The sequence below is a fragment of the Symphodus melops genome (assembly GCF_947650265.1).
Source record: "Symphodus melops genome assembly, chromosome: 5".
In the NCBI taxonomy this organism is placed as follows: Eukaryota; Metazoa; Chordata; class Actinopteri; order Labriformes; family Labridae; genus Symphodus; species Symphodus melops.
In genome coordinates, this window is record NC_136695.1 from 4,539,280 (window position 1) to 4,683,458 (window position 144,179).

The following is a 144,179-nucleotide window of genomic DNA, read 5'->3' on the forward strand; positions in this document are numbered from 1 at the left end:
CAATGCTGCTATTATTCTCCCGGGAAGTTCTGTTTTCATAAGACCTTCGCAAGAAGCAAGGTAGTGACGTCATTCAGGAGATTATCAAGTGTTGTTTGCTTTGATTTGTTTCACTTTAATCTTCAGAGGCCAACACCAACCCTGAGACCCGGGCAAAGTAAACTATGACGTCATAATTGACGCAAATAGAAGAAGAAATGTCGGACAGTGTTCAAAACGACATTATAAACTCTGAGGACATTTAGCTAAAAATGCGTGAAATTTCTAACTTGGTTTTCAGACAAAAACAGAATAAGAAAAACAGTTAAAAAACGAACATGGTCTCAAATTGAAAGCCAATTGTGGTCTGATCATTCCTCTTCATATATATTTATTATTTATTTTTTTACAACAGAAAATAGCAAACGCCGTTTTTTGTCGTTTCCTGCTTAGGCCTACATCTCAAATTACGATTGTGTCATCATGTAGTCGAAACTTGTTACAAAACAACAAGACTTATTTATTATTGTAAGCCTGTTACTCTCTTAAAATGTGTATTGTCCGTTTCCTCCGCGAAATAGGCTCAAATATGTGTCATAAAAATCACTTGTCGACTTGCGGCATGTCCTGTGTGCGTCCAAATGGTGGCAGTGTTGTGCAGTGCGGGACAGAAGATAATGTGATGAGTTTGTTTGCAGCAGTGTTGATGTCTCGGACTGAATTTGAGTCTCATCATTTACTGCTGAAGCCCCCCCCCCCCCTTTTTTTTTTAATTTTTTTATTCAACATAGGCTTCTAGTAGGCTATGTTTTGGAGTAAATAAAATAGAGTTGCTAATAAAAGATAAATAGGAAAATGTAAGTTATAACAGAAAAACCTATTATGAAATAAGTGCATTCTGTTTCACTCAAATGTTAAGCATAGGTTACTCGTTTGAAACCCTTTTTTCATTCAAATATTTATTAGGGTTTTTCCATAAAACAGTAGGCCTAATGCAGATTTAAGCCAACGAAGTTGTGACAAGAGAGATTCCTAAACGATCCAAGTGTTCAATGTCAAATTTTTATATTCAATTAACGTAGGCTAAATTCTGATTTATTGGTGGTCAGGACCTGTCACACATAAAATAATTATTTTTTCGCACACTTGATATTAACTTGTGCGCATAACATTATGATTTTTTTTTTTTTGTATGGTTTAACTTTTTGGGAATTTAGAGGCTGCATGTGTTTGTTTTCACTGAGTGCAAGTGACTCTTGACTGTCAGTACGCTATTTATTTATTTACAGTCTGTGGTGTAAATTAATGACGTTCACCGGAACTTTGCTTTTATTTTGAAATTCGTTTTCAAAGACTTCACTTTCCGGCAGGCAGATAGTCTCCGCCCACTAAATACGAGTAATTTTACATTTATAATAAATACTAAAAAAAAAAAAAAACCTTTCATCGTTTTCATGTGATTCGTTTTTGTACTGTCTGTGATTTATACGTTTATACTTTTGGTTATTACTTCTGAGTTGTTTTCATTTTTTACGCGGGAGGTCAAAGGTTACAAACAAAATGGCTGAACACTGTGCTGCCTGGATCACAATGCTTTGAGCAGCCGGAATAAAAAGGATATTTTAATACCGCATGACAATCTCAGACATCCCTATTTGGACTCCATTATCTTTTCTGTGACACCGCCATGCTCGACTCTGAAGGATTTCCTCTTTAAGGTGGAAATAAAGCTGTGCAGGGTCCGAGGTGTGTGTGAACATTCAGCACTTCTTCCTCGGACTATGCTGCTTGTTTGCATTCACTCTGAGCCTCGCTTATTGCTAACTTTGACACTATCGCTGCACATTCTCTTCAGGTTTGAATCCGGAGTTTGACATGTAAAGTTAACCAAACCTGCACCGAGCATTATAAGGAGGAGACAGCGCGGAGCAGTGTTGTTATGGTTTCAAACAGCCTGTGACAGAAACACCAAACTACACGAGGATGAACCGGAAGAAGGATAAAGGATTTGAGAGTCCGCGCCCCTTTAAATTATAAGTATTTTTTTAAATATTTGTATTCAGCTGCAGTCATGTTTAATAAACAAGTTATCTGCAGTCAGTGGTGTTTTATAAGGTCACATATAGACTCGCATCTAAATCTCCTCTGATTCACTTTATTGAGTATTAGTATTAGTTTATTTAAAAGGGGAAAGTGCAGTTTTAAAAAATTACAATTTAAACGGAAGAGAAGAAAAAGAGACGACAAATAAAGAAAAAAACCCACACACAATACATGTACAATATAATACAAAATACATATAACCCTTACTATACAATTAAGAAAAGAATGCAACATCACAACATAACATTTGATCATAACATCAAAACATCACAATATCTGTGGTATGCTGCATTATTTTCCCTGATTGTGAAGGGATGACTCTGTCTCTCATTGGCTCATATGCTCCAACTAAATGTACACAGTTATTCTTCCATGTCACCCTCTATAACACTTTTTTAAAAAAAAAACTCTTTTGGCTCCACCACACCACTGCCTGTAGCTGTCAATGACCAACAATTGTTTTGTAAAGAGAGAAAACTACATTGATATCTAATCACTGATTGACACCTAATCTTTAGTTAGATTCATCCCAGACTGAGCTCCATCACATGTTAACATTGTTTCCTGTCTTTTCTTTTACGACCCACCAGGTAGTGTGCATCAATAACATTAACTTCCAGAGGAAGTCAGTGGTGGTGAGTACAATCGTGACAGTAATGTATGAAGGCTGACAGGTTGTATTTGTTCAGGCGTTCTGATGAATAAAACAGACAACAGCAGCTAATATTATTTAAAGTTGTATTATTTGTAGTTAACCTTTTTTTTTATCCAGGAAAACTCTTATCGAGGTTAAAAACCTCTTTGACCTGCAGAAATTACACTCACAACATACAGACAGCAATTACAATGATAAAACTCACTGAAAAGTAATTAAAGTCATAAAAAACAGCATCTAATCCATTTACTGCTAACACCATAATTGCTTGATCGTACTATATGACTTTTACCCCCTCCTTTTTACTGACAGCAGATCAGGTATCTTGATAGGATACAGGCTGAAAAAAATACAAGTCCTATGCAGCCAGTGTTTTTAATGAATGAATGTTTTGGAGCTATTCAGACAGACAACTCAGATAATCCATAATCACTCGTTCTTCTCATGACCTTTGATGTTCATTGTTGTGTTGCCGTCTCTCTTTTGTCCTTCAGGGCTACGTGGAGCTGACCATTTTCCCAACAGTGGTCAACCTGAACAGGATCAAGCTTAACAGTAAACAGTGTCGCATATACAGAGTCCGAGTCAATGACCTGGAAGCTCCGTTCATTTACAACGACCCCACGCTGGAGGTGTGCCACCATGAGTCCAAACAGTGCGTATATCAGTGTACTCTTCTTTCACTGGAATCTGGACTTATCAAATCATGGCTTAGAGGTTGTGCTTGTCAAAATAACATCACTGTACACTTTTCTCTCCCCCCCCCCCCCCAAAAAAAAAAACCCAAACAAACAAACAAAACCCAATTCATCAACTTAAAGTGACGACATTCTGTAAACTTGTTTTCTTCGTAGGAGAAACCTCAACTACTTCTCCAGCGCTTACACTGCAGCAGTGAGCGCTGTGGACCCGGATGCAGGACATGGGGAACTGGTCATCAAAGTTCCCTCTGAACTCTGGAAACAAGGAGACGGTAAGAGTGTAGAATCAAATCTGTGTGTGTAAGCCCTATTGGACCGTACAATCTGATTATTCAAATCCCTGCTCTGAAAGCTTGACTTGAACAGTTACAAGAGATCCGTTTTTCACGGTTCCTGATACGTCGCGGAGGTTGAACTACGAGGACGCGTCTGATAACTTTGTGTGTTGTGTCACCAGATTTGAAAGTTTTGAAGGTGTACATCGAGTTTTCCCTGGACCAGCCAAAAGGAGGTCTCCACTTTGTCGTTCCTGACGTAGAAGGCAGCATGGCGGAGAGAGGGGCTCACGTTTTCTCCTTTGGATATCAGAACTCCACGAGGTCCAGAATCACTGACTCATCCTGATGCACAGGAGTTGACCTGAGAGGTTTTCATTGCCAAGGAAGTCATCAGTGCCAGTGCGTTCATTTTCTGTGCCTGTGCCCCCTTTTCTCCTAGATTCTGGTTCCCCTGTGTGGACTCCTACTCCGAGCTGTGCACCTGGAAGCTGGAGTTCACCGTGGATGCGTCTATGGTGGCGGTGTCCTGTGGCGATCTGGTGGAGACAATCTACACCAACGACATGAGGAAAAAAACCTTCCATTATGTCCTCCCCATCCCCACAGCCGCCCCCAACATCTCCCTGGCCGTGGGGCCGTTTGAGATCCTTGTAGATCCATACATGCACGAGGTAAGTTTGTGTTGGGATAAATGGAAGACTTACAGTTTTTATTTTATTTTTTATTTTGAGGGTTTTTGTGCCTGAATTGTACAGATAGGACAGTGGATAGAGTCAGAAGTCAGAGAAACAGACAGACAGAGTAATGTTGTTTTTATGACTCAGTGTTCAGTACAGCAAATGTCAAGAGGCACAACGAACAAGATAACTAATCTAACAAACACAAGTAAGAAGGAACAACTCTTTAAACGCTTACCTGAAAAAAAAAGAAGAAATATTTGCCAAGCCTTGTATTTTCTACTAATGACCACTAGATGTCCCTGCAAACAACAGGGTCTAGTTTACTCGACTACAAACAGAAAAGGAGAATAAAGCACAAATTACATAACACAAAATTGTTGTCAAACCAACTCGATGAATCTGCCAAACCTTTTTTTTTTTTTTTTACCTCTTGAGGTGGTTCCTCATGCATCCTTTGTAATGTACAGAGATGGTAAATGCACTGAAGAAATCAGGAGAATCTTTTAACACTTACGGCTGCAGAGCTGTTTACTGTGCGCTGACACGATCATTGCTCGATCAGAGAGATGCGTGACCTTTTTCCCCACCCTGAAGTACACATCCTTTAAAAAGCACCCTCAGCCTCTCACTGAAACTTTTTTTTTGTCACAAGCTAATCAATTAGAAATAACACTCACTTATTTTCTTCTTCCTCGCAGGTGACCCATTTCTGCCTGCCGCAGCTGCTGCCGCTGCTCAAACACTCCATGTCTTACCTACACGAGATCTTTGAGTTCTATGAGGAGATCCTGACGTGCCGCTACCCGTACGCCTGCTTCAAGACTGTGTTTGTGGACGAGTCATATGTACAAGTGTCCACCTACGCTTCCATGAGCATCTTCAGGTAAGCATGTCTGTCGACGGCTCCTCTTAGCATCTTTATGAAGCCAACAATGCATCGACTGAAATCGGTCCTGATGACAAACAACGGCCAATCAGCAAATAATGTAGCATGCACTGATGTCAGAAGCTATGTTGCACCACTTTAATGATGTCAAACTGTAACTAGCTGCTGATTCAGTGAAGGTTTTTTATTGGACGGAAAAAGTCTGGTAAGATAGATTTTTATTCTACTTGGTCAAACGAGAAAACGTTGACGTTGTGAGAGTGTTTGATTAAATCATTTCTTAAAGATTGATCATTGGACCTTTTGTCTTTATGTGGATGTGAGAGTGGATAAAGTGGAAACTCAGAGAGAGAGAGAGTAAAGAGTGAGATGCACAAAAAGGAGACTGCTTGGATCACTGAAGCCTCCCTACAACCGCTATCAGCACTCTGAGTGTGGACGTCTCCGGGAGAAAATCAGCCGTTTATAAGACATTTTCTACAGGCAGGAATTAGAATTTATCCAGTCACTCAGCTCACTTGAAGAGGAGACACGAAGAAGTCTGAAAAGAACCCATCAGGATCAACAAGCTCTCACATTGTTGTGCATCTCTATAAACAATTTCAAACCACATCAGGGAAGTTTTCCAAACAAAATGAATTGCTGAAAGATCTGGACTGCAGTCCAAATTCTAAACATCGAAAAGAGCTGCCTCCCCTCCACTGTAGCTTCAGTGTTTAGCCAGCTCTGCGTCGGTCTGTAAACCTTTCTGCGTTCTAACCTCGCTCCATTGTTCAAAGAGCATCTCCAACATTGATCCTAGTCTGAGCAGGTTTCTTATTAGAAACATGCAGAGGCTTTTCACAGCGTTCAGAGGACATACTGGCTGCTGCATTGATGTCAGAGAAGCTTCAACACAGCATGTTTCCTTCATGTCCGATGATGTCGTAAGGTCACTTTATAGACCAGTAGATATCTGACATGTTGGACCTTTAACTTCTTTGTGTTTGTTTGTCTAACCTAACCAAACTGACCTTAAGGCTGAGGAAGGAAGAACACTTTCTTTTTAGTCTCTGTGACACTCTGTGACTTCCTGTCTGTGTTTGAAGATTTAGGATTTAATATGGTGTCTGTATTTCCAGGTGAATAGAGGACGAGGACATCACCTCACATGAACTCTCCAAGTGTTTCTAAAACAACAGCAGTGATTCGTTGTGTGTTTTTCTTGTTTTCTTAACTCCAGTTGTTTCTTCTGGTTTCAGTACCAACTTGCTCCACAGCTCCATGATCATAGACCAGACCCCGCTAACACGCCGCTGTCTTGCCCAGGCCTTGGCTCAGCAGTTCTTTGGCTGTTTCATCTCCAGGATGTCATGGTAAGACTTTACAAAGTCCTTATTGTGAACGGAACAACGTGCCCAAAGAACTTAGTGAGACTATTTATCAATCATGTTTTCACTAAACACTCACCGCTCAGCTCTGTGAAGTTTTTCATCCTTCACACCGTCCCTTGCGTCCACAGTGATGAGTGCAGCTGACTGACATGTACATTCATCCTGTGTGACAGCAGCTGACCTTTGAATGTGCTCCACGTGGTGTTTTGTCGCTGCTGCTTTGTCCGAAGCGTTTCTCTGACTTTGATTAACATCTTAAGGGCAGATTTCCTCGAATGGAAAACTACTCTTGTTATTATTTGGACTCACATCAAAAAGTACAAACCACCGAAGTTAGAAACCCAGCGATTGTCTCCGCTGCTTTCTGCTCCTGACGAGTGTGGTCACATTTCGCCCTCAGATGTTTTCATATAGGGAAGGTGATGAGGGATTTACTGCAGAGCTAAGCTGTTGTGTCAGTGGAGTCAAAAGTTGGTCCAGCGCTGGCCTGAAAGAGATGATGGATCACTCCGTTACTGCCTGGCAACTTGGCCCGTGTGGTCGGAGTGCGTGTGAAACTGTGGGAATCATTCAGGACGGCCTGCTGCTGAAGAGAGAGGCCCGTCAGTAGGAATTTTAAAGGAGAATTCTGCAAATTTCAACATGAGCCAAATTAGCACATCGTTTATTTTGTAAACAACTCTGATTAAAAGTTTTTGGAATGGACGCAGAAGATTTGCTCCAGGCAGCGTGGAGAGGTGTCCGGGCTGCAGCCGGTCCCTCGCTCTCACAGCTGAAGAAGAGGAGAGCGCTTCAGTGAACTCACACACTGCTTTTTAACCTGTTACTCACTGTTAATGTTTTCAATGATCGGAGTGTGTTTGTGTGTGCAAACGACTGGTTGATTTGTAATTTACTCCTGACATCAGCAGCGGATGGAAATTAGCCAGTTACAGCGCATTACAGCCAGTTTTTGTGCGCTGCTCCAGATTCAAATAAACTAAAAAAAAAGCCTATTGTTTAACATTCACAAAGTTTAGTAAATGTATTTATTATTTTGTTTTAATTTACTCCTAAGAAGTAAAAGCCATGTAGTTCTCACTAACAATAAGCCGGCCACACCCCCCTTCACTTTTAAATATTTCCTTTTTTCCCAACATGTAAACGTTTAGAAGTTTTGGTCAGTTTTACTCATCACTCATTGAAAAGTCTTCAACCTTTTAACAAAACTACTGATCTTTAGTCCTCACTCTTTTTTTTCAACCCAAAACTGCCAAACAGAGCGAGAACAGCTGATCCGACCAATCAAGTTCTCAGGCTGGTTTTACTTCTTTTTAGTTCAGATGGTGTGGAAAGCATTTTGTGCGTTTGAGACAAAGTGCAGAAGTTCATCTTGTGATTATTTGTGTCTTAAAATCAGTTGTATAAGACACTTTGATATCAGTCTTATTGATCTAAAAAGTTGGCTGTGAACGCACACCAATATGAAACGCTCTCACACAGCTCACAACATCCAACCAGTGCAGGCGAGACGGAGCAGCAGCGCTCTCGCACTGTAAGCAACACTTCTTCATCAGAGGACGTTTGAAAAGAGGACGTTTGGATGTTTCTTTATTCTCAACCAAGACATTTGTCCGTTTCCATCCGTCCCTCCAGACGAGCGCTTCTTTAACCTTCTGTCTTCTTCTTAAAAAAATAAAAGCACGTCCCTGCCTGCGTTTCAAAACACCAGATTTGGCCTGAAACAGTTGACTCGTCCTCATTTCCCTTTGGAGTGAAAAGCTCACCGTGTCTGTGTCATGGTCCCTCCGCCTCTCGTCTCCTGATTGACCTCTAAACACACATCAGATGTGCGGCCTCGCTTCGCTCCTCATGCTGTTGAGCTGGCTGGTGTCGTGTGAGAAGAGAACACAGGAAAGCCTTTGATTTTTTTTTTTTTTTTTTTGGGCTACGCACGGTGCAGCCTGCTATCAATTAATCCGAGAGGAGGTTAACTGGGGTCTGTAAGTGAAAACAGGCTGCGCTCAGTCGTCCATCAGATGTGGAGAACTTCTGTTTTCCAAAATGATGAAAGTGTACAGACGAGGAAGAGGAAGGCTTGTTATGAACTGAACTGGAGGAAAGCAAGACGTCCACCTCTCATGTGCGTTTCTTCTTCTTCTGAATGGATGAAGTTAGTTAACCTATGGTGTCTTAGTTACTGTTTAGAGACTAAGTCCACTGTGCAGTTTAAAACAAACTTTTAGTCAATTGTAAGAAGGTCATTTTGACGTAGCTTTTCTGTGCGTTTTGGCCTTTCGTTGTGCGTTTAGGTGAAAACTGCTTCCAGGGTGAAGATTTTCAGAAACTGTGTTTGGGGTGTTAAAATGGAGAAAACCGTTTTACGTAACGTAACGCAGGTTTCTCCTCCGTTTGACGTCATCGTGAGACGCTGTCACTTTTGTTTACTGTCACATGCAATGCAACGTCAGACGTAACAGAACTAATGCTGATGTTGACGCCACACTTACCGAGTGCTGCGAGATGAGACAAGGACCAAGACATCGGCTGGCTGAGACTGAGACAAGACCGAGACCATAAATATGACTCAAAAAATCCTCATCTCATCATTTCGACTGTAACAGCGGGAAGGTTGGCGACGTAGAAGTTGAAATTATAAATGAATTATTTGTCCTTCTAGAAAGAGACGGGGTCCTTCTAATCACAGTAATTATCATGTGGAAAAATGGCCTCTCAGTGGTGGTCTTGATTTAAAATCCAGAGTCCTCCCGGTCCAAAACCGAGACAAGGCCGAGTGAAAATGCTTTCGGAGACCAAGACCTTCAGAAAGTGGTCTCACAACAAGACCAAACTAGAGTCCCACAACACTAAAACACAGCTAAGTGGACATGTGACATGCTCACACACGGTTCCTCTCCCACTGTGTTGATGGAGCGGCGCCTGATGGGATATCTTTGTAAATGAAACGTTCATTGCAGAGGAACGTGGAGAACACTCTGACACGTTAAGAACAAAGTTTTCAACTTGGCGTTTGTTGTTTGTGTGGACGAAATGATTTTAAATCAGAGGAGGAAAAACCCTGTTCTAAAAAAAATCCCCGCCTGCATGTGGACTCGTTCCTCAGTTCTTAATAATGAGCAAAAAGTGATTCATGCTCGGAGTCTGAGGGCACAGACCTTAATCTAATGTTGATTATCGTCAGAAACATGAATAAGCCTGCCTGGAGGCTCTTCAGCATCTCGCGGTGGAGCCACCTAGGTTGAACTGGGATATTGTCTCTCGGCTTTTACGAGCTAATAAAGCAGCCTGATAGATTTATGAGCGCTACCAAGCCAGGTTTTCTCCACAGAAATCCACAAAGGGTAAACTCGCTCAGCAGAGCGGGATAGCAGCACGAGTGTGGCCTCGACTCAGTTCAATAACAGCGAGAGCAACAGAAGCACAACACTCAAACAAAGAGGATTTAGTCTCTGAACGCCAATATTTCTAATGATTAAGTCCAGGAAATGAGAAATGTGATCATCAACACTTGTAGGTGAAGACTGGTATCACAAACTATGAAGAGCGTTAAACCTCCCTGATGAGAAGTTTGATGTGAATGCTCTCCATCTTGTGATGTGATCTGTGGTTTTCTTGTTTCAGGGCTGATGAGTGGGTGCTGAAGGGAATCTCAGGCTACATCTACGGTCTGTACCTGAAGAAGACCTTTGGAGTCAACGATTACCGCCACTGGATCAAAGAGGTAACAGTGCGAATAGACTGAACCGCCGTGACACTAAACAGCTGACAGAGGAAATCAAATGCTAATAATGGAGGTTATGCTGTGCAAACACAACTGTGACTGTCAAGGATGTGCAGCTATACAATACAGCAGGGATATTAGTCACTACTACAGAAACACAAACTCAGACTAATTAACTACTCCAAAGGTAAGTCACCCAGAAAACACAAAAGTGACGTTATTAAAAACATTGTCATTTGGTTAGCTGAGTGTTAGCTGAGTGTTAGCAGTGCTAGCAGTGCTAGCACCACCAGCCCTCTGTCCTCCATGCAGGGTCAAACTGTTCAGACTAACAATGTACAGCCATGTGATGCAGCCGACTTTAATATTTCTTTATATAAGAAACAAAAAGCAAATGAATGAATTATATATAAATGTGAACTGCAGTCATGTATGTGTGTTAAACAGATGTAATGAGTGACACTGCCAAAACAGACGGCAGATAAATCCTGAACAGAAATAATTTCCTGTTTTTTCATCAATGAATGATTTTCATGCAAATAAAGATGAGTTGTAATTCTTTATGCTAAGTACTGCGTCTTCGTTTTGCAGGAGTTGGACAAGATTGTGGAGTACGAGCTCAAGATGGGAGGAGTTCTGTTGCACCCGACCTTCGGTGGAGGCAAAGAGAAGGACAAGTAATCCAGTTCATTTCAACTTTAAAGTCCTTTACTTTAAAAAAAAGTTGCAATCATTTTTGTTCTTGTTCACTGATCATCCTCACCGACGTTATTCCTCTTCAGTCCAACTCCCCACCTCCACTTCTCCATCAAGCACCCGCACACTCTGTCCTGGGAGTACTACAAGATGTTCCAGTGTAAGGCCCACCTGGTGATGAGGCTGATAGAGAACCGGATCAGCATGGAGTTCATGTTGCAGGTGACACACAAACAGCCTTTTTCTCTCAAGTCTCAGGCCTTGTCCACACGTAGCCGGATTTTTTGTAAAAAATGAACATCCTGCCCCCTCCGTCTAGATGTACACACAACCTCGTTTTTTAAAAAAGCTTCATCCACACGTAACCGCAGAAGTGCGTTTTTAAGCACTTTCATACTGTTTCCGAATGTAAACACAGGTTGCATATGTGACATACGAACATATTTTCAGGCAGTGACGTTTCGAAACGCAAAACCCTGGTTAATGAGAATTCGCAAATCTTCACTTTGGTCGGAGGTTTTTAAAAGGCTCTTTTTTGATGCGGTAAATCTGCGTTTTCGTGTGGATGAGAGCCCGAAACGTAGAAAAATATCTTTGTTTTGTGAGACACCCGGCTACTTGTGGACGGGGCCTCAGTCAGAGCTGGTGGATTAAAACGTGGCGTGTAAACTGGATGAGTTCTATCCTCTGTGCTTTGATTTCATAGGTTTTCAACAAGCTGCTGAGCCTGGCCAGCACGGCCTCCTCTCAGAAGTACCAGAGCCACATGTGGAGCCAGATGCTTCTGTCCACTCACGCCTTCCTCAAATCCATCTCCAACGTCTCTGGCAAGGACATAGGACCCCTCATTAAACAATGGGTGTATCCTTTTTCTCTGATTGGATTCTGTTTGCATGGTTATAGGAGTCTCTCTCCAGCTCGTAGCCCTCATTAAAGGCTTTGTGGAGTCATGAATGACCATGAGGATGATGTTCAGTCAGACGACCACATTTCTAAAAAGTTGGAGCCAAAGGGTCTTTGCGTTCTGGATCCGTTTTTGGTTGGAAATTGCTGCACGTTTAAAATGTTTTCACACTGACTCTGAAACGTTTGTCAGTCATTGTTTCTTTTTTTCGGGACGTTCTGCTTGGTGTGAATTTTTAACGCGTGGTTCCAGTACAGCTAGCAGCATATCAACCTGCACCGCTGACATCCTGAAGTAAACATGGAAGCCAGGAACCTCCTCGCTGTGAGGCAACAGTGGAAAAAAAAAGCTATAATAATTAAGCTGCAGAAAATTACACACATATGAGAAAACAAAAAGTCAACTCCTAACGATCCTGGCCATGTGTAGAGTTTTGTTTGGGTCTTAACGCTCCATTTCCCAGAGACCAGAGCGCAGTGGTGAAGTTCTTTGGCAGTTTTGCCTTCAACAGGAAGAGAAATGTGCTGGAGCTGGAGATCCGACAGGACTACACGTCATCAGGAACTCAGAAATACGTGGTGAGCTTTTAGATCAAGTACATACGGAGCGAGTGTGCCGGTGACAGGAAACCATGAGTTCTGTTTGTGCCCTCTTTTTCACAGCAGTACACAGTAGTTAAATGGACTGGGTTAGGGCGCCGAGCGGAGGCTGTAGTCCTCCAAGCAGGCGGACCGGGTTCAAGTCTGACCTGTGGCTCCTTACCTGCATTTCATTCCCCCCTCCTCTCTCTCTCTCTCTCTCTCTATCAATTCTGATTTCCTGCTCTATCCACTTCCTGATGAAATACAGGCAAAAAGCACCAAAATAATAAATCTCTAAGTGAAATGTCCAAGATCACTGACTATAAGTGGAAAAAAAAAAAAACAATCAGCTCAATGATAGTTAAATTAAATTTTGAGTTTGAAATGTCCAGCACAGTTGATTTCCCCGCAGCGTAGAGCGGTCATCCAGTAATGTAACTGAGAACATGACTTTGTAAATTACTTTATTTAATATGTGTGTCATTGAATAAGTAATAATTCATGCCTTTCCCTGCAGGGTCCCATCAAAGTGACAGTGCAGGAGCTGGACGGATCCTTCAACCACACTCTGCAGATCGAGGAAAACAGCCTGAAACACGACATCCCCTGCCACTCCAAGAGCCGGCGGTACGAACTCTTTCATGCACAAATAGTAGACCTGGGTTTACCATTGTGACCCCCCCTGGTAGGGTCTCCAGGGCACCTTCTGCCCGACACAGAAGGCCTGAATGTGTATGAATAGGATGAGTTGATACTCCTGATTTAAAGGCAGGGTCGGTCATTTTCTTAAACTAGCATGATTTTGAAAGTAGCATCTTCTCCATTCTCCCATGCTCCCTCTAAAGCCACGCCCCCTCACTTACATGCACTAGTGCCATTGGTCCAAAAGCAGATTTCAGCTCATGCTGTGGGTGTCGACTCGTGCATGCATGAGGTAGAGAGGCGTGATTGGTTTGTGAACAAACCGTCATCCGACACGTGTTTACAGCTGCTGCAGATGATGGATTTTTTTAATTACTTTTTCAGAGCACTTGAGTTATTAATTACAGTCAGGACCTAAAGACAACTTCAACCAATGTATCTTGAGGAAACTACCTACCCTGTCTTTTAGTGTTTCAATGGTTAAAGATGTTGTTGTTTGACTTTGAAGTAAGCCCGGCTCTCTCTCCAGGTTCTTTTGAGTTGCTCATTATTGAAGAAGCTGTACATTTATACGACTCACAATCAGATGCACTGTAGTACGTGGACTGCAGCCCAGTCATTGGGGGGTTTGGCCGTCCCTGAGGTCTTTACTGGCTCAGTCAGTGATCCCGTCACCTCCTTGACTCACAGATACTCCTAAAGAAACAAAGTGTTTTTTAATGCTCAGATACATGATAGTGTATTATTTGCAGTGATTATGTGGTGGCTGTAATGTTGTATCATAAAAGTCGAGACCCTCTGGTGTCCAATCGTAAGCCCCCCCATTTCTGAATCCAAGTGGTACTCTGGTGGTCCTGCAGTGCGTTCTGATTGGTTCATCCAGTTAGCGTGTTGCTTCACTCAGTCCAACAGGACAGAAGTGAAGACGATTTAAGAGCATGATGTGTTTTTCTAATCACAGAAACAAGAAGAAGAAGATCCCTCTGATGAATGGAGAGGAGGTGGACATGGATCTGTCAGCCATGGAGTAAGACCTGTCACAAGATCACTGCAGAATGAATAACAGGTTTTGACTGTGAAGCCACACATGACAGATGTGACGTACTGTATGTCTGCAGCGCTGACTCTCCTCTCCTGTGGATCCGGATCGACCCGGACATGTCCATCCTGAGGAAGGTGGAGTTTGAGCAGGCCGACTTCATGTGGCAGTATCAGCTGCGCTATGAGAGGGACGTGGTTGCACAGGTGGGAGTGCTTTAAACAGGTCACCTGCAGTTTGTCCCTCCTCCTGCTTAAAGACGACTGTTGCTTGAACTTCAATCAATTCAAATGTTGTTTTGTGAAATCAAATGTGCATCCCAGTTTTAGGTTGCAGTGAAAGGAGCCAACATCAGGCTGATTTTATAAACTTCCATCTCCCAAAGAAAGCTGTTTTCACACTCTTGAATATTTCTAGAAAATGTCCCTGAACGGTTGTTGACATGCTTATTCACACATCTGTCCAATCAGAGGGCGGAGTCTCAGTAGGCGAGACATGCAGAGTAGGAAGATGGAGACGATCCAACTTTAATCTTTTTTTTTCATCTTTCCATCGATGCTCCTTGTTGACTTCATGCTGCGTCAGTTAATCTCTTTAACTTTAAATGGACGGTGGCCTGTTGGTCCTCCTGTGTGGACCGCATGTCTCTGTGGACACTCTGTGAAGTATTTCCTGCTGCATTCACACTTGTTCACCCAGACCTCTTGAATCTCAGCAGTTCAAATCAAACTGGTTTAAGTCAGACTGTTTTCAGGAGTCCAGTGAATGACAAAACACCAAAAGACTGATTGGAAATATTTGAGTTAAACCTTTTTTTAGATAGATAGATGGATGGATAGATAGATACTTTATTGATCCCGAAGGAAATTCAAGGTTTAATTTTTTTTTTTTATGACCTTCAAGTATTGAAAATTTCCAATCTATGCCACCAATGATAATTCTCATCCACAATAATCTGACAATTGATTTATAAAATGAGTATGTTCAAAGAATATCTTCAAGGGCTTTTTTGTTCCAATCAGCATTTTTCTAAATCGAAATAAGTAATAAGACAAATAAAATCCAAATCCTTCTATTAAGGAGAACACGTCCTTTTTTTTTAAAGGCTGAAAGTGTGAACTGTTTTAATATTTGAGTTTTCAAACATCACTGTTCCTGATCTCTTTCCCAGGAGGAGGCGATCTCAGCTCTGGAGAAGTTCCCCACTCCCGCCTCCAGACTCGCTCTGACCGACATTCTGGAGCAAGAACAGTGTTTCTACAAAGTCCGCATGCTCGCCTGCTTCTGTTTGGCTAAGGTACGTGTCAGCATGTTGTTCACCTCCCGAGTCTCTGTGTGTGTGTGTGTGTGTGTGTGTGTGCAGAGATAGAGAAGTAAAGCGTTTTCTCGGTCACAGGCTCAACTCAAACTCTGAGTGAAATAAATAATTCAAAGGGGATTTTCTTTGGCAAAGGAGAAATCCAGGAAATGTTTCTCATACCAGAGTCAGAGGGGGCAGAAAATCCAGTTAAATCGGCCACATGGTGATTGAAGTGTGCTGACTGAGCAGCCACTGTTGTTTAATCCACAACCTTCATCCTTACAGGTTGGGATGTTGCGTAAAATATCAATAAAAACAGAAGCTGGCCTTCTTCAGTTCTTAAACACTTAGAGAGTGCATCAGATGGGTAAATGTCACCATGACACACATATTTAATGTGTTTTTTAGGTGTTTTCAGTCAAGTGTCAGGTTGGACACTTTGTTCCACCTTTTTAGGAAATCAGCCCGGCGTCCTTTGAGCCTTTTTTTGGGGGAGTAGAAAAGGCGCTGGCTCGGATGAAGCCCTTGTGTGCTGAAAATAAGGACGCACTAATACTATGCATAGTTGTCCTGTACTGTCCTCCCCCCTTTTCTCATTCCCCCTCTGGCTCCAGGACTCACTGGGCCTGAGCGCGGTGACTTCCTGAACACAATGTTGTCATATAATCGATGCAGCCAGCACTCGTGCTCGTGCATGAGCAGTACCACCTCTTCAACGCGTGTCAGTGCCGAGGAAGTGTGCCGTGGTTGAGATCGGATCGGAGCGCTCACACGAGCCAAACAAACTGAGGGGTGAAGCGTGCTCGGACACAGGTTGCCTCCGTGTGAGTGCAGCGACAATTCTCGAGTCTATTGAGGCCCTTCAACCTGCATTTATCACCGTTATGTCTGCCAGTGTCCCCATGCTTACGTCTCCTCCCCTTCCCCTGTTTCCTCTCCTACAGATAGTGATTTATTTATTTTATTAGGTTGACTTTTATTGACAAACTTTGTAATGCATGCAAGGAGAGTGAGTACTGTCAAATACGAGTCCTAAGAGAGGTTTGCTACTGTCGTTGCAAAATGTGCCTTTTAGTGTTAAAGTTTGTGAGCCTTCAGGGGCCCCTACAGTTGCCTGACTTTATAAGTGTGCGCTGAAAGTGTTGATGTAAGCATTGTTTCTATGACAATAGTCACTTAAGATATCATATAACTTTTTTTTCCCCTAAACAAAAATAATCAACCAAAAATAACAAAAAGTAAAAAAAGAAAAACAACATTGTGTGTTTACATGAATCAGACATCTGAAGAAAAACACACTGGAGATAGAATCATAGAGAACAGTTATTATTCCACACACACACACACACACACACACACACACACAGTGTGTAGCATTATTGATGCACTTATAGCCTGCTGCTGTGGACTCAGACGGCTCCGTTGATTTAGAGTGTATGGTGTTGAAGTGGGCGGTCCTAAACGTTTCCATGGCCTGGTTATTTATTATTTCTCAGTTCAAACTCATCAGACGTCAGATGGAAGAGACAGGTGGTTTCAGTGGTCTGTGTTGTGGCACACTTCATTGGAAAACAATCTGGTGGTGTTGATGAGTGTGGGAGGAGAATGTGCGTGTGTGTGTGCCTGTGTGTGTGCCCGCGTGTGTGTGTGTGTGTGTGTGTGTGTGTGTGCGTGTGTGTGCCTGTGTGGGCGGGGGGGGGGGGGGGGATGAAGGGAGAGAGGTGGCTTTATTTGTAGATGAAAGGAAGTGGGGAGGAAAGGAAGGAAGAAAGGTTCGGATGGGAAATGAGAGGTCTGGATCAATGATCCATAAAGAGAGAGAGAGAGAGGGGCGAGAAAAGAGTGAAACGGTTCTCCAGTTCCTACCTGCACAAACTCTGAAACAGGCTCGTCTCAAACCTGTTAGTTTACGTTTCTTTTTTTTTTCTTTTGAAAAATCTTTGATTTCTGATAAAAAAAGATTCAATCATCCCTCCTGTGTCATAAAAAACACAAATCCATTCAAACAGTTTGATTGAGATGCCAGTTTGAGGACAACATTTAGCCTTCCTTGCAGCGAGGCCACCCACCAGTGTAAGCGCCTCGCCGCTGAAGCTCGCTCCACTGAATAATCCCGTTCTCCGTGGCAACAGGAAATTCTCTATTCTCTGGATCTGGTCGCTTCCAACTTTAACCCCGCTGGATTTCCGCCATCCGGGTTCCACCTGAACTAATATTTTTCCAGCATGATAAACTGAGTGCAGGTTACGATGGCAGCCCTTCACTTCTGTCATTAGGTTGCTGTGTTTGGCCACAGAGCCCCCAACAGACTCCAATGGTAATGGCTTTTGGTTGAAAGTCCACACACGCATTCATATTGTCACACACACACACACACACACACACACACACACACACACACACACACACACACTGACCACAAGGTGAGTTATGACTGACTCTAACCCTCAGATGGAGAACGCTGGGTAATGATTGGTGGGGATGGCGTCCTCTTGCTTGTTTTTGCTAGAAAATGTGGGAAGAAAGACGAAACAGCCCGCGGCTTCTTTAATGTGTGTGCACACATCCCCCCCTGTATTTACCTTACCAAATGACAACATCCTGTGTCAGTGACCCTTAGCCCCGTATTACACATTAACATAAATTCCCCGATATCCTGCGAGAACCCAAAGACCGCTGGAGCCGCCGAGCTTCATACCTGTGGAAACCTCGTGCGCTTCTCGTGTGCATGTTTTTGGCTTTGACTTTCGTCTTCTGTTTCTCACCACAGAAACCATCATGAACAGGAAGATCATTGTTATACAACAGCTATTTATGTATCGGGCACATTTTAAAAAAGTGAGTGCCAAAGCTTGTGAGAGCATGCAGCTCTTACCTCTGTGCACTCTTTTACAGGTTCAGGCTCAGGTGACTTTATTTAGACCTGCAGGTCACTTTGGATGCTTCATAAAAACACAGACAAAAAACATACAATTTATACAGTTATTTGACCTGTAGAAGTTACACCAGAATAAATGATGAAGAACAAACTAAGAAGCAGCTGATCTGATTCCAACAGCCATCAGGTAGGAAAGAGGAAGAACATGATACACACAGAAACCCACATGCCCATCATTATCCCCACACTAGTGTTTGTTTGTTTTCTAAAGATACACTCTCCACTATGTGGAAGCTCCTCCTGTCATTATAAAGTCAAATAAATTGTCTGTGTCAGAGGAGGAGATTAACAGCACATTGCAGAAGGAGCTTTTTCTTCACCAAAGATTCATCCTGAGTTGTCAGGTTAGACGTTGACTTGCAGAAGACAGATCGCTCACAATGGATTCATGTGTCTGTAGATAATGTAACACAGAGGAAGGTCTTTTAAGCGTGCTATTGCAAAGTGTCTTCAGGAAACAATTGTTGTGAATTAGTTCTATAAAACCAAAGAGGGATTGATTGAGATGATGAAATCAACATATCCGGAAAGTTCCTCACAGGAGCTTCCATAATAAAGTCTATCTTCCTCTTCGATGGATCTGAAAAGTTACCCATTACTGAGCCTCTGACTTCTGCTTTTGTTGCTGTGATATTAATGTCTTTGGGGATAAATGGTCATAAAACCTGATTCACACCCAGGTTGGATATTTCATTGAACCTTTTTGTATTTGTGATGGCAGCAGATGGAACTCAGCTTCCACATGTTGACCTGCACACGTGGTGACTCGTACGACAGTGCGTGAAGGATAACGAGGTGCTTCTTCTTTTTACAGATAGCCAACTCCATGGTGAGCACGTGGCAGGGTCCGCCAGCCATGAAGTCCCTGTTCACGCGAATGTTCTGCTGTAAGAGCTGCCCCAACATCGTCAAGACCAACAACTTCATCAACTTCCAGAGTTACTTCCTGCAGAAGGTGAGCACGCTCAGGATCGAATCCACACACTTCAAACTTTCACACAGGTTCTCAACAAGCAGAGATTCATGATTCTCTTCTAAAGCTGGATGTTTATCTGCATTTAACCTCGCGGTTGCCTCGCGTCGGCTCGCCACGTCCCCAAAAATTGGACGCAGCCTGAAGCATGCAGCATGCATGAACGAGGCAGAGGGGGACTGAAAGTGTCAAGACAGCAGCAGACATTTAAAGACAAGCTGAGAGACAAAACGCAGAGTGATCGTAACAGTAACCTTCTCGAGTGTCACCATGAAGGTTTCATTCACGTCCTGTATTTGAGCTCTCTGGTGTCTCCTCCACGATCCTACGGAGCACACGGCCAAGTTTGTGAACAGTCACTTCACGGTGCAGCTGCGTGCACTCAAACGTGCGAGCACATCTCCAGCCGAACGATAACGCTGTGAAACACTGCTGAGCCTCATGCATTTCAAAAGACAACATACTCTGTCTTCTGGTCGCTTAGAAGAACAAAACAGATTGAAGTGATTTGTTATATGTCATTTTTTCAGTAAAGACAAGAAAACACACATTTGTTAATATTAGAGAACCCGGAATGGTTCGTTAGCTGTCAAACACACAGATCAATCAGGATTATTTCTGAGTAATACTGAACACAGATATGATAATCAGTGTCAATATTCTAGTGGTGCTAAAGAGTCACTAAAGATTCTTCAAATGAGCAAACAGCTTATTTGTCATCATTCCTGATTTCTGTGTTGTCTTTGCTCTCCTTGTCAGACGATGCCCGTTGCCATGGCGTTACTCAGAGACGTCCAGAACCTCTGTCCCAAAGACGTCCTCAACTTCATCCTGGACCTCATCAAGTACAACGACAACAGAAAAAACAAAGTAGATCCCGTTCTTTATTTATCTTTTGTCATTTAATAGATACCTCATCAAGTCTTTGTCCTCAGAGATGCTTTATTTTCCCCCCTCATGTCCTGCCTGCAGTTTTCAGATAACTACTACCGCGCAGAGCTGATCGAGGCGCTCACCAACTCTCTGACGCCCGCCATCAGCATCAACAATGAGGTGCGCACGGTGGACAATCTGAACGCTGACGTCCGCCTCATCCTGGAGGAGATCACGCGATACCTCAACATGGAGAAACTGCTGCCGAGCTTCAGGAACACCATCACTGTCAGGTACGCAGTGGAGCATGCTGGGCTGTATCAGCAGCTCCTGTGAGGAACTTCCTGCCCTTGTTGTTTTTGCGCCCGTGTGGACGCAGAGGGACACCTTGTTGTCTTCTCGTGTTCATACATAGATCGAGATCGAAACAGTCAAAACAAACCGCACAGGCTGTTTCTGCAGCCTGCTCTTAATCCTCTCATCTGACACCTTACTGAGAAATAGTCCGTTTTGTTGGGGGGAAAAAAATCCATTCAGAATAGAATCGTGATATTTTATCGTCTCATGGCCGCCCAGTATTATCATATTTATGATATTCATTTTTCATTGCTGGAGCGGTTGCACAGTTCATTATAACCAAATAGCATTTCTTCAAAATGTTTAATAGCTCAGTTGTCCGTACATGATCGGTTCAGTTAGCAGGGGCTAAGAGGCTACTTGACCTGCCAGCTGGAGGCTGTTGTGGTTAAGAGTGGAATTACCCAGTGAAGGTTGGGGACCACCTGAAGACCTCTCTTCCGGGCCAAGGCTCCACCCAGGAGAAATGGCTGCATGTTAGCATCGTAGATGTTTTATACAACAAGTTTCAGAGGTGCATGCGGCCTTTGTCGCGTTGGTCAGTCTGTGGGCTCGACTCCTATTGGATAGAAATAAAAACACTGAAGTGAGATGAACGGACTGAGAATATTTAAATGAACAGTTCTTGATCTGCAAAGTTAAATAGCAATACACTGTATCACAATTCTCAGTATATCATGAAGTGTTTTAAATCGCAGTAACGTCGCATCGTGGAGCCTCCGACGATCTCGACCCGCCGACTCGTCGCTGATGATCATCTTTGATTTTGTAGTTAATAAAAAACCATTTTGTCTAAATGTTAGTCTCTTTTATAAGGCTTTAATTACACAACACATTAACTTTTTAAAGGAAGCCGAAGTGTAAGACAGAAATGTGTGCAATAAAGACCCATCTCAAGTTTAGCCCTAAAAACACAAATAAGTCAGTCATTGTATGTATGATGGTTTTAATCCTAAAAGCTAACTGTGTTATAATTTAACGATGAACTTGTGAACGACCTTCTATTCGCCGTTTTCTTTTTTTTTTGCACTGACTCCACACACACACACACACACACACCACTGGCACATCCTTGACTCCTCTCTGCTTCTCTTCTTCCCTCTCTGCAGTTGTTTGAGAGCGATCCGTCAGCTGCAGAAGAACGGCCACATTCCCAGCGACTCGTCACTCTTCAAGTCGTACGCCGAGTACGGACACTTTGTCGACGTGCGCGTCGCTGCACTGGAGGCTCTGGTCGATTATACTAGAGGTGGGTCTTTCAGTATGAGGAGACCAGCTGTTGTTTTTAGTGTTGGAAGGAAGTTTAGTAATTGCAGCTCGAGCAATGATAAACAATAAGACTCAGATGTGGCACAGGTGTGGTAACTGTGTTTCCTGCAACAAATATGAAATCATCGATTACTTTCATGCTGAGAGGAAAATGTTATTTACATGTAGGAGTTACTAAAATGTGAGTGGATTCAGTCACATTTTATAATATCTTTTGACCAACCGTCCCAGTACGATATGTAAGATAAAAATACTTAAATCTTCTGGAAGCCAAAAAATCCCCACTGAACCTGAAAAATCACAACTATGATCATGCCGCTTCACTAAATTTTTTCACCAAGTTTCAGATTCAATTTAAAACTTTATTCGTCCCCGGGGGGAAATTCAAAAGCACAGTTCAGTAAATGAACGACAGTGCAGCTATACTGAAATTTAGACCAAAACAATAAACTGTCTATTAACTGTCAAAATTTAAATACAAAATATGAAACACAAAATTACACACTGACTACAGGAATAGTTAATTGCTTATTATTGGATCTGAATCCACTTCCAGGATATGGATCAACTCCTCCTCTGCTGTCTGATGAAGGTTCTGTGCAGAAACGTGTTTCTTATTCTCCACGTGATGTGATTTATCTGGAATGTAAGACATTTTATTAGAGAGACAGGACCGAGGGTAGAATCGGGAAACTGGTTAGAGAGATATTATTTAGGTAATGATCTAAAGGAAAGGAGCCACGTGTTGGATCCGAAACCAGGGGCGCCCACTTCGAGGATCGAACCACCTGGCCATCGTCACCTCGACAGTTTAGAGATGCTTCCTTTTCCTCTTTTCTTTTGGATCATGCTCTCTGGATGTTGTGAAAATGGCTCTATAAGACCATGACATGTTTTAAAGCTTCACTGACAGTTGTCTTTATGTTTTGACTCATCTTCAGGATGTTTGTCACACTGACATGTCCTCGACTTGAAATGTGTTTTTTCTCCTGCAGTTGAAAGGAGTTCAGTCGAGCTGCAGTGGCTTCTCAACATGGTCCAGAATGACCCAACTCATTACGTGAGGTATGCTAACACCTAGCACATATCTGCTAACACCTAGCACAGTCAGGTGGAGCATTGCTATATGTTAAAAGTTTCCTACGTTTTCACCAATTTGTTGTCAATCCTGTATTAGATGAAACATTTAAATATTTGTTATAGACCAAAGGCGTGAAAAATGTAAACATCTCCTTTTATAGAAGGTTTTGGTGTGTCCATATAAACGATGCCTGCAGACTTTGACTTCACAATAACACGTCACATCTTTTCTGACACAAACAAACCTGTGGACAACAACAACAAAAAAAGTGGAAATTTTCACCTCATTTGTTGATCTTTAATTCCTCTCTGTTGTCCAATCAGACATAAGATCCTGGGCATGCTCTCTAAGAATCCTCCCTTCACCAAAACAACAGACTCGGCTCTATGCAACGAGGCTCTGGTCGACCAGCTCTGGAAGCTCATGAACTCAGGTGAGACACGAACACACAAACAAAGGCAGGGTGTCCGTGCAGCCTTAAAAAGTCTTCAGTTCATGTATCTGAAATTAAGGTTTTAAAATGTCTTAAATCTGATTTGCTGAAACCTGCAGAAACACTGAAAGATCAGTGCACAACCAAACTCTATATTAGAAAGACTCCTGTACAGTCATTACACGCCTCCAGACTCACCTGACAAAAAGTTCATTTCACGGCGCATGCAACGCCGTCAGTTTCACGTCTACATTCGACACGGCTGAGAAGAAAAAGAAGAATGTGACAGACGCAGACAAAATACCTCGCCGTCTATTTTTTTGTGAGCTGTTCATTAATGTCAGGAGGTTTGAACATTATGTTTTTATTCTTGTATTTTGCCTCTCAGCCTGCGTTTTCTTTATCTCAAATATCCCAGGACACTTCTATGAATTACTTTGGTTAGACTTAGGGATCTGTGCACCGGTACAAGGACTTAAGCCTAGTTTATACTTCAGCGTCGTGTCGACGGCGTGCCTACGGCGTAAACCCGACGCCGTTGTTGTGCATTCATAGTTCTGCGTCAAGGGAATGCGTTGCTCTGCAATTCACCGCCAAGCCGCTAGGGGGCAGTGGCAACGAAGGAGATGTTTGCGGAGGTGGTCTGTCCGACAACTAAACCAATCGAGGCTGAAAACGGGTGAATTTAACACACTCGTTAGCTCACTGAGGAACCTGGATGAATAAAAGCACTTTTTTTACTTTTGAATGTCAATCGGCTGATTTCTTCACCGTATGCAGCCTTTTATTATTTCCGTCCGGAAAGCAACCGCCGGAAATGACGTTCTGAGTGGACCAATCACAGCCCTTGCGGTTCGCGTCAGCGCGACTCGTAGTCAGGATTTTTTGGAGGTCCGCGTGGGTCCGCGTCGACCACGTAGCTACGGCGTCGACGCGACGCAGAAGTATAAATTAGGCTTTAAGCTTGTATATCTCTTCTCTCGTCTTCTGACCACTCAAAGCACTTTTTACAGGTCACACCTGCACACCGTTCACACACTGGTGGCAGAGACTGCTGAGTAAAGACAAGAGTATTAAATAATCCCATCCAAACACTTTTAAACACCGCTAAAGAAGCAGCAGAGTGTTAACTTGTGTCTTCCCCATAAACACACTGGACACGAGGCTGCAGAAGCTGGGGATCGAACCCACGACTTTTTGCTTGAGAGACGACCAACTCCACCACGAAGCCACAGCCGCTTTATTCCACTGTTGTCAGCTGAAAACACTTTGAGGCCTGGCTGACTGCCAGCGCTCTTGATATGCTGAACTTTGTGTCTCCCAGGTCAAACATGAAACTAATACAGGCTGCTGCAGGAGCTATGAGTGGAACCAGTTCTGAGCTGAGAAGGTTCCAGTCTCCTCTTTGGGCCTGTGCCTCAATCATATACGTTCTGCCTTCAATTGTGTGCTCGGGTTTCATTATTTCTTTCTCTTCCTGGGGGTCTAACGTGTCTTTGAGCCAGGCCGAGGCGCTTCAGTCTGCCAATCCAAACACCTGCCACCTCGAAACCCAAATAACAGGATATGTTCACAAATCTACATTTCTCAGGACAATCGGACTCTTTTCACAACATCGTATTGATTTATTGACTAAAAGCTTGTAATTATTTTGGGAATCTAAATATTAGTGAGGATTATATCCAGTGAACTCCAGTGTGTGTGGCTGCTGGACTTGCCTGTCCGTGTTGCCAGTTTAAACACACAGTGACCATAGTGTGCTAACTTTAAATGCTATGTTATGAAAGTGTGCTGGTTGTTTTATTGGAAGCCACAGCCCCCCACGTGTTAAACACACACACTCACACAGGATGATGTTTCATCTGCTGAAGGTCAGCGCCGAAGGAACATAAACTCGGAGTCCTTTCTGCTGCTGGTAGACTCGTCTATTTCAACTTTCTTCAGAAAGCCACAGTCCACCCCCACGGCGTCAGGCGCCCAGCCTTTGGATCGTCAGCTTCAGCACTATTTGGTGTTTAATTCTTGCCAGCTTTTAACACAACAGAACATTCACTGGGTCAGGCGGAAGAATGGAAAAAAAAAAAAGAGGAGGAACATTTTTTTTAAATAGCCAGCAGAGGAACTTGTGCACAGCCTATACGTGTCCAGGTGTGGACGGCTGCAGGAACATACCGTGTAAAAAACAGCTTTACTGTGTTTTATCACGAGCGAACCACACATTTCACCTGGAGCTTCCTCAGGTGACCGTGAAACCAGCCAGCTCCCTCCTGCACAGGAACATCACCAGTGTAAGATGTCAAATCGCCGAGGAGCTTTGGCTTCACTTTGGTGCAGCGGAAAGGAGACCCACCACCGTCCATATTTATGTAGAGTTCAGGGTTTGCTCAGGTGGAAAAGTCACTTACATGTTAAGACTGATGTCCCAGATAGACCTCTGGTTTTGATTGGTGCCGTCTTTACAGAAGCCTCTCATTCAGTCTGCGGCTCAGGTGGGAGACATGTGTCGCCTCTCTTAGGAAGGTTGGAGGTGCGGTCATCAGCTCCTGTGCCCTCGTGTCCGATGTGGCTCCTGCTGCTTTGGAGGCGGTGTATGAATGTGTGTTGTTTGTTTTTAATCTGGAGCGACGGCTCTTTGTTTCATCTGTAGCTTTCTAAAACTATGTCACTGTAACCTCAAGCACTTTATTTTTCCAAGGATATTTTTCAATATCATATATAATAATAATGCATATATTAATTATCTGGATTCAAGACTGATGCTCGTTAAAGGTCAATGAATAAATGCATGTCTATAATGTGCTTTAGAAGTAAGCCTTCACGACCGCTCCCTTCTGATTTATTTACCCCCCCCCCCCCCCCCCCCCCCCCCCCCGTCTTTCTCGTTATCAGGTACCTCCCACGACTGGCGGCTACGCTGCGATGCTGTCAACCTCTACTACACTCTGTTCGGTTTGACTCGGCCCTCCTGCCTGCCCCTGCCCGAGCTGGGACTGGTGCTCAACCTGAAGGAGAAGAAAGCCGTCCTTAACCCCACCATCAAGCCCGAGCTGGGAGTCGGCCCCGTCATCGACACCCCCGCCAGCATCGGCATCCACGGCGTGGGCATGAGCTACACAGCTGTAAGTGATAGCAAGGTAGCTTAGGGTTAGGGTTAATTAAAGGGGATTTTTGTGCCAGGTTGTTCTGGTCTTATAAAACAACGAACCCCTTAAGTAGAAGACATCATATGTCATGCAACAACAGCTCCTCTTTCATCGGTTACTCTGCTCATGGTGATGTCATCGGCGAGCTTCTCGGTGGTCTTGATTTCCTCGTGTTTGAATCTGATTCGGTGATGTAACGTAAACTTTTCAGAAAGCGAATAGAAAACGACCTCATCCAAACGCTGTTATCTTGGGTTGGATCTGTGGAGTTGTGGGTACTATGGAGCTGCCAGCGGGGCTTGGCTGCACCTCGTTCCCATTGCATCACCGTCAAACCCAGAAGGACTGCAGAGAGGAGAGGTCTGGCTCTCAAAGCGTCTCTGTGACAGCAGATTGAATCAGCGTCACCCAACCCTGAGCTCAGGTTTACTGCAGCACAGACTGACTCCATCAATCTGACCAACCTGACACGAACACAAATGAGTATCCCTGTTCTCCGGGCGATCAAGCTTCCTTTTTTTTTTTTTAAACTTTAATCTTGGGTATATTTTGATATTAGCTTTGTATTCGTATCAAATGTGTTCTTCCCTCTAAAGTCATTTAATTTAGCTACCAACAACTTTCATCTGCTTAAAATGTATGCGGCCGCGCGAACAGACGCAAACATGAAACAACTTCGCCTTCAAAAGTTCCTCTTCATGTTCCGTCATTTACACGAGTCCAGCACAGCAGCTGCACATTCACCATTTTAAAACGAAGCCATGAGACGCTTCAGTTTGGCACGGAGACGTGAGGAGAACGAGAGAGAGAGAGAGCACACAAGCTCGCAGCAATTTTATCAATAAATAAAAAATTTGATAAAAACAGGTCAGAAATTCACAATCACTTTTTTTTTCAGGGGCCAATTTCATCCTTCAATACATGTTCAGGTTGAATGAAGCTGCTTCACTCCTGAAATGTTCTTGGATTTGTCAGAAGTGCATGTTTTTAAAACAAGTGTGTTTGTGTGTGTGTTTCCCAGGAGGAGGAAGAGCCAGATCCTATTTCACTGGGGGTGTGTGGTGTGGGCCAGCCGCCTCAGGGCCTGAAGAGGAAGGCTGAGACCCCGCTGGGCTCGCCTCCAGAGCCGGGACAGATCCTGCAGCAACAGGACGACGAGGTGCGAGGAGGACGCTTCAAAATCAGGGTAACTGACATCATGACTTTGGTGTTTTGGTTTGAGGGGATGACAGAAGACCTGATTCGAACTGAGGGACTATCACCCCAGAACTCTGGTCTTTTTGAAGAACTACATGTGTTTCCACCAAATCCATGTGGGTAGAAATATTATTCTGGATCAGTTTACCTCTGAAGGTTCAGGGACTTTTGACAACAGTGCATGCAGCCCCTGCAGAGCTGAATAGATTGGTGATAAACTTCCCAGAACTTCAGGCAGCGGTGGAAACGAAGACAACTATGGGCCAAAGGAACCTTTTAAATCTGGGGGCCTTTGGTCGAAGCGGGGCGAGTGAGAGAGTGGGTGTTGGAGTCTTTGCTCTTTCAAAGAGAATGGACTTTGATTTTTTCGACACGTAAAGAACTGTTATCTGGTGTTCATGTGTTCATGTGCGGCTCTGCTTTGTTGTAGTTCAACACAATGGAAGAAGAAGATATTGATATGGAGACTGTGCATGACAGTCAGGCCTTCATACACCATCATCTCAATCTGTTAGAGAGGCCGTCGACGCCAGGTAAGCACGCATTCACAGTATTTCTAACATCAGCACATAAAAACAGAATATGCAAAGCCAGGTGACGCACACGCTTCCTCTCTTCTGTCTTTAAGGAAAAGAGCCGCCATCAGTGGAGCCATCCATGCTCTCCATGCCCGCCACGCCTCTGCCATCCTTCTCCAAAGAGACCACCTCTTCCTCCTCCAAACATGGCGGCGAGCACGGCCACCACCATCACCACCACCATCACGAGCACAAGAAGAAGAAGAAGAAGCACAAGCACAAGCACAAGCATAAGCACAAACACGAGAGCAAGGACAAGGACAGAGACAGGGACAACTCCCACGCGTACAGCAACAGCCCGGCCAGCGGCAGGTCGCTGCGCTCGCCATCTTTGTCTGATTAACACGGTTTCCATACTGGCTCAGCCAGTGTTACCTCCAGGTGACACACCTGTGAGTACAGAGACTATAGGTAGAATATCATCTTTTTGTATTGCTCGGTAGTCGTATCGTACCGGACAGCTCAGTTAAATAGCCTGGTTGAAATCCCGTACAGCGTGCGGTTAAAGCGCCTTACAGGAAACGCATCACTCGGTTCCATTCATCACATTCAGCCATTCTGCTTCCACGCCACACTCAGGGCGCGAGCCCCGTGAGAGAAAAAGAACATCTGTCCACTCATGAGCCAGTGGAACACAACGGCATGGTCGCGCTAGCTAACATTACGATGAGGGAGTCTTGTAACCAATCAGGACTCACCGTCTCTCATCATCTGATGAAGACAACCGTTTCTAGTTGTCCATGTGGTTCGTTTGTAGCGTTAGCTGTGATTTCTGGGCCCGTCGCCTGGAGGAGCGCCTGTTGACAGTAGATGGTGATAACACAAAAGGCTTCATGTTTGCTTACTTCAGCTGCAGAAAGAAACTCAATGTACCTACTTGCAGTTTACGGGTCTTATTGTTGCTAAAATAAAAACATTGTGTCGTAGAATTTTTCAAAGTTCAAATGCAGACTTTGTCAGGTCATTCCTAAAGAGGAGAAGAAACTTCATCAAAGAAACTCACGTTGAAATGTTTGATCCGTGTTTAATTCTAAGCTGCAGCTTTGTATGCTGATATTTGTGGATACAGACGGGTTCATTTTCATCAGAACAAAGCTGATGGCATCTCTTGGTGTAGATTGTTTCACCTGCTTTCCTTTTTCCAGAGACACAGTCGGTCACTACAGCTCGGACTAGAAGAATACTCAAACTGTTCCCTGAACTTTTTCCTCCCAGCTCCCGACTAACATTTCCATGTGAGGGTGAGCTGAATGCAGCAGGAAATATTCTGGAAACTCGGACCACGAGTGAGTGGGTGGGTTGGGGTGATGATGTAAACACCATGCGACTGGTGCCATCATTGTGTAATGAAGCTGCTGTGAACACTTTTGTTCTTTTCCCCATGTTTGTCAAAACCCGGATCGGTCTAATTACATGTAACATTCATAAACAAGACCGAGACTGTCCTTTTAGTGCTGGAAGTTCACATATTCTGCCATCTTGGATTTCCTTTTTTTTTTTCTATTTCGGTCATGTCTTGCCTCCTTGGCCCCGCCCCCGTCTGTTTGTCAGGTTAATCTTAACGCAGCGAGGGATCTGTGTCGCTAAGCAACTCAGGAAGAATTCAGCTTGTCCTTTAAATGTCGTTCATGTGAGGAAAAACCTTGACAGTGATGTCAGAGGTGAATGGCTGCTGTTTGAATACAAGGTTAACCTGCAAGACGTCTCGTGTCCTCACACACTCCTGGTCTGCATGAGGCGTGTTTACTTTTCACATCATTTCCAGGCCTGCAACCACACGCTCGTCTCTCCACAAACAGGCAAACAGACGGCCGTCCACCTCGTCCGCTTTTCCCCCCACACAGACACCGCTCTGGTCGATCCCAGCATTCAGTGCGAGGCTTCTGAGGGGAAACATGACTGATCGTGACGTGGCTTTGACCACTCTCCCTCGACTGTGCCAGTGAGACACCGTCAAACTGGCAAATGGCGAGGAAATTTCCTGGACGCGACAAGTGAAACCTAATTCTGTCTTCTTTTTTTTTTCATTCACCTTTTAGATACTGATTTGTCGCCACTGATTCATCAATGCTTTTTCTATTCATTTTTAACTGTATTAAATCAGGCTCCAACAAGGCATCTGTGTGTGGGTGTCCTCTGTCACTGTATATGAGTGGATGGATTTAAATAGGAAGAAAAGAAAAACTGCAGATGTTTATTTCTCCAATTTTGGATAAATCCACGAGGGCACCGCGTGTTCAAGAGTTTAAAACATAGTTTCCTTCTGTCATATTCAAATTAAAATTGTTCTTGTATGACAAACATGTAAATAAACTTTACATTGTTCAAGGAGTCACTCACCATCTGTTACCACTTAGTTTTATGATAGGCCAGATTTCCCACTTTAAGTTAAGATGTGTTTTTGATTTTTATGTAGGTTTCTGGTGTCATTGTCAATAAACTACTTTTTTTTAAACCTGCTTCATTACAACAGGCAGACGAGCAGGTGTTTATGACAGACGGGACATTTTCTTTCTTCCTTTATTCACAAAAACAATCCAAGTGATTCACAACAACAGAAAGAGAGAAGGGGAAACACTTTTGACAGGGAGGGGGGTCAACGTCTATGTAACATTTTTGAAGTCATATATTAGACAAAATCTGCTTTACCATGTTCTGGTCTGTCAACAAACCCTCCAGTTATGAGAAAAGTCCATCCCTCTTATGCCTGCTCCACTTTTCAGAAAATGTGTGCCCTTGGTGATGTTCCCTTCATGACATCACAAAGAGCAGTAGCCCCTCCCCCAGGTGGATGACACTCCCACAGCTAGGTGTTTGTTTTGCCCTCTGATTCTGCTTTATCGCCGTAAACAATAGGACATGGAGTGAGAAAGCCCGAGCCCTTCCATAGAGTGGGCGTGGTCAAACACAGTTCATTTACATATTTAAAGCTACAGACACAGAAACAGCGTGTTCCGAGCAGAAAGAATAGAGGGGTTTATAGAGATGATCAAACACAGGATCAGAGCGGATTTGGAACAAATTTGCTTTCAAAGATGTGGGAAGCATGTACGGCAGAAAAACAAAGGTGTTGTGCTTTCCTGATGATACAGTCTCCAATATGACCGACAGAATCCCCAGCATTATTTAAGGAAGTCCCAATCTGAAATACCTTTTACTGCACACAGGGGCAAATGATATTGGGAAGCGACAATCTGAAGTGCTCAAACGAGATTTAGGTAATCTGCTAAATGCAGTAAACTCTGTAGGTACACGTCTTTTTCAGTGGTCCTTTACCACCAGTCAGAGGAGGTGGAGAGAGATTCAGCAGACTTGACAATAAATAGATGGCTTTCAACTGAATGTGAGGTCCACTCGGTCCATTTTTTTTGACAATTTTAACTTTTTCTGGGGCCGAAGACATTTTTTCAAAGGAGATGGCCTCTCCTTAAACAAGTCAGGAGTGAGGCTTTTCACCTCCAATCTCTCTCTCTTCCTGCGTTACACAGTTCCCACTGCCAGGAACAAGAGACAAGATGAACCCAAACAAAAGGAGCAAACACCAACACATGAAGGAGAATCGACTGCCTATGTGTTATTGAAAATGAGGAGGCCTCGTCTCCTCCACCAGGAGCCACTGCTCGAGAAGACTCACCAACTCCACCTGCCCAAACTCCACCCAGTTCATCATCTCCACTGGCTATCCCCTCACCCTCCTCCCCCATGACGGAGTTTACTGAACAAATGAACAAACTTGTCAGCACTGGCACCAGACTCACTCCCCTCCGACCTGGGTCCAAATAAGAGCCCAAAAGAGTGTGTGTACTGATGTGTTCTGGGTCCAGGTTTTACTGCACATGTTACGCCATGACTTCTCCAAGGAAAAGCCAGGGCCCTTTATGCCAGAAGTTTTTAACATACCAGTTATCTCAAATAGCCGGTGGCACTGCGGTGCCTACATCAGTAGGTTGAAACGTACGGTTTCACAACTTGATACCAGTTGTGCGTCAGCCACAGTGTGAATCTAGCAAAGTTCACAGCATGTAACAATTTTCCCCACTGAATGTTCGATCTCTACCAGGCAAGTCACTTTTAATTAAAGATCTTATTATTGAAGAGAATTTAGATTTTATGTTTTTAACTGAAACTTGGTTCAATGAGAGCAACAGTGCAGTAGCAGCTCCTCCACACTTTAATTTTATCAGTGAAGTCAGAGAGTCGAGGAAAGGAGGTGGAGTAGCTGCTCTGTACGATAACAAAGTACAGAGCCAGTTGTCATACGGGAAATGTTGCTCTTTTGAACACATTGTGCTCCAGCTGAGCTCGCCCTGTCGTGCAATATGAGTCACTATCTACAGGCCACCAAAGTGTAACGCAAACTACAACAAACTGTTGTCTGCTGTGTGTATTGATTATGACTGTGTTGTTATTGTGGGTGATTTCAACATTCATTTGGACAATCCAGGAACTTCAGTGTGAAGGAACTTCTGAACATCTTGGAACATTTTGAACTTTCCCAGCATGAAACAAATCCAACACATAAGAAGGGACACACTCTGGACTTGGTTATTTCAAGAGGTCTAACGGTTTCTGATCTTGTGGTGAATGATGTTGCCATCTCTGATCACTATCGTGTTTCCTTTAAGGCGTCCATCTTGGCTGACTGCAGAGGAACCCAAACAGAGCTGATCAGAAAACGCTACATTGATAACAACACATGCACACATTCACTACCACACCAGCTCTGCACTCAGCTCCTGTCAAAGACCTTGGAGATATTTTCAGCACAAGCAAGTGCATCAGCGAACTCACTGAGTGGATGTGTCAGAACTTTTTACAACTGAACCCAGAAAAGACTGAGGTGATTGTTTTTGGCCCTAAAGAGGAAAGGTCAGAAGTCAGCGCTCGTCTTGAATCCATGTCCTTAAGAACAACAAATCAAGTCAGAAGTCTTGGTGTGATCATGGACTCAGACCTGAAATTCAACAACCACATTAAGACAGTAACAAAATCAGCTTACTACCATCTGAATAATATTGTAAGAATCAAAGGTTTTCTGACCAAACAGGACTCAGAGGAACTTGTTCATGCTTTTATTTTCAGCAGGCTGGATTATTGTAACGGTGTGTTTACAGGCCTTAGTAAAAAATCTGTCCGACAGCTGCAGCTGATCCAGAACGCAGCAGCCAGAGTCCTCAACAACACAAAGAGGGTGGAGCACATTACACCTGCGCTTCAATCACTGCACCGGCTGCCTGTGTGTCAGAGGATCAAATTTAAAACCTTACTACTGCTCTATAAAGCATTGAATGGTCTTGGCCCTAAATACATGTCAGATCTACTCGTAGAATATAAAACGTCCAGACCGCTCAGGTCCTCAGAAAGAGGTTTACTCAGTGTTCGCAGAGTCAGAAGCTCCTCACCTGTGGAACAAACTCCCTGAACACCTGAGGACTGCTGCCACACTCAGCTCCTTTAAATCAGGCCTTCAAACGTTATTATTCAGTCAGGCTTTACATTAGAAATATATTTTGAAAGGTTTTACCTTATTGAGTACTTTTACATTCTTCTGTCTTTTAACGATGTCTTCCTTTTGCACTGTTTTCTTCATTTCTGTTGCACTCTTTCCAAAAGCTTTGTTTGAATGTATCTCTGTTTCTGTCTGTAAAGCACTGTGAATTGCCTTGTGTCTGAACAGCTCTTTATAAATAAACTTGATTTGACTTGACAAGAAACTCCACATGTTTTGAGGAACTCTGAGCCTTATTTAAACTGGTTGAAGAGGAACAAATAAAAAGTGACCTTTAAACACGCTGCAAGCTGTTACAGTTTGAATTGATTTCTGTTTTTCAGTGTAAATGTTTTGTTTGAACTCTTTAATGAATGCTGTGAAGCTTTTATGAATTTAGATTTATGGATCAAATCAAATGTTTATGTCATCAAGGCTCCATCTGTCTTCAAGGTGTTTTAAATATGTTTAGTTGGATCAGCTGTATGGCTTAGTATTAAAGAAATGTCTTTATTTTTTATCAGTAATCACATGTCGATTAGGTATAGTCACCGTGCATGGCATTTATCCGCAAGTTTATGTTAGGAGGGAAGTACAGCTGAGTCGTAACCTTGAATGACCTGCGACTGTTTTGACCCCTGAAAACGAGACCACGCCAGGAGTTATTTTGCTGACCTGACGAGATGGTAAAGTTTTGCTTACTTTCCCCCACCACCCAAACCTTTTATTTTCTCCCTGTATCCTTAGGTCGTCGCTAATATAAATCCCCCCTCCAACCCCACACTAAGAATCCGGGCCACACCTTTCAGTCACCTCCCCCTCTTCCTCAACGGTCCTCCTCTCCGGTGGTCCTTTGGTTACAGAGTCAGCATCACTCACTCTCCAGACTAAGGCACAGGAGCACACACAGAGGAACAGAGGAACATGTTGCTGCACAAACTGGTACAGTAAGACTGCATGTCTCGTTTCTATTTGTTTTTTCTTACTTAAGAATTTAGAAATCGCTGTGCGTAAAGCAGTGCGTAAATGCGCATTTATGCGATGTGGTTTTTTGTTTTTTTTCCTGGTGCGCGTTCTTCTTTGAACTAACTATTTCATTCCTTCTTTATCCCCGAAAGCTACCCCCACTCTTCTCAGCTCTCTCCTTCCTGCTGCTCAGCATTTGCAGGACAATTGTCGATTAGTCTGTCATTTATAAATGGTGAACGATTCGTCAAACTCTCAAAGGCGATTGTTATGCACGGACGGTTTCTTTTCACTTTGAACTGAGCAGCGCACCGGTCTTGACAGGTAATTGTGACAAAGCAGCAGCAGCAGCATGTTGACAATGAAGATAAAGGAAGAGCTCTATTGTTGTCGACTTTTTAAATTAGAGTTTTAAGCTAACAACGAAAATATGAATGACCTTTGGGCAGAATGAGCTCCTGATGGCTCATGTTAACCCTGTGGTCAGACGCATGACATTCAAAGCATACTGTATATCAGGATGTGTTAATATTCTCAAAGAACTCAACATGTGTTGCTTTTGAATAGTCGTGAAAATGTGGAGTAGTGATTGGTCAGGGTAAATAAGATACACAACAAGTGGCCCACAATAACAAGCCTTTACATCAATCCAGTGAATACTGATATACTGTGAGACAAAACATTTAAATATCCGATCAACTAATATAAAATATAAAATCCCCTTGAAAAGCTTTAGAGCAGGATGTTATTCCCTGCATTTTGAGTTTAGTGTCTCCTCTTTGTTAACTTCTCTTCACTGCTGCCTGTTATTATTTCATATTTCTTCTGTTATCCTGCTTTCACCCTTCTTTGGCCAATTAACCCTCAGCCATGTCATGATGAATGGAATGAAAATATCTGGTATTTGAAAAGTTTTATGACACAACTCAGGAGGATGATATGGTGCTGTATCAGTATTTAGTTCCCCCCACATAAGAATAATAAAGGGGTGCTGAGTGGCTGTTGTTTCTCTGCCTGTGAGGAGTACGTACGATGCAGCAGTAGAATACGTGGCTGTTCTGATGTGTGACGTGTTGTCCTTCTCAGTTTGTTTGGATCCTGTCACTCCTGTGTGGCACTGATGTGTGTTTGGGGTTTGTGTACGACCGGCCCAGACGCTCCGGAGAGGACGGGACTTCAGCCAGGACAGACAGTGAGTACGCCCGTCTCATTACATGAACACATGGAAACATATCTTTGAAGTGCTCGACCCTGAGCTGGGACGTTGTTCTCCCACTGATCTGACACTAAGATGTCAGTGTGTAAAGGGAGAAAGAGAAACAGTTTCAGCGAGAGTCACTCAGGTATGATGTATCATTTGAAAGGACTCAGCAACCCGTGGAAAAAAATGAGGTTCAACAGAAGTCTATGAACAAATGTCTCTTCTTCTTATTTGAGTTGTGACCTTGATAAATACTTTACGACTGAGTTTATATCTGGACTGCTGCATAGAGGTCCTCTTAACATAGACTGATGATTGTTGTGTAAGTTGGGATCCTGTTTAGGAGAATAAGATATACGTTGTTAATTCCCTCGAGTCAGAGGTCCGGTGCTTTGCTCAAAGGTACCTTGGCAGTGCTCAGGAAGTGGATTTGCACATTTCCAGGCAGACTCATTTCCAGATTTGGTCCGCACTGGGACTTAATCCTGAAGCCAACCAGTTCCCAACCCAAAAGTCCCTGCAGACTCAGCTACTGCTGCTCCTGAACAGATGTTCCCATACTGGGAGTCGAACCCGGGCTGACTAGTAAAAACTAGGACTCCTAACCGCTAGAACATGAAATAAAAGGACACTAAATCAGAGTGCACTTATGGGCAGGGCGACCTGTGACAGTGGAGGAAATTAAACCCCAGTGTTTGGCAGTAAACAAGTCGCAGGAGTTGAGCGTCATACTTTTGATAATTAAATTAAGTTCAAAGCATTTTTTCTTCCTCATAAAAATCAGCAACCCAATTATTTTTTACGGCTGTTTGAAATTGTGGACATACAGAAACCAAGATATCTACAGTGTAAGTTAATGCGTTAGCTGAACCCTCCCCCCAGCCTTTGTCCACATTAAGTCAAGTATAGATGAAGGTTGTCACAATGTGTTTTAAGATTATACTCTTGTCTTAAAGATCTAGAGTCATGTTTCTAACCTAAGCTACCTCGCACACGTCTAAATGAATTAGACGTCGACATTTCACAAATACATCGGCAGTGGATTTGTGCAATTTGGACAATGTGTGCAGGAATACACATGCATTTGTTTTGCTAATTTAAAACAAGAAATAAAACAATATCTGGAGGCTAAGACTTCAGCTTTTCTGTCCATTATATCAAAAAAAAAGTTAGCGATCCAATCTTTACTACGATCAACTTGAAGTTTAAAAGTCTGGTATTGTGAAAACCTTATGTTCATGCTGGAAAAAAAACAAACCAAAAAAAAGATGGCGACAGATATGCCAAAGTGAGTGTTTCCACTTGTTCCTGGCAGTCAATGATTAAAATACATGAGAACAATGCAAAGGTCCTTCTGGTAAAGATTGTCAGGGCTGTGTTCAGCACATATTATTAAGTAGAAGCACACACTTTTATGAAACTGTTAAGATGCTCAGACAGGCAGTGTGGAGTGTGTTTTGGAACTGCATTCATGTATCTTGGCCAAGTGTGGGTACGACATGCCTACAGCTCCTCTCCAAGCCAAGATATACGCAGAAAGATACTTTTAGTGTAAACCTTGAACCCCATGTGAGGTTCAAGTGTAATCAGTCCCCCAACATCATTTAGACTGACGTCTCTCCGCTGTCTCCAAAGATCCCTCCTCTGAACATGACAAACGTGCAATTAGATACAACTTTCCACGCTGCAGCTCTGGAGGAGTATTTGTACTCGGGGTTATTTTTCATAAGAAGTGTCTGCCAGTGCATATTAAATGAGCAGGCAGAGAGTGGTGGTAGCAGGAGGGGGGGTTACAACGGATCACTGTGGCCCTGCAAGGTTGTGATTGAGGAAAGAGAGAGAGTGTGTTTGTGTTGCTCTGCCTTGAGTCAATACGGTGGGAGTACTGAAGCTGGTTGGTGCTTCAGACTGGTCTGCACGAGAGGGAAGCGGTTTCCCTCCACCGTGCTGCAGACAACCGCAGAGTCTACTCTTCACTTCAAGCACTTTGTGTTCATCTTCTCTCATCAGGGTTGTAACTGAAGTTGTTTACATTTTGATCATAGTATCAATTCATCATGTAACTTTAAATCGCCAAGAAATCCAAAACAAGATTACAATCACCTTAACCAAAACCTGTTTTTGCAGAATTCTATATTTAAACTGCAACTTGTTTGGATTTGACTAATTTCTAAGAGGTGAGTAAATGAGTTTGTTTTGAGTTTTTTAAAAAGACACAAGATAAATAGGTCCAGATCTCGAGAAAACATACAGACAACTTTCTCATCTAAGGATAAGGATAAACTTTATTGATCACCCAATAGGGGAAATTCGGGTGTTACAGCAGCTCCAAAAAAACAGTAAAAAGGGTTTTAAAAAATACAACAATACAAGGCAAAAACCCTATGTACACTTTCGCTCAGGTGTTAAAAACACACAGCGTGTAACATTAATGATGGTGATTATTATTATACAGAGTGGTGCAGATTTGGATTCTCTACAGTAGACGGCCCGGGTTTGAATGTGGCCTGTGATTTGTTTTTCGCATGTCGTTCCCCGCTCTCTCTCTCACCCCAGTTTGTGACTCTGCCCGCTCTCCTGTCACTAAAATAAAAGCGTAACAAATTTAAAAGATTAGATTTTTAAATACCAAAAGGGAAATCTCTCTCTCTAGCTGAACTTGTCTTTTTCAAAACAAAACTGGAGCTGGAGATAATAGTCTGACATATTCTATTGCCATGGCGGGCCACATTTAAATATCCATCCATTTTCTTATCCGGACTCGGTCGCGGTAGCATCTAACGCAGTTGGTCAGCCCAGACTTCCCTCTCTCCAGCGACGCTTCCAGCGCCTCCTGGAGGAATCCAAGGTGTTCCCAGGCCAGACGGGATTTATAATCCGTCCCCAGAGAGCTCTGGTCCTGTCCCTGGGTGTCCTCCCAGTTTTGGCGTGCTCGGAAAAAACTTCGATAGGGAGGCGTCCAGGAAGCATCCTCTGAACTCTCCCCAAATGTCTGAGCTCCTCACGCTATCTCTCAGGCTGAGTCAAGCCACCCTCTGGAGGAAACTCATATCGGCTGCTTGTATCCACGATCGTACTCTTTCAGTCTCTACCTATAGCTCACGACCGTGGGTGAGGGTCAGACATGTAATGTAACAGTGACGCTCTAATGATGCTGATCCCTGTTTAATAAGATAGATAAGTCCTCAACAGCCTTTGTTGGGTCATTTCACGTTTATTGGTGTAATTTAGACAGTGCTTCATTATTCTATTAATGCAGCTTTTGATTATAAATGTAGGATCTGTAGTTTTTTCTCTCTGGCACTTTCTGATACTACCCATCATTTAGATAACAGAGAGTTTATCATTTTAAAACATTTGTATTGAAGTATCAACATTTTCACATGATGGCAGAGGTGAAGTAATAATACATAAATAGATATAAATAATCAATCTTCATTGGAAGTTCCATACAGGAGATAAAATCTTGCCTGGACTTTTATCAGATAAAAAGAGTTTATGAATAGAGAACAAGTTATTCACGTTTAAAATACCTCTAACTTTTTTCTTTCCCTTTGGCCTGAAGTCCTCACACTCTGTCCTATAGCAGGTAGAGTATACGTGCTGTACCTCGCTGCGTCTCAACGTCTGTGCCAACTGGCTGGGCAAAATTTAAAGTGTTACACCTCAGTACCTTCTTATAAAAAACAAACACACGTATGTCCACACCGGGACGAGACACGAGCTGAAAAACTCCCGTTGGCATCCTCTGAGAGCGAGCTTGTTTTTCACGACTTGGTTGGACAGAGAGCATGTTGTGAGAAATGGAGCAACGTGTCCGAGCTGTCTCCCTCTCAGATCTCCAGGATGTCTTTAGTTAAGCTGGTGAGGTTCTCACATTGCGGGCTGAGGGCCAAACGGGGTCACTGTACATTAGATCCTGAGTGCACAAAAGTGTGATTGTGTTTGAGGGAACCAGAGGCTCCTTATGCTGAAGCAGAATTACCACATGTTAGGTCTCAGGAGAGCCCTTCAAGGTCAGACATGCTAGAGTCTGGCTTAAAGACCTTTTGTCTCTCCTGTGTTTAGTTTGTCTCAAAAGAAAAGGAAATTAATATGTTAATAAAAGTGTCTCTGTGTAGCTGTTTCTTACATTTACAACAAAAACAACAACTATGAATGCAGACATGGTTGATTCTACATCGAATAGATTCTAGCGTACTGACTTTGATTGTAGCCTGTATATTTTCTAGCCGTGACATTTATCCATAGATAAACTGAGCTGTGGCTCAGGGGTGGAGTCGGTCGTCTCTAAACCAGGAGGTTCAATCCCAGCTCCTGCAGCAACATGTCCGATGTGTCCTTTAGCAAGACACATACTTAATCCCAAATTGCTCCCGCTGCTTCATCAGGCGCACACCCCTGTATGAGTGGCATTAGTTAATACATCCGTTTGTGAATGTGTAGGTGGGACCTGCAGTGTGAAGGCTCAAGTCCATTCATCAGACAGAAAAAGTGAGCATGCAACCTATCATGCGGCTTCCTGTTATGGAAAAGGATTATTCACAATGACTTACGTATGTTAAGTAAACATTTTTAAAAGCAAACTTTTTAGTCTTGCTTTTAACTAAATCTCATTTTAGCTCAGTTAGTTTTATTACCTCCAATGTTTAACGATAGCGTCTCCTCGGTCCGTCAGTACCTGTTTTATTCTCCTTATTTGACCTAGTTTGTGAATTGTGGGGTGGGGGAGGGAGTTATGTTGTTTCTGTGTGATTTAATCTGATGTGACGCAACCTTGTATGAAAAGTGTTCTACAAAGTTTTATTGATTGATTGAACTTGAAATCTGTTGTCTGCATCAAATTCATATAGGGCGTATCACATTTACGTTTCTCTGTCTCAACATTTCATGTGTTTGTCTTTGTGCTATTATTCTGGCCTCTGTTGAGAGTTTCTAAACCCTGAATGTGTCTTTTGTTCTCAGCGCGCTCCGCGTCCCCGTACGTGTCGACCTCCGGCTCCTGCAGGAATCGCTGTTTTGAGTTGGTGGAGTTGGAGCCACCAAACTGTCGCTGTGACAACCTGTGTAAGACGTACAACAGCTGCTGCTCCGACTTTGACCAGCTGTGCCTCAGGACAGGTGCGCCATGATGCTCCGTTTTTACCTTCTTATTCCTGTTACTTTTTCTATATAGTTGTTTATACGCCTCCTGTCGCTTCAAAGGTAAACTTGAGCTGATGACATGTGACTTCAGAACCTATACATCACTCTTAACCCTAATGAATTCTAAACATATGGGTTTTATGTTTAATTCTACGGGGATATGGACTTTTGAATCTGGGTGTTAATGAGCCAACAATAACACGAGAGAAACTGCACTTTTTGAACTTTCACATTGGCTTCATTTTTTCGACATCAACTGTTGCCACTTCCTTTAGACACCAAACATGTTGCTTCAGATATTTTAAAGGATGTTACATTTCTTGACATGTGACTGCGGGAGCTGGAGGTTAAACCCCCTGACCTTCTGGTTGAGGGACAACCAGCTCCACCACTGAACCACAGCCAGTCCCATTTATGAATATATTTACATAACTAAGATCTGACTGACAGGGGGGCCAGATGTAGCTCTTTGCCCGGAGGCTACAGACCCGCCTCAGCTCTACCTTTCTGCCTATCTCAACGTTATTCTAATAACATTTTCAATATGGCCGCCGCCACTGTGGGTTAGAAAACTCTCCTTCAAAAAATAAAAAAACCCCAAAAACAATCAGTGATGTCACAGAGAATATGTCTGTGTTTTCTACAATCTCTGGTTTTGATACAACTGCTGTGTTTTCATTTGTGACTTTTTTGGTTTGAGAAGGGACTCAGAGTCTGCTGGTGTTAAATCAACTAGATGTAACTGTGGGTGGATTCAAAAAAAAGTACACGACTCCTACACAAAACTGTTTCCAAACTGTTACCAGACAGTTTTACCAACAATGTGAGCCTGGCAGTGGTAAAACAAGCACTTAAAAATAAGGTTCATTCGAACAAAAAGATTATCTTGTGACCAATAAGCCCGTCTCATGGCTGATGGCTGGAGCCATTCTTGTTTGTTGTTATTTCTCTCTGTTTCTGATTCTCTCTCTCACTTTCTCTCTCTCTCTCTCTCTCTCTCTGTCAACATTTCTCCTGTGCTGCCTCCAGTGTTGGTGGTCTGTTTTAATGTTCTCTCCTTTAGCCTGGTGGTCTTTGGTTTACCACTGCCTCACCGCTGTAATCCTCCCTGTGCATGAAAAATGATGATACTTGGCTTTATGCTTGTTCTCAGCTCCTTACCCTGACTGTATGAGATCCTACTTTGAGCCACAACCTTCATCTAGATCTGAATACACCATCCAAGCTTGTGGTTTCTCCGCTTGTCTATCATGCAAATTCAAAGTAAATCAAGTGTTTGGTTCCTTTGCAAACATCTTTTACTCTTCAGTTTAATGTTCCCTCTGTTCTCCTGAACACAGAGGGGGGTTATGAGTGCAGAAAAGACCGCTGTGGAGAGACTCGGAATGAACAGCACGCCTGCCACTGCTCTGAGGACTGTCTGGCCAGAGGAGACTGCTGTACCAACTACAAGACACTTTGTAAAGGTTTGAAGCTTGAACTCTAATATACTATGTGTTTCATTTAAATGTGGCTGTAATGAGTATGTTAACTGTCCAGACTAGGGGTTTAAGGGCGTACTGGCCATCTAGTCTTAAGAGTGAGGGGACGGCACGAGTGTTTAGAGACCAGAAAGAAACCTCTATATAACAAATATTCAATGTTAGATTGTCAAAAGTGCCAAAGCTTTAAAAATGACAGATCTTCAGTGATGTTTTTTTGTTTTTGCCTTTAAGACAGTTTGATATAGTAGATCATGAGGAAATAAAATGGAAAATTACATGTGAGTTAGTAGCTGCAGGACAGACTTAAAGCTGAGGCACCTGCATGAAGATCTAAACCAACATGTGTTGTGGCGATGGAAGTGGGCAAGTGAAACTAATTCAACCCGACGTAAAAAGCCTCCACATTTTTCTAATAAGCTCCACGAGCAGAATCGGGGTCAAACTAGGATACATACTGGAGATGCTTTAAAAGAAATGGAGAGTGGTTGGAAGAATCAAAGACTGGTGCAGAGCTGGCTAAACACTGAAGCTTCAGTGTCCACGGCACAGCAACCTGCTGATTTTTAAGGAGGACGGGGTTGGGTGAGACTGCTCTCTCTAAAGTTTAGAATTTGGACTGCAGGACCACATTCAAACACAAGGTCTCAGAGTAATAAATATGTGCCTTTAACAGAATGAAAGACAGTAGTTCACTGTTCTGTGAAGCCCAGGAGTATAATTCCTGACCTTTAAACATCTTTAAGAGAGGACCAGACTGAACACTGAGAGCTTAATCAAAAAATCACTCAATGGTAGTTTAAACTCTTTACAATGCAAGCTTGTGCTGCTGAAGTTTTTAGCTGTCAATCAAACACTCGTAGCTGCTCTCAGACCACAAGCCATGTTTGAATATATGTTTAATGACCTCTGTTTTCTGTTATTAACGCATCCTCTGATCGTCTTCTTGAAGGAGACACTTCATGGCTGCAGGATGAGTGCGAGGAGATCAAATCTGCTGAATGTCCTGCTGGGTATGTTGGCGCCTCTGAGCAGTAAAGCAGAATTAAGTTCCAGTGATGGATGAAAGTTCCCACTGAAGTTTGATGTCTCTCTCCCTCTCTGGACTACGTGTGTGTGTGTGTGTGTGTGTGTGTGTGTGTGTGTGTGTGTGTGTGTGTGTGCAGGTTTGTGCGTCCACCACTCATCATGCTGTCAGTGGATGGATTTAGAGCTTCTTATGTGAAGCGAGGAAGCTCTGTCATACCCAACATCGAGAAACTGAGTAAGACCTATCACATGTCCACTTTCATACTTACACCTGTGAGGTTGTGTGGTGATTTAAGGAGCCACAATAATAAATCTAAAGCTAACCCAACTGTTGCCTTATATGCACATTTCAGACTTTCCTTTGCTTGTTTTTTTTTTCTTTTCAGGAACTTGTGGAACCCATGCTCCATACATGAGGCCTGTTTACCCCACAAAGACCTTTCCCAACCTCTACTCCCTCGCTACGGTACGAAACACACAAGTATCTAAGGGGCTACCACAAACATTATGTGTCATATGACTTGATGTGATGTTAGAGCTTCCAAATAGCTGCAGGAATTAGCAATAAGATAAGGTGAAGCCAAGACTTGATCAATATAGGACCATCCAAAATAATTTTTCCCCCTGTGATGTCTGTGGTTCTGAAGAATGTAGCATTAAATGTGTAGCTTTAGTGCTAGCCCCTTGGCTAACATTAGCTCCCTGTGCCTGGCTCTGATCGGCCTCCGGAGCCGACTGAAACAAGTTCTTGCTGGGGTCAAATGCCCGAGCCAGCTCCCTCTTTTTCTGCTTCTTTCTTTTTCTGGCATCCTCAACTTGTGCAGTTCCTGGAAAACTATCCAACATAACTGATACAACAATTACTGTAAGTGGACTTGGTGTTTACATCGATAATCACCAAAATAAAGCTTGTATCACTTTAAGAAGAGGTTTACATTTTGAAACAGGCAACATTTTACTGAAGCAACAATAAATCAAACGTGTTTTTTCTCTGTTTCGCTGTAAGAGATGATCGTGAGTATTTAGGTGTTAATTAAAATCCTTAAGCCAGAGATCTTTTTAAGCTAAACAGTTGCACAGATGGTTTAGGAGTAGTGTTGTAGCATTCAAAAATCTGTCTTGCTCTCAAGACCATTTTCTGAAGTTCTCGGTCTCGTCTTGACTTGGTCTCGTATTGGGTGGACTCCGGATTTGAAATGCACACTGACAGGCTATGTCTCCAAGTCATTACAGTGATTAAAAAGAAAATGCTCCATCTTAAAAGAACGTATATCTTCAATTCATTTGTAGTTTCCATTTTTATCCGCCGGTTACAACCACAACCTTCCCATCATGACGGTCTCAGTGACTGGCACACAAGATGATGATTTTTCTGTGATATTTATGATCTTAGTTTCAACTCGGTCACGATCCCTAAATGTCTCGGTCTCTGTTCTCAGCTGTGTCTTGGTCTTGGTTAGTGTGGTGTGGACTACAACACTATCTAGAAGGTTGAAGCCGTCCTGTTCTAGAAATACAGGAATAACAGGAAAATAATGTCAAGAGAAAAACATTATGAAAACCCTCTTCCGTCTACAATATATAAACATTAAGATATCATACATGTTACTTCAGATGATTTGAGAGCAGTTTTTCTGGGTTGGGGTGAAAACATTATTTGTCTGATCAGTATCTCATTTTGAATCTCTCTCAGGGTCTCTACCCAGAGTCTCATGGGATAGTTGGAAACTCCATGTATGACCCGGTGTTCGACGCCACCTTCACTTTAAGAAGCCGAGAGAAACTCAACCATCGCTGGTGGGGAGGTCAGCCGGTAAGTTCTCTTCTGCTCGTCTCTGGATTCTTTTTTATTCCCATCTGTGGTTCATTAATGCTTACGTATTGGAAAGATGTTGATTCCCTTTGATGATGGATACATTTTGTGTTTGGCTTCGCACCGAAGAGTTATTAATTTCATCTCGACAGATCAGATGCCAGCAGAGGCAGGAAAGACTCATTTTGAAGCCAACTGGTGTACATGTGGCAGGTCTCAGATCCAACAGAAGTCTTATAAGCTTTCTAATCGTTGATGAGCAGCAGATGTTTCATCATGACAGCTGGGTTGGGATCGATTCGAGTTTTTATAGGATCCAAATCTTTTGACATCAAGTAGTTTGAAACTCTACGGAGAATCAGTTTTTGTGGCCTTCCTGAAAGCAAGATCAGAGATTTCTGCATTGAGAAAATCGATGAACAGATGTTACGATCAAAGGACATTTTATAAGGACTTTGTTCAAATGCTGCTACAGTCATGATTTCTGTCTCCATATTTGAGCTGTTTTGTGACTCGTGCTCACAGTGGATATCAGATTATTCACGTATTCTGTAAAAAAGTTTTACTGAAGGATTCAAGAACTGGGGACCCCTGAAGTCTTTTTAATCGCTACCTTGAAAAACAACGACACCAGAATTAAACTAGCTGCCAAATTGAGCAAACAACACAGAGCCAGTGTGGAGAGCTCATTAATGGCTCCTTTAAAAAGAACTCAAACCATCCTGCACCATCGTACAGTTTTTGTATCAGCTGGATTACACGTTGGCTCGGCGACTGAACACAGCACAACGTTGGGTTTTCTCGCTCTCTTGTTATTGCTTGTGTTCGCTTTAAGACTCTGGTATCCTGCTAACCTGTTTGTCTTTGTCTTTTACATGTAGATCTGGATCACTGCACAGAAACAGGGAGTGAAGGCTGCAACCTTCTTCTGGCCCGTGTAAGTCGACATTTTACTTGCAGTAAAAACATTTCCCGACCTGTCTCTGGGTGCAGTTAGTCAGCGCTTCAGCAAATCTACACGTTTCTGTTTTTAATTCTATTTGGAGGAATCGTTTGGATGTTTAACACACAGACTTATGTTTTCAGTTAAATGTGTTTATTCAAATTTACATAGGAGGTCAGGTAAGCCCACTCGTAAACACAGCAGGAACTATTCAATAAGAGGTCACTGCAAGGCAGCACGCCGGGGTCGATGACGTCTATATAACGAGACCGTTTGGCAACATGTTGCCCATCCTTGTGTTCTTAGTGGTCAGTATGCTATTTTCCCCTATATTAAGACAGTGTCAGCACAGCAGCATGCTAATGTTTGGAAATGTTCAGGAGTGCATGTGTTTCTTTCACGTAGTCCCTCCATAAGCAAATAGTTTCTTTAGTCGCCGGTTTGTGCAGGAGGAGTATGAGCATGTGCTTTAGGTCAAGGACAACCAGCATGAGATGAGATGTTGCTGATTTGCCTTACAGCTGTGTGGATTCTTCACAGTGACAGCCTCTCCTCACTGTGCCACTTTTCTGCTCCGACAGCAGTTTAAAGTCTGGAACGCGCTCACAGCACAGCACACACTCGAAAAGTGTCTCCTTTAGTCAGAGCTGTTTTTGAATAAAGTCTTTTGGCATGTTTGTATTTGTTCCTGCTATGTGATTTGTAAATCAGCAAACTCACAGGGATTCAGATGTAAAACGTTTAATACAGTGAAGGCCTAATTAGTTGTGATGTGTTTGCTCTTGTACCAGCTAAGGACACTTTATATTTGTGTTGGAGGCTTTACAAGCTGCTTCCAACAGCCAGAAAGAAAACATGAATATCCTCAAATCAGAAAAGTGTTGTGAAAGCTGCTGCTGTTGGTTAAATTATGTTCTCAGTAATAATTAATAATTTGATGTTTAACACAATACTGATTTTAGTGATCTGGAATGAAGTAGAAAGGTTTTTGTGTATTTGAATTTGATGTGAGCAACAACCACATAGTGAAGCTGCTCCATGTTCTGCTTGCTCGGTACCACTCATTCAGTGTCCCTATGTAAATTTCACAGGGGCCCCTCTCACCGCTGCCTTATGTTTGAAATACTTTCACAACAACAATAATAATAAAAATTAAAATAAATGATGGCTAAAGTTGAAATTATCATCAGTTTAAAAATATAAAGAACAGCAAAATCTGCAATATATGAATGAATGAATGAATGAAACCTTTTTGCCCCGAGGAGAGTTTGTCTTTCAGCGAGAGCAGAAAACATGATACAAACATTTACAAGAATAAAAGCACATCAAACACACTTATGCATCACATGACTAAAAGAGGGACATGCAAAAGAACAAATGTCATAATGTAAAACTAGCTTTTAGCAGCACAGGAGAGTTAGTGCCGTCTATGTCGTTGCACATTTTCGCCCCTTCTGTGCTTTAAACTTTGTCGTCTTCTGGAGGGCCTCTACTAGCCTGGGGCCCCCAAGACACGCTCTCCTCATCCTCCACATCTGCATCTTCATCACGTCCTGCCTCCTGAGATTTCCCTCACTTCTCTGTCCTATACAGGGAAGTTCACCTGATGTTAGGTGCATATATGAACAAGCAACTCAGGTAGCAGCCTGTCCAGAAATGTTCTGCATGTGTGAAACAGGCTGCAGACATAATGAAGTTCCACCTATGACCTTTAAATGCTGCCCAAACAAACTGAGCTTCACAAACTCTCTGCAGATCCATTGTCTGGTAACTAATTATTTATAAACTGGGAATTATTTGGGGGGGAAATAAAGTAGATCTCCAGAACATGTCCGTTCATGTTCCTGCTGCGCTGAAGCAAAGCCCGTGACACGCAGCGAAGCCCAGATTTATCAGCACAGAGGAGGCTTTGATGGAGCGAGAGGCCGATCTCGGCGGAGAGATGGCATTTGGCTGTTTTTCCAGCAATTTGTGCAAATGGTCCTTTTGACACTGTGCAGGTTTCTTCTGTGAACCGGGGTCACAGACATACCAATCTGTAGAAGCAGACGGCGCAGAGCGTGCTTTACTTACGCTTGGCTCTGACAGAGGTGTGAGAGAAGACACAGAGGGTCACGTAGACGACACATTTTAGAGTTCAGTCTCAGAGGAGCAGCGAAGGGCTGGCATGGTAATGCAGACCAGAGATTGTTGCTAGATGACTGGTTGACTGTGTTGGGCTCGGCTGTCTGGGAGGTCGTCTCCTCCCTCACATCACAAGCAGAGAACAAAGAGAGGACAAGAAAGAGAGGGAGGAGGGAACGCTTTACTGGAAGTGTGAACACAGCGAGTCGTAAAGTCCTCCGAGTGTTGGATATTGTGGTTCCACAACAGCGCCTTATCAAAGTTCTGCTGTTATTACGCCTTTCTCTGCGTCACAGTGGCCTAGTGGTTAGTTTGCGCCCCGTGTACAAAGGCTAACGTCCTCCAGACGGACGGCGTAGATTCAAGTCCAACCTGTGTCTCTCTCTCTCTCTCTCTCTCTCTCTCTCTCTCTCGCCACTTTCTGACTCTATCCACTGTCCTAAAAAAACACAAATACCACAAACTAACAAAGAAAATCATGACGCCTTTGTTTCAAATCAGCATCATTTGTGTCCCAGTGTCTGATTTTAAATCTCTTCACAGAGGTGCAGAAGTGCAGGTGGCCTCGTGTGTGAACACAGCTGGAGCGTCACCTACACACACACACACACACACTCACGCGTACACACACACTCACGCGTACGTACACACACTCAGCGCTCTTCTGCCTCGCCGGCTCTGACGTTACACATTTGAGTAGAATTTTTTTCCCGAGCATGTAACATTAGACAAAAGTGAACATAAGAAAACAGAAAGTACAGAAAGTAAATAATAATTACAGGAGGGAGGAAAGTTGAGTCTCACAGTAACACCATATTAAATCCCTTCCCCTCTCCTTCTTCAGCCACTCTTTCTCTGTTATAATCTCTGATCCAGGAGCGTAAGTATCCCGCCTTCACCTAAACCCAAGTAAAAGAAAGGCAGCTAATACATTAGCAACATGTCCTGTTATTTGTGCAATCTCGACAGTGTGCAGGAGGGTAATAAACAATCAACATATACACAACATTGAGTGCCCAGGGCCTCTTTTATAAATATTCCTGCATCAAAATACATTTGCCATTTTAGCTGAGTTCATCGTATATCTAAGTTTAAAATTCTAGGATTGTGACAGCCTCAGTCCAAAGTTTAGAAAAGTGAAAACATGGAGTGAGACGCCTGCTGTCAGGTGTAATAAGAGTTACCCCCCACTGCCTCCTACATCGAGCCCAGTCCAGGGCCTCAGACTGGGGCTTGATGCTTGACAGCTGTGGACTGTATGACAGCCAGCTGCTCGGTTGGTGGCCTCATCACCACACAGGCCCCCTTTGACTGCCAAACACTCGAAACAGTGAGAGGGCTTTAAAGGTGTTCTACTCCCCAACCCTCAACTTTATGAGGCTCTTTGAGAGTTAAAGGAACACTTTAACGGTTCGAGAAGCATCTGTTTATGTCTCGGGAAATCGGCTTCGCTTTTCTGCTGATGATAACCAGTGTGACGTTCCTGTTCCAGTGCTATCCCATTGGAGAGGCGGATACTGGCCATGCTGCAGTGGCTGCATCTCCCTGAAGGAGAGAGGTAAAACTTTTAATTCATCCTGATCTAAACAAATAATGGTGCAGCCACAGCTAAGAGAGGGGAGGCGGTTCATCATATTCATAGACCATATAAACATGGACGTGGTCACCGGGATGTCAGCTTGGTTTCTGAACAGACGTTCTGAATCCTAACGATGGTGGTCGCCATATTGGAAATGCTTTACCTGTATTTACTGCACCGGCCTGTACGCACGTTAACTTCTGCTGTTAGAAAGGGAACCCTGGGTGCAACTTTTTGCACTTCCACATTGGCTTCATTTTTCAAAAGCGGAGATTGGATTCAAATATGACAGAGTACTCAGGTGAAGACGAAATGTAAAATCCTTCAAATGAAATCAAATTTAATAACCAGGCATATTTTCCTCCGAATCTTCTAAATAAAATTAGCGTGCACCTTTTTTAGTCCAAAACTCACGTGGGAATTCAGATATTTGCATGGGTCCAAGTCTTTGAAAATTGTTCCAGTAGATTAATTAGCATCCACAAAACAAGCTGCATCTGCTCCAACTGTTTTAGCAAAGGTTAAATGCAGCTAATACAAAAAGCTAACATAGATACTACTGACAGGTTCAGATTGTTTTTCACCTATTCCTTGAATTCCTTGAATCTTGAAAGAGTTCTGATTTTCCTTTCTTCGAAGCCAACAGACTCCATTGAGTATAAATATTATTATATTAATTATATTAATATTATATTTTTTCTTGTAAATCAATAGACTTGCTGATTGAAAGTTGCCACAGTAATTTAGTTTGAGTTGTAAATACTCAGTTTACATCCAACACAATTTCATTTATGTAACAAATTCTTACAAAAGCATTTCCAATTGAGGCAGCTGGCCACAAACAGCTCACGTGTTCTGCTTGGTTAGATTCTTGATTTTGTCTATTGAGTCTGGTGGCTTTGACTTGAGTAATACAGTTACTGTATTTGTAACTTAGAGTTACAATCTGAGCCTGTTAAGGGTTAAAACAAGTAACTGGAAAATACAACAGTGGACCAGCTTACCTCAGTTTGCTCGGGGAGTGGTCTCTGTACTTACAGGCACACTTGGCAGAAAAGGTAAAAAAGAAAGAAGAAGTGGCAAACGCTGCCCTGTTTCAGCCTAATGAACTTGGTCAGGGTGTTAGAGCACAGGAGTGGTTAAAACCAGCAGTTTTAGTTGACGTCCTATGAATTGGTGCATTTCCCCAAAGGATTTAGTTTCGGCCATTACAGCCTGTTTCCTGACTGTTTCTAGTTTTTTCATCATCACTCATATTCTCATAAAACATGAAGCAAAAAATAGCCTAGGGTCAAAGATCACAGTTTCTTAATGAACATACCCACTTCCCACCACTGCAGATGATTCCCTGCTAGAAACATCCAAACGAATATGCTGATCACGACTTCCATCTTGTTTCAGGCCTTATGTTTACGCCATGCACTCTGAACAGCCAGACACGTATGGACACAAAGTGGGGCCCATGAGTGCAGAAGTGAGTACAGCGTGTTGAAGACCAGACACGCGAACACACGTTCAGATAGTTTCTCTGTGTCCACCTTCAAAACCAACGACGTTTGGATTCTGACTCATCTGTGTGTTTCAGCTCAACAGCCCTCTGAGAATGATTGACAGAATTGTTGGCCAGCTGATGGACGGACTCAAACAGATGAAACTGCACCGCTGTGTTAACATCATTCTGGTGGGGGATCATGGTACGTATACACACACACACACACACACACACACACACACACACACACACACACAGTAGCTAAACTGAATGAAAGTGCTCTGTCAGTGTAGTGCTGAAAACAGAAGGCAAAGACCAGCACTTTTACTTTAGGCGAGGCAAGTTTATATATATATACTGTATAGCACATTTCACCAACAAGGCAATTCAGAGTGCTTCACACAAGACTTCAAAAGCATCATGACAGAGGAAGGAAAAATCCAGTATTGCTTAATCAATACTGGGAGGGTACCAGCCTGTGTCACGCTCACCCTCCTGTGTGTCCTCAGGTATGGAAGAGGCCCACTGCGACCGCACGGAGTTCCTCAGTAACTACTTGTCCAACGTTGATGACATCCACCTCACTCCTGGATCTCTGGGCAGAATACGCTCGAGAAACCCCAACAATACGAAATGTGAGCGAGAGTGAGAGACACAGAGAAAAGCTCAGAGTGTTGTTTTGCTTCTGCCCGTGTCTTCCTTTTCTAATTTCCCCTTGATATCTACTCATATGACACTTACATACGAGCAGTTCAAGGAGGGATCTTCACCCCTTGGTGTGGAGTCTGTGTGTGTGTGCATGTCTTAGTGTGTGTATACAGTGTGTGAATGTAAGCTCCTGCCTTGTCTTTACACATCGTGCCTTTTGAGCTTCAGCAAAGCTATAAAAAAAAGACATGATGCCATACACTGGGAGACTAATATGATGACTTGAGAACTTGATACTACACGGCTGAAGAGTCACAATCTGTTAAGACACTCATAATGAGTGTCTTAGTCTGCAGTCTGACAGATGAAGCAAAATAGAAGAACATTAGTTAGATTAGATTAGATTAGATTGTGAACTCGCATTACAGCTACACTGAATAAGACTCAGAATCGGGTTTTATTTCCAAGTATATTTACACATACAAGGAATTTGTCTTGTATTGGTGCAAAAACAATTAATAAAGAAGAAATAGCTTAACATGGCTCAACTGAATTAGAGTTAGCTTATGACTGTGCGTTTAATAACTTTCAGCTCCCACCTCCACATATGGTCACCTCATTCAGAGGACAGCATTCCAAATGCAGAGCTCAAGTCTTAGAACCCGGGGTCTCCTACAGGTCACTCAGGAGCTACCGGTAGCTTGCCTATAGGTTGACCGACTGTGTAGTTTAAAAAAGAGAATCTGAAAGCACCTCTTCCCACTATTTATTGATTTAGCTCATAAAAACAAGCAGCTCTTGGCCTCTTTCATTTGTTCAAAGTTGCGCTCAGATGAAGAAAAGTTGGAGACCGCAAACCAATAGTTGACATCACCAGGACTATGTCCACCTCCTACCATACCTGCAAAGTGCCAGCATTTAGATTTTCGAATACACAAGGGTGGGGGTGAAGGGGTGCGAATGCTGGCTTGAGTCAAACATGATAAAACTGCACCGCCGTTAAGACGTAGAGAGACTTGGGACATCAGTAGCTCATAGGTTGGGAACCAGAGGGTCGCCGGTTCAAGTCCTGATGCGGACCAAAAATATGGAAGTTGGTCCGGTAGCTGGAGAGGTGGCAGACAACCTCTCGAACACTGCAGAGATGCCCTTGAGCAAGGCATCGAACCCCTACCAGCTCAGGGGGCGCCTCCAGTGAGTGCAGCCGCCACACTCTGACATCTCTCTGTTAATGCATGTCCACAGGTCCTGTTTGTGTGTGTGTGTGTTTGTGTGTGTGTGTGTGTGTGTGTGTGTGTGTGTGTGTGTGTGTGTGTGTGTGTGTGTGTGAGAGAGAAGCACGTCTCTAAAATAAAAAAGTGTGAACGGTATTATAGATTAATAAAGTATATCAAATAAAATAAGAACTTAAAAAACAAACATGGGCCCACGTTTATGGAAGTTGTAGGGAGGTTCCTGTGAGAAATAACTAAATAGTAGTGGGATGGCCTTGAAATACGGGAGTAACCTGGGAAAGCACAAGTGTTGGCATCAATGCTTCTCACATCCAGTGTGTGCTCTGAGTTGATATCTTTCATGGTTTCTGTCCTGGTCTGTTACACTGTGATCAACAAACAGCACACGGAGATTTGGTCCTAAAGATAAAACGCCTCTGATCTGATGCTTGGTTGTGTGTACAGCACCTACAGTACTGGAGACATTGTTCTCAGTTTGAGACCAGAGTACTGAGACGTTCTAATCTTCCTTTATCTTGTTCATGTACGTTATTTTGCTTTGTTGTTCGGTGCAAGCTTCACAACTTGTTTAAACTGTTCACACTTTTGTTCTTCTTTTCAGATGATCCCAAGGCTGTCGTTGAAAACCTGACTGTAAGTATCACACCTGCATGGAAAGCATTTAAACCTGTGTGAAGAACCAATATGTAAGATTTATCACATCATCAGACATTAAGGACACCTGCTATGAAGGGCTGACTTCTCTGACAACAATGAAGCAGCCAGTGTGTCCTTCTAAGTTTCAATTCTGGTGAGGAATAGTTTATTTTTGTTTTGACCAGAGAAAGGATTTGCCAGACAAAAGGGCCAATCATCAGGTGTGTCAGAGATGAAAACTAGTAAAGGAACTGATGCTACTGATTCTATTTAAAGGAAGAATGTACGACTTTTTGATCCAGATTTCGCTCGTTAGCAGCGGCATGAAACTAAAGCAAAATTCTGTTTGTCGACACCTCCGCTATTATGAGGCCTCCGCTCTCCTCCAGCAGCACACCTCCAAACCCTCTCCACTTGTGTTTGCACGAAGGAGTTATCAATCACAGTAGAACACACCATAATCAAGCACCATGTAGTGCAAGAGGCCCAACAACAGTACCCTTTGCGATTGTTGTGTCAGCAGGGTAATGTTAGCAAACTTTGGTTAAATCATAGCTTCTCATAGCGACGCAGAATGATCCTATGTGACATCCAAATAAGCAGTGAGTAGGCGGTGTTATCCTGTTTTTCTCTAGTCCCTGACTAAAACAGCTTTATATGCCGCCTTCTTTCTGCTGTATTTATGTGTAACATGTTGCACATGATTCCTTTTATATCACTGTGTCATCCTCGCCAGTCCCTCTATGCAACCACACACCAACATGGAGCTTGAACAGCCCAAGTCACACTCACAAAGTCTGGCCCGAACACCGACATGTACAGAAAATGAATGTTTATATATGTACTATATATAACGTTATTTTACCAATATTTAGAGGAAAATAAAAAGGCACTTTACCTTTTAATATAGGGGGCAATGATATGGATACTGTATAACACAAAATGACATTATGTCAGGTCAGTATAGCACAGCTGACACTTTAAATCTTCAATAAATGGGTCGTAGGTGCTGATGTGTTTTATGGTAAATCTCAATGAGTGTTTCTGTGTTGCAGTGTAGAAAAGCAGAGCAGCACTTTAAGCCGTACTTGAAACAGCACCTGCCCAAGAGACTGCACTACGCCAACAACCGGCGTATTGAAGACATTCACCTGCTGGTGGAGAGGAAGTGGCACGTCGCAAGGTACAGTGACATCACAGTGACCTGGAGGAAATAATAATGGAGAGTTATTTGATGCAATGTTTGTATATTAAATCAGACCAAACATTACACGTTAAAACTTTCTGCCGACTGTCCAGAAGTGGTAAATGTAGAATAATTCCTTAGTAAACAAAATGGACATTAAAAACTCAGACTATAGTCAAATCTTTTAAAACTAAGAAAAAGTACAAAAGCATATTGCATGTATTCTAGGTCAAAGTTCACACATTCTCTACGTACAAGAGTGACCACTGAAGTTTAATGCTGCTGAAATGTGTGGCGCATTGTGACGTGCATTACTACCATTTTAAACTATGTTAAATTGCTTTAGCAAGTGTGGCTAATGTCAGCAGTGCTAGCGCCACGTGCCTTTCATCCACATACCTGTGCTGAAAGTGTTTACACATCGCTGTCCACAGTGCTGCTTTGCTGTCGCCAGTACAACCAGGAGAGTTTTTGACTAAATGTTCATTTTACAAACATGTTAAAATGATGAGAGATGTGCAGTGTGTTTGGGGATTAGACTCCATCATGATTTCTTCATTTATGTATTTATTTATTCAGAGGGAAAGTGATGCTTACAGCAGGATGAGATACCTATCTGATGGAGTATAGACACTGATGGTGGTGAAGGAATGTTGCAGAGTGTAATGAGCTGTAGACTTTGGAGGAGCTGAACATGTAACAATAAAAAAGCAGACAGAAAATAAATAATAATAACAAACAGTGGATTGTATAATTCAGAAGAAAATAAAAAAGACAATAGGATAATGAGCTATCATAAGCTACATGTCCGAGAGGGAGTGGGAAGAAGTAAAACTTATTGAATCCCACCCCCTCTCCATCTATTCAGTTATCATGTAATATAATGTGAAAATCTATCTTTATAGTTTATATGTGAAGTTATAAATAAATATAACACAGATGAGATGATTGGAGATGACTGGGCTCAACGATCAACTTAAATGAAACCAAAAGACGGGAACAGATTTTTGACATTTGTAAAGTTTGGCAGCAGCAGGAGGCACCATGCGTGCAGCACTCACAGTATTTAAGCGTCACTCCACCTTCCCATTGGCTCAAGGTGAATATCCTGCTGAGTTCTCCCATCAGCTCAGGTGGACTTGCTGCGAAAAAAAAACAAACACTAGAGGTCTGGCAGGAGAAACCCTGGGTTGTGAAAGGCCTATATCTCTGGTCTAAGACCAACTTGTCCAATATGTTACCCTACACACACACTGTATGGCTGTGGCTCAGCGGGTAGAGTCGTTGTCTCCCAACTGCAAGGTCGAGTGCTCAGCTCCCAGCTCCTGCAGCGACATGTCCTTGGGCGGGACACTTAACCCTGAGTTGCTCCCGCTGCTTTGTGAATGTGTGTGAATGAGAGGTCAGTGTATTTCATAACAGTGTGTTCATTCCTCTTTATGTTCCTGCATCAATCTCTTTTACAGAGTGACCTAGAAGTGTAAGTTTAAAAGCTGAGGGAAAAGTGCAAAGAGCCAAAAGTTCAAAGCTATAAATCCAAAGCGGTCTGCACTGTGAGAAAAAGACGTCCAGGCTGCTTTAGTTTTTGATCTATCGCTGCATCTGCTCGCAGTGAGCTGCTCTGAGGCTCTGCACAGTCAGTCAGTGTTGATGTGGCATTTTCAGCCCACCCATCTGTGAGCCTTTTTTTTTTTTTTTACTGCACATCTTGTTTTACTTAAGAACACATTTTAAGTCAACACGGGCTGCTATCAATGCATCATTAACACACGTAGTGCTGAAAGCTTTAAAGATGTGACACCAAGCCACCCTCGTGTACAAAACAAACAAACACGTCTTTGACAAACGTGCAGCTGCTGGAACGTTAACGACGCTCTAACAAGGAGTCTGACGGACGTCTGATGTGGAGCTGTGAAAGGGTCAACTGCAGCGATTCAGTGACAAAGTAAACCATGAGGTCATCACGAAGGAAAACAAACCTCCGCCTCAGCTCACCGTGCTGAGTGTGTGCGTGCATGTGTGTGTGCGTGTGCGTGTGTGTGTGTGTGCGTGTTCATGTAGCTGTTGTGCTGTTTTGGTTTTTCACCTGTGGGAGAGTTATATTCTATCTCAACACACACACACACACACATACACGCACACACACACACACACACACACACACACACACACACACACACACACACACACACACACACATGCAACCATGGTCGCTAAATGAAAGAGATCTTTGAGGTTTCTGTGCAGCTCAGGTAGACGGACGATCTAATCGCTGGCACCAGAGCTGTGAGCTGAGTCTTGGAGCTTTTCACACAGAAACACACACACACACACGCACACACGCACACATGCACACACGCACACACGCACACATGCACACACGCACACATGCACACGCACACATTAGTCAATGTCAGTGTAAGTCCTGAATCAACTAAACTTTCACACTAAATGAAAAACTGAGTGTGTCTCCTGCTGCTCATTTACATTTTTCACATGCTTGCGGCTTCACCCCCTAGACACACACACACACACACACACACACACACACACTCACATAAACACATGCTGTATATACATATATATTAAGCTTTATAAGTGGAAGTAGTGTTTCGATGGACACTCAATAAGAAGTGGCTGTATTTTAATTAGAGGACTGTGGTTGAGTTTTCCGTGAAGGGACGGCTGTCCTGAGCCGAGGGTTGATGTAGGTGAACACCAACAACATTCAGCACTTCTGCTGTACTTAATGTGATCCTGATCCATTAACGGGATGTCATTGTCATCACTATTGTTATGTGGTCTCATGTTGAAAAGTGTCATGTTTTCTCACAAGTGTGTAGCAGCCTGTTAAATATGAGAGGGGACACTACTCCACCTTGATGCTGGTGCACAAACGTTCATGTGAACTCGAGCTAAACACAATCTGCATCCAACAATTGCTGCTGTTTGGTTGATTACAGGAGAGTCCCTGAAGGGAGGAGGCACTGCGGCTTCTCTGGTGACCATGGATACGACAATAAGATCAACAGCATGCAGGTACTGACCTGAAGCTCAGAGGTCAGACTCTGTTGCAGTGGCTTGTGGAAAGGGATTTTTATTCATTATCAACTTTTTTTCAGACTATTTTCTTAGGATATGGACCTACTTTTAAATTCAGGACTAAAGTTCCAGCCTTTGAAAACATTGAGCTTTACAATGTTATGTGTGGTAAGTCGTATTTTTGTGTTCTCATTGTGTTCTGATGGATATCAGGGTGTGTTGTTGATATGTTTTAATGTGTGTACCAAAGGGTGTAATGAATATGAGCTCCCGTTAAAAGACTGATCCCTCTCACTCTCAGATCTCCTCGGTCTGAAACCGGCTCCCAATAACGGGACTCATGGTAGTCTGAACCACCTGCTGAGAGGCCCCCACTACAGACCCAGCATGCCAGAGGAGCTTTCCAGGCCAGCAGCCTCTGGTCTTGTTCCTGCAGGGATAGACGACCTGGGCTGCAGTTGTGAAGAAAAGGTCAGCCATGTTGACTCTTACTGTAGTCTGTAGACTGCTGGAAAGAAAAACCAGTTTGTAGGCGATCGGCTTGTCTGTCAGCCCACCTACAGTGATGAAAACAGAATTTAATGATTTAAAATAAATAAATGAAAACCTCTTTTTTGAATTAAGAACATCACAAAGACAACATGCAAAGGTTGAAATGGAGAAATCTTGTTGTTTGTAATCTTGTTCTTGAGGTTCAACTGATTTGTTGAAATTTTGAAAGTTTTAAATTACCCCACAAAACGAGGCAAAAATATAAATGTAGGTACTATCCAAACAATTACTATTGCATATCAGGTGATCAAAAAGTAATGATTGTAGGTCACATGCTTTGATCTGCTTTAACTGCAGTTAGACATCATGATAGATCCATTACAGCTTGTCCTGTGGCTGCTTACAAAAACATCCAAGCACTTCAAATGTGACTAAAAAAGACCCAGGTTTAAGATTGTCTACTTTGCCCATAAATTTACTGAAACAAACATAAGCTAGAAGATCATTTCTATCTGCTGCTGTTCATTAATTTCATGCAGTTCATGTCGGTATGTCCCTCTTTTTAAGAGTCTTTGGGTCAAACTGATATTTTTAAATGGTAAAAAAAATACAGGTCTGCTTCAGTTTCTCTTAGTCTTCAAAGTTTGTGTTTTTGAAGCAGCCAGATGTGCGTTCAGCAGCAGTTCATAAACCTTACAAATGATGCTCCACGAGACACTGAAGCGGATTCCAACACGTTCTTCTGTTTCTCATTTAGCAGACGTGTAAAATAAATCATCTGCATGGTGCTCACTCCGTGATGATTTGAGGAGGTCTGACCTTTGTGAAAAAGCATGTTTGACTTGTAAAATGTGTCTAACTACCTGAAATCTTCTTTTCAGCTTCTTTAAGAACTGAAAAAAAGTGTGTTGCCTCTTTGCTTTCTGCTGCAGAGCTGGAGACAGTTCACCTCCAAGTCACTTAGTTCAATTTCACTTAACCCGCTTCCAACGAGAGGTCGTCTCTCTTATGTTGAAATTGGTCAAACTTTCAGTCTATTTTCAGCAAACCTTTCAGATTTACCTCCGGAATGACTTGGAAGTGACTTGGTCCCGTCCCTCTCTGCAGCGTGTGTGTCTCTTCATCTGCACTGTGTTTGTGATTCCCATGTAGATCTCTGGCAAGAGATTGTTTCAATCTCCGATCTTTTTGCAGTTGCGTGTAAAAAGTAGGGGCCAGAGAGGTTTGAAAGTGACCCTTGTACGAGGCTATAACCTGGAGTCACTCTGGCTCTGTCTCTTACAGAACAAAGTGGAGGAGCTAAACCAGCGACTGAGGCAAGCTATGGATGGTCAGTCTGTTATGATGCTACTCAGAATCAACTCTTCTTTAAACAACACAATGAGATATACGAGAAACACTCTTTAACAATCACAGCTGTCGATTTCTGTCACTGCACTGTTTGTTGTATTGTCAGACAGTCTGAACCTTTCAGTGGCTTGATCAGAAACTTGTCATTACAGCCAGTTTCAGGGTTTTTAGATGAAGTGTTTCAGAAATAATTTAAATCCCATGTTTTCCATTTTTTTAAAATTCGGTGTAACGAAGAAAAAACCTCCCTCTGGACCTTCTGAAAAGTAAACTTGCTACACTGCAAAAAAACTCAAATCTTGGCAAGTTTATTCGTCTCATTTCTTGTCAAAAATTGTAAATGGACTTCAGCTTGAGTAGCACTTTTCTAATCTTCTGGCTCCTCAAAGTGATTTTACACTGCAGGTCACTCTTACACATTCACTCACTGATGGTAAAGGGTGCTATCCACACACAGCAGGGCAGAAGCTGGGGATCCAACCGCACATATTTGTTAGACTTATTTGATGTCACATTTCCCAGTACAAACATTTTCCATAAGTTTCTTAAAATGAGATGATCTAACATTATTTGTTCATCTCATTAAAGACAACAAACAAGTCCAATTGTATCAGATTTGAGTTTTGCAGTGTAACAGGGAACATCCAGAGCTTGTACTGTAATGATTGGATTATCAGTTATGTATACATTTAACATTTTAACATTTCTTATTAAGTGTTACGTCAAGTAAAGCGTCAACAACGTTTGCTGATTCATGCATTCTTGCGTGTTTTTGAAGCGTGTCTCGTTACACACCGGCCTCTTCTGCTGTGTGTCTCTGTGCTCGTCCTCTCTCAGACAGCAGGAACCTGCCACATGGCCGACCTGCTGTGCTCTTCCGTACCAAATACTCCATCCTCCACCACAGTGACTTCATCAGCGGCTACAGCGAGATCCTCTCTATGCCTCTCTGGACGTCATACACAGTCAGCAGACAGGTACTGTTCGTTCTGTGCTTCATGCTCACTCGCCTTGTTTCCCCACATCTTAGCTTTTCCTGGCAAGGAATTGTAAGTGAACCGTTTTAAATAAGTGGCATCATATTGATAACGACAGCACAGCTGATTCACCTTTTAAGAATGGTCAGGTAGCCCCTAATTATGCTTCACATACTTTCAGTTTATTTCAAATAAAATGGTTGGTTAATTTGGGCCTGGTGATTCACAACAACCTCACCATATGATATGTATCATGATTTAGAGGCCATGGTACGACACGTATCACAACACTCGTGGATTTTGGTTCAGGACCATGTCTGAGCCTATTTAGAAGTTGAGGGGAATTTTAACTTGAAAGTGTCATGAGGTGCCGGCTGTGTCGACACAAACTAGCAAGCCCAGCGGTTGTCGCTAACTAACTTGTCATTTGTGAGGATGGTCGTGTTTCTGCAGTATTTTAACTTGTTTTTACAAAGCTAAGATATCGTTTGACTCATGTCAAACTTGACTCCAAGAAAACTGATAAAAACTGGTTATCCGTGCTCTGAATCCCTTCAAAAGTCTCCTACCCCCTAAATCCTGCGCTGAAATGAGGGACTGGAAGATTCCCATAACGAAGGGGGTCAGTCAAGGAGTGCGTTTAGAAGGACGTGCAAAGCTAGTCTGATGAGGAACGGCCATAGAGTCCATGCGAGCGTTTGCATTGCCGAGTCAGCACCCTCGGTGGTTTGACGGCCCTCTGCTGGCAAGAATCGATTTTCCCTTTTCTATATTATCTTCCACACCCAGCAGACAGTTCACCATCCACCTCATGTGTTTTTTTGTGTGTGTCAGGTGGAAGTGTCCCCTCTGCCTGAAGCTCTATCGAACTGTGTGAGACCTGATACCAGAGTCCCTCCAGCCTACAGTCAGTCCTGCACCAACTACAGAGCAGACAAGCAGATCACCTACGCCTTCGTCTTCCCGCCACGTGAGTCAAACGCCACAGCAACCCAAGTTTCATTCTTAACGCCACATGATCATAGACTGTAATTATGAACATGACAAAAAAAATCTGGTGTTTTTAAAATAAAAATAAAAACATTCCCAGCCTGGGTATTATTTTAATATCTAAGTATTTTGTGTTTCTTCTCAGTTTTGGTGACATTTTTACGCACCAGCTTTGTTGCTGATAACTCGGAATTTTATTGCAAAATGACTTCCTGTCTTTCTTTCTTAATTTGCAGAATTGTCATCAACCACCGACAAAAAACATGACGCTGTCCTCATCACTAACACGGTCCCCATGTATCCTGCGTTCAAGAGTAAGTCAACCAGGGATTTCTCTGCGACGTCAACTCATGCAGACCGATCCACTGACACACATGTTTTCTAATCATTTCGCCTCTCCCCCATCCTGTTCTTGGGTCTTCCACCTCTCCGTCTCTCTCTCAGGAATCTGGGGATATTTCCAGAGAGTGCTGGTGAAAAAATACGCCACTGAGAGAAACGGGGTGAACGTGCTCATTGGACCCATATTTGACTACGACTACGATGGTGTCAGAGACTCAGTGGAGAAGATAAGAGAGTAAGGCTTTTCTCTTTTACGTCACTTTATTGATTGCTTTTCAAAAGGTGAAAATGCCAAGCTCTGTTTTTACCTTGTTTTTTTTTTTTTAAATGCTCCAGCATATTTGTCCTCTCAACAGAGGACAATAAAGAAACACAGCTGACACCACAAAGTACATGATAAAATGCCATAAACACTGTGGAACAATGAAGTAGTCAAACAAATCATATAATATTGTTTTTCAGGGAGAATATAATACACAATAGCGACATTATAGAGATTTAAAATATAATTAATAAGCTCTTTTGTTCCATCTAGGTACGTGAGTGGGACGATACCGATCCCCACACACTACTTTGTGGTCCTGACCAGCTGCCTGGACTTCACACAAGCTGCAGACTCCTGCAGTGGCCCGCTGAGCAGTGCTGCCTTCATCCTCCCTCACCGACACAGCAACGACGAGACCTGCAACGTAAGGAAACTCACAGCTTTATTATGCATCATTACATTCTCGTAGAGATCATTGAGTACGGGAGGCAAAGTCAAAGTTAATAATGTACAGTATGTCTTACTCAGAACAGCATGGCTAAAAGATCTTATGTAAAAAGAAATCACATACGTGAATCATTAAATAAACATACAAGCTAAAAGGAGCTAAATTAAACTGTGTCGCTGTCATGTTCCCTGTAAGCTCAGCACTGAGATCAGGAATGGGCAACAGCAAGGGCGACCTTCATTTCATTCTCTCTGCCAGGGGGCCGAATCGTAGGATACAAAAACGATTACAGTCAATTATGTGTCAAATTTAACTCAACATAGACCAGTGATCAAATATTATTATGGACATATTTCAGGTATTCATGGCAGATTGTGTCATATAAATCACAGAAACATCCGAGGTATAACAATAATAACAATAATAATAATTTTAATAATAATAATAATAATATTAATAATAATAATAATAATAGTAATAATAATAATAACAATAATAATAATAATAATAGTAATCATGATAATAATAATAACAACAATAATAATGATAATAATAATAATAAGATATAATCTCCTGTGTGAGGTGAATATGTGAGCAAGCAACTAAGGAAGATGTCAGGAACAGAACTGCCTTGAAATTTGAAAATGTTTCAAGAACTTTTTAGAGTGGTATTACTGTTCTTGTCCTTCTCTTATTACAAGTAAAATGTTGTACTCAGTGGTCAAAGTCTCCTGAGTCAGAGGCAATGGAGGGTCTCAGGAGAGTGAAACCCAATGTAAGTTCAATAATCGCAATAATAATCATTGTCTATAGCCATATTTTGTTTTGTTTTTTTGCTTCTTCCATGCATATTTTTTGTATATTTTTTACGTATTTTCCAACAGAAGAGTGTTCTATTATTTATTCTATCTTATTCTTTAAATTGTTACTTTTTTGTTACCTGATACAGTTTATTGTATATGCTGCTGGAACCTAAATTTCCCGGAGGGAGTCATCCCAAAAGGATCAATAAAGTTCAATCTAAGTCTCTGATACATTTTTGCCCCCCTGCAGAGCTCAGAGGAGGAGTCCCGCTGGGTGGAGGACCTGATGAAGATGCACACTGCCCGGGTCAGAGACGTGGAGATCCTGACAGGCTTGGACCTGTATCGCAGAACCACCCGGAGCTACGCCGAGATCCTCTCTCTGAAGACGTACATGCACACCTACGAGAGTGAGATCTGATCTGTGCTGGCTTGCTGACTGTGACTGATCTTTTTCATCCGTGGTGGATGTATGTGGTATAAGAAAGAGATGTGATCATCTCTGTTACACTGACCTGCAGCAGCTTTAGCTCTGGCTTGATGCTCCGTAGCATCCACACTGTGGTTCCTTCACTGAGCATTTGGTTTCATCTCATTCATTTTTACCACTGAGCTTTGGAGCCTTTTTACTTCATTGTATAAAGACAATAAAACTTTATCGACATGTACAGTGTTCACAGCAAACACATGAGAGCTGAATTATTCAAAACAAAGAAACAGATCAGTAATCCTTTCATTTGCCATCAGATGTTTCTATTATGAGACAATTTGATAAAGATGGCTTTGTTTTAAACAAAAATCATCACACAAGATCCACAAAACTAAAATACCAAATATTGTTGTAGTGATTTATCTGCTGATGCACGCTGAGCAGGATCTTTTGAGGTTCCAGTGGTAACCCTAGATCTCTCTCTCGCACAAGCACATTTTGCTCTCTAGATGTAATTCTGAAGTTTTTTTCAAGCTTTCCCTTTGTTTCCATTCTGGCGCCCCCCTGTGGACAAAACTGTACATCTTCTTTTCTTGCTGATATTTTCCTGAACCCGTGTTAATCATCTTTTTCACCCAAAACAAAACGTACTATTTTTTTCCCGTCAAACATATCTCTTATCCAGAAGCTTTACTATGAACATAGTGTGTTAAAAATGTTGTTTTAGTTCATGAGCCCTAATCAAACATGCATCCGTATATATTTTTTACTCTATTTTCCTGTTATTATTACGACTTATGTCAGGTTGTTTTCTTGAGATCTTGACTTAAATATCTATTATTCTCAGATTTACAAAAGCACACAACAAACAGAAACAAACCCAACTTACCTCATTAGTCGTTTGCATGTCCTGTTTACATCACAGCATAGGTTTCAGGCATTAATATGATCTGTTTGGAAATAATCAATCTTCTTTCTGATACTTTTTGTTTGCTTTTGAACAGTTCTTGAGTTGTTTCTCTTTTGTACAGTGGATAAAATACGTAAAGATCCAACAGTCTTAAATCACACTCCAGAATCCGTCTAAATCAAAACCTTTGCTTCTGTTTGAAGGCAGCATCAGTTTTCTCATAAAACCACGTCTCCGTTGAAAAGTTCTATGTTCAGTGATGGGGAAGAAATGTACTTTATTTTTGTCAATGAAATGATAATGCAACGTTGTTGATTGTGTTTGTACAGAGTGTGTGTTGGATTCAAGGTGTTTTCTGTTTGTGTGTGTTGTGATGTTGACTTTATGTTCTGTGCACAATAAGAATAATGTCAATGATTTTTTTTTTTATTAATGTTTTCCCTGAAACATGTACCACCTGTGAGACTGTCCTATTTATGCTTCCATCACAATAAACGTGTATTTTTACTAAATGAAACGAGAGGTTTTTTACCTGCTTTACAGTCACACAGCAGAGACTCAGTGCTGCCCACATGTGGACAACAACACATCAGTGAGACGGTTTCAAGAAAACACTGAATCCACAAGTCTGCTAAAAGATCAGGAAGCAATTACTTTCTTATTTAATCAGTCACACGGTCACGAAGTCACGGGACCAGTGCTTTTAACATTGCATATAGTGTACTTTTTTTGTGGAAGTGGGGGATTTTTCTCGAAAGGTATTGAATGAGTGAAATTGAACAGTTGAAGGGTTAGAAAATATTTGAAATACTTTTAATTCCCAGATTTACGAGGGTACCTGAATGCAGCGCGCCAGATTGTGAAATAATGGAGAGAACTGACGCAGTGACACATAAGACTTTCACTTCCTAGAACAACAGCTTTGACAGCAGACAGAGACGTGATGAAGAGAGCAGAAAGCAGCCTGACAGGCTTGTTTAAAATATCATTAAAACAGCTTAGTCATTTCAACACTTGTTTTCTTTAAACATTGCTGGTTCTTTCTGTACGGCTCTTTGAAGTGGACGCAGCACAATGGTAGGATTTATTTGACATGAGTAACTTTGTGCTTCCTCTGGCTCTCACTTTGTTCAGGCTTTATCGAGGATAAGAGGAGAAAACATGCTCAATAAACACAGCTAGGAAAAGATGTGAATGAGACAACACATGTTTTATGACCTGCTGCTCATTCCCTTGTTCCTCTGTTAAACTTATAAACTATAAATATGAAACCCCTGCACCTAATAAACTATATGATCAGAGGCAGTACACTGTTAGTGTTTCATTATTTATTATATCGACCAGAAGTTTATTAAAATAATTGATGAAAGTTAGGCTACAATTAGATTCTATGTACTGTTTCGTATTTAAATCTAAATATGAAGGTTTATTTAGTTTATTTGAGTTTATTTAAAAAGTCAGTTCAAACTACAATAATTAAAATGCTTCAGATTGCTTTGAGCCACATAAGCCAAATCTAACTCAAATCGTTTATAAAAGTCATTCTACCTAGAGGAAAGTTGGAAGTGTAATGTCTGTAGAGTAAAAATGCAGCTCAAACTATTTTTAAAAGATTACAAACTATCTTTAAAATGTGGAATCTTCTGGTGTGACTGTAGTGACTCATTATCTCTAAAAGGAGCTCTTAACAAAGAGTGCTTGCTAATATTGAAACAAGTCTTTCAAAGGGGAAATTCCATTTTTGCTGAAGCTAAAAAAAACATGTACACAACAACAGCTTAAGTTAAAACATGAATATGTTCTGTAAATAATACTTCATTATAGCTGACTTATAATCTGAATGAGGTAAAGTGTCTACAGCTTGTTCTGTGTGGTGATAGCAGCAGGAACAAAGCTGTTTTTGTACCGCTGTGTTCTGCATGTCGGGACTAAAAGCTCCATGCAGGTTGTACACTGATGCTACACACGACTGCCTGTCCCTATATGTAGACTATGTAGAAATGATGTTGTGTATAGTTAGACAGTTTCATGTATTTTCATTAGAAACTACAATTTACTATAGTAAATCTTACTGTGTATGTTGTTGTATGATGAATAAAAATGTGTCACACACACACTTCATGTAAGAGTATACCAGGTGATGCTTTACTGATATAAAATCATCTTATTCTCAGTGTCAATCTTCAACTCTGTCTCTCTCCTTCAGAGCTGACTGTTGTGCAGTAAACATGGGTAAGATAGAAGAAGCCAAGGTGTCGTGCCTGAGCGTCCTCACCTACCACAGAGAGCTGCTGGTCAACAGGCTGAGGAGCATCCAGTGCATCCTGGACAACCTGTCGGCCTCGGGCTTCGTCTGTGAGGAAGATGTCGAGATCGTACAGCAAACTGCCACCAAGACGGATCAGGTCGGAAAACTATCTGATAAACACTCATTCAAAAAAACAACCAGATGTGCCTCACGTTTGTTACTGGCGGTAAAGAATTAAAGTAATATTATTGTTTTCCAGGTGCGCAAAATCCTGGAGTTGGTGCAATGCAAAGGAGAGGAGGCCTGTGAATTCTTTATTTACATCATTTATAAAGTATGTGATGCATACATAGACCTCCAGCCGTGGCTGCAAGAGCTCAACTACCACCCCAGCAATACCATTTCACTGATGAAAGTAGTAAACACAGATCCCAGTAAGTATTCAAATCACTCATGATGCCAAATGTTCCTATTTTAGCTCTTCATAGATTTTCAGGATTATGTCATTTAAAGGCCCGTGGTGCAGTCAATCTGGGATTAAAAGTTCACTGTGTCTGTCAGGGCGCCGGGCTCCTAGTGGTTAGTGAATGTGCCCCATGTGTGGCGGCTGTGGCTCTTTCCTGAATGTCATTCCCTTCTCTCTCTCTCTCTCTCTCTCTCTCTCTCTCTCTCTCTCTCTCTCTCTGATCTCTGACTCTCCTCAGTCACGTCTCTTAATAAAGGCGTAAAAAAGCCCCAAAATAAACTTTAATAAAGTGCACCGTGTGGCTAGTTAACTAGTAATCATACATAAACAAATCGTCAGTCCTCTAGTATAACCTGAGGTTATGACGTTCATTTTGGAGCCTGTCATTTTTAGTGATGCTAAATGCTATGCTAGTGCTTTTCATTTCAACTTAAAAGGATCAATGATCAGTCTCTTTAAACCGGATGTTTTATCTTTTTTAAAAAAAGAAAAAAGAGCAGTGAGTGGACCAAATGTCTCCTGATAGTTTGATCTAACTTCAGCAGCTATCCAGGTGCATGAAGAGGTCAAAAACACTCTGAGCGAGGTGATCAGGAAGATCAACTTTATGAAGAAATGAGACCGACGTGTTTCAGGATGAGATCAGACTATATGACCCCGACACTTAACCCACTTCTCTTCAAAGAAGTCACTCATCCATTGAACTCCATTGAACTCGTTTTAAGATGAATGAAGGAAGAAAAAAACAAGCTGAGCTGTGTTTTTTTGCACTTAGTCATCATCCTTTCACTTCTCGTTCACTATCACTCACGTTCTCACCATATATATAATTATATGCATGGTGACACTGCAAGTGGTTATGGATGTTGATCTCTTCTGTTCTGGTGATTAACCTTTGATATACTGGGGAACCAAATACCACGCCTTCAACTTGTTTAGACAAACTCAAAACACTGAAGGAAAGAATGTCCTTTTCTTTTCCGATTGATCTGACTATTCTGGTCCTGAATATGAAATGATGATTTCTGGAACGGACTCTGGTTACAATGACCGTTCTAACTAACTCTGTGTCTTGGTCCTCTCAGTCAGCAGGTATTGTGAGAAGTTGAGGCATGAGATGAGCCGGGACACCAGCTTCATCATGTCGTATGGCCAGAAGGAGGAGACCCGTCTGGAGGATCTGTACACTGACACAATGATCGAAGTGTTGAACGAATCCAATGAAAGTCTGGGCTTCTTGGAGAGTCTGAACCAGCTCCTGGACGACCAGGCAGTCTTCAATCCCCAAGGTGAAACCATCTATGTGAGGGGCGATGCCGGCGTGGGAAAATCCATCCTCCTGCAGAAGCTCCAGAACCTCTGGTCCAAAAAGGAGCTCCGTACCGACGCCATTTTCTTCTTTAAGTTCCGCTGTAGGATGTTCAGCAGTTTCAAGGACGCAGAACAGATCTCCCTCCGAGAGCTGCTGTTCAAATACAACTGCTACCCAGACCACGATCCCGACAGTGAGGTGTTTGATTACATCCTGCGCTTCCCTGACAAGGTGATCTTTACGTTCGATGGTTACGACGAGATCCAGGAGGATCTCGACCTGATCAATGTGCCTGAAGTGGCGTCACCAGAAGACAAGGCGCACCCACTCCAACTGCTGGTCAGCCTGCTCTGTGGGAAGCTACTCAAGGGTTCCCAGAAAGTGCTGACAGCCCGGACAGGGATCGAGATCCAGAGCAAGGTGATCAGGAAGAAGGTGACTCTGCGGGGGTTCTCCCCTGTTCACCTGAAGAGCTACATCGACCTGCACTTTAAAGAGCAGGAGATCAGAGAGGTGGTGAAGGTCCAGCTGGATGCTAGCCCGCACCTCTGCGGCCTGTGCTCCACCCCGCTCTTCTGCTGGATCGTATTCAAGAGCTTCAGTCACCTGCACGGCATGCACGATAGATTCCAACTCCCTGAAACGAGCATCACGCTCACTGACATCTTCCTCATGCTGTGCGAGGTGTTCCTCAGCCGCTCATCCTCGCCTGCACCCTCCCTGCTGAAGAAAAGCACTCGCTGTGCTTCGGACACTTTCAAAGGAGGGCTCAGGCCTTTAGCTGCGTTTGCCAAGCTAGCGCTTGAAGGTATGGAGAGAGGAAGCTTCATCTGCAGCCAGGAGGAGATCTCTGCGTGTGGCCTGGTGGAGGAGGACCTACCGCTGGGCTTCCTGCGACCCGTCAGTGAGTACGACGCCAACGACAGCCCATCCGTGTTCGAGTTCCTCCACATCACTCTCCAGTCGTTCTTGTCGGCGTTGGCTCTGGTGTTGGACGAGCAGGCTGCTCCCAGCTCCATCCTGAAGTTCTTCACAGAGTGCAGCAGGAAGAGGGAAACATCGTGTCTGCCTTTCGACTTCTGTATCGGCGGCTCATCGAAGCCCGGCGAGAAGAAGCCGTTTGCGACTAACGAGCATCTACAGTTTACAAACCTGTTCTTATGTGGACTGCTCTCGAAGGCTCACAGCGGCCTGATGGAGCATCTGCTGTCTCCTGTGTTACTGAAGAAGAAACGAGTCTTACTTAAATCCTACCTCTCCACCTGTGTGAAGTCCCACCTCAGCGGGCTTTCCCCCTACGACAGCAATGAGGGCAAGAAGGTCCACGTTTTACCGAACTTCCTGTGGATACTGAGGTGTATCTTTGAGACTGGAAGCAGAGACATCGCTCAGATGACGGCCAAGGGCATCACGGCCAGCCTCATCAAGCTGGGTTACTGTAACGTCTTCTCGGGCGACTGCACGGCCATCAACTTCGTGCTGCAGCACCGTAAGAAGCTCATGGGTCTGGACATGGACAACAACAACATCAGTGACTACGGGGTGAAGCAGCTGCAGCCCTCCTTTTCTAAGATGACCGTAGTGAGGTAAGACCTGCACCTGCGGAGAGTCAGTTATCTCGGGAGAAAGAGCCCTCACTTGACGTGTAACTAGTTATTTATCTTTTGTCCTGTACGAAAGAAAGAAAAAGATTTAGTTATAGCGAGTCAAATCTGGAGAAATGAGCTCAGCGTCATGAGGAAACCAGCATTGTGATCCAGTGCTGAGATAAATATGAGCGGGTCTATAGAGAGAACGACCAGAATTCAGCAGCACATCAAAACATATGGATGAATGTCCACCTCGGGCTTCCGTAGAAATCCATTCAAAGAGTGCTTATTTTTGGTTGAGAAAGTTTTGGTTCTGATCCGGCCGTTTGAACGTCTGTGCGTTGATCAGGTTTCTCTGTGCTTTTTATGCCTTTCTTATAGATGTAGGATAGTGAATAGAGTCAGAGATCAGGGACGTGCAGGAAGGGGCCGCAGGTCAGATTTGAAGCCAGGTCGCTGAACCATTCAGCCACCGGCGCTCTAAAGATATTTTTTGAAATAAAATGAAATAAGTGCTTTGTAAATGATTAACACCAACAAGTACTAAAGTGATCTGTCACAGACAGGATTTCTCATCTTGACAGATCTCTCTCCATAATATCTTCACTCATGCAAAGAGGATGCCCAGATGGATTTCACTGTTATATTCGCACAGTCTGAGACGGACAGATGTCTGCTTCGGGCTTTTCGTAGATTTGGGAAGTTTCTCACACCTGTCTGCTTCCATCATTCAATCCAAGTGCTCTTCTTCAGGTTGTGTGTCAATCACCTGTCTGACAGCAGCATGGAGGTTCTGGCAGAGGAGCTGTGTAAGCACAGAGTTGTTGAGGTGTTGGGGTGAGTAAACGTTCTGTTCCAGTCATCTCAAATAGTCTCGAGAACAAATTCAAATTATGAGAAGGGTTGACCAACAACAACTCCCAGTGACATGTTTAAACATTCATATGCAATTCAAAACAGTTCATAAGATTATATTTACAAAGTGAAGCTGACCATGAAATCTTCAGTCGTGCATGCACTAATGCACTTACAGACTTAGCTAACTTCTTGGCTGGAGTTTGATTCACAAGTCTGGGGCCGGATTAGGTAATGTGGTGAAGCGCTGACATCAGTCTGTTAAGATGCACCTGTATGCTCAGCCTGTAGGAGGCTGCACGGTGATGTGTTTATCGTTTGACACAAGGTGCATAAATGATGCTTTTCCACATTCAACTGAGATTTTTTTTTTTAAAGAGAACTGAGCCATGCAAAGGTAAAATAGTGTTGTTGTTTTCCATCAACAGGCCGCAGAAAAATTCTACGATGGCTTTACTAAAAATGCGCCAAAAGAAACAAAATAGCATGAGAGGAATGTGATTTCAAAAAAAAAATTACATGTTGATTCAGATAATTTGATTTTCTCCAGATACACTTCTTAAGATTTTGGTTGAAGTTGTCTTTAGGTCCTGACAGTATTTAATAACTCAAGTGCTCTGAAAAAGTAATTTAAAAAATCCATCATCTGCAGCAGTTGTAAACACGTAAAGACTTTGACCAATGTCTGCACTCGGTACACGTTTTTAAACCAATCACGCCTCTCTACCTCATGCATGCACGAGCCCACACTCAGAGCATGAGCTGAAATCCACTTCTGGACCAATGGCACCAGTGTATGTAATGTAAGTGAGGGGGCGTGGCTTTAGACGGAGCATGGGAGAATGGAGAGGATGCTACTTTCAAAATCATGCTAGTTTTTAAAAATGACCTACCCTGCCTTTAATCTGACCCCATGTTCACATTATTCCTTACAATCTTAATTATGAGTAAAGGTACCTTCAGACAAATCTGTGACAAAGTGAAATGTATCAGACAATATCTCAGAAACACCTGAAAGAAACTCTGCCGACTTCCCCTCAGAGTCAAAGGCTCCACAGATCAGACTGGGTCATTTAGTTTATTTTCAGGATGTCAAATCAGTTTCCACAAACCTTACGCAATATACGCTGCCTCCCTTTAGCTCCTCCCACTCTCGTCCTCAGGCTTTACAACAATCACATCACTGACGTTGGAGCAAAGCTGGTTGCTCAGATAATCGAGGAGTGTCCAAAGCTGCGAGTACTCAAGTATGTTTTTTAAAAAATATATAATATCATTTTTTTCTTTTTCAGTTGAATTTACAAATTCAGTGATTGCAAAAAACAAAAAAGACAAAGATGAAGTCATGCTCTTGTTTAATTTTACTGTTTATTCCAAACACTTTGTCTCTAGGATTGGTAAAAACAGGATCACTGGTGTCGGTGGGAGGTTTCTGGCCGGAGCGATACAGAAGAGCACTTCTATATTTGATGTGGGGTAAGACTGCAACATGTTTGGTTTTGCACTTTGAATATCAGACTCTTGAAATGGAGTGATTTTTCTCTACTAACAAAAGCAGTGAAGAGACAATCAGTGATGTGTGACTGAGACGATGAATGGAGGATCGGTTTAAAGGGGGGATCTCTGTTCAAACTGGGACCTGCGTGTATTCAATATGATTGAGCATAAAGAGAGAGCTGTAACATTGCTGTAAAGCTAACACACTCCATTAACAAAAGATTCATTGTTTAATTCCTCTGTATATGTGAGACGCTGGACTGTGTGTGTGTTTTATCTGGTATCTACTGGAGTTATTCCAGAAAACGTTTGAAAACATCAATAGAATTATGGGTGAGGAATAAACAATTCCTGTGTTTCCCTTTAAGAGCTTTGACAGCTTGAATAAAATGTGATTAAATGATGCTGAATAAGTCGGGCTAAGTTGTCAACTTTGGTTGAACATTGAAGGTCACGTTTAGAAGAGTTCTGATGACAGTTTTGATGTGTTTTTTTTCTCCTTCTTGCAGAATGTGGGGGAACAGCATCGGAGACGAGGGAGCAGAAGCCTTTGCAGAAGCTTTGAGACACCACCCGAGCCTCACCAACCTCAGGTGAGAGGAACAGCTTCCTGTAAAGAGAAGAGAAATGCACAGATCCGACTCGCTGATTGTTAATTGAATCATCAAACTGCCTTTGTGTCGTAGCCTCTCAGCCAATAGCATCACAGCTGCTGGAGGGAAGAGCCTGGCAGAAGCACTGAGAGAGAACACGGTCCTCAGGATATTCTGGTAGGCGGGTCTCTTCTTCGGCGTGGGTTCCTGCACAGCTCTGTGATGAACAACATGTGTGCTCTGTGGCAGGTTGGTGCAGAATGAGGTGACTGATGATGCAGCGCCACACTTGGCTGCGTTGATCCAGGCGAACACAGGTTTGAGCCACCTGTGGTAAGGACAAACACGTCGATTCACGAACATGACTCGTCACGAAGGATCAGACATCGATTGACAGACACTCACCTCCTTTGTTCATTTATCTGCAGGTTAATCAGCAACCAGTTGACCGTGGACGGGATCAGACAGCTCTCGGAGGCCCTGACTCACAACACAGCACTCAAAGAGATCTGGTAAGGCATTCACTGGGACTCTGTGCCAGTGAATTTCTTTACTTTTAAAGCCTCCCAATCAATCAATCTTTATTTCTATAGCACATTTCAAACAACCTTGTTTGACCAAAGTGCTGTACAAGCAAAGAAACGCATGAATGAAACAGCATAGAGTAATTATGTACTGATGTAAACCAGCACTGATTCATCGTAGTGAAGCTTTATATGTGTTATTCAATGTAATAAGTATTTCTGCCGTGCTATTCCAGTTCACTTCTGACTTTGACAGTGAAAACATGCAACCTGTGACAGTCATCATGTTGAGCACAGTGTGAGTGTGCCCTAACTGAAGTTTGTTTGCACTTCTGCTCTTGATTTGAAACACTGGATGCTGCTGCTTGCTCACACAGAGAATGTATCCTCAGGACTTTAGAAAAGTCAAAGTATCAGACCTTCAAGTACTCACCATTCACACAGTCCGAACATCTGTCTGGATGTCTTCAAATCCATCCTCGGGGGTTTCTCTGTCCTAAAGAAACATTGATTCTAGAGGGATCACAACTTGTCTGTTCACATGTCATGTTTGGTTCTTTCAAAGAATGACTTGTTTTCAGTCAGTACATTATATAAAGTGGAGTGGTGGTAGAATAACAGGAGACATTTTCAGCAAAGTACTGTCATCCTGAACAGACCATTCCCATCATGAAGACTGTCACTCAGAACACCTTCAAACTTTCAAATAAATGTTTTAATGAAGACAGTCACAATCTGTAAAAGGACATTTTGATTATTAAGAATGTCAGTGGATCAATCGTTTAGCCTTAAAACAAGTATCAAAACTAACGTATGGATTGTGATCAAATCTGATTGGCACAGCAGCATAGTTGTAAATACTGATGATAGTGGTTATTTTTCAGTCATTACTAAAGACTTCACAGCATCAACACTCGTGTTCCCTGTGTGAGACAGCGAGGGCATGTCTGATGTTGTGTCTTTGTGTTCCCACAGTGTGAAAGGAAACCAGCTCTCTGAGGATGAAGAGAAACTGTTTGTGGCCGAGAAAAGGCTGCTCTTCCACTGACCACACGCTCACTGCACGAGACGTGTGTGTGTGTGTGTGTGTGTGTGTGTGTGTGTGGCAGAGACGATGTTACGTGTGTTCACTGTCAGCTTGTGTGTGTCGATGTGGTAAACGTTCACCTGAAATGTCGACAAATGTCCGACAGTCTTCCACGACTGTTAAAGGAAAAAGGAAGTAGACGAAGAGGAAGAAAACAAACCTACGACTTCCTTCTTTATAACCTGTTTTTTCTGGACTCTTTGGTGTAAGTTTTTTCTTTTTTATACGTTTTGTGAAAAAAAATAAAAAATAACTTTATAGTATTTGATATTTGCTACACAAGGTGTGGTTGGTTTATGTTCAGTCACCTCCCCACCCGACCCCTCACCATATACGTCGACACAGAAGTATGTACGATACAACACGAGTCCTTTGTTCATACGTGCCAATTACTGAAGTCAGTATCTAAAGCAGTGGTGTCCAAACTTTTTTTCTTGCGGGCCAAAATTGTCGCGTTAGAATGGCTCACGGGCCACAGGGTTTTTGTTTTGTTTGTTTTTTTAAATATTGGAAGGAACTTTTTGTATTTTGACCTCTTCAAAAAATAATGTAAATACACCATAACTAATTGCAGTGGGAAACTGTTGTGTTCTAAATTTTTGGAAAGAATAGTCAGGCTTTTATAGGTCTCCCTCGCTAACATGAAAAAGAAAAAAAGAACGAATTATGCCATCTGATGAGGCCTGGGGCCAAAATCTTCTGATTCTTCGATTTGAAGTCAAGGGTCACAAAAAATCCACTCAAGGGCCACAAATGGCCCCCGGGCCGCACTTTGGACACCCCTGATCAATAAATACAAATACAGAGGATGGAAACAACTGTGCGTGACAAAGTGAAAACACTTTTACAGAGGAAGCACTGCAACATGTCGCTTCCAGATTTGTAACACGCAACCACACTTTTAAAAAAAGTACCCACACCCTGGGACTAACACAACTCAATCACATTTGTATTGCAGGATTTACACACCGAGCCTCTCGTTCTTTTTCTATTTTTTTTTCCAGCTTTGATTTTTACTTTGTCTAAATTGAAGCAACCGCAGAAAAACTTCTCTCACACATGCACCATGTTGCAGAATGTCTTTGCCCTCTGTTGACGCCTGACAGGGTGCAGCTGTTTGGTGGCTCTATAAACCAAATGTATGCGTCTTGTAATTAGTACGGTCAGCAACACAATATTGTGCAATCCTGTTGGGCGCACCTCTAAGATTTAGCATCATTGTGTTGTCATGATTGGCTACAAGGCCCGGAAGACTGAGCTTTAATAATGGAGAGGTTGGAAGGACTACAAAAGAGCTGAGTTCTTGTGGCGGTGTTTAGTACTCTGAGCAATCGGTATGAAACAGCTGGACATTCTCAGAGACCGTCCACACTGTCATGTGACGCTGTCGGGGAAAGGACGTCTCATGTCTCTAAAAACTGATTTCCTCGGTCCTCTGTCCTCTGATTCGTTTCCTCTGTGCATCTCTGGTGAGGACAGTCGATGCAAATAAGGGACTTGAGCTTGTATAGCACAGCACTAGTCTTCTGATTGGTGAGGCCACAGCTACACATTCACACACTGATGGCAGTGAGCGCTGTGTAGTAATTCCATGACCAAATATTCATACGCCATTCAAGGTTAAATGTCTTGCACAAGGACTACTGCAGGAGCTGGGGATCGAACCCTCAACCTTCCAGCTAAGAGACAACAAGTCTACCAACTGAACCGTTCTGTATTACATTTAGTTCATGTTGAATATTTCTGTTCCTCCATTGTGTATATGAATTCCTATCTTTAATCAGGTCTTTATTTTATTTTTGATGTATTTATGAAATGTTTTCATGATGTCCAAATACATGTATGTCACAGTCTGGCAGCCTTGTTGAGAGCAATGCAACAGAGACTGGTTTACTGGTTACAAAAAAACTAACTCTTTAAAAATGGTCAGAAGATCCTTCTGTGATAAATCGTTGATGAAACGTCTTTGTTTCCATGAAGAAATAATCTTTAAAATGTCTGATTCATGAAGAAAAGAAGCTTGAGAGAAACAGTTTCATCTGAGCTTTTCAGATCTGCAGTGTGTATTTTTCATTTTTTAAGAGAAGTCAGCCTTCTCACTATGTTGAGCCATCAAAGTGCAAAATTCACAAAATAAATGTTGGTTGCGCTCACGACCTCTGGTAGTCTATAACGGTAAGATTTACACACACACACACACACACACTCACACACACACACACACAATACACACACACACACACACACACACACACACACACACACACACAGTGTCTTACAGGGAATATTTCACGCTGTGATGGACATTTAATGCATAACCACTTTGTAAACGCTCTTGTTAAATTAATGTGTGTTGTCCCTTTTAAACATAGAAATAAAATAATAAATCTACATGTTTATGGCATGCATTGCATGATTTGTTTTATCTGGACATATTTACAGATCAAATAAGACAGAAAACGAAATGGTGTCATTACATAGCCTGTCCACCAGGGCACACTCTAATCCACAGTTAATAATGAGCTCAGCTCTGTCTGCATGTGGCTGAGCATGAAGGTGAAGAATTCATAGACTATGTGATATACCATAGTCCAGTCTCTTTGAATTGATTTCTCTTTTGTTGTTGAAATGTGCTGTATAAATAAACTTGCCTTGTCTTTTGGGATCATGTTTTGACAAATACAGTAAAGGCAGGTCCCTATGAAAGGCCAGCTGATAAAATGAACATGAGATTATTACAAAGTTATTATATAAACGAACTGTCATAGAAAGACAGAATAATGCTGGTACAGGTTCAGCGTGCTGCCTAACAAATTAGATAAGAGATTTATTCAAATGTGTTTATTGATGTCCTGACTTTGAATCGTTTCTTTAGGCTGTGCATTTATAGTTTCATGCTCTTCCTCATCTTTGCTGTGCAACAGATTGGATTGATATAAATGAAAAGCTCGTGTTGACCTCGAGAATAAAGGCAGTCATCTCATGGACTTACACAGAAAAAAGCCTTGACTTGTGATAGAAGTTTTACGGTAATACCATTAATAATGTTATTCACTGAGACTTCCTTTTGTTTACTTATCCATGATCTGTATTGGTACTCTCTCTCTTTGTGGGCCCCTTATGCTTTAATCTGGCTCTGGTTTGAAGCATTTCATTGGTTCTTATTTTGGGCAGAAGATCTGTTTCGAAAGTCAAAGAAGCAACACACTGAAGCCGACGATCCGCTGAAATGTCTTTACTTTTCTGCATTACAAAAGAAGAGAGAAACAGCAAGTGTGAATTTCAAAGACTAGTTTTTTTTTTTCTCATTGTGGGAACCAGTTCCATCATCTCTGCAGCAGCTGAAGAATGATCAATGCTATAATTAATACATAGCCTATCTGCCGTTCACAGACATTATAAAAACAACAGCAGCTATTTAATGGTTAAAAAAAAGAAGCAAAAATCGACAGACACCTAAGAATATTTCCTCATTTCATCTCACTCGTTTAACATAAAAACATTTCATGTCATAAAATAACATTTTTCATGTTCTTGTATAATTCCTGTTATTGCTAAACACCCACAATTTTACACTGTTATAATAACATGTCACCTCTGATTGTGTTAAATGTCATGACACAAATAGCAGGTGTCTCTTTAAGTGAGCTTTAAAAGACGCTGCTCTGAGAAACATCCCGTTACAACGTGAACACTGAGAGAGTCTTTGAAGTGCTGGGTCGGGTCGTATGTCGTGCTTGTCAATAGTGAGCGCGTTAGTTGACGGAGATACTGCTCGGCATGATGTAGAACCAGACCTGTGAGCAGGTCAACATGGCTACGCAGACTGGGCCACTTTGTTTTAGCACCACACGCCCTCCTCCTCCTGCAGTGCAGGGATCAGCTGCACGCTTCAAAAGAGACGACCAACACAACCAAACCTAAGACCATTTTACAGCCACTATAACGTGATGCTAACTGTGGATACATGAGGATATGTTGACGGCTGTGAGTGCAGAGGGCGAGTGGTCTGAACTCAGCTCACATACGTACGTACTGAAGGCCGATGCTTTAATGACACTCTTTTAACTTTCACAAATTAATTTGGGAAACTGTGTTTTGTAAATGTGGTTTTTTTTTATGCTTGTACTTTTTTTTTGATTGCATAATGACTCATCCCATGGTAACCCTATCAGAATATGTTACGTGTCAGCTGATAAAGACAGCCATGCTGACCAGGATCTCCTGTGGCTAATACACTTACTATGAACAAGTCTGAACTACCCCTTTAAACAGAAAAAAGAAAAGAAAATGTTCCTGTTATAAGAAAAACAACTGAACTTTCAACTGAATGTGTTTTTATCATGGAAGCAGCCAAACTCTGCTGGGATCCTTTTCAACACATGGGGACAGGTTTGTGTACCTGAGGACCGTTATTCCTTGAAATGTGATTTAAAAGCACTCATGAAGTGTGTGTGTGTGTGTGTGTGTGTGTGTGTGTGTGTGTGTGTGTGTGTGTGTGTGTGTGAGACAATTTTCACAGTTGATTGGCACCATAATTGCAGCAGCTTCATGTCTGAAAGCGTCCTGCAGATGCAGACAGATGTCGGTGCTGCAGTCTGTCTCTGGCTTGATTCTCCTGCACTGGTAGGATGGCAGTAGTGGTTTGATGGTCCTGTAGGTCGGCTCAGTGGACCGGCTGGCTCTGCTGACAGTCTGGACTCCTCTGTCTGCTGTGGCCGGGCGTCCCCCACAACCACAACAACAACAACAACAACAACAACAACAACAACAACAACAACAACAAGGCACTGGTAGACACTGATGCTGAGAAGGAGGCGGGGGCAGAGTCAGAGGGGGAGGGCTCATCCACATGTCACCCCCTCCACCTGCCCCCACCCCTAGAACCACATCCACCTCCTCCAGTGTCCCGGTGTACAATCAGATGAAATCTGCTATCCAGTGGCCCCGCCCATCACCGTGTCCCATGTGGCTCCGTGAGGTGGAGATCAGTCCGTCGTTCAGTCTCAGACTGAGCGTGAATGTGCAACTCAAACAAAACAAAAAAAAAACACAGAAGTCTGTTTCCCTGAAGATTGCTTCAATGAGATTTGGCACACTGTGGTACTACATTATTGGGTTAATCTGATCACAGTGGTCACAGTGTCCAGCAGTCTCATGGATCCACACTTCAGATTGTAGATCGCTCTTATTCCAGAGTACCTGCAGAGAAACCAGCAGGCAGCAGCTTCATACACACGTTTCAATTCTCTTCATCCAGAATATTCCTGATTCCACTTTACTCAACATGTATGAGACATCTGTGCGCCATGCGTTTCATCGTTTAAATATGGGATAGTAAAAACCAGCCCTCTGAAAACTGACATTTACTGACATTTTGAATGAGGAAGTAAACTCACCACTGCTTCTCATACCTGTATGATTTCACTTTAGAGATACATCATTAAACCACAGTGTGATTTATGTCAAATAAACTAATAGTAATCATTTTTCATCATCCTCTTTCTTCGTAATGATGTGTACGTAAACGATAATGAACACAGCCATCAAGGAAATCTAGCCTATTGTCTTTCCTAATAACAACAGAGCTGTATATGAATGTCAAACTAAAGGTTGTATAGTCTGGAAGCGTTATTCTCTGACCTAATCTCAGTGTCATTAAAACAGAGTGGGAGCAAAATATCAGACTGAACAGTGTCATTATTTTTAAGAAGCTACAGGTCCAACTTAAACAGCAATATTTATATCACTTCTGAACATGCAGCGTTTCTCTATTTGCACTTGTTTTCTGAATACATGTGTGTTTTTGACTTTTAGCATGTTTGATGTTAACGCACTTGTTTTGCCCTTTACCAGCGTTTTGTTGTCTTTTGCAGCGTGTTTCAGTTGTTGCATTTGTTTCGGGAATTTGAATTTGCTTCTAAATGTGCTGCATGTTTTTATAAATGTGCTGCATGTTTTTATAAATGTGCTGCATGTTTTTATAAATGTGCTGCATGTTTTACAAATGTGCTGCATGTTTTTATAAATGTGCTGCATGTTTTACAAATGTGCTGCATGTTTTTATAAATGTGCTGCATGTTTTTATAAATGTGCTGCATGTTTTACAAATGTGCTGCATGTTTTTATAAATGTGCTGCATGTTTTTATAAATGTGCTGCATGTTTTTATAAATGTGCTGCATGTTTTATAAATGTGCTGCATGTTTTTATAAATGTGCTGCATGTTTTACAAATGTGCTGCATGTTTTTATAAATGTGCTGCATATTTTTATAAATGTGCTGCATGTTTTTATAAATGTGCTGCATGTTTTAAAAATGTGCTGCATGTTTTTATAAATGTGCTGCATGTTTTTAAAAATGTGCTGCGTGTTTTTATAAATGTGCTACGTGTTTTTATAAATGTGCTGCATGTTTTTATAAATGTGCTGCGTGTTTTATAAATGTGCTGCATGTTTTTATAAATGTGCTGCATGTTTTTAAAAATGTGCTGCATGTTTTATAAATGTGCTGCGTGTTTTTATAAATGTGCTGCGTGTTTTATAAATGTGCTGCATGTTTTTATAAATGTGCTGCATGTTTTTATAAATGTGCTGCATGTTTTACAAATGTGCTGCATGTTTTTATAAATGTGCTGCATGTTTTACAAATGTGCTGCATGTTTTTATAAATGTGCTGCATGTTTTTATAAATGTGCTGCATGTTTTACAAATGTGCTGCATGTTTTTATAAATGTGCTGCATGTTTTTATAAATGTGCTGCATGTTTTTATAAATGTGCTGCATGTTTTATAAATGTGCTGCATGTTTTTATAAATGTGCTGCATGTTTTACAAATGTGCTGCATGTTTTTATAAATGTGCTGCATATTTTTATAAATGTGCTGCATGTTTTTATAAATGTGCTGCATGTTTTACAAATGTGCTGCATGTTTTTATAAATGTGCTGCATGTTTTTATAAATGTGCTACGTGTTTTTATAAATGTGCTGCATGTTTTTATAAATGTGCTGCGTGTTTTATAAATGTGCTGCATGTTTTTATAAATGTGCTGCATGTTTTTAAAAATGTGCTGCATGTTTTATAAATGTGCTGCGTGTTTTTATAAATGTGCTGCGTGTTTTATAAATGTGCTGCATGTTTTATAAATGTGCTGCATGTTTTTATAAATGTGCTGCATGTTTTTATAAATGTGCTGCGTGTTTTATAAATGTGCTGCATGTTTTTACAAATGTGCTGCATGTTTTTATAAATGTGCTGCATGTTTTTATAAATGTGCTGCATGTTTTTATAAATGTGCTGCATGTTTTTATAAATGTGCTGCATGTTTTATAAATGTGCTGCGTGTTTTTACAAATGTGCTGCGTGTTTTTATAAATGTGCTGCATGTTTTTACAAATGTGCTGCGTGTTTTTATAAATGTGCTGCATGTTTTTATAAATGTGCTGCATGTTTTATAAATGTGCTGCATGTTTTATAAATGTGCTGCATGTTTTATAAATGTGCGTTGTTTCAGCAGCTGCCAAGTGTGTGACCCTTACCGGCCACCGTACTCCTCAGGTCCCAAAACAATTAAAAGTGATTCAGTAGAGATGTTAATCTGAAACTTTTTTTTAATATTGTTTTGCAGGCATTTAATTCAAAATGAGTTTACACTGTTCCAAAATCACTTCATGGTCTCAGTTTTAAATTTGGATATATTGCCTTTGAACAGTTTACTATTAAACATTTCAGTGTTCTGCAAATGAAATCATTCTGCTTTTAATTGTATTTTTGTTTTTAAAACATCCCAACTTTTTAACAACAGTGTTTGTAAAATGATCCAGACTTAAAATGAACGATGCAATAATCCACAGATATAATATATGTCTATATATATGTCTTTCTATATAAATAATGCATCACCTTGGATGTTCAGAAACTCTTTACCTGTGCAAAAAGAAGCTTTAATCTGATGGATGCTCTGGACATGACCGGTTCACTTCAAACCACTCATCGATACAGCTGAAAATGAAATCAAAGAAGAAGAGACGGGTTATAGCAGAGCGAGAAGCAAAACGATCCGAAGAGCCTCAGAATGCTGGTTTTTGGGGAAATTGTGCCACCCAGTGGTAAAGAAGGGTGATCACCCTTCATTTAAATTCAACATGTATTTATGATTCTTATTATTATTATTTGACAGTGATGTAAATTAATCTCCTGACTGCTGAGCTGCATTGGTAGGAATGTAAGGCACATTATTTATCCAGATCAAAAGAGGTACAAGAGGCTGCAGATATTCATCATCATGTCAAGGTTCCTGGTGATTTGTTTGATGACCCGGCCGGACTTGGTTCAGTATGAGGATTTCTCTAATGGACAGCAGCTACCAGCGTTCATATCCACAGCTGTCTGGTAATAAGTCAGATATGGTTTAGGAGCTGAAAATAGACAGATTACACTCTGGGTATCATTTCGAATAAGTGTTCAGAATGATGCAGAAAAATTAAAATCAGGGGGCCGATGTGTAAGAATTTAAAACCGATGCTTTATCAGGTCAGACTGCAAGATGGGTGATGCAAACATTTTCAAACATTTATTCCCCCATGCAGTTCAGCGTCTTTAAGAACGCCCACCACTCCGCCCCTCAGTCTCCTGTGGTCCTTTAAGCCCCGCCGCTCTCTCTCACTCGCAGCAAGTCTGCTTTAAAACCTGACTCAAGGTCGTCTTTTCAAAGCTCCAGTATCATTCAAAGCCAGAGACAATTATAACAAACAGAAGTTGAATCATTTTCAAATGGACTATCAAAGAATCAAACATACTATGTCATTCTCAACCCCTAAAAAAATGCACTTTGCAAAAAAGTGTTTTTTTTTCTTTTTTTCACAAACTATCACAGACTGTAACAACACCACAGCTGTACCTAAACAACAATCATTTTTAGTTTGACACTGACGGAAACACAACTCACTCCTCTCCTCTTTTGAGGGAATGAATGTGAGAGTGATGCACAACGTTCCCAAACAGAGATTCATCCGTACCCTTTGTGGTAGATGCAGAGGCATGGCAGGCGAGCGATGGTGTCTCCCTGCGCCAGATCCTCCAGGCAGATTGCACATTCTCCAGCATCCTTTGTCAGGACGTCCTCTGAGAGACGACAGACACATGACAGTCATCAGGAAGAATGAAAAGCCCAGTCACATGACATCCAGACGTTTACACACATTTACTAAACACTGGCTTAAACCTCAACCATGAGCTGAAGAGGGTTAACCATTTCGTCAAAACTCCACAAAGTGAAAAATGCAACTCACATAAACTCTGATTGTCTGATATGATCCATTCAAAGACAAAGCACTACCATCAAAAGGGTTCACGCTGCATGAAGCCAAATGCATGCAGGTTTGCGGAAATAAAAGAAGTGAAGATTTATTTGTGTCCAGAATGAGCATTTACAGGACGACATGTTAGCACTGCGTTTAGAGAATATGCTGCACAAACGTTACCTGTTATTCATTGTATGCAGCAAAACTCAGTGATTTCACAGAAGCACAATGAGAAACACAACAAATAAAAAGTACACAGACACAAAAAAGGAACAAAAAAAACATGAATTTATAACTGAAAGTGTTCAACTGAGCTGACAAATAAAATGCAAAGAAACATCTGGACTCTGACTTCACTGTTCTTCTCGTTGAGTTTGCAAACATGCACCGTGAGTGAGCCTGCATCGTGATCACAGGCTGCACCCTTTGTACATGTTGTGTTTTTTATTATTCTTTATGTTTGTTTATGTATTACATGTATTGGTCGGGTTAGGGTTGCTTCTTATATGTTATTTAAGAACTTGTTATTTTAGCCTTATTTCCCATGTTAACTGTTTTTTGCACCAACACACTAAGTCAAATCCCTTGTATGTGTAAATGCACTTGGCACTAAAAAATTCTCTATTATTACCGACTGATTTGGCCAAAATGCAGTATAGGAACAAATGCTAAATCCGCAGTACGCCAGACCGGTTTCCCACAATGCAAAGCAGCAGATCAGAGTATGAAATGACAAAGAATAACAGGAAATAATCACAATCAAACTAATCCACAAAAAGATACCACCAATGATCTTTGTATACATGAGGGCTTGGTTCCTCTTTGAGTTGGCTTGTTTCCCGGTCGTCTGTTTTTAGCACAATGTAACTTAAGAGAAGCAAGAACTCCTTCATTTAGTTTTTTTTTTTTTTAAACAGCTTCAGTTTCACTTTCTGTTCATGGTACAGTTTTTTTCTTTTTATAACATGAATAGATCAAACGACACAAAGGCTTCCTGGACCTTTTCACTCTTTTATGTTATGAGCTTCAGACACAGCTCAGACTTTTATCTGTGTAAATACCTGTTCATTGTATAATGGTATTAAAAGGCCTATTGTGTGCACGTAACATTATTTTATTAATAGCAGTTTAAAAATGCTGCTCCACGTCTGTCCTGCATGTTATACATGTTTAATATGAACTAAATGCTGCTTCTTGTTTAGCCTGCATAGTCTATGTATCTGTCTGCTTAATTACTGCCATGTTATTTCTATTTGTAGCTTTTAGAAACATATGAATTTGTTTTGATTTTCTAGGGAGCCTTTTATCAAATCTAGCCAAAGACAACACATGGAAATGAGCTTGTTGGCTAACTCTGGTATATTTATGTCAGACATGTTTTTTTAAATATGCATTGTCCCTGTAAAATAAAAATGAAATAAACAAAGATTTACGTCCGTTCACCCCCCCATCCCACCTCGCCCCTACCCAACAGGGACCGTCTCCCGTTGTGCATGTGGGAACAGAGTTCAGGAGGCTTTCGGGGGCAGCCTGTCTGAAACTGTCCACACATTTTCACCAGTGTATGTGTGTAGTAGTACGTTTCTGCTGTAAGGCTGCTGTTGTATAAATACACTCAGTCTGGGTTGAATGGCCACAAGGATTTCTTGACCTCAGCTAACCCTCTCTGTCACAGAATAGATCTTTCCATCTATTCTTGCCCTGCGCAGCGTTGGTCCGACTCGAAGGTGGAAATCAGCATGCAAACCATTAAAGCCATCACCTGCAGCAAAACACACAGAGTCATTAGAGCTGGCCTTACGTAACAGTGGATTAACCCACATAGGCCTGGAAAAGCCAGTTATTATGGGCTGCAGCACATGACATCCAGCTCAGCTGAGGGGGGAAAACATCTTTAGTGTACTGACAGTGCAGCAGTCATTCATACAGTCACACAGAGTATAGTAAGGCTGATTTTAGAGGCCTACATTACGGCTCGACACGCCACGCTGGGCTGATAACAAACCTCTCCATCACGTCTTATAAATGGCGGTTGAACTGTTTTGTGTCTTTGCACATTAAATGTACACTGCAATTTCCTTATTGATTGTTTAGCATGTTATTAATAATAAACCTTACAGTCCCCTTGGAAGGAAAAACACATTTTGTTAAATGTTCATTTATATGCAAAACGCTTTTTTTTTTTTTTAAACCCAAATAACTTTCAAATGTCTGATGACTCATCCTGCACTCAGAGGTCTTTACTCATTTTTTGACCAATAAAAAAGCTTTGTCAAGCTTACGATGCCATCCAATTCATCCGTTACGTCCCACCTTCGACCTTGTGTGTTTGCCTGAACTTCCTGTTTCAGTGGGACTTTAATGTATGACAGAGTTTTCTATAAAGACGCTCATTATGCTTCTGTATGACTAAAAGTAAAGCCAATCATTGGCTCGCCATCCTCACGCCACTGTGACCGCGGGTTCAGTTGAGTCTTTTGTCCGTCTGTTGATACTTCACAACGTGGTATGTTGTCTGTCAGCCCTGTGACTGACATGCGACCTGTCACGGTGGAGCCCCGCCTCACGCACTATGAGAGCTGGGATTAGTTCTACCCCTTGCATGACCCCCAACATAAGAAGCAGTATTGATAACGGATGAAGGGGTCTTTAGCAGGGGTCTCCAACCTCTCTTCATCTTTGCATCACATCGATCAGAAGGATGAAGGAGGAGACGCTTGACTGATGCCTCACTGGGGGAAACGTAGGTCATGTTAGCGTGTATGTCGCTCTGTTTGGTCACATACATCGCATCCATCTGAATCAGGATACTTGTTGTTGATTTGTCAAATGTCAACATGTAAAGCTTCCCAAGAGACTGTGTGAGCACCAAACTTGAACATCAGCAATTATTTCAGTCTAACTTCGATGGTCGCTGAATGACGTCTCGACAAATCTGAGGTGAAGACGGACACACACTGTGTGTTTTCTGACACTCGGAGACTTTCGGTGGGAGTCAAAGCACACCACACCAAATCCCTGCAAAGTGTTGCTTCAAAGATCGAAGATCAATTAAAGAGTCCCTGATTCTCATTTACCTCTTTTTTTTTTTTTTTTTTAAATATTTATTTTCGGGCTTTTATGCCTTTATTTGGAGAGAGGGAGAGAAGGTGGATAGCGTTGGAGATCGGGGGAGAGAGATGGGCCATGGGCCGGGGTCGAGCCCGGGCCGCCCGCGTGAGGACTGAAGCCTCTTTACATGGTGACCCCCTCAAAACCTTTTTTTATCAAACTTAAGTACCAATGTTTTGTCTGTTTGAAAGTTCGGGCTGCCAAATGACTTTTAAAATGTTGGTTTTTTGTTTTAATAAAGTTTGAATTGTTGAGTCTCAGGATGTTCTGTGTGAATGAGCTTTGCTTTTGGTATGACTTCACCGTTATACTATATTTCAGAATACTGAATTAACATTTCTAGCTCTTGATTGGGAACTCTTGAACGTGTGTATGGTCACAGTCTATCTAAAAGCAATGATTGCAGTTCTTTTTGGAGCCAGACAGCCCGGTGACCCTTGACCTCTGTGAGGACTCCGTCTGAATGATCAGGAGTCAGGCAGGAGGAAGAGCTTCTTATCACGTGGAGGCTTGTCGAACTACTTGGCTGTGATAGTGTCGTCAGTCTGTTTCACTGCTGCTTGTGAATCACAAACAAGGTCATGCAAAGATCTCAGGCTCGGTGATACAGTTCTAGGACAGCGCGCACGCAGGGAGGGCTGTGATGTCATGCACACGGAACAGCTGCTGCGTGTGCGCCGCTGTCATGGACCAGTGGGGGATGCATTCAGAGGCCAGAGGTTGACGAGTGTGTGAAAATAGACACTATTAAAGAAGGCCAGACCAAACTAATCACTCTGATGAGAGGGAAATCTGTTCACCTCTATTCATCGACTTTCTGCTCACGCTGCTCACCAGCAGGATCATTTGTCCATGTTGTCAGTCACCTGATGATTGTCAGGCACATCAGGTGAGGAAAGGTGTCCGCTGAATTTTTCCATCGAGATGTTTTTCATGTTCACACACTCCAGTCTTGGCTGCAGTGTGCGAGGTAGCAAGTGGATGATATTGTCTCTCGAGTTTCTTGGAGGACTGACAGACGGTTGAGTCATTGCCCAGCGTCTTGCTAGCACAGAGACTGGATGGATAACGAGGTTGTCGTATGATGTTGCTGAGACCAGGCGTGTTGATTGCAAACAGGACAGACAACGGTCTCACTTAAATCTGATCAAATCTAAGACAAAGTAACCTGCGCCTCAAACACTACTCAAAGTATCGACTTCATAATTTCAGGAGGATTGTTCCAGAACATGTGTGAACAAGCTGTTCACACATGCACCTCTTTGTCAGACGTAGCTGAGCTTCGTAATAATATATCTAAGCTTCCTGTCGTTCAACAGAATCACAGTCTCGACAAACAAAATGGAGAACAACCATACAGACAGACAGAAAGCCTAATGCAGTGCACCGTGATGTTAGCTGTCTTGTGCTCTGACTCCGGTCACGTGGTATAATACCTGCCTCCCATTGGCTGCATGTCCCACTGTGTTCTAACATCAGCTCAGTCGGACTTGCTCCAGAAGTTCGGTGTCTGGCAGGTGAAACTCCGGGTGAAAAAAACGGGCTCGACTAACAGACTTCAATGCTTTGCTGACCTGTGCTCTCCACACTGGAGGGAACTGATCTGACCAAGATCATCACATGACTTGCAGATGGTACATCAGTGAGGAAACTGTGCCTGCTGAACAGGAAGTAAGCCAACTCAAAGAGGAAGTAAAACTGCTAAAGGGAAAACATCCAGAAGTGTAAGTTTAATTTTCTCAATCACAGACACGGAGCAGCCAGGGGTGCACTTATCTATCTTTTTGACTGTATTCATTTTCTTTGATGTTTCAAGACAAGTATTTTATTGCAGTGATTTTTTCTTTTCAGAGACAGTTAAAGTAGGTCACACTGCTGGGAAGGAAACCCATGACTGGCTGATTATAAGAACCCGTTTAACTACAAACACAAAATCATTTAAAAAGAGATGTTTGCTTCCCAATCAGGACTTTTGTAAAATCATGATTTGACTGTATAAAACCATGGACGTGGTCCCAGTGACGTCACACATTAGTTTCTGAAGCACATGTTTGAAGCCCATTGATGGAGGTCACCATATTGGAAATGTTGCCTCAAACCAACTTTTGGTGAAAGAGGTGGAGCTGAGGCGGGCCTTAAGTCTCCTGACAAGTCAGCTCAGCCACGGCCCTCGTTATGAACACCAGGTTGCAGATAGGTTTTTTTTTTATCATGTAAAAATAGTTATGATGTGACTTCCAGGGTAGTTCCAGTCAGCCTTTTTTTTTTTTTTTTTTTGCAGTTCTGCTTTGGCTTCATTTTTTGACACTGCAGGTGACAGCTCGGCACTCACAAAAAGGAACTGTCCCACATTGATGGTAACGACAGCAAGCAGCCACCTGCTGCAACACACAGACATAATGTCACTAATCATATTCACACTAATCACACACCCACCCACCCATGCCATTAAGGGAAAGATGTCGTGCCCGAGAACACTGCAGACTGTAGGAGCTAAAGGCCCTCTATTTGAGAGAACCACAGAAATGATCTTATATTGAACCTGACCGATCGATCAGCCAGCCAATATCGGCCGATATTAGCATATCCACTGACTATTGGTGTTGGCTGATTTTATCACACATATGCACTGATGTTACTGGATTTATTCACCAGTCTAATAGCTTTTAATTTAAGTATGTTTGTGTAAGACTGGCAGATGTCTTTGTGGCTGTCACCAGCAGAGTGTGCTTTATTGATTACAACAAGCGTTATCATCCTCCAGGGTGTCAAGTGGTAATGCACGTACATGCACAGATACTTTCCAGACGAGTGAGGGAACAAAGCAATGAATGTGTATCTGAATCTATCTCTACAGATGGAATATAGAGCTCAGAAAGTTTTTAGGTCATTGGTCGGTTCCTCATTTTTTACACAGTAAAAATATTAGCTGGACTGTCTGATAAAGATATCACTATCAGGCTCAGAACCAGCGGCCATATACTTTTATCACCTTTAATGACTGACCAGCAAGTTCAAACTCAGCAGTGAGTCAAAGGTTCAATAAAAGCAGACTGTTTCCTGCTGCCTGTGACTTCAATGTTAGGATCATTCAGTGACCTTTACAAACCTGATGCACTGCCCATATTTAGGTTGGGCCTCAGGGGCAAAGGGCAAATACTCCATTCAAGAATTATGAGTTAGATAAGCCACTGTTGTGGCCACAGTAAATAGAAATGAATAGGGATGTAACGATTCACTCATCTCACGATAGGATTCAAAATACTGGGTTCACGATATATTCTTTCACGATTTAAAAAAAAAAAAAAAAAAAAAAAGCAGACAAAATTTTAATTTTTCATGAAAACGCCTATACACCTCACAATCTCTTAGGCTCTTAAAAAAAGATAGCTCTGATAATGAACTCACCAAAAGGAAGATCTACCCGTATTTGGCGCTCGGCTGGTGTCGATTTTGGACGCTGGTACTGCGATTCATTTTTTAAAGAATCGATGTGAACCGTGACAACTTTGAATCGATTTTTAACAACCTGTACATCCCTAGAAATGAATAAAACAGATGAATGATGAATAAAAGAAGAAGCAGCCTGCAGGCATCCTCGGTGTTAGTCTCCAGTTTTGGAAACATTACAGGAAGATTACACAAGATTTCACAGGGAAGCAGACTGCAAACAGAGGCTCAAGTTACATAAGCAGAAAGCTGTGATTGTCTCGTTTTATGAGAGTGTTAGTCATTTATTGAATGCAAAAGTGATGATCATTTCTAAGATTATTATGGGACGGTTAGAGGATAGATGGTAATATGCAGCACATTACTGCATTGAACAATGGTCATTTAGTGCATTACATAAAAGAGATTTAGTTTTCACTACGGCTATCAAACAATTACATATTTTACACTTTATTAAAGACTTAAATTCAATTATTATTTCCTTTTGATCATATTTTACTTAGATGTGTGAAATTCAATCAAATATGTCTCTTTTAGCTTTTTTTTTACTTTACTTGTTACTTTCTGTTTGGATACAAACCTGCTTTTATTTTGAAAGAATATTAGGAAGTTGTGATAGGTGAAAATATTAGATTAACAACAGTAAATGAAAAGAGTTTAAAGTTTGATGTCAGGGGGTTAACGCTAGGTCTGGGTGTTGTTTCACAGAGAGGTGTTTCTCTTCCATCACTGTGCCCACAGTTTGTGTGGTGACTTAGCTACAATGCACCTTAAGGGACAAAATAGCAAGCAATCAATGCATTTTACAAAAATGACTGCATTATCATTATGAATATAGCGTTAGTGGATTTTAGTCTTTTACTTATTTCATAACATGTCTGCTACATGAAAGCTTCACCCTCCCAAAAACAAACATGACAATAACACAAAAGCCAAAATTGAGACTTCATAACTTTTAGTCCACAGACCAACATTTGAGTTGACAGTAGCTGCATCCACATCTTATACAGAGTCTGCGATTCGTAAAATTCTTGCCTACCGTTGTATGTGACTCTAGGTTTGGTTAAACACAAGACCAGGTGAAGATCCATCTCATCCGAGGACACAAACTTGGAGCACACGGGGCACTTGAAGCCTAGAAAAAGAGACGAGAAACACAAATGAGAATTAAAGACATATTCATGGGACGGATTTTGAAAATACCCTGAAACAGCACAATTTGTGGACACTTCAGCAGTTCTCTTTAGCCCACACAAGATGTAAAAAAAAAAATGTCACACAAGTTGGCTTCAAGACAGTTTAACAATGAGCAGAAGCAGAGAGAACTTCCGTGATTCCCCTCAAGCCTCAACGCCATCTTGTTTTGTTTTGACTGAAAGCCCCCTGGTGGCAAAACTTACAAACTGTGCCTTTAACGAAGAAAGAGTTTTTATCAAATGACACCACTATTTCATAAACATCATCTCAATCGGTGGTGTGTACGTAAGCAGACTTGAATTTATATGAAAAGTAACAAATAATTATCTCTGTTGCTCAGACATGGCACCGACCTGGCAGTTTCCACTGACATCATCAATGTGCCCTGTGTCCCAGATTACCTTCATAATAACCCTCATCCATTAGCCGTCATCTGTTAGCATGCAGCTCTGCAGCCGGGGGCAGGAAGTCACACATCTCTGACAGGTGACAAACATCAGACAGAGGAGGGAAAATATGTGCACTGTACGACTGACTGTATGATATGCTTTTTTTCTATTTGGAAATCCGTCCGCATGCTGTAATACTGATGGGATGAATAGATTAGTGCAGCCAAAAGCAGGCTGTCCACTGCTCGTCTGACCTATTTAAGTGAATCACAACACACACATATGCACGCACACATGCACAAACACACACACACACACACACACACACACACACACACACACACACACACACACAAATGCAGGATGACATCTCTCAAGATCTGTCAGCCATCTGCTGACAATTAGCGATGCGTACTCGTAGGTGTATCCAGTTGAGAGATGGATGAGGGGGAATTCCAGCCGTGCACATCTCAAGTCATTCTGAAAAATACTGATAGTCAAAGCTCAGCACTACCTGAGAGGCTGTGATGACTCATGCAGCGCAGCATGCTCTATCCAGGAAATTAAATTGCAATATGTGTGTGTGTGTGTGTGTGTGTGTGTGTGTGTGTGTGTGTGTGTGTGTGTGTGTGTGTGCCCTCGTGCAAGTGTGAGGTCATCCACATAGTATATTTGTCAACTGAAAAAGCTGGAAGACGTCAACATGAACACGTTTGGTTGATAACCTTCGAGCAGTGTACATCGTTTAGTGTCTGTTTGTTTCTGTGCAGAACAGTAAAGTGAGCTCTGAAGGAAGAACCACAGAAGAAACCAAAACGAGGCCCGATCTGAGCGTACGTGCTCTCTGAAGTTTGATTCACCACAATAAAACCCCGAAGCAACATGGAAACGGTTGGATGATGAAGCAGCGAGGGCGGTGTCTCCTGGGAAGTGCTCATTTTAGTCCACCTAACAGATAAACGTCCTCGTCCTCGTCCGGCGGCACCAGAAATACAAGTCAGTTAACCCTTTATCGATCAAGTGACTACTTTTGGTTATTTCCACAAACATTACATATGGCCACCCTTCTGCACCCGAGTATGGTCGAGAAGCACGTGATCCTGACTCAGCCAATCAGAAGAGATCACCCCACCGTCCTACTATTGTGGCATTTGAACCAAATATGGTAACTTCGTCAATGTTTATTTTTCTAAATGAAATTAAAACATTTTGATTTTTTATTTTTTTAAACAAAAACAAAATTTCTGTTTTGCCCCCCCAACAACACTCTGAGGTTACGCTCTTGAATTTCAAAGTATTTCAGTGAGTGCCCTATAAAGGGTTAAATGATTCACATTTCTTCATTCCAGTTAAATATGAATTTCAAATTCAAACTCATAGATCCAGTTAACTGAGCTGCTCTATGTGAGCACAGTGAACAGATCACATCTCGTGTACTGTACCAACCAGAGCACCTGTGACCACGTTCAGCACACACCTGTAACCTGTGGGACGGACTCGGCTTCTGGCACTAGCACTGCAACCATTAGCCACACTCAGCTAACTAAATGACATGGTTTAGCTGACTCCTTCCCTGTCATCTCTCTGTCTGTGTGAGGAAGAAAGGTGACTTCAGCTACTTCATAAGACGTCAAACGGACTTGAGAGAAGTCCATCTATTCGGTCACCTTTGATTGTAAGTGAACCAAAGCTGCTCTCTCTCTTCATTGCCGTAGCTTGAGGTCAACCTTTTTAAAACTACAGTACTTTTCCTGGCTCCTGTACAGATCGTTGATGTATTTAAAACACATGGGATCAAAAACGTATTGAAGTATTGGAGAAGTTGAAAACCTTGGAAGCAAATAACATCTTCAGATTTTCCTTCTCATCATGAAACAAACAAAAAGACAGGAACTAATGAAGCTGTTAAAATGGTCTGTTTAAAGCATTCGATCATCACTCAGTCTTTGGTTTGCTTTTCAGAGAAGAAGAGTAAGACACTGTGGATATGAAAAGCAGTCAAAAATGGGTTGGATGCTTTCATTTCAGGTTTTGGCTGCAGACTCTGCAGCAATGACTCGCAGCTCATCTCATCTCACACTGTGCAGTATTGTTGCACATAATAGAAACACTGCTGTGTGTGTGTGTGTGTGTGCAGGTTCATGTAAATGCAGGAAAAACATGGGACTCTGACACGCTCTGATGGAGGGAGGCCTTCATGCTTGTGCTAATATATCTAATATAACACCTGAACGTGTGCACGTTTATGGTGAATGACTATGTCTGACACTAAACACTGTTCACAAATCAACACGGACTCTGGAGTCACACCAGAGAACAAATCATCAGGGATGCATGCAATTGGTGCAAATGTTTCTTTTTTTTTAGGTTTGTAATAGTAGAAGAACGAGTGTGCAGAAAAGAGAGCCGAGTGCAGTGGAGCCGTGCGACGGGCCTTTAAGGGTTCGAGCAGCACTGACGATGACACCATGGGAAACTTGAATTACCAGTAAACTTAAAATATTTGAAGGAGCACAGCAACACTAATCAAAGGCATGAATCGGTCTACAATTAGAAGGAGTGGTCACAACACAATCATTTACAGGCCTGACATGTCCTTTTACATGGAGTGCTTGGCAGGACTGTGGAGGGTTATTAACAGAGGAAAAAAACTGGTGCATGAGCGGAAGAGCGAGAGAGTCGTTTTCCACTAAATGAGACGAGACTAAACAACATGGCTGATACAATTCTGTAAGTTTGAAAGTTTGACTCATGTTTCCATTTCAAAGACACTGACGTTCAGGTGCCTTTGACTTTTTTTAACCACTAGAATCCATTCAATTCACCCTGGAGCTGAAGTCGACACTGGTGCTACATGTTGAAGGTTTTCCCTTGATGAGAGAAAATCTCATCAATAAGGAGATGGACAGACAGATGGACCAGAGCTCCGCCCCTCTGGCCACAAGGAGGAAATCCCAGCATTCCCTGTAAGGACACACTGGGTGGACTCTGTTACAGAGTGTACCTGGGAGTGCCGGGGAATCCCGAGCCGTCTATGATTAACTATCTACAAAAGCCCCATGAGTCAAACCAAAGCTGTGTGACATGTTCAGAAAGCTCTGATTGATCTCAGGATGTTTCTTCAGCAGTCCAGGCAGAACCCTGTGAAACCTCATCCAGGTCACTTCTGACTCCAAACAAACAAGACCTCCAGGGGTTTATCAAACGACAACCTCGAAACCCGAAGCCAACGAGCAAGTGCATGAACGAGGTGTGAATAAAAACGTAAAGTAGGATTTATTAGACACCAGGAAACTTCACTTTGATGGTTTTATAACATCAACATCACGTTCAGAGTTCAGCTCAGGGTTTAAGATTGTTCAAAGTTCTTGAAGGTAAATTATTGCAACTTCCATGATCTGTGTCCCTTTTCTTTTTTTTATTAACAAAGTTTTATATTTCAATTTCTCATATGAAATCATCATCAAATAACAGCAAGCAAGCAATCTCCACAAACATGATAGAAGCCTTTATAAAAGCTATGTTCACCTACAATAAAAAGAAGTTCAATAAATACAACAGAAACTGATTATAAGTCAAGTTAGTTTTCGTGAACGCTCGGATATGGGTCAAGTCGCTTTAAAAGTTGCTGCTGCAATGAATTGTGGGGCGGCACTTTCTTACCTCCTTTAGTAAAGGACGCTCCAGTGTTTCCTGTGCTAAAGGAGGTTAGAAAGGAAGCACTGAGCCACCTTTCCTTAACTCGTAGAGAATTCGAACGGCTCTTATCATGGCCGCCACTTAACTGTTTTCCGGGGTTAAGGAAAAAATGCGAGTGAAAGTGGATAGGAGGGACAGTCCGAACGTACGCCATGTTTTCTACATTTTTTGTTAAAAATGTTCGGGGTTCGAATCCAGCCTGGGGCTACTTCCGCACATGTCAATCCCCACTCTTTATCCTTGATTTCTGTCTCTGTCCACTGTCCTTTCTCTCCAATAAAAGGCACAAAAAGCCCAAAAATAAATCTTAAGTGTCTTTATTTTTAAATGGCAAAGTGGAGGCTTTGGGCCAAACCAAAGCCAAAGCTATATGTAGCTATATCCAGGTAAGTTATCTTCACATAAAGCTGAGAAGCTACAAGTTTGGAAACTCAACTCAGTCAAAAATGAATCATATTTTGTGTGCTGACTGAGACGAATGTGACGCACAGTTAAACTTAAACTTTGAAACTTCACACTCTGTTAACCCAACGTCTTCACGGTTCTGACTGAATAAGCACCAGCTCCCATCTAATCTGCTGTTTGGACCGTATCCCAGCGAACCATGTTCATTAGCCTCAGTCCTCAACTCAGCCCTGATTCAGCACATCCTGCACTCTGTGCAGTTAAACAGGATTTATAATCATCCTTTTATTGATCGCTTCAGTGTTCATTGTACAGCGTGGCTGCACCAGCCGCTCCAGCACAGAAGATCAAACACAAACACCTGCAGGCTTGTGCTCCTACGTTTAGAAACCTGTTCATTCTCACTTTACATCTGAACAAAGCAGGCAGAAAAAAGTCGAGTTGAAAAGTGCCTAACGGGTAAGTAGGTCTTTCCTAGGACAGACATCAATCATGACTGGCCGATAAACCTCTCATCTTTCTCTCTCTCTCTGAAGCGCTGCTTCTTCCTGCCACGTTTGCAGGAAAACGAGGCCATCACTCAGAGCCCTCGATCAAAAGAATAAAAAAAAACATATGCATCATGAAGGACTGATAAAAGTCAACACCAGGACTAGTTTTAGTTCAGTTCCTGCAGCCGTCTGAAGGTAGACACAGATATAGGCTGATTATAGTGCCATCCCATACAAACAGTGACTGGCCTGTGTGCACCAGGAGGAGCTGTGCAAACAAATCAAGTTATCATTTTGTGTCACAAACTTCATCTGTCATACTGTAAGTCATACGCTGTGATAATCTGAATGTCATGTTTCAGTTTGCTGCTCCTCTTCTCCTGGTTGGTGTTTACGCCAGCCGTGGAGTCAGTGAAGGGGCCGTCCAGGTCCAGCCCCTCCCTCTTTAAGAAAAACAGACTCTCATACATCGAGAACAGCATTTACACCAGAAGACCCAAGATGATCACAGATTAAATACCTTTAACTTTCTTCAGATAAAATAAATGAATCCCTTGGCCCACGACTTTGCCTAAACGTGTGTTGATCGGTGTTTTGCGTTGTGTTGAGTAAATGACAGAAAACTCTGAAGCCTTTATCCCCATTAACACCTTAACGGTCACATTTACTGCAACAAATAAGGGATTCACGTTTTTTTTGTTTGTTGTCATCTACTGTTGCCTAGCAACATGGCTATGTCTGAACTCATTTCATGCCCGAGCGTACATTTTGTGAGAGAAAACAAATGATAATGGAAAATAACTGAGGAGACAATAGAGAGTGGCAACGCTGAAAGATGAAGTTGCTTTAAATCTACGATTCATTTAGCAGATGCTGTTTTTCAAAAACGACAAACATCAGTGAGTGAGTACAACACCAGCAAGGATCTAAAAAAAGGAAAGGGAACAACAAAGTGCAAATGGTCATCTTTGAGTCCGATCAGACACGCAGCTGCTGACAGGAAGTGAGCAGAGGCAGAGCGCTCTTCAACAACCCTGACAGAGTTCTAAACATCATCATCATCATCACTAAGCTGTTAGGATGTATTAGAGGATTTAGAAAGGCCTGCTACATACTTGACACTGTAAGAATGATGACTCTCTGACGCCTGACAGATAAACTCTGGTTCACATACACATTCATGAACATGATGTCGTGTTTCTTTGAAAGTGAAAGTAAAGGCTCCAGCAGGTGGCGTCGTGTTCATCGTCTGCCATCTGAATCTCAGCAGATGGACAACACTTAAGGAAAACAGCAAGGGGGGGTTAAAAAAAATAAATAACAGTGGGCTGGCAAAACTAAGTGCAGGGCCTTAAGTACCTACTGACTGACGCTCCATGCTGTGCACGAGGACACAGTGTGTTGCCACAACAAGCACTGAATACACACACAAAGTCAACAGAGCCAAGTTAGTATGAAAATACTCTTGGATTTTAAACCGAGCGTGTGTGTGTGTGTGTGTGTGTGTGTGTGTTAGATCTGCTCTTATCAGCAGGGCGGTTGTGCTGGAACACAATGAGACAGTTGCAGGCTGCAGATTCTATGATATTTAAAAAGTAAGGTGGTGTGGAGGATAAACGATGAGAGCGTATCGAGGACTCTCATGGAGCTTTATAACTGAGGACGTTCAGTTAAGTAGTAAACAGTCTAAAGGTAAGACCACACTCAGAAAACTGTCAAAGATTAACACCAGTTATTGAACATCATCTGCAGGTTAACAGTGTGCCGAGTGCGGCTAACATTAGCAGTGTTAGCTCGACCACGTGCCTGTCCTGGCTGCGGTTGCTCTGCAGGTAAAGAGAGAAAACACGGCGGTCATGTGACATCACTGTCTCTCCCCTGTGTTCTCTGCGTCTTGATGAGACGCCTGAAGGACTTCACAAACGTTGCTTCTTGCACTGCGTGTCTGATCCTTGGCGCAGGTTTTCTGCAGAGCTGTCCATGTGTCCAACGACTTCTTCAGGAGGAGTGCTTCATAAGTCGTGCGCCAGGATGAAAAAAGTTCAACACATTCTCTTCACTCAGCCTCTTTTGTTCTGTCCGGGTTCAACACTGCACAATGAAAACAATCAGAGTGGTTGAAAATCTCAGAGATTTTTCCGGAAGGATTCGGAGGAGGGTCCTGAGCATCTGCTGTGAACCAACAATGAAATGACGTCTTATTTCTGTTGGCGTCACCTTTAAATGAAGCTTAGCGTAAGTGCTGTAAGGAAGACTTTAAGTGATCCACAATTCAGGTCTTTCTCATTCACCCTATCTCACGCTGTCATTCTGGAGCTGTCAGTTTGGACCGTCTGTCCCGTCAGCGGACGTCATCTAACCAATGGCACGGCGTTCCTCCCTCGTTTTCAGCCTATCATCGTTCAGCTCTCCTTTTAAATATGAGTCTTTCTCTTCCTTAGTTCTTTCATGCTGGCGTTCGTGCGCCCCTCCATCTCCCCGTCACCGCCATCTTCCATCAATTCTTCTCCCACTCGGTCTCATCTAATCATCAGTCCTCCACCTCCAGGGTCTGGACTCCATGGGGGGGGGGGGGGGGGGATCTTTCCTAATGACGAGCAGAACTTTATCTCTAAACGCATCATCCACCCCATGGAGTCCAAGCGCCAACATTTCTGTCAAATCACATCATCGTTGTAATAAATCATTTTCTTCAGATCGCTCGTCTCTCCTCATTGAACGAGCCACGGTGGCTCTGCGTTATTCCCATCTCACCCGACCACTGCTGCTCTCTCATCTGTTCGCCGCAGCGTTTTGACTGAACAGTGACGTTTACAGTCCCAGAGGTCGACGGCATCACTCTACGTAAAGGGAAATGGTGCTCCTCACCATATCAATGTGAGGAGCAGGAAAAGTAACACAGCACAGTGGAAAAGAAACTTTTTTTCTTACTTTGCTGTGTAAAATATTTGAACAGCCCCTTCTTCAAGTAGCAACATAAACAGCTTACAGCTCACTAATCAATGTTTTTACATAGAACATAGATCAAGTGACTTTGTGTACTTGGATGTGTTTGAGGTCCGACCACTCAACATCTTCCCCCAGCTTCACGGAGCACGTTAGCATCGTTGAGCTCGTTCTTCGGGTTTCACGCGTGCTACCATTCTGCTCGTCTCAGTTTCACCACTTTGTCCAAGAGAAGCTTCGAAACATTGTCTGAGCCTGTGGATGACATCACAGATGATGCAGACGGCGAGCATTCAAGTGAAGAGACTGAGCAGAGATTAGGAGAGCGGGTAAGGCAGCCGCTGGCTTATCTCATCAAGGTAGATTTCACCTAATCTGGAGCGACTCGGCCACAAACAGCAGCACGATCTCCTCAAACATTAGCCTGACCTGTGAGACACCATAATGAATGATGATACCAGTCTGTGTCCTCAGCGGCCTCATGGCTGCAGCAGATGGACTGAATCCTCGACCTTCGTATGGAGCAAATGCAGCCTGTTGTTCCAAGTGAAATACTTCAGCTCCATGAACAGACAGTTTCCTTGGCTGGGGAAATGTGCACGTTGTCTCTCAACATACACGTAATTAAAAAGAGTAATGAAGGGGACGCCTTCGATAATAACACAAAGCTCTCGTCTTAATTTTAGAGACGCACTTTTTTATATACATACAGTATGTACCGACACTGATGTTGATTCTGGCGTTTGTTAAATCCTAATTAATGGCGTTGTTTTTGTTGGCGTAATGCGTAAAGGCGACACAAAGCGTGAGTAAACCCAGCACTGCATTGGGTTTGTTTTCACTGACAAACAGGAAGCAGAAACAACTCTCACATTTCAAACTGAGGTGTCAGAATATAGAAGGAGCTGCTCCATCTCTTCTGAACGTCGTCATGGAGACGATTTGTGGGCACTCCTTATAGTTCAGTCTGAAAGTCTTCAAAGCGGGAAGATGAGATCACAGACGTGGATCGACGCCATCAGTCCGATATCTGATATGTAATTCAATTTAATTAATGCAAACATTATTTGTCCCCAGGGGGAATTCAAAAAATTAAAATGTATTTATTTATTTTTGAAACTCTATTTATCCCCGTGGGGCAGATAGCGTACCAAGTGGTCGACCACATGAGCAGCGACCCGCCTGACGGAGCAATTCAGGGTAAGGTGTCTTGCCCAAGGACACATCGGACGTGTTGCTCACAGGAGCTGGGGCTCGAACCCTCGACCTTCCGGTTTGAGAGGCGACGACTATACCCACTGAACCACAGCGGCCCCAATCAATATCTGCCCCCATACCGATATTAGATCAGATCTGTCCCATACTTTAAACTATGAAACTTCTGTTCCTGCACAAACCAATGAAAGACAGAAACATATGAGCGATGACGTGCCCTGCAATCTGTTCCCCGAGGCATATGAGCAGCTATGTCTGTGTATGTGTGTGTACAGTGCATATGAACAGCTATGTCTGTGTATGTGTGTGTACAGTGCATATGAACAGCTATGTCTGTGTATGTGTGTGTACAGTGCATATGAACAGCTATGTCTGTGTATGTGTGTGTACAGTACATATGAACAGCTATGTCTGTGTATGTGTGTGTACAGTACATATGAACAGCTATGTCTGTGTATGTGTGTGTACAGTACATATGAACAGCTATGTCTGTGTATGTGTGTGTACAGTGCATATGAACAGCTATGTCTGTGTATGTGTGTGTACAGTACATATGAACAGCTATGTCTGTGTATGTGTGTGTACAGTACATATGAACAGCTATGTCTGTGTATGTGTGTGTACAGTGCATATGAGCAGCTATGTCTGTGTATGTGTGTGTACAGTGCATATGAACAGCTATGTCTGTGTATGTGTGTGTACAGTGCATATGAACAGCTATGTCTGTGTATGTGTGTGTACAGTACATATGAACAGCTATGTCTGTGTATGTGTGTGTACAGTGCATATGAACAGCTATGTCTGTGTATGTGTGTGTACAGTGCATATGAACAGCTATGTTTGTGTATGTGTGTGTACAGTGCATATGAACAGCTATGTCTGTGTATGTGTGTGTACAGTACATATGAACAGCTATGTCTGTGTATGTGTGTGTACAGTACATATGAACAGCTATGTCTGTGTATGTGTGTGTACAGTGCATATGAACAGCTATGTCTGTGTATGTGTGTGTACAGTGCATATGAACAGCTATGTCTGTGTATGTGTGTGTACAGTACATATGAACAGCTATGTCTGTGTATGTGTGTGTACAGTGTGCTCTGTACATAAAATTGCTAATACTTATAATATGCTGTTTGGTGTTTTCGAAAGATACTACCAAGGCTACTCTAGATTTTTACATTTCTATTTTGACCCAGGCCACCCTCTCCCTGCAGTCTTTGTGTTGTTTTGGTCATCACTGTTTTGGAGTAGATTTTGCACACTTGAAACTATAATGGCCACAACTTAATCCCAGGAGACAAAGTACATGCAGTAGAAGTGCTTTAAACAAGTTTAAGAGAACTGTGAAATCCTCCCACTTCCCTGAAGTCACTGCTGATGCAACATTTCAGCCTTCCTCATGAGACTCATCGACTTACAGTATGTTAATGTTTACATGCACTAAATGTTCCCCTTTTGGCCCTGGCTCCAAAAGAGAAAAATGTTCTGCATAAGCTGTTAACATGATGAACTGAATTATCCCCCGCTGTGACTAAACAGCCCTGATAAGTGCTGGCCGGCTGGTTGGTTTACAAAACAGAGCAGACAGGAAACAAGCAACAGGTCATGTAACTGCTACACACGTTCTGAATGTACACACTTGATACCACCTATCAGAAAATGTATTCAGGACAGCTGAGGACATTCAGAAGGAATCTTCAAACACACAAAAGTTTGAAGGTACTAAACCGCTCTACTGTCTCCCACACAGTCCTTTCTTCTCAGTCTGATTGAATCCCTGAAAGCATATACAACTGTAATCAAAAGTGACACTTACAGGAGTTGAGCCCTTTACAACAGACTGAGGCCGCCCTAATGCCTGCCGTTGATTGATATTCAGTGATGTCGTAGCAAAGCAGCCGACCTTGTCTGAGGTGGCTCTCTCAGTATTCTACGCGAGCAGACAGCTGCTATTGTTTAGCCACAGGTCAAACAGGGACAAATGCCTCATATGCTGTCTGCAGTCCGGCCTTGGTGTAATAATATGCACGTGTCTGTTTGGAAGCTCTCAGATATTCAGTCCTAAGAGGGAGGCTTTAGGTATGTGGAGGTATGACACGAGGCTTCAAACTGAGCTTCTCTCTTCTTTAAAGTTATACTATTGATGCCATAGGACTGCTGAAGAGAGAACGGAAACGTTGAGAGGAGAGAGCAGGGGATGGATGACGTGAAGCAAAAGGCTGTGGACAGATTCAAACCAGACTGTAATTATTAATGAACGTATTCAGAGTGACGTCACCCATCTGTTCCTACAGGGGGCTCCAGAGGCTCATCGGCAGCAGCCGCCATGCTGGAAATCCTGTCTCAGAGCTGAGGCAGCTTTGAAGCCCCTTGATGCACCCTCACATCATGCCCAGCTGTCAATCATGTCAGCTACACGTTGAATTACGGATCTGCAGCAGTGTGCCAACGGCTGCCCAAGTGGTCCTGTACTGCACCCTACATGCTGCAGAATGGACAGATCTGCAGTGAGCAAGATAGGCTCAGGTCATTTCAGCTGAATGGCAGGGGCGGATACGGAGAGTTTTGAAGCTGTTTTGCTACAAGTTTTCCATACGTGTCAATGTGGAAAAAGTACTTTTGAACGTCAATTACGAGTACTTAAACATTTAAACAGCAGGATATTCTCCGGAGAATTCACCAGAAAAAATTATCTTAGATGTTTTTAGGAGCATATCTGAGACTTTATTGAGCCGGAGGAAACTACTACTACTATAGTGGAGAAGCTATAGCAATACATTTCTGATATAGCTATTGTGGACAATGCTAGCTTGTCATGCTAAAGGATCTACATCTCAGAATACATTCCCTGCCGTCTCTGCTGTATGGGATGGAAAACATCCCATTTAAAGGCATATTACTGAGGACAATCACAGCTGCTGTTGTGATTGTTACAGACTCATATTACTGTGGAGAAAATCACTGAGGCTTTGGAGAATCCACTGCTCTGTTTAACTTGTAAAGACTGATGTATTAAACTTTTGACCCAGCTATAATTACTTTTTGCAGGTAAACAGGATGCACCAACTAAAGTCCTTAAATCCAATTTATCTATTTTGGCCCCGCTCACAATGAACACCTCTGTGAAATAAGAAGTTTTCTTCGATTTAGAACTGCATCCATTTAGCAAAGTCAGACTGCTGAGCTGTTATCACAGACTCAAAGGAAAGGATATGCATTCAGCTCACTGACAACAGGAGAGCATGTCCATCAATGGTTGAATGTAACATTTCAACGATAAAAGAGAGTAGCTTGTGAACACATTTCATAAAGTTTGATTTGGCCACATCTATACTGATGATCAATATATTATCCTAAAATGATATGAGCTGACATGAGATGTTTTATAGATCAGTGTGTTTGTTTTATTAGACCAGATAACAGTTCCATCTTTGCTTATCTCCTCTGTTTCAGACATCTGAGAAGTTGTTTAAGACGCCCTGATATTGCTGCTTCATTATAAATCCATTTTCAGGCTGCTGGTTAGTCTAACAGTTGAGACACGCGCCCCCATGTACTGAGGCTGTAGTCTTCTTCACAGCGATCGTGAGTCTGACCTTGCCCTCTCTGCTGCCTGTCACCCCCCCCCCCACTCTGTCCTCCCAATGTTACCCATCTCTCTTCAGCTGTCTCCTATCTAAGACAGGCAAAACCTGATTACTTACAATGATACTTAAAATCTTGGACTAGACACAGCCTCTCTCTCTCTCTCTCTCTCTCTCTCTCTCTCTCTCTCTCTCTCTCTCTCTCTCAGCTTTCTGCGCATTGAGGTAAAATGTTTCTTGGCAGAGACATTATTTCTTGTTGCGCCTGCGTCCTATATGTCATCCGGTACAGTTAGTATAGATATGAGCCAGTACGTATTAATTAGGTAGACACATTCTATTGTGATCGTGCAGCATGTTGTTATCTCCAAATGATCATGTATTTTTTTATTTATTTGGATCTTCATTAGCCACTACCTTATTAGTGGTCCACTCATACAAACATGAAAGAAGATTGATCAAAGCCTCTTCAAAATAAAAGCCTGTTGGTCCCATTAGCTCATTTTTTTAAAGCTGTGATCAATCTTGTCATTACTTTGTTAGGCCACTGAAGTCAGAAGACCTAATGTAAAGAGAATCGATGTTACTGTATGAAGAGGATATACGCACAGAGTGGACACCAACTACTCAGTTATTTGGATGTATCCCGCAGTTCACCATTAATGACTTTTTCATCATTTTCAAATTGAAATACTTCCATTAATCTCTGAATGTTAACACTCTGTTATTCACACACACAGGCCTGAATCACACACATGCACAAACAGGACCTGTGGACCTGCATTGGTGGAGAGATGTCAAGGCTACATGCTACTAAGCAGGGAGCGCACCAGAGCGAGGGGGTTCAGCAGTGCTCAGACCTCCAGCACCTGACCCTCCGGCTCCCAACCCAAGTCCTTACGGACTGAGCTACTGCCGACCCCACTTCTCATTCCATGTGCTGCATTGTTTACAGTCCAATTTAGCAACTTGAGAGGGGACCTAGTTCACACATAATACTCACCCATCCCTATGTATTTTCTAACTAACAGAAGACAGTGTTGGTTTCTTTTTCAGCTTCATACTGCTGTAAAGCAGAATGAAGCTGAAAAAGAAACCAATATTCTGTTGATTCACGTGGAGCTAACAGGTCCTGACTTTGCTAAAAATCCATTGAAATGCAGTTATGAAAAAGTAAAAATGCAAGCTGTGTCAGATCCGTCCTCAAAAGGAGAATAAAACTATTTGTGAAACACTTGAACGTTTACAGAAAGGGATTGTAGGAGAGGACACGATCTAAAAACCGATGTGCAATCTAGAGAAGAGTTTGCTTGCAAGTTTACAGAAACAGGACATGATCCAACATTGGGGGCTTCCGACTGATCATTATTATCTTGAATTACCCTTGCGATCAATAAAGTCCATGGGATCTATCTATCTATCTATCTATCTATCTATCTATTGTTGTGGCATCAAAACAGGGTTGGATACCACTAGATTTTATAGGAGCACAGTTTTCAAGTGTAATATCCTGGTACCATGGCAACCTTACTCCTTCATCTGCTTCACTTTTGAAACCAAGACCTACAACCCCTAGCTTTAGTTCAGTCCTGATTAGTAACGAAAACAAAGTTTTCTTCCATCTGGAGAACAAGATTTTAAGGTCACTCTGCAGTAACTTCGTTACGATGTTCCCATGTCTGCTTTGGATAATCCACTTGGCCATATTGTGGTTGCGATAACGTTTTGATTTATTGTGCAGCCTTATCTTCTTTCCTCGCACGCAGACACAAAAGCTCACACAGACAGGGAAATCAAGGCATTGTTGTACCATTCATCAGCCTGAATGAAGGATCGATTTGTTTTTGATTGCCCTTAAATCTTGATTTCTCACAGCCATTCATGCTCAGTAAGCGTTCAGCGAGAAATGAACTGCCAATTCCGTTATTTGTGGGGTTAATGTTGACACTTCTTCAATGTGAAGGTGCTCACCGTCATCCAACTGCTGATGCTGTTAAATCTGGGGGAGTCTTTAAAAAAAGATTCAACACCTTTGACTGAGACACCTCGCCACCTGCTGACACAGACTGCCGACACATGTACGTATGTTTGTGTGCGAGTCTGTGTCACTTCCATTGATTTCTCCATGCACCATTGTATAGGAAGGACACTTGACAAGTTGAGTTAATTATTAGGCGCCTGCCTGCTGACTCATCCTCACATTAACAACCTCTGTACACAATCCGCCCCATGTGTGTGCACAGTGCATTCATGTGTGTTTGTTTTATAAAACACACTCGCCTGCATCAACACTAATGTGAAGCTAAGCTGTTTAATGTAAGCCTGAAAAAGTCATAAACTAAGACAAATGGCACTGTAGGGAGAGTGGGAGGGTCATAATTGAATCATCCTCTTTGTTTAGAAACAACACGTTTTGTGGACGAGCGCTCCCAATATCTCACGATATGTTGTGATTATTATCAGTTTAGTCATCTCAGTCTAAACACTGCAGATACATTCGTATGCAGCACTTTTTTCAGCTCTGACTGTTTTGCATGACACACAAAAGTTGTGAAATTAAAAGGGAAAACCAAGACTTTACACAAAGTTAACAAAACACGCCCCGCCCTTTATATAAGTAAAGTTAGCATAAATAAATATCTATGTGTATGTTAGCATTAAATTCCTGCTGTTTGACTTCTACACTAAGCCATAGCTCAGATACTATCTGACGTTTGTATAAAAAACAGAACGTTTGTAACACCCCTACTATTTGTGATTACCCGTTGGGTATTTAGTTACTTTTCAACTTTAATAACCATCACTGACATTTAAAAGCATGTGTTACTCTTTTAGGTGAAACAGCCAACTAACACACAAGATAATTAAGGTTTTGGCGGCGAGGTAAGGTCGACGACAGTATTGTAGAATCCTGGGAGAAAAAATATCTTGCCAATAAACACACAGGTAGATGAGAAGTCATATCAGGTTTTTCCCAGCTTGAGTTCAATAGCAAGAATAAAGCTAGGAGTTGCAGACTCCTGACATATTACAATAGTTATTTTCAATGAAATGGCCATCATCACTATCATCTCATGGGATCCAACAAAAGCAGAAACTTTAAATGGAAAGACAAGACATTTTAAGAACAATCAATCAATGATCAATGACAGTCTAATCATTAATAACATGGAAATGTGCTTTGTGTTTTGCCTTTTTTTCTCCAAACATAAATGTTCTTTCAGGGTCTTTTGAAAATAATTAATTGTTTTATGTCTGTATTTTAGGATAGATGGGTTAAAGGTAATAAGAAAACTGGACACTAAATAACACGGTATAAACCTATTAACAGTATACCGGACACATTAATAATTGCAGATATTTGTTTCTTTAATAATGTTCTGTGTAAAGGCCCAAAACAACTACTTGTGACTCCTCACAACACCATTTGTCTTGGCCATGAAGTTAGAATAGAACACATCACACAGACTACAGCAGGCAGCCGACCAACATGCATGTCCTGCGCATGTGTGAGGAAATAACTCTTCAGTCCAGCAGGTGGCGGTATCATCAATCTAAAGGAGGACGGAGTAGAATGCGGATATATAAACCTTCGTTACGATACGAGGAAACCATTTTCACACTGCTGTCACTCACCACTAGTTAAAGTTGTTTACTTGCTTTCATTACGTCCGTTTTTTTGTTTTTGTGCACTGATTCGCTGAGCTGAACAGCCAATCAGAGTGTTTCCTCTCCCCAACTGTGCCAACGCTGACCGACAGGGCAGACGGGTAGCGACGGATCTGGACACACAAATCTAGGGCACTGATTGCTCACCGTCAGTCCAACGAGGACCGACAGCCAACGATCTTGATGTGTCAGAGCATTAAAAGGCCGACAGCTTGGTTCAAAACCAACCATCTCCTTTTATCGTGATCTGATAAATATTATTAGAACTTCCCGTTTATTCTTTATTCAGTAGGAAATAGTCCAAACTGTCTGCAGCTTTTTGTCTCTTCTCCAGCTGAAGCCACCTGCTCTCAAGCGCTCTCCAGGCGACAAGAAATTCATCTCAAGCGAGCCTATTGTCTTCTTCCCGTGCTTTGTTGGGATTCAGGGAGCTTTTTCTTTCTCCTCTGTGGGTAAAAACTTTCTACAACTTGATTGGTTTGACATGAAACAAAGGACATCTGCAGTTCTATCCAGAAATGACGGGCATCCTCCCCCCGTTCTAATTTAATAACCCCAGCATGAGATCCTGGAGAGCTATGACTCACCTGTGGATGCTGTTGTCGAGATTGTAATGACATCAGAGCGGCTGATTATTGAGTGATCGATAAATCGATAAATCTTAGAAACTGAATTACAGGGAATGCTCAGGGACCAGACAACGAGTCAATGAAACTAACGAGACAACATGCATGGGCAGCTTCACACTGTTTATCTTCAGTGTTCGGTCCAACTAACACATCGTCATCGCACCTGAATTCTATTGAAAGCAGCAGGAGCCCATCACTCCTCAGGAAGCATCTCCTTCAGTCTCTGGAGGTCAAATCAACACAGCCTGGCAGGTCTGATATGGGCCAATCACAGATTCATCACAAATATAGCTGTATGAGTGTTTATGGTTCATATGGAAACAGAACGTAAAAAGCAGAGATTGAAGCTGTGGTTGATTAAGCATCGATGCCACCTCGCAGTCTTTTAGGGGAGGGGGGCATGAACAGTGGTGCGTGCTAAGACTCTATAGTGTATAGACTATACACTATAGACTATATAGACTCCTAGTCTGCAGACATGCAGACATCATTGGTGGCGTGAAACTCGTGTCTAGCCTGACAAATTTCACAGGACTAGCAGCGCACTGGTGACATTGTTGTAGTATGTAAATAAACTAGACGTGAACACAGAACAGCGTAAAAATGAATTGTAAAGGAAGGGATGGATCGACACATTGTCACAAGTGATCTACGCTAGTACTGAACCGATATCAAACACCAGGAGGGAATCTGTAATAAAACAGTGAACACCCACTTTTTCGATGGCCCTGGTTTCCCCATTCAAATCCTCAATCCTTCATTTTTCACAAAATCCATAAAGAGATTGACACCTGGAACCAAGACAGCCAGCTCCCTCAATACTTGTGACTATAGTATAACACATTTCATTTGAAGCCAATATGGCATAACAAAATGGTAAAAAAGGATTAAGTGTCATTTTCACCTGGAGTCAAGAAACTACCCATCCCACAATCCATAGCAAATTATATAATTTCTCTTAAAAAGTAACTTTTGTCATTGGTATAGTGTTTAAACTGTTAATGTGAGTGGTGTACTATCTTTTAGTGTGTTTTGTGGAAAATATAAAATACATTCACCGCAGCATGACAAGGTTAGTACATCGTGTTAGCTAACTAACTTGCGAAAACTTCTCTGTTCACATTGCTTTGCCTGAAATGTGTTCCTCCCTAAAATAGATACAAGTCATGCTTGTCAATGCTGGGGAGGTGTCTAAGGTTTGTCAACATAATTTTCATTTCCTGTTTTTAAAAAAAAATAAAATTAGAGACTTGTTTTGAATCATTGTGCAAAGGGTGGTGCATTTTTTAAAACAAAACAAGTTACACATATTTCTAAAAATACAAAATACAATGTCTCCAAGCCTAAAGTGATGTGTTCAAGGAACCCAAAACCTCAGTATAATCTATTTAATAATTGGTAGTAAAGACAAACGCAGCCACCTGCCTGAACCTCCACAAAAAAAGATATTCTTGAAAACAAATATTTCACCATTTTATCAAAGTTGGTTTTTTTTCGATTTCGAAAAAAATTAATCTGTCAGTAGTTTAGCAGTGACTTTGTTTTAGTGTAAATTGATAAATCAGTTGTCAATTGTGAGCCAGTTTATCATATCTTGCCAAAAAAGCACAAACTGGAGGACTTCGTGTTCTCATTTTCTGCATAACATTTTGGTAACATTGCCCCCCCTGAACCCCCCCCCCCCCCCCCATGTGATCCTGGACGACCCGCCAAGCCCTGCTATAAACAAACACGTGTCAGTGTCACTACAGTTCAGGGAGTCTCCTCCTCTCCTTACCTCCAAACAGATGAGGCGAGAGGTGTGCTGGTAACGATCCGATCATGAGCCGGGGACCTTCGTGCGCTCCGCCTGACTGCTCCCTGTCCCCCACATCCTCCGGGCTGCTGCCGCCGGACTCCGGGGAGCTGTAGGCTCCGATGCTGTTCGGAATGTTAATGCCAGACTGAGGTCTGGTCCCGGAGCCTCCTCCAGAGCCCCCAGAAGACCTGGCTCTTGCTCCAGGGTGCTGGCTGGTGCTGGCCCCGGAGGCTCCGGACGCACTGTACGCATGGTACCTCACACCCCCGGCGCTCGTCCTGCTGACATTATTGCCATTGCTGCTGGCCGTGCTGGAGGGCAGGTCAGAGCCGGAGTAGGCTCTGGTCCGTCCGTTAGCAGCCGGGTTAGCTGTCGGGCTGCTCTGCTTTGCCCCCATGTTAACCCCCGACTGATTGGGCTTTAAAATATTAAAGAGGCGCTCTATGAGCCACTGCGGGACAGTGCGCCAGATTTACGCCTGAGGCAGACGCTTCACAGGACAGACGACTGGGGGGGGGGGAGAAGAAAAGCAGAACTAATTCTGCGTCGCTACGGTCCCATCGACATGACGGAAATGTCAGTCAATGAAAAGTTGAACATGCCATCCGTGACAAGAGCCGACGACGTGCGTAAAAGTTTAGAAGGCGTCACCATTGTATTCAGTCAGTGATAGTTGTTGCTCGTGTTGCAGGTTAACGTAACGTCCCTCCTCATCGGATCCGCCGTGCACCCCGCTGTCCTCCGGTCTCTGGGTCCTCCGGTCTGTGGGTCCTCCTCAGGCTCCGCTCCGCCATGGCCCCTGAGCAGCGTGAAGGAGTGAAGAGCCCGGCTCCTCACGCCTCCCTGCCTCACAGCACATTGCTCAACAGAAGGAAGTGATGGAGGAGAAAGCCCTGCAAAAAAAAAAGCGTTTAATCAGTGGCAGCGAGGAGACCGCACAGGCTAGCTGACAAGTTCTTTGAACTCACCGTAGCTTCCGCTCAGAAGTTTCAAAATAAAGTAAAACGTCAACGCTCCGGCATGAGTTAAAACTATCCTAAATGTCTTCCAGAAAGTCCAATTGTAATTTCATTTAAAGATTGATTGTTTTTACCGTTACTGAGAGGTGTTTCTAAGGTCATAATCAGATATACCAACAGTAGGCCATGTTTGATATCAATATGCATGAATTAATTAATAATCATTGATTTTATTCATAATAATAATAGCTTGAATTTGTATAGCGTTTTTCAAAGGACCTCAGGACACATTACATGAGGGCAAAACAAGTAAGCTTATACACAAGACAAAACAGAATAAGTTGATGAGAAAAGGTTTGTTTTTTTAATGTCGTAGGGTCAAGCATTGCAGATCTCTTTTTGGAGACAGCTCCAGATTCCAAACTGAAAGCTCTGTCCCTGAAAGTCTGCAAGTTTTAGTTTTTGGGAGAGGAGGAGGTCTGAAAGGTACTGGGTGTTAGGGTCGGGCAGGGTTTTGACCAGGAGTCATTGAAGATAAATGAGGGGTGACAAGAGTCCAATGCTATGACCCAGATGGGAAGCGATGTTAAAATGTATTATTTGTTCTACTACAGAATCTGAGTGGTGGCCGAAGTCTGGAAATATTTATAATTTGTATAGAAAGCAGATTTAGTGATGGATTTAATGAGTGAATGCAGTCCAGAATAACACCTATAATGCAGATTTACAGAGACGGGCAGATGGAGCAACATGAAGGGAAGATAAATGAAAAATTGAAAGATGACAGCAGTGATGTTGCCAAAAAGTTCAAAGGAGATACAAAGGCACAGACGCATTTCTGTTTGAAGTACCCAAGTTGTAACCAGACTGTTAAGATGGACAGAGCAACAGCTGACTGTCAGTAAAGCCAAAAGATTTACAGCTCCCCCTGCTGACTGACTGCAGTAGCCTATAGTTCATAGTTCATAGAGCCCTTCTCAATGTTACATGGGTCAAACTATAAATGAAAACACACATCAGAACATTCTTTATGAGCACAGTGTTACAGTTCCTGCAACGCTGTGTCATCAGATTAACCGAGTAGAGTAGAAAAGGGGAGAGTTAACGGAATAACCACCAACATGACAGTCATTGAATTTCCATAACCATGAGTGTTTGCTTTAATTGATTATATAATTACCACATGTATCTGTTCTGCATTGTACTGTTTTCAACATTTTATCGCTAAGTAAAATTTGTGTTTTTGTTGGTGGAAGAGGGGTGATGTCAACGTACTGCAGACTTTCAAGTCAGTCCCTACTGTGCAGCATCTGGTTTAAGTCTGTCTTGTCTGTCAACTGTCATAGGGATATTGGCATCCTGTTCAAGGATGAAGCCCAACATTTTCTAAATACACTCAATTTGATCAAAACTATTGTTATGAAATAGGATGAAATAAGATAGGACTACTGAAATAGGATCTTTATATATCTGCATCAAAATCATTACGTCTATGTTTAAATACAACTATATTCAGCGACGTTATTAGCGATTCAGCGCTGAAGTCGTGCTCTTATTTTGAAATCCAGTGGGCGTTATTTTGGTGGCGTGTGTTTATTTATGGAAACTTGATGAGCTTTGGTCCTGTATGTGGCGTGACGTCAGCAGCAGCGCAAGGACGTAAACAACAACTAGAGTCTGGCGCTTCTTTTATGGTCTTCCTCTTAAATGTTCTCCTGTTAAAGACACACATAAACAACGTGCAAGACATTCACTGTTTATTATTTACGCCTTAAGGGATGTGCGCTCATCTTTATTTGAGCCATGTTATCTGCCGTTTATGCCCTTCATTCTGGACTGATTTCAGTTCATCTAAACTTCAGTATTGTTTCAGGTTTATTTACATATCACAAACCTGTTGCATATGGGAGATAACGTAGGCTAATCTTCCTGCAAATGTTCGCTCTATTCCTCAGATTTGTCTCTGCTACAAATTCTAAAAGAAATCATTTAACAGCCGATTTTGTCCAGAATTACGTTCATCAGAGAGAGAGAGAGAGAGAGAGAGATAGTATAAACACAATGAAGCAACATCTGTAAGTGCCAACAAACAGCTTTTGGACTGATTGGACACAAGTGCTGAGAGGAAGTGCACAGAGCACATGCTGTAGAAAATACATTATTGTAACATAATCATCAATAGCCTTCATCATCATGAATATTCTGATCAACACTTAATTTCTGTCATTAAGTGCATAAGTGTTTGTGAAACCTTTTCCTTAAACAATGACAGGGACTCTGCAGGTCCAATTGACTTTGTTAAGTCATTTCACCACCAGGAACAACATAGGAGAGGAGTCAAGTAGACACTTGAGGCCCTGTTGTGAATGTGGCAGAGTGCAGCATTCACCTGAATAAGGAAGTTCAGGTATGGAGTACATATTTGAGTTGCTGTTTTGTAGATAAGGCATTCCTTTTCAGTTCTGTCTGTTTCTTAACCAGCTGAGAACTCCTCACAGGATGTGTTATAAAGATCAAGCTGGAGTACTATTTGTGAAGAAAGTCCTGCTAGAGCTGCACAACGACGAAGAGTAGGAATCTGACTGGGAATGAAACCCGGACGTGCAACAACAAAAATAATTCCCACAGGTGCCGTGGATGGATGGATGGCAACGCTGCTTTTTGTATAACTCAGATATCGATGCAGGTTATGTTTACAGGGAAAACAGCAGGAGAGAAAGTACTCAGTTGGAAAGTGTTGTTCACTCCCACTGAGATAATCTAAGGAAATACCACCAGAAAGAAAGTCACCTCCACACGGAAAACTCTCCCTGTAGTGTGCTTACTTTGCAGAGGAGTTCAGTAAAGCGCAGAGCGACTGTCTGTCAGAGACAGCAGGCACGTTGTGGAGACAGCAGAGTTCACAGAGCCTGCGAGGAAGGTGAGTGGTTTTCTCACCCTAGACTCCTGTAATCCTTCTAATCTCCTCTGTCTGGAAATAGCTCGGGTTATCTGTCGATCGATTGACCACAACATCCATCACCAGCTACATAATGAAGAGCAGGGACACACAGCCACACCATTACTTTAGCCCTAATGGGTTTTGTTTGGATGAATTGACAGTGTGGTAGCATTATTTACATGTCATGTGAATGGCTGGAATATGAAGCAAATATAATAAAAAAAAACATCATAGAATATCAACAACATGAACGGAGGATTGAAACCAAGAGGACCAGAGATAAGATGATGTAAGCCTTTAAGAGAGGTGGGAAAAAAGTACAAAGAGATAATAGAAATAAAAAAGAGGTCAAAGCAGTAAAAAAGAGAAACCATAAAAAGAGACGGAAACAATACAATGAGTTATAGGTGGTCAAATACAGCAATGGTTAAGAAGAGCAATAAACATAATGAAAGGCATAAATCAACCCAAGGAAATCAAATCAGTAAACAAGATTAAAGCATTAAGCACTAAAAGAAATGAAAGCTCAAGCCCCCCGGTCAGGTCAGGGTCTCCCAGGCTTCCAAAGTCGAGGCTCAGATCCAGAGGTGATCATGCTTTTGTAGTCAGGGCCCATGACGACTTCTAAATGATCTGCCTGAGGAGATAAGAGGTGCACGATTATCACTCTAAAGAGACTCGCTGACACATGATTCCATCTTCCTCTTATTGTACATTTCCATTTTTCTGTTTGTTGAATTTACTTTATATTCAACACACAGTAACTGTGTATTTAAACACAGTGTATGTTTCCAACTACTGACTAAAACCAATGGTTAACACCAACCCCTTATCCTTATAAACATTCATTAAGCACAAGGAGGAGTGCACATCTTTTACTTCACAAAAGATGATGACGTTACCGTTTGAATCTTCTACATTAGTGGTACCCAACCTTTTTGCCTGGAGACCCCCTGCTTGAACGTATCTGAGAAAAACTGAGTGCCCCAGGAAAAAAAAAAAAATATCAATCAATATTTGGTTTGGACTTACTCTCACAGTTCTATTTGTTTTTTGGCTGCATACTTTAATTTTAATTTACAACCAAACAATTAACTAACTGCCTTCATTTCATATCCTTCTCCTACAACATACACTCATCGACCACTTTATTAGGTACACTTTGCCAGTACCTGCTGGAACCGAATGTCCATGGTCAGCAACAATGGTCAGGTAGGCTGTGGCGTTTAAATGACACAGAGACCTCGGGGTGTAACGAGGGGTTATTTGAGTTACTGTTGCCTTTCTTTCTATCAGCTTGAACAGGCTGTTCTCCTCTGATCCCCGACCTCTGGCATCAACAAGGCTTTTTCGCCAGGATATCTGCCGTTCACTGGATATTTTCTTCTTTTTTTTTTCGATCGTTCTCTGTAAACCAGTGGTGTCCAAACTTTTTTCCTTGCGGGCCAAAATTGTCACGTTAGAATCGCTCACGGGCCACAGGGGTTTTTTTTGTTTGTTTTTTTAAATATTGGAAGGAACTTTTTGTATTTTGACCTCTTCAAAAAATAATGTAAATACACAATAACTAATTGCAGTGGGAAACTGTTGTGTTCTAATTTTTTGTAAAGAATTGTCAGGCTTTTATAGGTCTCCCTCGCTAACATGAAAAAGAAAAAAAGAACGAAATATGCCATCTGATGAGGCCTGGGGCCAAAATCTTCTGATTCTTCGATTTGAAGTCAAGGGCCACAAAAAATCCACTCAAGGGCCACAAATGGCCCCCGGGCCGCACTTTGGACACCCCTGCTGTAAACCCTTGAGATGGCTGTGCATGAAAAACCAAGTAAGTCTGGCACCAACAACCATGCCCCGTTCAAAGTCACTAAATAAACTCTTTTCCCCATTCTGGTGCTCGGTCTGAACTTCAGAAGATCGTCTTGACCATGTCTACATGACCTAATGCATTATGTTATTGCCATGTGATTGGCTGATAGATATTTGCAATAATAAGCAGTTGAATAGCTGAACCGTGAGTGACAGTGAGTGAATTTTTACAGCCAATAACAAAAATAAAAAGTTCAAAGTCTATTCATTTTATGAAATGCATCAACTGATCAGTATTCAAACACTCAAACCTCAACAAAAGTCACAAAAGTTGGATTTGATTAAATGTCCTGCATGTGTACAGTTTGGGAATCGCTACAAGATGATGTAAATCGTGGTTTTATAATGCACACATTCTGTGTTTGCTCTTAGCACTTGCTCTTCTTAAAGAAGGTAAATATACAGTAGGTTTAGGAGCAGCCATAATGGAGGCTGAAGCCATAGATTATTGTGAGGGTGACGTATATACTCCTGATCATTGTTAACAGGGGACACTTAAACCGCCTGACTAACGGTAACTGAACATTTAGTCTTTTTAATTAGATTTATTGCTAATGAGGGATAAATGTATTTAACCTGAGAAAACCAGTGTGTTTGTTTATTGTTTGCAAATTTGGTTTTCTCCTAAAAACTTTCTCTCATCTGCTGTTTTACATACTGACAGAACTGTCAGATTGATGAATGGAAAACGATCAGGAGAGAACAAGGCCATAGCCCAGAATATTCATATTCATATTTATAAAGTTTATACTCTCCCATTACTTGTATTTAATCTGTTTTCTTTTGTTATGTTTTATCGTGAATTATTCTCTGTTGGAGAGAGAAAAACAGCTTGCAAGCATCAAGGAGACAGTAAACAAGGCAACATTTCATCATGTGCAGGGATGTGGAGTCTTTGTGGATCCCACTGATCCCACCCTCTCTTTGACCACTCGGAGCTGTCAGACTTCAAGGTGTAGCCCATAAATCCAGCACAGACACCTTTTCAACCCCCCCACCTCATTAGACAGCAGATCACATACATCATAGGTTCACTTTGAGGAAGACCACAGGTTACATCATGGATGGCCTGCACAGCCTGAGTCAACATTACATCATTCAGCCATCATAATTATGACACTCTTCGGTTTGCGTTTCTTACAGGATCAAATTCTCCAAAATGTTTTTATGTTTTACTGATTTTGTGGCACAATGTCTATCATGTTGCTCTGACAGCCCCTGAATGAAGACAGCAAGGCTAGAGTTGTGCTTTGGGTGATAATTGAAATAAACTTCACAGAATTCATCAAGGTAAATGTAGAACAGTGCTTCCCCCTGCTGGCCAGTGAAAGAAACTACAGCTTTAAAAAGACCAAAGATGCTGCAACAACAGACTCAGGTGGGGTTTAAAGACATCACAATAAACAATCAAAAGTGCAATTTCATATTAAATCTCAGTGGAACCCCTTTTTGTTAACTGGTAGGATGTTGTTGTAGAAGCTTAAATCTTGTTTTGTCTCAGACATGTTAATTAGTGAATTAAAAATAACACATAAAGCCAACTGTCGTGGTTGATCTATATTAGCTGTCAGCTGGGGGGCATTTCCAGGGTTTACTTGAATCATTTTGCTTTCACAACACATGTACAAAAGAGAAGATAAAATATACTGGAAATTAACTTTTTTTTCTCTCTCACTCTTATCTGACACTAGAAAGACAAAGATGAATTCTGTGAAAATCGAAAAGAAATACTAGCTGTTGTGAAGATTATAACTCTTTGAACTCTTAGCTGAAGGCGATGTAATTGGTCTCCTACTTATACATGATAGATTGCTTTTTTAATAGGAAGATTCCTACTTTTGCACATCAATGATGAATGTATTTATGTTTTCAGGAGGCAATGATTTCTTAGAAATAGGACGACATTTTTATCAGTGGTTTGATTAAAAGCTGTGGGATTCCTCAGCCAGTGGGCTCTCAATCATTACAAAAACAAAAGGCGACGTCGAGGCTGGCGGGGAATCATGGGAGTGCTCTCAGGCAAAACCAACCTGAGGAGGAGAATATGTTCACAGACGATGTATCCAGGTATAATTTACCTGTAGTTTTGATCACAGCAGCGCGTAAAGCAACAGTACGGCAGCTTTGAAGAGCAATTCCCACTTCCTTGTGTAGCTGTCTTTGACGTAGGACTTGTGTCAAACGATAAAGTCGGTTTTATTTGTGACACAGATTCCTTCATGATATTCATATTATGATGATGTCGACCTGTTAATTTTTCTAAATATTCTTTTTGAATTAGTTGATGCAAAAAAGAGCAGAGCGTTCAGAGCAGGAAAGGGAAGAGAACATGCTACGAAAGCTAAAAGTGCACTCATTGAACTATATTCTGCTTCTGTTTCTAGAAGGTCAGCACTTTGTTTCTAAGGCTCTTTAACTGTTTACAGGTCCCTTTTAACCAACACATGTTTTTCTCTCCTCACAGGTTATGTACATTATGCTATATAAGTTTTAAGTCTAACTGCTAATGCTAACTGCACAGGTTTAACATATAATTATGTTTATTCTTAGTCACATAGGGGCTGCTATATCTTGTTTGGGGGATTTTGTATACAGAGGGGGGGGGGGGACAGCGGGTGTGTATTGTAACTAATGTCTTGTGTCCTGCCTGTCTGTATACTGCTACTGGATGCCTTGAATTTCCCTCGGGATCAATAAAGTATCTATCTATCTATCTATCTATCTATCTCTGACCAACACAGGAATCTGTTCTGCTGTGTGGACTGTACTGACCTGAGAGATCAATGACGTTTTATCTGTAAGTTAAATGAGGATCCACTAACGAGAGCCCCCCTGAAAAATCACATCCCAAATGTTTATGGATATTTAAAAAAAAAACAACAACCCACACACATGAGTTTAATGAAAAATTGTGCAGTTCAGAGCTCAACATGTGACAGAACAATGAAACAGAACAAAACAAACTTATCTTTAGTTCTACAGGCACACCTTCAGGACCCACAAAAAAACGGTAAACCACTGGTGGGTCTAAACCTACAAAATACCTCGACCATTACTAAGCGGCGTTAACTGCAGGCAAAAGAATGTTGAGGGGGAAACAAAAAGCCTTCAAAGCTTTATATTTAGAGGCCTGAGTGTCTTTTTCCTCTTTATTTTAGCACTGTGCACCTCTTGACTCCAGCCAGCTGTCTCCTCTTCAACCAGCCTGAGGGGGAAGTCCCAGACAGAAAGAAAACAGCTGAGAGGAACATCCATCAAACTATGCCGTCAATAATCCCGATGACAATACCACAGAGAGCCGAATACACCCAGCTGAAACCGAGCAATGAACCATGTAGTTCATGTGCAGATATGTCCTCAAGGCCTCCTCATCATATAGCACAGTGAACTCTCACCAGAGTAAATCTGCATATTTTACTCCTGCACACCACATGGTGGCAGTGTTGCTTTGATAAAATCAGCTGAGGCGCTCATCACAGAAGTCTTTTCCTGAAAACAACACAGACTGGAGCAAATTGTCCCAGGTGACTAAAGGTTGGAACAGACCCAAAATAGCGAGGCTCAGACTCAAACACACGTTCTTATTTAACTCTTTAACCAGCAGCAGTCTGTGGTCAGATTTACACACAGATGAAGAGACAATGGCTTGGACTTTTTCCCGAATTCTCAAACACAAAACAAACCAAACATTTCGCCTAATTCACACAAATCTGTGGATTTGAACTGCTCGTACGAACCTCTGCCACACAGATCTGAGATTCATCGATATGTTCTTACTTGAATTTTTTTTTTATATAATAAGGATGAATGGCGTCAATTTCCTGTTTTTTAATTATTTCTGTCTATTTAAATTCTTTCATCTTAAATGAAAGACTCAGTTAATAATTATGAATATGTACACATTGAAATGTCACAGTGATGACTTTTATTAAAATCTTAACCACTCCCTCCTGTAGTGCCATGAAATTGTGCATGAATTGACAGTACCTAATGATTACTCAGTTATCTATTTAAGGGCATGCAGGCTATGATTCCAAGTAATGATTTTCTTCACCTCACCATTATGACCTTGAAACACCATTCTGACGTCCTTATGTTGAGAGATGGGAGCGTGGATTGATTGCAGGTTGCGGGCCCGCTTCTGATTCACTAACATGAATGTAAGGTGACGACTTGCTGATGACTGATCAACATGATGACTTACAAATGACATTCTTCTGTCAGTGTTTAAAAAAAAAAAAAAAAAGTAATAGAAACACTTTTTATGTATCTGTATTGATCAGTCTTTGCTGTTGGAGGGGCAGAACAGCACTGGTGTGTGTGTGTGTGTGTGTGTGTGTGTGTGTGTGTGTGTGTGTGTGTGTGTGTGTCTTCAGCTTTTTGATAAGTTTTTGCGAGCTTATCAAAACGTTAGGAGACAGCCTGCTGAGATCAAATGACAACAACGACGCATGTCTCTAACTGTTTTCAGATATTGACTCTAAAATCTCCCTCGGTTTGTATTCACACATGTCCCTCAGCTTAAAGTTGGACAGAGGAAACTGTTTTGCCTCTCCATACGTTTAGCTCCATATTTATGTCAATGAAGAATGAAAAAGGGCGGAAAAGCCCACACTGGTGAGATGTTGTAACAGTTTAATTACATGCATGAGGATCGTGCACTGAATGCAGGATATGCATGTCATCAACGCCTCCCACTTGCAGGAGTTAAAACCATCAGTGGGAGAAAGGATGTAAGGCACAGATACAATGTGAAAAGCCTTGTTTTTAACGAGATAAGATATCTTTATTGTCATTGTACAGGTACAACAAAATACTGTTAGAGCAATCCAATTAACGAGTAGTAGTTGATGACTTTGCTCGTTGTCAATTTGGGTCCAAAGAAGAAGAAGGAAATCATGTTACTTTAACCCTTGATGCTCCCAAACAGATCCACACACCCGAGGGTAACATCTGAATCCAAAAGAGCCTTCCAATACCAGCAACCACAATGTTTGTGTGATGATGTGTTTTGAGTGCTTCTGTAAATATGACTGCAGAAAGGAGAATATAGATGATCTGTCTCCAGACTCGAGCAGAAATATGAACCTTTCTTTCCAGCTCCGTGGTTTTACATCTTCGCGGGGTTAATGTGAATTCGGATCATGTGTAGCTCCGGTTTACAGCTGCACATTATCCGATTACACAAGTGACCATTGACTGACCTCAGTAATACACCAACACAGCCTCCGTGTGTTCTGACTCCGGCTGAGCAAATCTGCATTCCAGACAAAAACTTGAAAAGAAGAATAAAGCGTATAATTAATTGCCTGACATATTCTCCAGTCCCTCTCCCAGCGTATTTAGTGGTTGGTGTCAATCAGCTGGATTAGGCCTGTTTTTCTGTTAGCCCTGTGCTGACAGTGGGAAATGATTAAAAGGGGAGATTATGTGGCAGCAAATTTGTGTTGATATCATTAAACTTTCATCACGGGCTGGGTTTAAAGCTCTAAATTGCTTATTAACTCGGCTTTTTGTGGCTGTTCGCCTATCAACACTTCAAATGAGCCAGATATCAGAGCAGCACCCCCCAATGCTCCTCATTCTGTGCTCTTATTGTGTGTGGAAACATCCTTTGTATGACTGGGATAAAACATGCAAGAACATACCGTGCATGGATTTTCCCTCATTTCGTGTCTCTCTTCGGTGTATCCAAAGTCACTTAAGGATTTATGGTTTTACAGAATTCAACCACAGAAATGGTCAATCATTTTTTTCCTGTTAAGATAGGTAGATTATGGAGTTGACAGGCCATGGAGCAACTGTACCCTTTTTGTATGATGTAGAAACATGCTGTGAGTATGTTAAGGTAAACTCAACACATCACTCACTTGTCATAAAATGTACAGATACAGAGGCATGGGAGGCTTCAGCAGACACTCCTGGAAACCTTTTTTTTCCGTTGGTGGTGATGCAACTCTCTATCAATATCACACTCAGCACCCTATATTAAAGAGCTTTAGTGCAAGATTTAATATTTGTAGATTTGGTTGCAGGTAGAGTCACATCACACAACACAGACGACACATAAACACACAAAGTGCAAATTTAAATAGGTGAGTCTGTGTGTTTGTTTTTAGAGATTCAAGTCTTCGGCAAAAGCTAAAACAATTTACATAAAAATGTGCAGTAAATTCAGAAGGAAAGCGACAAAAGTGCTGCAAAAAAAGGTAGAAAGAACTGCATTGACATCAAATGTGTCCCTTTTGGCCATCGTAGTTTTGTTCTTAAAATGAGTCAAACTAATCAAAAGGTGTTTTCTATGGAAGCCCATAGAAGGCAAAATATCATGTAAAAACGACACTACAAAAAATTCAAATAAAGCCACTGATTTGGACACTTTGATTATAGGTCTTTGCCTCAACATGGTGTAATCAGAGACGTATCAGAGAGCAACAAACAGGAGGACAAGGACTAGGTTAGGTGGGGGTGTTTCTTATGTAAATGTTGAATGATGAAATCGTGTGACAGACTGTGGATTATTTTAGGATTTATTCGGCCGAGGTCAGACAAAACATGGCGTATAGCGTGAACGGCTGACAGACTTTCTATGTTAACAGAAACCTCTTTCCATTTGGATGCACTTCTGATAAGCTACAACAAACACATTACCTTTACTTGAAACTGTCAGACATACATTTCTTCTCCCTCAGCAAATCATATTTCCTTTTCCAGCTCACAACATACACTTGGCTCCTATCTAAACATAGATCTGCTGCTACAGTCTGAGGTGTCTTAAACATATGTGTTACAGCTACATAGACCAAACTGTTTGAGAATCCACAAAAGTTATCAAGTTAAATAAACTCTTCAAAATTCAGTCGAACCAGGACATTTAAAGGAGCAGAAAACACTATTTAGCAGCTTCTTTGCGTGCATGCTGATCACAACTGTGGCTTGGTGTGAACCTCATCATCCACACTCACTCACTCGCTGGTGGATGGGCTTGAGCTGCTGCAGGGTCCTGAGATGTCCCTTGTGGGCTGGAAGGATGGAGGTAAAGTTAGTGGGAAAAATTCGGCCATTTGCGTTCACACGTGCAGCTCAACCTGAAAATTCCTCAAAATGTGAAGGAACCTCGACTTCTCCGAGTGGTGAATGTGTGAAAACAGCAACAGTGTCATCTCTCACCCCTTTAAAAATACAAAAAGGCATACTGGCTGTTTTTGAGTAACAACATCTCAGGCTCTCCTTATTCTTTTGCCATATAGGGCCCATTTAATCACACAGAGCACGCACAGTTCACTACGTGAAACACTGGGATGCATTGATTATATCCGCCCACGTGATCCCATTGCAGCAGAAACTACGAGAAGTGCTCCTTCAGATTAAAAAAGACACTTGGCGCATTTACGCTCGAGGCACAGCAGATGAACTTCTTTGATTATCGGCTGGGATCTAATGTTAAATAACACTGTGTGTGTTCATCTTCATGGGACTGCTCTTAATATTCACTCACTTGGAGTTTGTCATCTTTAATGGATGCACAATGGACACTTAATACTCAATGTGACTGAATCCAAAACTGCATATGAAGATGGACAGAGTAACAGCTGACTGTGAGTGAATGTTAAAATGTAAAAAATTAAAGCACAGAGAAATGTTTTAAACTCTCCTATAAGCTCACATGTTACTCTTTAAGTTATGTGGCATTTAAGTAGCATCATTCAATAAAGGGGCATTTTTTTGTCACTGCCTCTGATTTATCATGATAGCAATGAACAAACAAAACAAAGTGTCTGACATCTCATCTTAAGCCCTTCAGCTCAAAGGACGTAATACTTCCCCGTCTTGAGGTTCTTGGCATGAAGATGACACAACAGTGACAAGCTGTTCACCACTTCACGCCAATTGTAAGAAAGGGCAGTATGTCTTTCCTTGTATTACTTTTATCTCCTGTTCATGTCGTCATTCATTGCTGCACTGTTGCAACATTATCTCTCTGAAGGTCAGAGAGCTGCTGCCGGTTGATATTTCAGAAATCACAGCAGAGACATTTTTCTTTACTCATGAGAGGAAGCAAACTGTGAAAACAAATTGTGAATAAATCCAATTAAGTCGTCATCATTTTGATCCAACATGTGCATAGTAAGATGTCATTGATTTTAAATGTTTTGTTGATATACTTCATTAAGAGTAAGAGAAAAACGTCTTCAGCGATGAAACAGAAATGCTCCTTGTTAATTGGTTTCTGAGGCGGACTGAGCCAATCAATGGCCGCCTTGAGCCTACTGACAAACACGTGTTACGAAGGCGGGCCTTACTGACACACAGGTCCAGCCTTAGTTATGCTCTCACCATACACAAAATGAAAACAGAAACAATTCACCATCCGTTCTCTGTTTGCAGATAAAAACACGAGATATTCAGATAAACAACAGATTTTGTACCAGAGTGAAAACATGCTTACATTTGTCTCCATTTCTATTTTTGATGTGGGGTGCAACTGGGTCTTCGAGGTCTTTGGAAGCCCCAAGTGGAAAGTTGGGGAACTTAATTCTTTCAGAAGTTGACCCTAACATTATAAGTTTGCAGATGCTTTGCACATCAACACCTGCTGCGACAGGTGCTGCAGCAGACTAACAAGATGATTTAGGCGTTGAACTTCACACAGCTGATCTTTTGTACCAACAGTTTTCCCTGAAAGATTAATCAGCGTAAACATTTTACTAAAAACAGAGTTAAAAAAAAATGCGTTTAAAAAACCAAATTAGAACTTTTGAAAATACAAACTGTTTAAAAAATAATAATAAAAATAATTCATATTTATCGGATGAAAAGTTTCAACTTCATACACTATTTTTTTTTGGTATAATAAAAATGTCTTTCTAAAATTGTTAATCTAAGCGGGGCAGGGCGGGGCGGGGGGAGGGTCTCCTGAGGTAAGGCCTGACATTAAAAAAAAAGAAAAAAAGAGATGAAGAAACAGAGTCCACTATATGATGCTTTAATATTTATATCAAAGCTACCTGTATAGTTCAACAGAATCACACTATGAATAAATCATGATTTAATTTGGATAAATATTTATTATATAACCATTTAAACTGTTATATGTTTAAAATCAACAATTAAAACAGAACCAAAACTTAGAACAGCCTGTAGAAAGATGTTTTTGTATTCACGTTTATTTCTCAGATTTTTCTTCCTCAGACTGACTTCAGCTGGTCAGCGGTTGAAGCAGTTCATTTAGGGCAACAAAGCTGCCAGAGGAAGGGAGTCTGCTTCTTTCATTACGTGTAGAGACCGATGTATCTATGACACCCCAGAGGTGACATGGATATGTGGGGAAAAAAAGGCATAAACACTATTATGCACATCCATTTTAAAAAGAACATGAACATATTAGTGACTTTTATGCATATAAAACATGCTAGCAAATGATTAAAACTCATTGATAAAGATGAGTTCCTAAAATGCATGTGCAATTTATAATTGGTGTGCACCAATAGAAGGGTGTGTACGTACAAAACAAAACACTATTCATGCCACCTCCTGAGTTTCGAAATGAATGAGTCCAGGTCCTGAAAGCCCCCCCGCCCCCCCCCCCAAAAAAAACAAAAAAAAACAAAAAGAAAATAGTTTTGAACTTAACAGAGATTAAAGAAGGAAAAGGGAAAAGAAGAAAGACACATCTAACTCACTCAGCCAGTCTGAAAAGAGTCTGATACAGGCCTTACTGACTCACTGTGACAGCACAAAGTATTTAAATTATCCCAATGTTTAAAAAAACAATTAGGTTTATGAAAAATCTCTCACTACATCACTGAACAAGTACAACATGTATTTAAGAGAGCAAATTACAGGTAAGATAAACTTCCACACTGAGCCAAAGAAAACAGCGTTTACTTTCATTATGTAATCCTAACTTGGCTAACTTGCAATTAGCTCTGGCCTGTCACTATGGCAACACAGTGTGTGGCGTGTTCAGCCTGGAGGCCAGGCATCCTACACCATGGGAATGACTCTGTACCATTGTTTGCTCTGTCAACACATCATGTCATAATTTACTTAAGACAAGAGAGCCTGAGACAGCAGCCGGCCCGACCTCTGCAGAGGAGTTTCCCCAGCTCAGCTTCCCACCTGTTCCAGCGAACACGCACACACACACACACACACACTCTCACACAGTGTTCATCCTCAGGAGGTACACAGATAAAATGTTACACCAGAGACATGATCTGAGACTATACACCTGCTGTTAAAGAGCCATTATATGTCTGTGAAACATAAAAACAAGCAACAAAGATTCTTTGTGACTCGACACCAAGGTGAACATAGGAACAATAAAATGCTCTGGGGTTAACAAGTGAACAACTGATCACATTTCTACATGTGCAATATGATCGTCTGAATAGAACTGATAAGACTTCTGATAGGATTTCTTTTCATTCTCTGTAAATTTTAAGTCAAATCTTTACGTTTACTCCTCTTCGTTTTGTTCGTGAAAAGTCAAGACCTTTTAACAAATGAACCCATGACTGGACTGGACTAAGAACTGCACTGATGGACAGACATGCCCTTTTCGACCCTAACACACAGAGGGGGATTCTGTTGTAAGAAACTCCCACTTCTTTAATGCAGTTACTCGCTGCTCCCGGGGTTGCTGAGGTCACTCCTGTCCTCAGGTGATTGTTCACGTGGGCCCGAACGATGCAGCCCACCGACACTCTGAGCTGACCACAGTAAACTTTAATGCCTTTTTTTTATCCTTTTAAAGAGTTGTGGCAAGTGTTTGTGTCCGGTCCCATCCCCACACCGACCCGTTGATCCGTGCGTTTTAGTAGGACTCTGAGCAGTCATGGCTCCAGTCCGCCTGCGGGAACCATAGCATAGGTTTTATTGACAATTTGAATCTGTTTAATCTGAAATGCTTCTCTCTCTTCAGGCCTGACAGACTGCATCCAAATAGACTGGGTAGCCGCATGCTAGCAGCCAAAAATTTAGCACGCTGTGCAGTCTGTTCCACGAGACTGACTGTTTACCCACCTGACTCAAACTCCACCCCTTAATGCTTTGCTACCTGCGTCGGCTCCTCAGTCTACTGCTCCCACCAGTGGCTTCCCCTGTCGGCATCAATTCTCCTAAATCCTCCACACAATGCACGACGTGCCGACCGCAGTGTTCTCATTCCAGCATAAATCCCTTCTAACCTCGTCCCAGCCTCCACTTTCTTTAAAATGTGACTTGCTGGATGTTAGATCCATGTCAAACAAACCTTGTGACATAATCTACACTGCTTCCTGATCACCATGTCATGGCTCACCCCAGGAGACATTTCCCCTCTCATTGAAGCAACGCCTCCTGGCTACTTCCATTTCCATCAGCCCAGGCTACGTGCACAAGGAGGTGGGGTTGTTGTAATCCACAATAATGCCATTAAGTGCCTATCAATTAATCGCAAAATGGTTGACACTGAGGTTACCTGTGCAGCTCGTCTGAGCTGCTTCATCTGTTTGTACTAAAGTTTGGAATTCAAAAGTACATCTTTCACATTATTTTTTTAAAATAAAGAGATGGATGAAATGAAGCGATCTCTGAGCATGGTACAACTGGAGATGCCATGCAGCAAACTCAGACACTCAAGCTGATTGAACAGGTGGACGGCCTCCAAAAACAAGTGGACAGTCTCAATATCACGAACAAAGAAAAAGATCTGGAAACAATACTCAGGAATTGATGATGTGATAATCACCGGCTTTAAGACCTGACATCGCTCCGATGCAAACGTCACAGTCTCGGCTGAAACTGGCGGGGAGTCCCCGCAGGCCTCGACCCAGGTCATTCAGTTTCTCAGTGGTAGGGACTTGCTCATTCAAAGCCAACACAACGCGGCCTATCATACACTCCCCCGGAAGCAAACCAACGCGCAGCAGCCTCCAGCTATCCTAATACGGTTTGTCAGTAGAAAGCACAAATCCGAGCTTTTGAAGCAGGGATGCAAGCTTAAGGGGACCGGAGTTTACCTGAACGAGCACCTCACCATAAAAAACACTGACATCGCAAGAGAAGCCTGCAGACTCAGAAAAGGTCAAGACAACATGGACGAGCAATTGTAAAGTTTTCATAAGGCTTAATGGAGCGTCTCCGGAGGAAGAAAAAGGTGTTCGCTATAAGAGAGATCAAGGATGTGAAGCAGTATGAGGACCTTCAAAAGTCATTATTTCTTTGTTATGGTCTGTGACTTTGCCAGGATTAACATCACGGAGGTAACCTGCTCCACAGGTATGGAACTGTGTTTTCTCTGTTATATCCTCCACAGACTTTTTCCCCTTAAACTCAGGGGTGACTGCCGCCACAGCCTCTCACACATTCAGCATTCAGTCCCTTTGAGCTCAATAATGATAATGATGAGGATCTTTAATCCTGACATGAATTATGACACTTTATTGGAAATAACATCTTATATGCTCATCAGTACGGTTTTCGTAAAAAAAAAACATTAGACAGAGCTTGCATTGCTCCAGCTCACTAACATCATTTTAACTGCCATGGACAAAGGAACATTTTACAATGATCATCTCGTTCCCATTGCCTTCAACTTAATGATTATCTTGTGCTTTGACTTCTCTGCACTTTTTTTCCCTCCATGTATCATTGATTATGTTAGCACTTTATTGCCTTACTTTTCAAATGTTTATTTGTTGGCCTTGTAAATACAAAGTGTTTGTAATTATTGACAGGGGTGGAACTCCTGTACAAGTCCGCTGGGCTTCTTTCCCTCCTTGCACCATTTTATTTTCTTTGGAACGTGTGCTAAAAAAATAAAATAAAATGGTTTTCCTATCGGGCCTTTTTTTTTCTTCCTATTGTCATTTGTAATAAACCCCTTTCCTCTGTATGCTTGTGTACAGACCTCTGAAACCCAATCCTGATTTCATGAATTCTCTGATCTACTTTCTTAAATTACTCCTAAATTGTGTTTTAAAACATACTTGCTGTCCCTGTGAAGCTATGAGCCATGATTTTATAAATGTACTTGATTCCCTTGGTCTCCAAACAGACACGACTGACCCAACCCATGTCAAAGGTCACACTGTAGACTAAGTTCTGTTATTAGGCCTTTTGATCCCTGACACCTTACTACAGGACTTTCACTTATCTGATCACAAGGCAGATGTTTTTGCTCTGAACCTGCCATGTGTTTCTCCTCTCCGTCCTGCTCATCTTCTTTCGTGGTCCATAAATGACTCCACTGCCATCGAGTTTTCTGAAGCCTTTAAAGAGGCTCCTGTCATGATGGGCATAGAGGCCTCTCCATCTTCTGTTAGCACTGAAAAAAAGGTCTCGTTAAAGAGTGCTGCCTTGGCTAGCCTTGATCAAATCACGCCACTCACCTTTAAAAACCGTAAACATTCTGTCTCACCATTGCCTAATGATTGTACACGGGAAATAAGGAGAGCAGGCCGGAAAGCAGAGCGAAGTGGAAACAAGATAAGTTGCAAATTTCATTTTAAATGTTGAATCTTAATTCAATACAAACAATCATCTCAAACGTTTGAGTATTTTGAACCTGGCCAGCTCTAACCCCTCCTCCTCCTCCTCCTCCTCCTCCTCTTGCTTTAATGCTTCTGGGTCCAAATGAAAAGTTTTGGGTGGCTACAAACTTCCTCCATCACAACAATGATAAAACAGAAGTTTTTTTTGGTCCACAGACTCAATTTCACGTCATCACAGTCCACTGTCCCAGTCCGCTAAAACTAAGGCAAAACAAATCTTGGCATCACATTTGGCTCAGCATTTAAATCTAATAAATCAGGTTGTAAAATTAATCTTCACGCAGCTCTGTTATGTCTCCAAATTCAGACCAATCCTGTTTTTCTGACCTGATAAAGTTATTCATGCATTTATATCATCGACTTCAGTGTATCACTTTATTTTGGTTTATCTTCCTCGTGTCTATCTCGTCTTCAGCTCAGACAAAATTCAGCAGCCAGAGTCCTCACATGGTCAAAAAGAAGAAACCACATTACTCCAGTTCTTGACTCTTTACACTGACGATGAATTGATTTTAATACTGTGTTTAAGGCTTTAAATGGACTTGCCCCCGCTTACCTCTCAGAACTCCTGTCTCCATATCAGCCAGGAAGAGATCTTAGATCAACTTCACGAAACCTTCTGTCTTTCTCCATCGCAGGACCAAAACTATGGAGCTCTCTACCTCCAATCATCCGTCTCTCCCCCACTGTTGATGTTTTCAAAACTCACCTGTAAACATACTTACACTCAATTTCCTTTAACTTTCAATAATCCATCAAGCCAACACAAATCTATTGCTCTGTTAGTTTTGTGTTACACTGGACTTAAGTTGTTTCTAATGCTTTGTTTTATGTTTTTATCTGCGCTGTTCAGCACTTTGGATCAGCTGTGTTGTGTTTAAAGTGCTATATAAATAAAGTTGAGTTGTTTTTGACCCTGCCTTTCTTCTTCTCCTCTCGATCTGTTTGCAGATTGTTTCTCTTACTGTGCACCGAACCTTTCACTGCATGAAACCCCCCCGAGGCCCCATGTGTACTGTATCCATCGAGTGCCCATCTTTGTGTCGGTTGTATTTGTTAAAAGTGGCACTGGGACCCCCAATAGAGCGCAGAGTCCTTTTTAACTGGATGATCATTTCTGCAGCGGTTGAAGGAGTTGCTTTCCTTCCTGCTTTTGGAAAGGGCAAAAGATGCAGGAACTTTGCTGCGAGTTCTTTTGTAGACTCCATTAAAGGCTCTCCCTCACAGAGTGCTCTGCCCATATGGTAATATTTTTATTGGTATAGATCTATGTGTATAAAATTATATTGCTTTTAAAAGTAAACACAGAATCACCTTGTGTGGTGTCAGGACTTTTTATTTTCATTTTATGTCTGATATTTATTTATTGTTCTATCTGTGAGCTTTTTTTTGGGGGGGGGGGGGGGGTTTACTCCATCGTTTCTCATCTGTCCTATGGTTGTTTGTATGCTGTGTATTTCTGTTCATGAATGTAAAATAAAGTAAAATATGAAAATAAAGTATACAAACAAGTGGCGCTGCTCTTTATAACAGTAAAGAGAAATATAGTTGCAAATCTGATGTTTTGTTCTCACTCTTCAAATCTAACCGAAAAGAAACATTGTGGATGTAAGAATTCAACATGCAGCTCTTGCATCAAAAACTGCTAAAAGTCCATTGTTGTTATTGCACTGGGTGATAAAAGATTGCATTAATAATCCAAAATATTCTTATACAATACAAATGTGTTTTTGAACGTGTAAACACACATTAAGTCGTGTGCCTGTTGAACCCACCAAGGCTCTAATGCAGCGCATCACAAACATGTATGTTTTAAGGCTTCAAAACACATGTGATTGACAGTTCAACAACATGTAACAGAAACTGTGAAAACACTTGCTCAGGGTAATGTGTACATGTTTGTGTTTTTTTTTGTGTGTGTCAGCTTTAGACGGAGAAAAAGTGAGCGTTCCCCGCGACAGAGACCAGCTGAGGGCAGGAACTCTGCCAAGTGCACCCTGTCTCATTTGCATGCATGGATGGCATAGCATTAGCATAGTAATAGGGGGGGGGAAAGCGCAGAGAACTAACAGGAGATATTTGGCAGCTGATACTCAGGGCCCAATTACAAGCGTTCGCCTGCATTCTCCTTTACTCAGGGGCTTTCTCATCTCACAGCCCTCTGCTCTGCTCTGCTCGGCACAGTGGGCCTATCTTCAAACTGTCAGCCTGTTTAGAGCTGGAGATAACTCTATGTGTGTGTGTGTGTGTGTGTGTGTGTGTGTGTGTGTGTGTGTGTGTGTGTGTGTGTGTGTGTGTGTGTGAAGGAGAGGAAACAGACCAGCTCTGCACTAATGAGGACAGGGACAGAGACAGCTAGAATCCTCTCCACTCTCTCGCCTCTGCAGCTCCTCGTGCAGGAAGGAGGGATGTAAATAAGCTTTCATTTCTGACTGAAAGGACAGGTTGGAGACCTGAGCTGTGTTCAAAAAGGAGGCCAACCAAAGCTGAAAAACCAGACTTAACTTAACCTAAATCGAGGACGCTGATGTAGATGGGGACAAATGCAGCTACGGTAATTTGATGACCTTTCAAGCTTCTCTAATGCTGTCTAATTCATGTGCTGTTGTAGGCTAATCATCCCTGGTCAGGGGCTTGCTGCAGAAACTATAAAGTTCTGTGTTTTGCTTTAAAGGGCTTCTTCGAAGACAGTATTGTGTAGACATGGACATTTTTCCCTCATGCAGGAAAACTCCAAATGTAAGACTTCATCAAGCATCCAGTTATTTAAAGAAAAGCTCTCCTCCACTCCATCTCCCTGCCACCTGGCTGTAGGTGGGTCTACATGAGAAGAACCAAAGCAGCAGGGTGGTCTCTTTCAACATCCTGCTATGCTGTAGGCTGAGTCTGAATTAACTTTTGTGGGCCGAGTCACATGCAGCATCTTCTCCGTCTCCAGTTGAACAACAAGAGCAGGCCCTGCAGCTCCAGAGGGGAGAGAGATGATTGAGTCACCTGGGATCTGAGTAAAGAACAGAGAGAGAGAGAGACGCTCCCACAGGGCTGCAGGTCAATATCAAAACAGACAACTGCTCCTATTTACCCACCAACACCTGAAGGCAGCATCAAACTGACCTAGAAAGAGAGCGCTGGAACAAAAGACTGGAGAAAGAAAGACATTGAGTGGTATTCAGACTTACGGCTTAGTTTTAATGAAACTGGGAGCAAGGCAAGTGCGAGCTCGTGGCACAATTAATGTTCACTATTTTGATGGCCAGAGGCAGCAAAGCTGAAACAATGTGATAGAAGAGCTGCTTAACCATTCTGTCTCTTGGAGATCACTCGCTCTCTTATTTTTCTGCTCAGTGTTAGAATATGTTTACAATGTGTTTAGGAGTGGAATCATTTAATCTAGCGCTTCTATGCAAGCCCCCATGTACAGAATAAATAGTCCTCTACACGCTCGGCCGTGGGTTAGAATCCGACTTTTGCTGCTCTTCCTTCTCCAAAAATGTCCTCTCTTCGTCTGTCTTGTCCAATAAAAGCGAAAATGGCCCCACAAAGTACATTTTTAAAATCTGTTGAGGAATGTAATCTTTATGAGCATCATATTGTTGCTGGTTTACAATAAGATGTTGTGTGTACATTTGTCGGGATATTATTGTGAATTAATTGTGAATGGCTTAGTTTGCCATCTCTAAAACAATAACTGGATTTCTTTTGGTAATGCTTGTTTCTGTCAGAACCCAAGTGGACCAGTACACATTTAATTTATTTTAACTAATATGAAATTATGTAGGAAGTAGGACTTCTAGAGGTCAGCTCATATATGTAGATATACGAAAGCTGGGGGGGAAAAATCGATTCATTAAAATCTAAAAAAAATGTATTGGGCTTGTTTTTTCGAAACATTATTCATGAGAATATATTGTCTTTCATATTTAATAATTTCACTTAATTTTTGTTTAAATTTAAAACAAAAAGAGGCAATAAAAATCGAATCCACAACCAATAACCGTGATAAAATGAAATCGCCACAAAGGCATGTCGTCTCAGCCCTAATCCGTGCTATGATGATTTGAATAATGTTCCTTTATTGTCACCATATTGAGTGAAATGTCACAACTTTTTCTTGGATTGACTTTGTGTTTCCCCTCAGATAAACTTGTATAAAATAGATGATTCATTCCCTTTCACTTTGTGTCTTTATCAAATTTGAATTTGTCATTAATGACCAAAATATCTGCAGAACTAAGGGCATGCTAATTAGAAAATGCTAATATGATTGGTCATCCAGTCAATGTGTCTGAATATTTCCATGTGGGGTGGGTCATGTAAATGACCAGACATGAAATTAAACATTTATTCATTCAATCTTTTTACATCAACCACAAACTGTCTTCACACTGTTTTCCAGTGCAGCGCGAAGCTTGCACTTAGATTAGGAACAGATAATATGGAATATATTGCTGGGCTTGGGCCTCTGACTGTCACATATGTTCACAATTAGCCGGGAGACGAAGGTCCGGCTGCGGTTGGCCTGTGGGGAAGGAAATCATGAGTTCATGATCTTTAAGGAATAAAAGCTGCATTTTAGGAGACGGGTGTGTATGTTTGTGTAAGACAGAGAGAGACAAAGGAAGATCCCATCTGGTACTCAAAAGCATTTTCTTCTTTTCCTGAATTCTTCCAGGCTATGTTACAACTGTTGACAGCATTTACAGTACATACCCTAAAGAATATATACTGTGTGTATGGAGCTACTTTAAAAGGCCCAACAAACTTTAACTGTGAAGAAAGACAGGGAGAGACACTGAACGAGAGCGAGCAGCAATCGCGAGCATCATAATCAGGTATGAGCTGCATGTGATCATTGCAGACCAAGCAGCAACGTCTGGTGTTGAAAAATGAGGCCGTGCAAAAAAAACCTGTAGTCCCTCAAGTGTCCACTTGAAAACCTGGAAGTCCCATACATTAAAATAAAATATAGAAATAAACATACTTACATGCAAGTACAAAAAAAAAAGAATTTGATCTGAAAAAAATAATCTTTTCAGCAGCCCTTAAACACTGTTTGGGGTGATTTTTTAAAACTCATTCTTTTCTAATTGTATAAGGGATAGGAGTTTATTTTTTTAGCTCGGTGGCTGATCTGACTGCAAGTAAGCGAGTTGTATCTGTTAGTCCGGAGGTTTAAGGCCCGCCTTATTTTTTACTAAGCTGACTGAAAGTTTGGTTGAGATAGCATCTTCAGTATGGCACCGCCATCGACGGGCTTTAGAAGTGAGCTTTTGAAACCAATGGGTGACATAACTGAGACGAGGTCTTTGTATTACACAGCTGGTGGTGATTCCTTATTCTGCTCTTCCTGTTAATCTGCCTTGAATAATATCTTAATTCTAGATAAAATCACGTGATCTATCTGTTAAACTAATTATAGTAATAACTTAACGTAAACGAAAAGTAAAAACAAGGATCCATCAGAGAGCAGTCAACCTTTAACATTTATCATTTACAAAACTAAATTTGGTTTCTTAAATGGAGCCCTGCTGTAACCCTGTTTCTGCAGATCCTATTTCATTGTGTCAGGACTTGTGTGAACAGTACTACACAAACACAAAGAATAATTACAGTGTAGTGTTTGCTTTACACAAGCTACTTTTATTTAAATACCCAATGAAGATATCCAATTTCCCACAACATTCAAAAACATTCTTCTTACAGTATTTCTAGGACACGGAGCAGCTATCCACTGAAGAGGCCAAGCAGAACGAACAAATTTAACTTTGTTCTGAGTGCCTTCACTGCCAACCGAGGTTGGTTTGTGTTGCATCCCTGCAGGTCCAGAGTTACACAAAACCAGAGCAGAAAGTGAGTCTTTGTCGGAGAACAGCCCAAAGGGGTTCAGTCATCTCAGATTACTGGGCGGGAGAGTCATCGAATCATATTCGTATTTCCTTGTCTTGTCCAAGAGCTGCTTCAGCTGGATGTGCTGAGGCTACTAACTCATATCTATTTCAACTCAACTGGTGGAGACTGAAACTGTCATGAGAAATATGATTCATTGCTTTTGGTAGTATGCATTTTGTTCCCTATAGAGCGACTCCCCTCATTAGAGTGATTAGAGGATGTTCAACACTTTTTATGTAACTAATAAAAACAAAAGTCCTGATGTCCTCCGAGCGTATTTTTGAAAAGCGCTGGCTGTGCGCTCGGGAGTGTTTGCATCAAGCGTTTGTTAGTGGAGGAGAAAAGCGCCGCGTGGCCATCCTGTCTGTTGACAAAAGCAGCTGTATAACCGACACGGCTCTGTTGCTTTTTGCTGCATGTTTTATATTTGAGATTGTTTTTTTCACCCCAGCTGACACGGAGCAGGCAGATACAAGACACGCTAAAATACGATGAGTATCATACATTTTGAAAAGAGCACCAGTGACGTCAACATCACCTTTCCGAAAAGTTTAAAGATTGTCCACTTAAGCGCTTTCTCGGGTTTATTGGGGCCCTATAGGCAAACAGTCATTGAAAAAACAATAATCTGTGCAACAATTCGCAGGTCACTAACAGTGAGGGCTGTCAGATGGGGCCCCTTTAGGGAGGTTTTCTAATGTCAATGCAAAATGTGCACATTTCGAGGCAATGCTTTGGTTTAAGCATGATTGAAGCAGAATTCACCAAGCGTTGGATTGTTCACTAATAGGGAACGTGAGCTGAGATAAGACCAAGTGGCAGGTTACTTTAAGGCCGTTGGGGGCCCCCTATTGGCCTGGGCCCCAAGCAGTTGCCTGCCTTGCCTACTGAGAAGCAGCTCCTCTTTTCTCAGCAGCAGGGACACAAGACCTGCCTGTCGCCGGCGGAGCTGGGGCGGACTGGTGGTGTCAGTGCTCTAACTGTTTACCTATAGACACAGACATAGAGTCCACTTTCAGCTAGGATTTTCTTAGATGCCAATTCCTTCAGGCACTGAGACACTAAAGACTCTGAGGACTTTGCTTCCATCACCATTCACAGCATTTCTTGGAAAGTATTGGTTTGGAAAGAATATACAGGTTTTTTTTGGAGTACATGCAACACATCTCTAAAATCTTGAGATAAGGCAGTAAGGCCAAACATTCACATTCACTCAGGCAGTGTAGAAAATGATCTCACATTTCAGTGTCTCGCTCAACATGTAATTACACACTTCTCCAAACACTCCAACTTTGTTTATATGTGGACTGGCTGAGCGCTCCCACAGCCTGCTAATGAGCAGACATGGGGATGTGGTGCTAATACTGATGTATAAAGGGTGACACACACACACACACACACACACACACACACACACACACTGTCTCCTCTACCTATCAGCATGAACGCAAAAAGAAACGGAAGTTGCTGAAACATGCTGTTTTACTGCTCGTCTGTGATGTCTCATGCAGACTGGGGAGAGTTCGGCCACAGCTAATTATCACACAGCAGCTGAGCAAAGGTAGTTATGGTATCATTATAATAAGACACATACTTTTTGGTTTCAGAGGAATCTGTGTGTGAGGGGTGTAAACGTGCAAACGTTTGCTATGAAATCTTTTCTGATTATCACGCCATGATTGCTTATAGAGGCCTCAGGGGAGAATGCAGAGAGAAGCTAGCAGATGACACTTGATGGCTGCAGGGCAATGAGCACTTGACAAAGTCAGTAAAAAAAGGGCGTTATGTGAAAGTACATTCAATCAAAGTTAATGGAAGTTCAACATGGGGTTTAAATGTTTTATTTCAGTCATGGTTGCAGTATGATTTGATGTGTGATGTGGCCGCACTGTTATGGAAAAACTGCTGATCTCTGTTAGGATCAACCCCCCCGCATGTGATCCACAGGCTGTTGAGCTGTACAAATCCTATCTGTTTATTAAGATACATTCTCCATGAGTTTTTGGGCGAACTTTCACTCGGCGCGTCAGGTTACTGCGTTTCTAATGCCGTCTCGTTTCTCCTCCGTTTCATGTCGCCGTGTCTGCAGGAAGCTGGTGGTGAACAATCAATGGCTTTACAGGAGTGACGGTACAGCCTGCAAACTTGGACAAACACAATCTACAACACTGCACAGTGTAAAATGTAGTAGAGTCTTGTAAGTGCTTCTTGCTTCTTTACAAAGTAGTTCATTTCTGTGACAACTTTACGAAACGTAAAGGAGGACTTCTCTTTCAATGATCATGTTTTTTTTAACACTGCTGGCTGTGCCTGCTGTGTTCAGTAAGTTCCCAGCTCTCGTATAGGCCGAAAAACAAACAGATCTCGGGCTCAGTTCACCTTGACAGGCCAGCCCCAGAGAGCGGATCTAGGTTCAGAGAGCTGGAGAGGCAAACGCTTCAGAGATGAGGACGACACGGGGCCAACTGGGTGAGAGAGCTGGAGAGAGGAGGGGTGAAATAAAGAGGTGGAGAGAAGCTTTGGCTTGCATTTGACAGCTGGCAAGCATGAGAGAAACACAATACGCCAATGGGAGGACCGCAGAGGGAAAGAAATATATGAATGTATGGGTGTGAAATGCACTTTAATGAGTGTTTGTGTTTGGGGGTAAAGGTTTTGGGTTTTTTTAAGACTAGCCCTTAGAGCAAGAGTAAAAAAATGATGCAAATGCAAGAAGCTAGATTGATAAGCAGATATACTCGGTGGATGGATGTCATGAAATTTACATGGCCACACAGAGATGGCATCAATGCCAGGCTGCGGGAGCACTGCATGCCCTGACACACCTTTGAAGTCTGAGCTCAGCTTTTTCCTCACAACTGGAAAATCTCCCAGTCTCTCTTACACATCACATCTCATCTGTGCACAGCAGAACGCAGCAGCAATCATCGCTCTGCCTCCCCGTGCAGGCCTCACACAGCCCTACAGTGGGAAGTGAAACAGTGATGAGTTTTACTCTGCACTTGTGAGACGTCAAAAGCATTAATCCTGCAGCAGCTCGCTCTGCCATGCATCGGTAATCACTGCATATTATTATCCATTTACATAGCTGCCTCCAGTCACAGCGTCAGCTATGAAACATTAATCTGGCCACTGTAGTCATTTTTATAGCATCTGTCTGCTCCAGAATCACGAGTCACAGTGTGGGGTGATTAAAATGCAACTCTGTGCTCACATAAGGAAACCTGGATTCATTTCAGACTAACTTAGGAAACACAGAATTTTAAAAAAAGGAAAAAAAAAATAGAATTAAAAAAAAAAAAGTCTCTGCTTTGCTTCTATAAAGTTGCCCATACTTGTATTACATTTAAAAAGCTCCACAATAATTAGCAACAGAAAACCATCACAAGACTGCGGCCTGTACGTTGTGGTGCATTGTTGTTATAACCGTGTTTGGTAATCTCTCAATAGGAGACAAAAACAGCTTGCAACACATAAAGGTTAAATGATCTATTCTGTCTCTCACCTCCAGAGAGAGCGCTGCAGCGAAGGGTCGAGACATCTGACAGTGTCCTTGACATCCTCCGTTTGATGAGTTTAAGTTTCTGTCCTCAGGCAGGAGATACAGATTACCAAAAGCCAAGTCCAAGACTTGAAAATATTTTCAATTACTCACGCCATCCAGCTTCTGAACTCTACGATGAACCTGATGACTAATTACAGGTTTTTATTATGGTTTTATAAATTCACTTTCCTGTTCTTACCTGATGAACTCTGCATTTAATGTCAGTGATGTTGTTTCCATATTGTCTGAGTGTATAAGCCTGGCCGCAAAGCCACTTCCCCCTTAGGGACAAAAAAGTTGAAGTCGAAGCTCCATTTAACTCAGACGTTCTTCAACCCTACACTGATGCTGTCCTCAGAGCAAGCGGAAACATCCGGTCTTAAAAAATAATGCCAACACAGAAATTGTAGTTAGTGGAGTGTCCTGCTTGAGGCTGACTCCAGGAACACCAGAAGTCATAGACAGTACACATAAACACTTAAAAATCAATGTTTAAAGCACAAATAAACATGTTAACAGCCTAGTAGAAAAATAGGTCTGATTAGTTCTTGTTATCATAGACACACACTGTGCAGGGGGGTGAATTTTTAATTTTCAAAAACAATGTGTTATCCATAATTCGGCGTGTAGCTATCATAATTGACAGGTGGGTGCGATGCACTGGAGGTGTTTATCAACACAGTTAAGGAGAAGGCACATGTTAATCATCCTGAACCAAGACCTGCTCATCTACCCAAAGTGCTACCACCTGTAACACATGTTCTGCAGTGATGAATGGAGAGGGCCCGAAGCTGATTTCATCCAAAAAGCACCAAGCTCCCTGCAACGTTTACAGAACGATCGTTTGGTCTTCACCAGGGTTCAACTGAAAGCTTTTACACCAGCACTAACATGACAAACCGACTCTGAGCTTGTTTGAAGCAAACCAAACAGGTGAGGTGTGAAACATCTTTAAATACCATCAAACTAGTGTTCTGAATATAAATAACAGCAGTGATACTGATTGAGATGCTCGGCATGTCTTCACAGTGAGAAGTGAAAGGAGGGCTCAATAATACAAACTGTCTTCTTACTATTCAAATGTTTGTTTGCATTGTTTCTGTGGTTAAGTTTTCAAAGATAGTATACAAAATGCATTAATCAGAGTTTAAATATTGAGAATCACTTTCTCTTCAAGGTGCCCAGTTTTACCATCAAACAAGGTACACTCTGTTCTTTGCACTTAGGGTTGCTATGCAACTGTTTGCTAACATGAAGAAACAGTCTGACATCGTTAACTGGGAGAACAAATCTGCTCCTCCAGGTGAAGCTTTTGTTTTTCTGTGTGTGTGTGTGTGTGTGTGTGTGTGTGTGTGTGTGTGTGTGTGTGTGTGTGTGTGTGGCACAGCATGCAAAGACAAACTCACAGCGTGTGAAGAAACTTGGCTAATGCAGAGATGTCATGCAGCTGGTGTGGGGGCACAAGTGTTTTAATACAACTTAATTTAATGTTAGTGAGGTAATAAGTTCTGTAACTCAATGGAGAGAAGAGGACTCCTGACGTCACCGGTGCTGTATGATATTCCCTTTCCCCCCCCTGCGGATCGTGTCTCGTTCCCACATCCTCTTTGCTCCGTCTCTGATCGTGAAATAAACAAGCTAAAATTAAAATAAAAAAACAGTAAAAAGCAACAGAGCTGTGTCAGTCACACCACAGCTGATGTCAACAGACTGTTGTCATAGAGACAGGAGGTCAGTGTCAAGTTATGAGCAACATGGTATGAACATTAGCCTGCTAACACAACGATGCAGGCCACAGGAAAGTACAGCTTGAGCAAAGGGATATTTTTCCCCCCACTTTCACTTAGTGGAGCTTCTATGGTTTGTGTTAAGTGATAACACCTTCGTGAGAACACGAGTGGAGAGGGGTGGAGGAGAGTGAGGTGTCACCAGACAGCAGTTTGTTTTGTGTTAATGCTGGTGCTCAATACTGGATGATAGAGTTCCTTTATTGGGTGCATCTGAGTTTGGACTATTTAACAATAAAGACTGAAATTCACCGAATAAATAGCAATGTGCCAGACTGCAGATGTGCCTGACTGTTAAAAGGATTGAGAGCTGGCAACGTGGTTTGATTCATGTTACGCCCCTAATGCACCAATGTATAATCTCATGACGGAGTCAAATGTCTTTGTGTCCTGCACCTCGCTTTGAGTCGCCTACATGTCAAAATGGAGTTGGACAGCACAGAATCATTTCATGCCGCTTGCTTTAGACGGTGCACTTTACAGCAAACTGGGGATTTATGTGAATCCCACCAGGGAAGGTGACATGAAGACTCAAAGCCACACAAGGAATTATCTTGACGTATAGAAATGACTCAAATTTACAAAGAACACCAAGAAGAGGCAAGAAAACAGTAATCGGTGATAAAGTAAGTTGAGTCCCCATCGTATCTGGATAATCCATCTGTCCACCTGTTTGTCCATCCACTGGCAGCATTATGAGGAAGCTATTCCAGTTTTGCTTCTTCCAAGCATGCTTTCTACCTGAGGTATTCCCAGACTTGATGAGATAAATAATCCCTCAAGGAAGTTCTATGCCGACCCCAGGGTCTCTTACTGGTGGACGTGCCTGGAAACTGGAAACACCTAAAGCCACACACTGAGCTCCTTACAGCTTTCAGACTCGATTTAATAAGTCTAGTGCAATAACTCGTGTGGGTCTTCCAAACAAAACAATTCATTTCTACATATATATGAATTGAGGTATTTATACTTTGGAAAAGAGGTCAGCTTTAGTTCTTTATTAAGACCTTTAATTTTAAAACCCTTCAAGTGATACGAATGTACACTCAACAAAAATATAAACGCAACACTTTTGTTTTTGCTCCCATTTGTCATGAGATGGACTCAAAGATCTAAAATTCATTCCAGATACACAATATTACCATTTCTCTCAAACATTGTTCATAAATCTGTCTAAATGTGTGATAGTGAGCACTTTTGCTTTGCTGAGACAATCCATCCCACCTCACAGGTGTGCCACATCAAGATGCTCATCAGACACCATGATTAGTGCATAGGTGTACCTTAGACTGTCCACAATAAAAGGCCACCCTGAAATGTGCAGTTTTTGCTTTATTGAGGGTCTGGGGACTCAGAACCAGTCAGTATCTGGTGTGACCACCATTTGCCTCATGCAGTGCAACACATCTTCTTCGCATAGAGTTTATCAGATTGTCAATTGTGGCCTGTGGAATGTTGGTCCACTCCTCTTCAATGGCTGTGCGAAGTTGCTGGATATTAGTGGGAACTGGTACGCGCTGTCGTATACGCCGGTCAAGCACATCCCAAACATGCTCAATGGGTGACATGTCCGGTGAGTATGCTGGCCATGCAAGAACTGGGACATTTTCAGCTTCCAAGAATTGTGTACAGATCCTTGCAACATGGGGCCGTGCATTATCTTGCTGAAACATGAGGTGATGTTCATGGATGTATGGCACAACAATGGGCCTCAGGATCTCATCACGGTATCTCTGTGCATTCAAAATGCCATCAATAAAATGCACCTGTGTTCTTCGTCCATAACAGATGCCTGCCCATACCATAACCCCACCACCACCATGGGCCACTCGATCCACAACATTGACATCAGCAAAGCGCTCACCCACACGACGCCACACACGCTGTCTGCCATCTGCCCTGAACAATGTAAACCGAGATTCATCCGTGAAGAGAACACCTCTCCAACGTGCCAGACGCCATCGAATGTGAGCATTTGCCCACTCAAGTCTGTTACGGCGACGATCTGGAGTCAGGTTAAGACCCCGATGAGGACGACGAGCATGCAGTTGAGCTTCCCTGAGACGGTTTCTGACAGTTTGTGCAGAAATTCTTTGGTTATGCAAACCAATTGTTTCAGCAGCTGTCTGAGTAGCTGGTCTCAGACGATCTTGGAGGTGAACCTGCTGGATGTGGAGGTCCTGGGCTGGTGTGGTTACACGT

The 144,179-nt window shown here is 42.1% G+C and overlaps 4 protein-coding genes across 5 annotated transcripts; 3 read left to right on the forward strand and 1 right to left on the reverse strand.

Annotated features, from left to right (window-relative positions):
• The first annotated feature begins 1,419 nt into the window (after positions 1-1,419).
• On the forward strand, positions 1,420-30,711 carry taf2 (TAF2 RNA polymerase II, TATA box binding protein (TBP)-associated factor). The gene is made up of 28 exons (XM_079344761.1): positions 1,420-1,697; positions 1,835-2,012; positions 2,663-2,717; positions 3,232-3,392; positions 3,592-3,710; positions 3,896-4,037; positions 4,156-4,387; positions 5,095-5,279; positions 6,524-6,637; positions 10,277-10,376; positions 10,968-11,053; positions 11,159-11,294; positions 11,779-11,933; positions 12,440-12,554; positions 13,075-13,184; positions 14,161-14,226; positions 14,318-14,444; positions 15,410-15,535; positions 19,291-19,431; positions 20,209-20,319; positions 20,422-20,615; positions 21,789-21,928; positions 22,944-23,013; positions 23,353-23,462; positions 26,352-26,581; positions 27,627-27,791; positions 28,233-28,335; positions 28,431-30,711. The coding sequence occupies exons 2-28, from the start codon at positions 1,963-1,965 to the stop codon at positions 28,721-28,723; spliced, it is 3,636 nt and encodes a 1,211-aa protein (XP_079200887.1). The 5' UTR covers positions 1,420-1,697; positions 1,835-1,962; the 3' UTR covers positions 28,724-30,711.
• A 4,009-nt stretch (positions 30,712-34,720) lies between these two features.
• On the forward strand, positions 34,721-64,991 carry enpp2 (ectonucleotide pyrophosphatase/phosphodiesterase 2). Of its 2 annotated transcripts, none has more exons than XM_079343507.1 (25): positions 34,721-34,810; positions 35,921-36,026; positions 41,001-41,156; positions 42,521-42,646; positions 43,614-43,674; positions 43,828-43,925; positions 44,077-44,156; positions 45,384-45,503; positions 46,385-46,440; positions 50,063-50,128; positions 51,551-51,623; positions 51,735-51,843; positions 52,151-52,276; positions 54,126-54,157; positions 55,216-55,343; positions 58,310-58,385; positions 58,469-58,556; positions 58,690-58,859; positions 60,075-60,210; positions 61,068-61,207; positions 62,042-62,177; positions 62,434-62,511; positions 62,642-62,774; positions 63,075-63,228; positions 64,306-64,991. In XM_079343507.1, exons 1-25 carry the CDS (start codon positions 34,793-34,795, stop codon positions 64,474-64,476), a joined length of 2,637 nt encoding a protein of 878 aa, XP_079199633.1. In that variant the 5' UTR covers positions 34,721-34,792; the 3' UTR covers positions 64,477-64,991. The 2 variants fall into 2 exon arrangements, with proteins under 2 accessions (XP_079199633.1, XP_079199634.1); XM_079343508.1 differs by having other exon boundaries at positions 60,165-60,210.
• A 1,280-nt stretch (positions 64,992-66,271) lies between these two features.
• On the forward strand, positions 66,272-75,819 carry nod1 (nucleotide-binding oligomerization domain containing 1). Its single transcript, XM_079343589.1, has 12 exons — positions 66,272-66,472; positions 67,602-67,800; positions 67,903-68,077; positions 69,195-71,007; positions 71,764-71,847; positions 73,029-73,112; positions 73,258-73,341; positions 73,872-73,955; positions 74,049-74,132; positions 74,205-74,288; positions 74,384-74,467; positions 75,455-75,819. The coding sequence occupies exons 2-12, from the start codon at positions 67,624-67,626 to the stop codon at positions 75,525-75,527; spliced, it is 2,826 nt and encodes a 941-aa protein (XP_079199715.1). The 5' UTR covers positions 66,272-66,472; positions 67,602-67,623; the 3' UTR covers positions 75,528-75,819.
• A 2,967-nt stretch (positions 75,820-78,786) lies between these two features.
• Positions 78,787-112,407, reverse strand: znrf2b (zinc and ring finger 2b). Its single transcript, XM_079343848.1, has 5 exons — positions 111,433-112,407; positions 92,468-92,563; positions 84,583-84,688; positions 83,492-83,566; positions 78,787-80,768 (listed from the first exon to the last, which is right to left on the reverse strand). Exons 1-4 carry the CDS (start codon positions 111,848-111,850, stop codon positions 83,509-83,511), a joined length of 678 nt encoding a protein of 225 aa, XP_079199974.1. The 5' UTR covers positions 111,851-112,407; the 3' UTR covers positions 78,787-80,768; positions 83,492-83,508.
• Positions 112,408-144,179: the final 31,772 nt, after the last annotated feature.

Excerpts from the sequence above, each read along its gene's own strand:
- taf2 (XM_079344761.1), top strand. The coding sequence starts at position 1,963 with ATGAACCGGAAGAAGGATAAAGGATTTGAGAGTCCGCGCCCCTTTAAA. Across the intron at positions 11,295-11,778 it reads GCATGGAGTTCATGTTGCAG|GTTTTCAACAAGCTGCTGAG; the intron begins GTGACACACAAA and ends TTGATTTCATAG. Across the intron at positions 14,227-14,317 it reads ATGGATCTGTCAGCCATGGA|CGCTGACTCTCCTCTCCTGT; the intron begins GTAAGACCTGTC and ends GTATGTCTGCAG.
- enpp2 (XM_079343507.1), top strand. Across the intron at positions 43,926-44,076 it reads ACCCAACATCGAGAAACTGA|GAACTTGTGGAACCCATGCT; the intron begins GTAAGACCTATC and ends TTTTCTTTTCAG. Across the intron at positions 62,775-63,074 it reads TCAGTGGAGAAGATAAGAGA|GTACGTGAGTGGGACGATAC; the intron begins GTAAGGCTTTTC and ends TGTTCCATCTAG.
- nod1 (XM_079343589.1), top strand. The coding sequence starts at position 67,624 with ATGGGTAAGATAGAAGAAGCCAAGGTGTCGTGCCTGAGCGTCCTCACC. Across the intron at positions 73,342-73,871 it reads ACTTCTATATTTGATGTGGG|AATGTGGGGGAACAGCATCG; the intron begins GTAAGACTGCAA and ends TCCTTCTTGCAG. Across the intron at positions 74,468-75,454 it reads ACAGCACTCAAAGAGATCTG|TGTGAAAGGAAACCAGCTCT; the intron begins GTAAGGCATTCA and ends GTGTTCCCACAG.
- znrf2b (XM_079343848.1), bottom strand. The coding sequence starts at position 111,850 with ATGGGGGCAAAGCAGAGCAGCCCGACAGCTAACCCGGCTGCTAACGGA. Across the intron at positions 92,564-111,432 it reads CTCGCCTCATCTGTTTGGAG|GCTTCAAGTGCCCCGTGTGC; the intron begins GTAAGGAGAGGA and ends CTCTTTTTCTAG. Across the intron at positions 84,689-92,467 it reads ACCTAGAGTCACATACAACG|AGGACGTCCTGACAAAGGAT; the intron begins GTAGGCAAGAAT and ends GTCGTCTCTCAG.